The sequence below is a fragment of the Oncorhynchus tshawytscha genome, linkage group LG02 (assembly GCF_018296145.1).
Source record: "Oncorhynchus tshawytscha isolate Ot180627B linkage group LG02, Otsh_v2.0, whole genome shotgun sequence".
Classification (NCBI taxonomy): domain Eukaryota; kingdom Metazoa; phylum Chordata; class Actinopteri; order Salmoniformes; family Salmonidae; genus Oncorhynchus; species Oncorhynchus tshawytscha.
In genome coordinates this window covers 56,730,286-56,874,464 of record NC_056430.1, presented here as the reverse complement: position 1 = coordinate 56,874,464, position 144,179 = coordinate 56,730,286, and the positions used below count along the sequence as shown (strand labels likewise).

Genomic DNA, 144,179 nt, shown 5'->3' with positions numbered 1-144,179 from the left:
GCGAGACAGGAGCGAGACAGAGAAAGAGAGCAAGACAGAGAGCGAGACAGAGAGTGAGACAGGGAGCGAGACAGAGAGCGAGACAGGAGACAGAGAGCGAGACAGAGACAGAGAGTGAGACAGAGACAGAGAGCGAAATAGAGATCGAGACAGAGACAGAGAGCGAGACAGAGAGCGAGAGCGAGACAGAGAGCGAGACAGAGAGAGAGAGCGAGACAGAGAGCGAGACAGAGAGCGAGACAGAGACAGAGACAGAGAGCGAGACAGAGAGTGAGACAGAGAGCGAGACAGAGACAGAGAGCGAGACAGAGACAGAGAGCGAGACAGAGACAGAGAGCTAGACAGAGAGGGAGAGAGACAGAGAGCGAGAGCAGAGACAGAGAGCGAGACAGAGATCGAGACAGAGACAGTGAGCGAGACAGAGAGCGAGACAGAGAGCAGACAGAGAGAGAGAGACAGAGACAGAGAGCGAGACAGAGAGCGAGACAGAGACAGAGAGCGAGACAGAGAAAGAGAGCAAGACAGAGAGCGAGACAGAGACAGAGAGCGAGACAGAGAGCGAGACAGAGAAGAGCGAGACAGAGAGCGAGACAGAGATGGAGAGCGAGACAGAGAGCAAGACAGGAGACAGAGAGCGAGACAGAGAGCGAGACAGAGAGCTAGACAGAGAGGGAGAGCGAGACAGAGAGCGAGAGCGAGACAGAGAGCGAGACAGACTTAGAGCGAGACAGAGAGCGAGACAGAGATGGAGAGCGAGACAGAGAGCAAGACAGGAGACAGAGAGCGAGACAGAGAGCGAGACAGTGAGCAGAGAGCAGAGACAGAGAGACAGAGAGAGAGAGCGAGACAGAGAGCGAGACAGAGAGCGAGACAGAGAGCGAGACAGAGACAGAGACAGAGACAGAGACAGAGAGTGAGAGCGAGAGCGAGACAGAGAGCGAGACAGAGAAAGAGAGCAAGACAGAGAGCAGAGACAGAGACAGTGAGCGAGAGCAGTGAGAGCAGAGACAGAGACAGAGAGAGAGAGAGCAGAGACAGAGAGCGAGACAGAGAGCGAGACAGAGAGACGAGACAGAGAGCAGAGACAGAGAGTGAGACAGAGAGAGAGAGCGAGACAGAGAGCGAGACAGAGAAAGAGAGCAAGAGACAGAGAGACAGAGAGCGAGACAGAGAGCGAGACAGCGAGAAGACAGAGAGCAAGACAGAGACAGACATCGAGACAGAGACAGAGAGCGAGACAGAGAGTGAGAGTGAGACAGAGAGCGAGACAGAGAGCGAGAGCGAGACAGAGAGCGAGACAGAGAGCGAGACAGAGAGCGAGACAGAGAGCGAGACAGAGAGTGAGACAGAGAGTGAGACAGAGAAAGAGAGCGAGACAGAGAGCAAGATAGAGACAGAGGCAGACAAAGAGAGCGAGAGCAAGAGCAAGACAGGAGCGAGACAGAGAGCGAGACAGAGAAAGAGAGCGAGACAGAGACAGAGACGAGACAGAGACAGAGAGCGAGACAGAGACAGAGAGCGAGACAGAGACAGAGAGCGAGACAGACTTAGCGAGACAGAGAGCAGAGCAGAGAAAGAGAGCGAGACAGAGACAGAGAGCGAGACAGAGACAGAGAGCGAGACAGAGACAGAGAGCGAGACAGACTTAGAGCGAGACAGAGAGCAAGACAGAGACAGAGAGCAGACAGAGAGTGAGACAGAGACAGAGAGCGAGACAGGGAGCGAGAGCGAGACAGAGAGCGAGACAGAGACAGATAGCAAGACAGAGACAGAGAGCGAGACATAGAACGAGAAGCAAGACAGAGACCGAGACAGAGAGCCAGACAGAGACAGAGAGCGAGACAGAGAGCGAGACAGAGAGCGAGACAGGGAGCGAGACAGAGACAGAGAGCGAGACAGAGAGCAAGACAGAGAGCTAGACAGAGACAGAGTGAGACAGAGAGCGAGGCAGAGAGCGAGACAGAGACAGAGAGCGAGAAAGATACAGAGAGCGAGACAGAGACAGAGACAGAGAGCAAGAGCGAGACAGAGAGCATGACAGAGACAGATGGCGAGACAGAGAGCGAGAGCGAGACAGAGAGTAAGACAGAGACAGAGAGCAAGACAGAGGCGAGACAGAGACAGAGAGCTAGACAGAGAGCGAGACAGAGACAGATAGCGAGACAGAGACAGAGAGCGAGAGCGAGAAAGAGAGCGAGAGCGAGACATAGAATGAGAGCAAGACAGAGACAGAGACAGAGAGCGAGACAGAGACAGAGACCGAGACAGAGAGCGAGACAGAGAGCGAGAGACAGAGAACGAGAGCGAGACATAGAACGAGAATCAAGACAGAGACCGAGACAGAGAGCGAGACAGAGACAGAGAGCGAGACAGAGAGCGAGACAGAGAGCGAGACAGGGAGCGAGACAGAGACAGAGAGCGATACAGAGAGCAAGACAAAGAGCTAGACAGAGACAGAGAGTGAGACAGAGACAGAGGGAGAGAGCGAGACAGAGACAGATGGCGAGACAGAGAGTGAGACAGAGAGCAAGACAGAGACAGCTGGCGAGACAGAGAGCGAGACAGAGAAAGAGAGCGAGACAGAGAGCGAGACAGAGAGCGAGACAGGGAGCGAGACAGAGACAGAGAGCGATACAGAGAGCAAGACAAAGAGCTAGACAGAGAAAGAGAGTGAGATAGAGACAGAGGCAGAGTGCGAGACAGATTTAGAGCGAGACAGAGAGCGAGACAGAGATGGAGAGCGAGACAGAGAGCAAGACAGGAGACAGAGAGCGAGACAGAGAGACAGGAGACAGAGAGCTAGACAGAGAGGGAGACAGAGAACAAGAAGCAAGACAGAGACCGAGACAGAGAGCGAGACAGAGACAGAGAGCGAGACAGAGAGCGAGACAGAGAGCGAGACAGGGAGCGAGACAGAGGCAGAGAGCGAGACAGAGAGCAAGACAAAGAGCTAGACAGAGACAGAGAGTGAGACAGAGACAGAGGCAGAGAGCGAGACAGAGACAGATGGCGAGACAGAGAGTGAGACAGAGAGCAAGACAGAGACAGATGGCGAGACAGAGAGCGAGACAGAGAACTAGACAGAGAGCGAGACAGAGAGCGATAGCGAGACAGAGAAATAGATCGAGACAGAGAAAGAGAGCGAGACAGAGAGCGAGAGAGAGACAGTGAGCGAGACAGAGACAGAGAGCGAGAAAGAGAGCGAGACAGAGACAGAGAGCGAGAAAGATACAGAGAGCGAGACATAGACAGAGAGCAAGACAGAGACAGAGACAGAGAACGAGAGCGAGACAGAGAGCAAGACAGAGACAGATGGCGAGACAGAGAGCGAGACAGAGACAGAGAGTAAGACAGAGACAGAGAGCGAGACAGAGACAGAGAGCTAGACAGAGAGCGAGACAGAGACAGAGAGCGAGACAGAGACAGAGAGCGAGAGCGAGAAAGAGAGCGAGAGCGAGACATAGAACGAGAGCAAGACAGAGACCGAGACAGAGACCGAGACAGAGAGCGAGACAGAGAGCGAGAGCGAGACATAGAACGAGAAGCAAGACAGAGACCGAGACAGAGAGCGAGACAGAGAGCGAGACAGAGAGCGAGACAGGGAGCGAGACAGAGACAGAGAGCGAGACAGAGAGCAAGACAGAGAGCTAGACAGAGACAGAGTGAGACAGAGAGCGAGGCAGAGAGCGAGACAGAGACAGAGAGCGAGACAGAGAGCAAGACAAAGAGCTAGACAGAGACAGAGAGTGAGACAGAGACAGAGGGAGAGAGCGAGACAGAGACAGATGGCGAGACAGAGAGTGAGACAGAGAGCAAGACAGAGACAGCTGGCGAGACAGAGAGCGAGACAGAGAAAGAGAGCGAGACAGAGAGCAAGACAGAGAGCTAGACAGAGACAGATTGAGACAGAGAGCGAGGCAGAGAGCGAGACAGAGACAGATGGCGAGACAGAGAGTGAGACAGAGAGCAAGACAGAGACAGCTGGCGAGACAGAGAGCGAGACAGAGACAGAGAGTAAGACAGAGACAGAGAGCGAGACAGAGACAGAGAGCTAGACAGAGAGCAGAGACAGAGACAGAGAGCGAGACAGAGACAGAGAGCGAGAGCAGAAAGAGAGCGAGAGCGAGAAAGAGAACGAGAGCAAGACAGAGACCGAGACAGAGACCGAGACAGAGAGCGAGACAGAGAGCGAGAGCGAGACATAGAACGAGAAGCAAGACAGAGACCGAGACAGAGAGCGAGACAGAGAGCGAGACAGAGAGCGAGACAGGGAGCGAGACAGAGACAGAGAGCGAGACAGAGAGCAAGACAGAGAGCTAGACAGAGACAGAGTGAGACAGAGAGCGAGGCAGAGAGCGAGACAGAGACAGAGAGCGAGACAGAGAGCAAGACAAAGAGCTAGACAGAGACAGAGAGTGAGACAGAGACAGAGGAGAGAGCGAGACAGAGACAGATGGCGAGACAGAGAGTGAGACAGAGAGCAAGACAGAGACAGCTGGCGAGACAGAGAGCGAGACAGAGAAAGAGAGCAGAGACAGAGAGCAAGACAGAGAGCTAGACAGAGACAGATTGAGACAGAGAGCGAGGCAGAGAGCGAGACAGAGACAGAGCGAGACAGAGAGCAAGACAGAGAGCGAGACAGAGAGCGAGACAGAGATGGAGAGCGAGACAGAGAGCAAGACAGAGACAGAGAGCAAGACAGAGAGTGAGACAGAGACAGAGAGCGAGACAGACAGAGAGCGAGACAGAGAGCGAGACATAGAACGAGAAGCAAGACAGAGACCGAGACAGAGAGCCAGACAGAGACAGAGAGCGAGACAGAGAGCGAGACAGAGAGCGAGACAGGGAGCGAGACAGAGACAGAGAGCGAGACAGAGAGCAAGACAGAGAGCTAGACAGAGACAGAGTGAGACAGAGAGCGAGGCAGAGAGCGAGACAGAGACAGAGAGCGAGAAAGATACAGAGAGCGAGACAGAGACAGAGAGCAAGACAGAGGCAGAGACAGAGAACGAGAGCGAGACAGAGAGCAAGACAGAGACAGATGGCGAGACAGAGAGCGAGACAGAGACAGAGAGCTAGACAGAGAGCGAGACAGAGACAGATAGCGAGACAGAGACAGAGAGCGAGAGCGAGAAAGAGAGCGAGACATAGAATGAGAGCAAGACAGAGACAGAGACAGAGAGCGAGACAGAGAGCGAGACACAGAGCGAGACAGAGAGCGAGACAGAGAACGAGAGCGAGACATAGAACGAGAAGCAAGACAAAGACCGAGACAGAGAGTGAGACAGAGACAGAGAGCGAGACAGAGAGCGAGACAGAGAGCGAGACAGGGAGCGAGACAGAGACAGAGAGCGATACAGAGAGCAAGACAAAGAGCTAGACAGAGACAGAGAGTGAGACAGAGACAGAGGGAGAGAGCGAGACAGAGACAGATGGCGAGACAGAGAGTGAGACAGAGAGCAAGACAGAGACAGCTGGCGAGACAGAGAGCGAGACAGAGAAAGAGAGCGAGACAGAGAGCGAGACAGGGAGCGAGACAGAGACAGAGAGCGATACAGAGAGCAAGACAAAGAGCTAGACAGAGAAAGAGAGTGAGATAGAGACAGAGGCAGAGAGCGAGACAGATTTAGAGCGAGACAGAGAGCGAGACAGAGATGGAGAGCGAGACAGAGAGCAAGACAGGAGACAGAGAGCGAGACAGAGAGCGAGACAGAGAGCTAGACAGAGAGGGAGAGCGAGACAGAAAGCGAGACAGAGAGCGAGAGCGAGACAGAGAGCGAGACAGAGAGCGAGACAGAGAGCGAGACAGGGAGCGAGACAGAGACAGAGAGCGAGACAGAGAGCAAGACAAAGAGCTAGACAGAGACAGAGAGAGAGAGACAGAGACAGAGGCAGAGAGCGAGACAGAGACAGATGGCGAGACAGAGAGAGACAGAGAGCAAGACAGAGACAGCTGGCGAGACAGAGAGCGAGACAGAGAAAGAGAGCAGACAGAGAGCGAGACAGAGACAGAGAGACAGAGAGCGAGACGAGACAGAGACAGAGAGCGAGACAGAGACAGTGCGCGAGACAGAGACAGAGAGCGAGAAAGAGAGCGAGACAGAGACAGAGAGCGAGAAAGATGCAGAGAGCGAGACATAGACAGAGAGCAAGACAGAGACAGAGACAGAGAGCAAGAGCGAGACAGAGAGCAAGACAGAGACAGATGGCGAGACAGAGAGCGAGACAGAGACAGAGAGTAAGACAGAGACAGAGAGCGAGACAGAGACAGAGAGCTAGACAGAGAGCGAGACAGAGACAGAGAGACAGAGAGACAGAGACAGAGAGCGAGAGCGAGAAAGAGAGCGAGAGCGAGAAAGAGAACGAGAGCAAGACAGAGACCGAGACAGAGACCGAGACAGAGAGCGAGACAGAGAGCGAGAGCGAGACATAGAACGAGAAGCAAGACAGAGACCGAGACAGAGAGCGAGACAGAGAGCGAGACAGAGAGCGAGACAGGGAGCGAGACAGAGACAGAGAGCGAGACAGAGAGCGAGACAGGAGCGAGACAGAGACAGAGAGCGAGACAGAGAGCAAGACAGAGAGCTAGACAGAGACAGAGTGAGACAGAGAGCGAGGCAGAGAGCGAGACAGAGACAGAGAGCGAGACAGAGAGCAAGACAAAGAGCTAGACAGAGACAGAGAGTGAGACAGAGACAGAGGGAGAGAGCGAGACAGAGACAGATGGCGAGACAGAGAGTGAGACAGAGAGCAAGACAGAGACAGCTGGCGAGACAGAGAGCGAGACAGAGAAAGAGAGCGAGACAGAGAGCAAGACAGAGAGCTAGACAGAGACAGATTGAGACAGAGAGCGAGACAGAGAGCTAGACAGAGACAGATGGAGAGACAGAGAGCGAGACAGAGAGCGAGACAGAGAGCTAGACAGAGAGGGAGAGCGAGACAGAAAGCGAGACAGAGAGCGAGAGCGAGACAGAGAGTGAGACAGAGACAGAGAGCGAGACAGGGAGCGAGAGCGAGACAGAGAGCGAGAGTGAGACAGAGAGCGAGAGCGAGACAGAGACAGATAGCAAGACAGAGACAGAGAGCGAGACATAGAACGAGAAGCAAGACAGAGACCGAGACAGAGAGCGAGACAGAGACAGAGAGCGAGACAGAGAGCGAGACAGAGAGCGAGACAGAGACAGAGAGCGAGACAGAGAGCGAGACAGAGAGCAAGACAGAGAGCTAGACAGAGACAGAGTGAGACAGAGAGCGAGGCAGAGAGCGAGACAGAGACAGAGAGCGAGAAAGATACAGAGAGCGAGACAGAGACAGAGACAGAGAGCAAGAGCGAGACAGAGAGCATGACAGAGACAGATGGCGAGACAGAGAGCGAGACAGAGACAGAGAGCTAGACAGAGAGCGAGACAGAGACAGATAGCGAGACAGAGACAGAGAGCGAGAGCGAGAAAGAGAGCGAGAGCGAGACATAGAATGAGAGCAAGACAGAGACAGAGACAGAGAGCGAGACAGAGACAGAGACAGAGAGCAAGACAGAGAGCGAGACACAGAGCGAGACAGAGAGCGAGACAGAGAACGAGAGCGAGACATAGAACGAGAAGCAAGACAGAGACCGAGACAGAGAGCGAGACAGAGACAGAGAGCGAGACAGAGAGCGAGATAGGGAGCGAGACAGGGAGCGAGACAAAGAGCTAGACAGAGAAAGAGAGTGAGATAGAGACAGAGTCAGAGAGCGAGACAGATTTAGAGCGAGACAGAGAGCGAGACAGAGAGCAAGACAGAGACCGAGACAGAGAGCGAGACAGAGACAGAGAGCGAGACAGAGAGCGAGACAGAGAGCGAGACAGGGAGCGAGACAGAGACAAAGAGCGATACAGAGAGCAAGACAAAGAGCTAGACAGAGAAAGAGAGTGAGATAGAGACAGAGGCAGAGAGCGAGACAGATTTAGAGCGAGACAGAGAGCGAGACAGAGATGGAGAGCGAGACAGAGAGCAAGACAGGAGACAGAGAGCGAGACAGAGAGTGAGACAGAGAGCTAGACAGAGACAGATGGCGAGACAGAGAACAAGAAGCAAGACAGAGACCGAGACAGAGAGCGAGACAGAGACAGAGACAGACAGAGAGCAAGACAGAGAGCGAGACAGACAGAGAGAGAGCGAGACAGAGAGCAAGACAAAGAGCTAGACAGAGACAGAGAGTGAGACAGAGAGAGAGGCAGAGAGCGAGACAGAGACAGAGAGACAGAGAGCGAGATGAGACAGAGAGCATGACAGAGACAGATGGCGAGACAGAGAGCGAGATAGAGACAGAGAGCGAGACAGACTTAGAGCGAGAGCGAGTGAGAAAGAGAGTGAGACAGAGATGGAGCGCGAGACAGAGAAAGAGAGCGAGACAGAGACAGAGAGCGAGAAAGAGAGCGAGACAGAGACAGAGAGCGAGAAATATGCAGAGAGCGAGACATAGACAGAGAGCAAGACAGAGACAGAGAGCAAGAGCGAGACAGAGAGCAAGACAGAGACAGATGGCGAGACAGAGAGCGAGACAGAGACAGAGAGCTAGACAGAGAGCGAGACAGAGACAGATAGCGAGACAGAGCAGAGACAGAAGCGAGACAGAGACAGAGAGCGAGACATAGAACGAGAAAGAGAACGAGAGCAAGACAGAGACCGAGACAGAGACCGAGACAGAGAGCGAGACAGAGAGCGAGAGCGAGACATAGAACGAGAAGCAAGACAGAGACCGAGACAGAGAGCGAGACAGAGAGCGAGACAGAGAGCGAGACAGAGGGAGCGAGACAGAGACAGAGAGCGAGACAGAGAGCAAGACAAAGAGCTAGACAGAGACAGCTGGCGAGACAGAGAGCGAGACATAGACAGAGAGCTAGACAGAGAGCGAGACAGAGAGCGAGACAGAGAGCGAGAGCGAGACATAGAACGAGAGCAAGACAGAGACCGAGACAGAGAGCGAGACAGAGACAGAGAGCTAGACAGAGAGCGAGACAGAGACAGATAGCGAGACTGAGACATAGAGCGAGAAAGAGAGCGAGAGCGACAGTGAGACATAGAGCGAGACAGAGAGCGAGAGCAAGACAGAGACCGAGACACCATCCTGTGACACAAACTCCAAAACGTTCTGGGAAACTGTAAAGTATACAGAGAATAATGTTTGTGTATTCATGTGTATATTGATGTGTATGTTTGATACAAGGCTCATCTGTAAAAGAGACCATTGTCTCTGCATGACTCCCTGTCAAAAGAAAGGTTAAATAAAAAATGTAAATATCTTGAATTGGAGGGCATCATCTCAGCTCATATCCATCTTAGCCAACATTTACAGCATGTTTTTTTTTGCCTCGGCTTCGCCGGAAAGAAAGTGAAATGGATACAGAGACTAAGAATAGACGGGGTATGTGGAGTATTCTCAGTGTCCCGCACTGCAGACACATAGGGGCAGGGCATAGTGTGCAGTGCAGGAGAGAAAGAAGAAGAGTCGTCCTTAGGAAATGGCACCGGTCCAAAGATGGAGCCTGTCACTTGGCGTCCACCACCTCCCTTTTCTCTCTCTCTCTCACTGCCTCCCTCCTCTCTCCTCCCTTTGCTTCCTCTGACCCTATCACATTTGTCTCGTGATGTCAGCAATTTATCGACCTTGGTGCTGTCATGCCCTCGTCCACGAGGGAGAGGGAGCAGAATGATACAGCAGATTTACATTCTGTCTGTGTGAAGTATACAATGGTTAGGATAGGGCAAAGGGACACATTATTCACAAGATGCTCTGACATGCTGAGGAAATCAGTCAATAGAAATAAATCCACAAGGCCTAATCTATGGATTTCACATAACTGGGCAGGTTCGCAGCCATGGATGGGCCTGGGAGAGCATAGGCCCACTCACTGGGGAGCCAGGCCCAGCCAATCGAGATGAGTTTTTCCCCACAAAAGGGCTTTATTAGGCAGAAATACTCAGCACCCCCGCCTCAGACGATCCCACAGGTGAAGAAGCCGGATCTGGAGATCCTGGGGTGGCGTGGTTACACGTGGTCTGTGCTTGTTCTCTAAAACAACATTGGAGATGACTTAGAGAAATTAACATTTAATTATCTGGCAACAGCTCTGGTGGACATTCCTGCAGTCAGCATGCCAATTGCAATCTGTGGCATTGTGTTGTGTGACGAAACTGCACATTTCCGTGGCCTTTATTGTCCCCAGCACAAGATACACCTGTGTAATGATCCTGCTATTTATTCAGCTTCTTGATATGCCACACCTGTCAGGTGGATGGATTATCTTGGCAAAGGAAAAATTCTCAGTAACAGATGTAAACAAATTTGTGCTCAAAATTTGAGAGAAATATGTTTTTGTGTGCAATAAGCGTTTTAAAATTGTATTTCTGCTCATGAAACATAGGACCAACACTTTACATGTTGTGTTTATATTTTTTGTTCAGTATAAATTACCAGAAGCTATTCTAATACCTAATCCTATGCATAGGGTAATATTAGGGTAACAGTACAGAATGAATACATACACTGAGTATACCGAACATTAGGAACACCTGAGTTGCACCCAACACCATTCTTCATACACACGGGAAACTGTTGAGCGTGAAAAACCCATCTATCAGGTATGAAGGTAAAACCCAGATGCAGACCACATCAAATAAACAATAGTTTAATGATCCAATAGGGGCAGGCAATAGACAGGTCAAGCCAGGCAGGGGTCATAAAATTAGAGGTCAGGCAATGGTACCAGACGGCAGGCAGGCTCAGGGTAAGCAGAGGTCAAAATCAAACGGGGGGGGCAAAGGTACAGGTCGGTAGGCGGGCTCGGAGTCAGGAGAAACAGATCAGGGTGTGACACCATTAGCATTGCAGTTCTTGACACAAACCGGTGCGCCTGGCACCTACTACCATACCCTGTTCAAAGGCACTTAAATCTTTTGTCTTGCACATTCACCCTCTGAATGGCACATGTCGTGTCTTTGGCTATGCCGGATTATGTGATATGACTTGCTATTCTATAAAATAATTTATCTGTGATTAATATCACCTGATTGAGCTAATCATGTAAATGTAATTAACTAGAGAGTCGGGCACCACGAAATAACATTTATAGAGCTGTTATCTCCCGAATAAACTCTTAAAGACCTAGTAATATTTTACATCCATAGCAGTCAACATTAATCTTCATCTTACTTCTCATCTGAAAGTTGTAAATAATTATTTATTATTAAATTTTATCTGCAAGAACCCTGGCTAACAATTTGAATCAGCAATACAAATTGGGTTTAATTATTTATTTACTAAATACCTAACTAATCACACAGAATTCACATACACACAATTAATCATAACTTGATTACAAATTACGTCATAAAGGAAAACGTCCCTAGCGGGCGGAACAGAATTGACTGCTTGTTACACAAAGGAAAAGGGGCCGGGTTGAGTGAAAGAGCGGGAAGACAGGAACAAAGGCGAAGCTGTGCTATTGTAAATACAGTATCTTATGCATTCTAAATTACCGCCCATTTGGAAAAGGAAAATGCAATAAATATTTACTCTGAGCTGCGCTTCAGTATGTTGGTGGTAGATGGAAGGCCATGTTGCCAAACCGAGTCCTCTGCCCTTTGAAGAATGTCTCTGGTTGTCAATTGGATACGTTGTAGTAACGTTGTTGTGTGGTAGACGGGATACTCTGTCTGTTCCTTCCTAACCTGCGTTTGCAGCTGCGGTCGCTAACTCAACAGCTAGGAGGTATCACTTCTGTAGTGAATAAGAGTTCAAAGTTCATACCATTCGCAACCAAAGCTCATGCTGATGTTGGCTTCGTTCTGAACCATTCTGACATAGGACCGTCGCCCTCATATCCTCGGAACAGGAAGTTATGTTGTCGTCAAGGGCTTATATAGGAAGGGAGAGGAGGGTGTGTTTGAAAAGTTTTATAGTCCTTGTCCCTTCACAGGGGAGGGCCACTGATTGAGCAGCCCTATCTTATGAAAATCCAAATCTCACATTCTTGAAGCTAAAATCACATTTCATCCCATCACAAATAATTTCATATTCAAACATTTAAATTGAACAACAATTCCATGTGAATCTGATAAATCTGATGTGTAGACTTTCCACTGTAGAGTTTATGTCATCTTATCATTGATGAGAATGTCTCAGATGACAACCGAACTGACATCATATTCATTAAGTACCACCGCATATGTTCAATTGTTCGGATTACCAGAATATATTCCCCCCACATTCTGATGTTCCCAGAATCTCTATGTTAACCAAGGGTTTTGCAAAATGTAACCTTAGTAGGGTAGAGAGAGGAAAAAGGGGGGAAGAGGTATTGATGACTGTCATAAACCAACCCCCCCAGGCCAACGTCATGACACACACAATCCCTGTCTCAATTGTCTCAAGGCTTAAAAATCCTCCTTTAAGCTGTCTCCTCCCCTTCGTATGTCTTCCGGCGCCGACAGAGATGGCCGCCTCGCTTCGCGTTCCTAGGAAACTATGCAGTTTTTTGTTTTTTTACGTGTTATTTCTTACACTAGTACCCCAGGTCATCTTAGGTTTCATTACATACAGCCGAGAAGAACTACTGAATATAAGATCAGCGTCAACTCACCATCAGTACGACCAAGAATATGTTTTTCGCGATGCGGATCCTGTGTTCTGCCTTACAACCAGTGCAACGGAGCGGATTACATGCAGCGACCCAAAAAAAACGACTCAGAAAAAGAGGGAAACGAAGCGGTCTTCTGGTCAGACTCCGGAGACGGGCACACCGTGCACCACTCCCTAGCATTCTTCTTGCCAATGTCCAGTCTCTTGACAACAAGGTTGATGAAATCCGAGCAAGGGTAGCATTCCAGAGGGACATCAGAGACTGTAACGTTCTCTGCTTCACGGAAACATGGCTAACTGGAGAGACGCTATCCGAAGCGGTGCAGCCAGCGGGTTTCTCCACGCATCGCGCCGACAGAAACAAACATCTTTCTGGTAAGAAGAGGGGCGGGGGCGTATGCCTTATGACCAACGTGACATGGTGTGATGAAAGAAACATACAGGAACTCAAATCCTTCTGTTCACCTGATTTAGAATTCCTCACAATCAAATGTAGACCGCATTATCTACCAAGAGAATTCTCTTCGATTATAATCACAGCCGTATATATCCCCCCCCAAGCAGACACATCGATGGCTCTGAACGAACTTTATTTAACTCTCTGCAAACTGGAAACGATTTATCCGGAGGCTGCATTCATTGTAGCTGGGGATTTTAACAAGACTAATCTGAAAACAAGACTCCTAAATTTTATCAGCATATCATTGCGCAACCAGGGGTGGAAAGACCCTGGATCATTGTTACTCTAACTTCCGCGACGCATATAAGGCCCTGCCCCGCCCCCCTTTCGGAAAAGCTGACCACGACTCCATTTTGTTGATCCCTGCCTACAGACAGAAACTAAAACAAGAAGCTCCCACGCTGAGGTCTGTCCAACGCTGGTCTGACCAAGCTGACTCCACACTCCAAGACTGCTTCCATCACGTGGACTGGGGAGATGTTTCGTATTGCGTCAGACAACAACATTGACGAATATGCTGATTCGGTGTGCGAGTTCATTAGAACGTGCGTTGAAGATGTCGTTCCCATAGCAACGATTAAAACATTCCCTAACCAGAAACCGTGGATTGATGGCAGCATTCGTGTGAAACTGAAGGCGCGAACCACTGCTTTTAATCAGGGCAAGGTGTCTGGTAACATGACTGAATACAAACAGTGCAGCTATTCCCTCCGCAAGGCTATCAAACAAGCTAAGCGCCAGTACAGAGACAAAGTAGAATCTCAATTCAACGGCTCAGACACAAGAGGCATGTGGCAGGGTCTACAGTCAATCACGGACTACAGGAAGAAACCCAGCCCAGTCACGGACCAGGATGTCTTGCTCCCAGGCAGACTAAATAACTTTTTGCCCGCTTTGAGGACAATACAGTGCCACTGACACGGCCTGCAACGAAAACATGCGGTCTCTCCTTCACTGCAGCCGAAGTGAGTAAGACATTTAAACGTGTTAACCCTCGCAAGGCTGCAGGCCCAGACGGCATCCCCAGCCGCGCCCTCAGAGCATGCGCTGGCCGGTGTGTTTACGGACATATTCAATCAATCCCTATACCAGTCTGCTGTTCCCACATGCTTCAAGAGGGCCACCATTGTTCCTGTTCCCAAGAAAGCTAAGGTAACTGAGCTAAACGACTACCGCCCCGTAGCACTCACATCCGTCATCATGAAGTGCTTTGAGAGACTAGTCAAGGACCATATCACCTCCACCCTACCTGACACCCTAGACCCACTCCAATTTGCTTACCGCCCAAATAGGTCCACAGACGATGCAATCTCAACCACACTGCACACTGCCCTAACCCATCTGGACAAGAGGAATACCTATGTGAGAATGCTGTTCTTCGACTACAGCTCGGCATTCAACACCATAGTACCCTCCAAGCTCGTCATCAAGCTCGAGACCCTGGGTCTCGACCCCGCCCTGTGCAACTGGGTACTGGACTTCCTGACGGGCCGCCCCCAGGTGGTGAGGGTAGGCAACAACATCTCCTCCCCGCTGATCCTCAACACTGGGGCCCCACAAGGGTGCGTTCTGAGCCCTCTCCTGTACTCCCTGTTCACCCACGACTGCGTGGCCACGCACGCCTCCAACTCAATCATCAAGTTTGCGGACGACACAACAGTGGTAGGCTTGATTACCAACAACGACGAGACGGCCTACAGGGAGGAGGTGAGGGCCCTCGGAGTGTGGTGTCAGGAAAATAACCTCACACTCAACGTCAACAAAACTAAGGAGATGATTGTGGACTTCAGGAAACAGCAGAGGGAACACCCCCATCCACATCGATGGAACAGTAGTGGAGAGGGTAGCAAGTTTTAAGTTCCTCGGCATACACATCACAGACAAACTGAATTGGTCCACTCACACAGACAGCATCGTGAGGAAGGCGCAGCAGCGCCTCTTCAACCTCAGGAGGCTGAAGAAATTCGGCTTGTCACCAAAAGCACTCACAAACTTCTACAGATGCACAATCGAGAGCATCCTGGCGGGCTGTATCACCGCCTGGTATGGCAACTGCACCGCCCTCAACCGTAAGGCTCTCCAGAGGGTAGTGAGGTCTGCACAACTCATCACCGGGGCAAACTACCTGCCCTCCAGGACACCTACACCACCCGATGCTACAGGAAGGCCATAAAGATCATCAAGGACATCAACCACCCGAGCCACTGCCTGTTCACCCCGCTGTCATCCAGAAGGCGAGGTCAGTACAGGTGCATCAAAGCTGGGACCGAGAGACTGAAAAACAGCTTCTATCTCAAGGCCATCAGACTGTTAAACAGCCACCACTAACATTGAGTGGCTGCTGCCAACACACTGTCAATGACACTGACTCTACTCCAGCCACTTTAATAATGGGAATTGATGGGAAATGATGTAAATATATCACTAGCCACTTTAAACAATGCTACCTTATATAATGTTACTTACCCTACATTATTCATCTCATATGCATACGTAGATACTGTACTCTATATCATCGACTGCATTCTTATGTAATACATGTATCACTAGCCACTTTAACTATGCCACTTGGTTTACATACTCATCTCATATGTATATACTGTACTCGATATCATCTACTGTATCTTGCCTATGCTGCTCTGTACCATCACTCATTCACATATCCTTATGTACATATTCTTTATCCCCTTACACTGTGTATAAGACAGTAGTTTTTTGGAATTGTTAGTTAGATTACTTGTTCGTTATTACTGCATTGTCGGAACTAGAAGCACAAGCATTTCGCTACACTCGCATTAACATCTGCTAACCATGTGTATGTGACAAATAAAATTTGATTTGATTTGATTTGATTTGATTTGATCTACACTGACTGAAGTGGATTTAAGTGACATCAATAACGGATCATAGACTGATGATGAAAGCTATGTTATGGAAAGAGCATTTGATCTTAATATTTTGTATACTCAGTGTCTTCTGAAATAAGTTTATGCTGAGTTTATATATACAGTTTTGATACTGTATTCACTCACCTGCATAAAACATTTTTCAGTATATACCCCTGTGGGCGAACAACATCACACAACGTTTAATGTACATTTGATATTGTATTGTTGTCAACAAACGCGAATTGATTGTACATCCAACAACAACAACCATTGTATCAACTGTGAGACGTAGTTGACATCTGACAATACCTTGCAAAACTAAACTATGTGCAGTCTCTAATTTGCCCCCAGCCTGTCTGATTGTGTGCATGTGTATTGTGTTTTTTTCAGGCCAGACACCATGGCTCATTTCGCTGCAGGAGGAGCCATTCTGGATCTCTTTGAGTGAGTTTCCCTACTGCACTCAGCAAGTGTCACGCCCTGACCTGAGATATCTCTGTTTTCTTTATATTTTGGCTAGGTCAGGGTGTGACTAGGGTGGGTACTCTAGTTTTTGTATTGTCTAGGGTTTTGTATGTCTGGTGTTTTGTAAGTCTAGGGGTTTTTGTATTTCTATGTTGGCCTGGTATGGTTCACAATCAGAGACAGCTGTTTATCGTTGTCTCTGATTGGGGATCATATTTAGGTAGCCATTTTCCCTTTGGGGTTTGTGGGATCTTGTTCTATGTTTAGTTACCTGTCTGCACTATTCATATTAGCTTCACATTTTGTTCATTTTGTTAGTTTGTTCAGTGTTCATTCTTTAAATAAAGGAAGTATGTACGCATACCACGCTGCACCTTGGTCTCCTTCGTATAACGGACGTGACAGCAAGGATAGAACAACAGACAATGTGGCAGACCATTCAAAATTGAAGATCAATGAAGATCAGGCCCAAGTATTATGAAAGGGATTACTCTATCTGAGCCACTAACACCGCAAATAGCACAACATGATCATTATTCATCCTAATTAAAAAGACCAATGCCAGTGGCCTCCTGAGTGGCGCAGCAGTTTTAGGCATTGCATCACAGTGCTGAGGCGCTGTGCACCGCCGGGTTTGACCGGCGGTGCACAATTGGCCCAGCACAGTCTGGGTTAGGGGAGGGTTTGGCTAGCGAGGCTTTCCTTGGCTCATCATGCTCTAGGGACTCCTTATCTTCGTATGGCTGCAATCGCATTAAAGGGATCGATATGATAACAGCTAGTGAAAGTGCAGGGCGCCAAATTCAAAGCAACAGAAATTTCATCATTAAAATTCCTCAAACATACATGTATCTTATACCGTTTTTAAAGGTAATCTTGTTGTTAATCCCACCACAGTGTCCGATTTCAAATATGCTTTACAGCGAAAGCACCACAAACGATTATGTTAGGTCACCACCAAGCCACAGAATAAACACAGCCATTTTTCCAGCCAAAGATAGGAGTCACAAAAAGCACAAATATAGATCAAATTAATCACTAACCTTTGATGATCTTCATCAGTTGACACTCAAAGGACTTCATGTTACACAATACATGTATGTTTTGTTTGATAAAGTTCATATTTATATAAAAAAATCTGAGTTTACATTGGCGCGTTACGTTCACTAGTTCCAAAAACATCCAGTGATTTTGCATAGCCACATCGATTCAACAGAAATACTCATCATAAATGTAGATGATAATACAAGTTATACACATGGAATTATAGATATACCGCTCCTTAATGCAACCGCTGTGTCAGATTTCAAAAAAACTTTACGGAAAAAGCAAACCATGCAATAATCTGAGACGGAGCTCAGAAAAATAATCAAATTAGCCGCCATGTTGGAGTCAACATAAACCAGAAATTACATGATAAATATTCCCTTACCTCTGATGATCTTCATCAGAACGCACTCCCAGGAATCCCAGGTCCACAATAAATGCTTGATTTGTTCGATAATGTCCGTTATTTATGTCCAAGTAGCTACTTTTGTTAGCGCGTTAGGTATACATATCCAAACGCTCGTACATTACTTCGGACAAAAACTTCAAAAAGTTATATTACAGGTCGAAGAAACACTTCAAACTAAGTATAGAATCAATCATTAGGATGTTTTAATCATAAATCTTCAATAAAGTTATCATGTGGAATGTGCATGACCAGGAAATGGCTCAAACAGTTTTAGAAACCGCAGAGTGTTTTCTATCCAATACTAATAATAATATGCATATATTAGCAACTGAGACTGGGGAGCAGGCCTTTTACTCTGGGCACGTCTGGGCACCTTTCATCCATGCTACTCAATACTGCCCCTGCAGCCATAAGAAGTTATGGCAGGTCGGGTGCCTGCAAGCTGACTTCTGTCGTCAGTCAGACGGTGTTTCCTCCGACACATTGGTACGGCTGACTTCCGGGTTAAGCGAGCAGTGTGTTAGAAGCAGCGCGGCTTGGCAGGTCAGATTTTGGAGGATGCATGTCTCGACCTTCACCTCTCCCGAGCCCATTGGGGAGTCACAGTGATGAGGCAATGTCAACTGGATATCACCAAAATGGGGTAAAATAATACAAAAATGCTCTGTTTCTGTGTTTGTCCCACAGTGGTTGTGGAGGAGGATGGATGATCGTGGACCCTTTGAGAGCTGGTTATCCCGCTCAGGGTTTGACCCCTCTCGTGGGCGTCCTGCCCCCGGGAACTGTGCCACCTGGGGCCCACCCCTTTGGGCACGTTGGAAGACACAGACCAGGGTACAAGTTATGTTTCTATTGAGAATTTTAATTTAGGTATTAATAACGTCCACCAATTATAAGGCATTCATAAGTAGTTTGCTCACCATTTGTGAATCATTATTCCTAAATTAGTCAATTTTAGTAAGCTATAAATAGATAATTATTAAAAACAATTGCCTTTAAAATGTAAATATTATATCTACAGTGCATTCGGGAAGTATTCATAACCCTCATCAATCTACACACAATACCCCACAATGACAAAGCAAAAACAGGTTTTTAGGGAAATGTATAAATACAAAAAACTGATATCACCATTAGATAAGTATTCATACCCATGAATCAGTACTTTGTTGAAGCACCTTTGGCAGCCTTGAGTCTTCTTGGGTATGAAGCAGTGGTGTATCTGTACTTTAAGTTTATATTTTTGCCAACTTTTACTTTACAACATTCATTAAGAAAATAATGTACTTTTTACTCCATACATTTTCCCTGACAGCCAAAAGTACTTGTTACATTTTGACAGGAAATTCACACACTTACACTATCGTTCAAAAGTTTGGGGTCACTTAGAAATGTCCTTGTATTTTAAAGAAAATCACTTTTATTTGTCCATTAAAATAACATCAAATTGATCAGAAATACAGTGTAGACATTGTTTATGTCATAAACGACTATTGTAGCTGGAAACTGCAGATTTTTTATGGAATATCTACATAGGCGTACCGAGGCTTATTATCAGCAACCATCACTCCTGTGTTCCAATGGCACGTTGTGTTAGCTAATCCAAGTTTATCATTTTAAAAGCTAATTGATCATTAGAAAACTCTTTTGCAATTATGTTAGCACAGCTGAACACTGTTGTTCTAATTAAAGAAGCAATAAAACTGGCCTTCTTTAGACTAGTTGAGTATCTGGAACATCGGGATTTGTGGGTTCAATTACAGGCTCAAAATGGCCAGAAACAAAGAACTCTCTTCTGAAACGCATCAGTCTAATTCCTGTTCTGAGAAATAAAGGCTATTCCATGCGAGAAATGGCCAAGAAACTGAAGATCTCGTACAAAGCTGTGTACTACTCCCTTCACAGAACAGTGCAAACTGTCTCAAACCAGAATAGAAAGAGGAGTGGGGGGCCCCGGTGCACAACTGAGCAAGAGGACAAGTAAATTAGTGTCTAGTTTGAGAAACAGACGCCTCACAAGTCCTCAACTGGCAGCCTCATTAAATTGTACCTGCAAAACACCAGTCTCAACGTCAATAGTGAAGAGACGAATCCGGGATGCAGGCCTCCTAGGCAATTCAATCAATTCAATTTACCACAGGAGGTCTCCAAGTTGTAGAAACATCTCAACTATGATCAATGGAAACAGGATGCACCTGAGCTTAATTTCGAGTCTAATAGCAAAGGGTCTGAATACTTATGTAAAGAATATATTTCTGTTTTCTATATTTAATACAATTGCAAACATTTCTTAAAACCTCTTTTCACCTTGTCATTATGGGGTAATGTGTGTAGATTGCTGAGGAGCTGTTTTTGTTTAATCCATTTAAGAATAAGGCTGTAACGTAACAGAATGTGGAAAAAGTTAAGGGGTCTGAATGCTTTCCGAAGGCACTGTATTTATAGCGTACTAGCTGACATTTACGAATGTAGGACTAATGATTAAGAAATGGTGAGCAAACTATTTATAAATGCCTTATAAATGATTTATTGCTGGACGTTATTAATAAGTGTTCTCGCTTTAATTATGGAATTGATTTTAAATGGATAAGTGCACAATAATTACAATTTCAGTGGTTAAATCCATGTAAATGTGTCTGTAGGTATTTACAATACAACGCGTCACTCACTTCTACGTAACTGAAGCTAAGGTCAGCCAGTCTTTCTTAAATCATATCTGAGATAGGCCTATGTCATCATTTAAGAGTTAATAAATAGTTGGCATGGTGGGCCCTCACAGAAATTGGCCACCAGATTTGTGTCTTGAATCTGGCTTTTGTGGAAGAGTACTATTTATGAGTGTATTAATGATGTATTATGATCTTTGGTTTCCAGGCCAGACCCAGATCACATGCCGCCGCCAGGCTATGATGACATGTTCATGTAGAAGAGAAGGCCCTTCCTGCGTCACTTCACACACTTCCTGGACCACTTCCTGTCTGCACAATGCAAGAAGAATACACACTTAATAAAACTGACGGAATCATTTGTTCAGCGTGAGGACTAAAGTTACATTGCACTCCCTTTTTGGGGGACGTACCTGGAGGTAATTTAATTGTACACAATTTGGGAGTTCCTAGAGTACAAATCTGTCAGAAATGTTGAAGCAGCTAACATTTGTTTTGATTTTCAAATGCTGCTTTCAAATGCTGGCTTTTGCCACTCACCTCCCCAAAAATGTAATGTGAAAATACCTATATATTTTATTACATTCCAGTTTGTGATATTACTATTTAATTATTATTTATTTTTTTATCAGAGAAAGCGAAAACTCAAAGGCAAAACCCTGTAGAATTAACAGGTTCCTTTAGAAGCTGTCAAATCATTCATTTGAACAAGCAACAGTGTGCCCTCCACAGCTGAACTTAACAAGAGCACATGTGTCACGCCCTGACCTTAGTTATGTCTGTTTTCTTTATTATTTTGGTTAGGTCAGGGTGTGACTAGGGTGGGTATGCTATTATTTGTATTGTCTAGGGGTTTTGTATTCTCTAGGATTTTTGTATTGTCTAGGGGTTGTGTAAGTCTAGGTATTTGTATGTCTATGGTGACCTGATTATGGTTCCCAATCAGAGGCAGCTGTTTATCACTGTTTCTGATTGGGGAAAGTATTTAGGGTGCCATTTTCCCTTTTGGTTTTGTGGGTTCTTGTTCTAGTTGCCTGTCTATATTTGCTTCACGTTTTGTTAGTTTGTTCAGTGTTTTGTTCTTTATTAAAGAAGAATGTACGCATATCACGCTGTGCCTTGGTCTCCTCCTTACAACGATCGTGACATGTAATCTAAGTGAATATAAAAATAATAATGGAATTTGAATGGACAATCGATGGCATGATTCCCATAAATGTATCTTAAAAATATATTGGGGATACACAAATGCATTTTTATAATTTCTTCTAAGTTTCTGCAAGATGAAATAAGATAAGAACTGAAAAGATTGCCTTATGAATCATGATAGATCATACACAGTGCTTATGTTTTCATGGCGAAATCTTATTAATCAGTCTGTGGCTGAGTGATGATCTAGCTAGCTGATGCTCTGCCTGTGTTCTGATAATAGCCTGTGATCTAAAAGCCTGTCTTCTGTCTGATAGCCTGTGCTCAGTGCTGTGCTCCTTTGTACTGGAGTTTACCCTCATTGTCATTCTGAGTGTGTGCAGTTCTCCACCGCTACTGTCAGTGGAAACAAGAGTGCAACTTCAGTGCTCTCCTTTCAGTCTACCCTCTCACTGTCATATCAACAACAATCTACACAAAATAGTCTATAATGTCAGTGGAATAAAAATTCTCCAAAAAAGTATTGTTTTTTAAAAATAAACTTAAACACTAATTCATGTATTCAACCCCCCGAGTCTATAAATGTAATAATTATTTTGTCTTTCTGGGTAAGTCGCTAAGAGTTTTCCAAACCTGGATTGTACAACATTTGCTCATTATTCTTTTCATAATTTTTAAAACTCTCATATTGGATGTTGATCATTTGTAGACAACCCTTTTCAGGTCTTGCCATAGATTTTCAAGCAGGTTTAAGTCAAAACTGTAACTCGGCCATGAAGGAACATTCACTGTCTTCTTGGTAAGCAACTCCAGTGCAGATTAGGCCTTGTGTTTTAGGTTATTGTCCTGCTGAAACAGTGGCGGCTGCTGAGGGGAAGACGGCTCATAATAATGGCTGGAACGGAGGAAATGGAATGCTATGCTATGCTTTATCTGTACTCAACTTCATTGAGTATTGCAATAGTTGTACCAACTCAAATTCTTATGATCTTACTCAAACCATTTTTGAAAACCGATTTAGGTAGGTACTATTAACTCAAAACTTACCAAACCATACTATTTTCTTAGTACACACAACTCAGTCAGTCAATTTTCAGGTATTCAAGGAATCTTTATTATAAAGGCTTGAATAATATAAAAAAAACAATCATATAGATTGCTATAAATATACAGTACAAAATAAAATTAGGAATCAAATAAAGTAAACCATTTCAAATGTTCTTGACAACGCAAACTTTAATATTCCTATGCCTGTGTATTCAACTGAACAAAACGCCTGCCTCCAACACAATAACCAAATGTGACACTAACCAAGTTTCCATCTAACCTTTTTATGCGAGTAAAGACAAGTGGAAACGCTTTTAGATAACCATTATATTGAAGTAAACTTGGAGTTACACAATGATATGTGGTCCTCCCACTACGACTTGTCGGGAAAGCATGCAGTTTATTAGACGACAGGTGAAATAAGTTGTGATCAACTTCACAGGGTGGTGAAAGTGCAAGGTGCTCCTCCCCAATAAATATCAAGGGTCTTATTCTGGTGACATGATCATCGATGCTTGGTTGCAGTTTCACAAATAAAAGAAGTATCTTGCTTCTTTGTCCAATCTCATCATGTAGGCTTTATGTGCGCTCTAGCATGAAATGGTTGGATAGAAGCCTGGTTAAAACATTTTGAGCTTCTAGAGAACTTTGAATATTCTGTAACTCCATTTGGATAGTCCCCTGTACTGTACATGCTCAAACTATCAATAAACTAAGAAAATGTCAACTGTATCTGTGCTGATATGTTAGGGTTAGTTTGATAGCAATTTAACATTTGTTGATGGTCTTTGAATGCTCAATTAATTATCTACAGATGGACTATCCAAATAGTTTCACTGAATTTTCTATTGGAAACATTGTCCGCATGAGGCTGCAGCGATTAGACAAAAACGGGAAAATGAGGAACAACACATTAAAGCTGCAGCCATGATCAAAAACCATTAACTGTTAGAACCGTTGCAATACATACATTTTAGAAAATATGTTCCCGCTTTATTTTAGTGCAAATGAACTCTTGCTTACCTCCATTACATTCAGAACATAGTGTACGTTACAACTTTATTTGGAGTGGAAATCAAATCTCAACTCTTGCTTATCTCATCAAGCACTCCACATTGTTTACGGGTTGATTGACTGCGGCAGTACAAAAAGAGATCTCCGTTTCTATTGAGTTCTACTGAAGAGCAGAACAGCTAAAACATTTGTGAGGTCAAAAATAACACCCACTGGACGTGGTTTATGTCAAACATCAATGACAATGAAAGGAAAACATTTATAACTTTGAAAGAATGTATGGTTTTTGATTGGAAACACTGGCTGTGTGAGCCTATACTGCGATTAACAAGGCAATGATGGGACAATGTGGACCCACTCATTAAAGACATATCTACGAGAAAGGCCTTGCAGCATCTACAACCTCACTGATGGTAAATACCTCAAAGGCAAATACCCACACAGACCCATACATCATTAGTCTTGCGCCAATAGGTCATTTTTCAGAGACACAAGCTTGGGTTTAAGCATTTTCCCATCAGCCTAGGACTTTTTGTATGAAGTCAGAAGTATGGATCAGCTGCTTGGGATAACTCAGATGTAAATCAAACCAAATAACAACATAATTGCATCAGCCAACCTGAGGAGATCATTCATTACAATGTCACGTTCTAGCACAACAGCAATCCTGGCTGGGTTGAACTGGACATGATCAGTTCAGTTCTCACTGAGAACAGTGAGGAGAGTGACAGGTGTGTCTAATGTCTGGCTCTTCAGTTTCCTCCACCTGAAACATGCATAAATGTAAGCTTGGCATAGAATCGGGCTCTTCAAATTGATGTTTGTTATGCAGTGGAACTCTGCACACACATGCATCAACAAACCACAAACAAAAGCCCCATTGAACACAATGTTGACTGAAAGAAAGATCTTACAAAGGTGAAGAGGGTTAAGGGAGCAAGAGGGAGACAGAGACAAAATAAGAGAAAGAGAGAGGGATAACAGCTGTTTTACCTGAGACTCCATGGGAAGGGCTGGCCAGTTCCCTCGGGAATCATTTCACTGGCAGTCCATCATTTACGATCTCATTTCATCAAAGGGCAAAAGTTGTCTGCATCAGCTTGTCTATTAATGGCAGGTTTCTCTCAGTCTTTGAAACTTGGTTGATGATTTGCTGTCTCAGCTGCTTGAGACTCTGGGTCTCTCAAGCATGGCAGGACGTTTACCTCAGCTCGTCTGGGTCTCTTGATGTTTGAGTGGGGTGACTCTCTCTCTAGGTTGTTTCTGCTCCTCTTGCCTGCATTCAGATAGAACTCAGGAACTCCAGCCTTGCTCAACTTGGTCCGATAGTTCCCCATCTTGAACTTCAGACTAGTCATCCATGCATACCATCCAGACCGACTCCCTGCTCCTTTGAGACATGGGTGCTTGGTAACAAGCGCTTTGGTAGCCTTGCCTATTTCTCCCCCACTTGGATAGGTCTTGAAGCTGTGTATTGCTTTAGCTATGTTCTCAAGAATGTCATGCTTCTGGGCTCTTGTTAATTTAAGAGTCTTTCCAGTTCTCATAGCAACTATTTCCCTCTCTAAGCATGTGCTCAATATCATAAGAAAAACATGGCACCCGGAAAACCGTCAGGCCACTTCTCTAGGCACTATGGAGACTCTCTGGCGTGGGGCAGTATATCTGTGTCTCCAGATTCGGTTGAGTTGGCATCACTTTCTGATCCAATTACCTTCAGGACAGCTTCCTCAGGAAACTCCTCAATGTCCACTAGACAGCACAATTGTCCATCGAAGTCAGGATCTTCGTATTGAAGAGTGAAGTCATAGTCCAAATTCAATTTGTTTTACATGATGATCTTCAGGACATCCACCGACTGTGGACGGGAGGAGAGGGTCATCTTCCTCACCATATGCGTTGATATATGGAGTAGAGGTCGAAGATTAATCGGGATGGCCGATTAATTAGGGCCGATTTTAAGTTTTCATAACAATCGGAAATGGGTATTTTTGGACACTGAATTGTCCGAGTTTCTTTTTTAAATAAAAATTAAATGAGAAAATACACCTTTATTATACTAGGCAAGTCAGTTAAGAACACATTCTTATTTTCAATGACGGCCTAGGAACGGTGTGTTAACTGCCTTGTTCAGGGGCAGAATGACAGATTTTTACCATGTCAGCCCTGGGATTCAATCTTGCAACCTTACGGTTAACTAGTCCAACGCTCTAACCACCTTTCTCTCTCATTGCACTCCACGAGGAGCCTGCCTGTTATGCGAATGCAGTAGAAGCCAAGGTAAGTTGCTAGCTAGCATTAAACGTATCTTATAAAAAACAATCAATCATAATCACTAGTTAACTACACATGGTTGATGATATTACTAGTTTATCTTGCATGTCCTGTGTTGCATATAATCGATGATTTAACAAAAGTGCATTTGCGAAAAAAGCACAATCGTTGCGACTGTACCTAACTTTAAACACTAATGCCTTTCTTAAAATCAATACACAGAAGTATATATTTTTAAACCTGCATATTTAGCTAAAAGAAATCCACGTTAGCAGGCCATATTAACTAGGTGAAATTGTGTCACTTCTCTGTAATTCATTGCACGCAGAGTCAGGATATATGCAACAGTTTGGGCAGTCTGGCTCATTGCGAACTAATTTGCCAGAATTTTACATAATTATGACATAACATTGAAGGTTGTACAATGTAACAACAATATTTAGACTTATGGATGCCATCCATTAGATGAAATACAGAACGGTTATGTATTTCACTGAAATAATAAACATTTGTTTTCGAAATGATACGTTTCCGGATTTGACCATATTAATGACCAAAGGCTCGTATTTCTGTGTGTTATTATGTTATAATTAAGTCTATGATTTGATATTTGATAGAGCAGTCTGACTGAGCGATGGTAGGCAGCAGCAGGCTTGCAAGCATTCATTCAAACAGCACTTTCATGCATTTTGCCAGCAGCTCTTCGCAAGCACAGCGCTGTTTATGACTTCAAGCCTATCAACTCCCGAGATTAGGCTGGTGTAACCGACGTGAAATGGCTAGCTAGTTAGTGGGGTGTGCGCTAATAGCGTTTCAAACGCCACTCGCTCTGAGACTTGGAGTGATTGTTCCCCTTGCTCTGCAAGGGCCGCGGCTTTTGTGGAGCGATGGGTAACGATGCTTCGACAGTGGCTGTTGTCAATGTGTTCCTGGTTCGAGCCCAGGTAGGAGTGAGGAGAGGGACAAAAGCTATACTGTTACACTGGCAATACTAAAGTGCCTATAAGAACATCCAATAGTCAAAGGTTAATGAAATACAAATGGTATAGAGAGAAATAGTCCTATAAATACTATACAACCTAAAACCTCTTACCTTGGAATATTGAAGTCTCATGTTAAAAGGAACCACCAACTTTCACATGTTCTGAGAAAGGAACTTAAACGTTAGCTTTTTTACATGGCAATAATTGCACTTTTACTTTCTTCTCCAACACTTGTTTCATTATTTATTTGAGGCTAAATTGATTTTTATTGATGTATTATATTAAAATAAGTGTTCATTCATTATTGTTGTAATTGTCATTATTACAAATAAATACTTTTTATTTATTTTATATCGGCCGATTAATCGGAATTGGCTTTTTTTGGTCCTCCAATAATCAGTATTGGTATCGGCGTTGAAAAATCATAATCGGTCGACCTCTAATATGGAGACGAAGTAAGGTCTGGTATGTAGGTTCTGCCATCTGAGGGAGGAAAAATATAGATACACTGAAGTTAACGATCCATTTTTCCATAGCATATTCCTTTATTTAACAATTCCTTTTTCATGAGTAAGGGAAAATATCAGTCACCTTTTCAGTATAGTTGTATGAATCTCTTGAGCCTCAGGAGCAATCTGCCTCCTGTGTTGAGAGGGTGGATGTATCGTTGAACTCTGATATTGAGTTGCCTGAGGACAGTTCATAGGATCGAAGATGTTCCACGTAGCAGGACTCTTACTTTCTACAGAGAAAGGAAACATTGTTATTCACAAGGAAGATCTGTTCAATTCTGCAGAACTGAGGGAGTCCTCCATCCACTCCCACTGATACAAACATGCCATTGGCATAATCAGTGCTATCAATGGTGACTTTTGATGTGCAGTAAATAGTGTTGCTTTCTGTCTCTTGTTCAATCTAGTGCTTAGCTACTTCGGGAGTGTTGAAACAATGGCAGAGGTGACAAAAATGAAGGTGCACTGAGGTAATATGCCATCATGTGTTTGTTGACAGTTTCCAGTTTGAAGTTCTGAGTGCACAACCCGTTTGAAAAAGCGGTGTTTACCCTGAAACCTCATGGTCCAAATGTGTACAAGAGCCCCATAATGCTTGATGAGCTCAGGGTAATGCTCAACATACTGGTGTTTGGGACGAAGTCTAAACCCAGGAAATACCTCTTGCAGAGTCTGTCTACGATCACTGATTTTAGATTGCCAATACTGGACAGTTTCAGATGTAAATGTAGGTGACAACACAAGCTCGACGATGTCTTTCAAATCTGTTAACACTGCCCACGCTCCATCTCCCTCTGTCACATCACTACCAACCATTTAAAGGAAGCAGTCTGAGCAAGGTTGCAATTTCATGCCCATTTCCACCAATAGTTCCTATGGTTGCAAATGTCTTTGGGATTGGATGTGGTCTGTTTATTTTGTCTGCGTACTGATATAGGAATGAAACCATTTTCTGGTTTAAATACTCAAGAGTGAAATACTTAAGATGTATCATTTTGCTGATGCAAAGGGCCAAGTCAACGGGCACAATAACTTCAAGCAGATCATGCAGTATATTAGGTCGGAAACCAGTAATTGCATGAAAGTATCGCAAGGTCTGGCTCAAAACACTGTCACGCTTCACACCATACTGACTCTGACCATTCAAAACATCTTGCAGGTTAAGGTCATGGGTGGCTCTTGTTCTCCTACTAAATTCTCCCTCACCAACTTCATGGGCTTGGAATTGGTCTCGCGTGGCTGTACAGAATCTACACACAAAGTCAGCACTAAAGGATTGTAAAAAGCCTGCTAACCCATGGGCTGCAAGACTGCCAGATGCAACACACAGGACAGTACCCTGGACACACTTACCGATGGACTCGATGAAAACCCCATCCTGTCCTAGAGTGTGAATGTCTTGTAACAAAGGGCCTAACACACATTCATAACCACCACTATGGAGATCAGGCACCTTACATAATGTGCCAGCTGAATAATGTGCAAGGCTGATCTGTACTTACTTGGCAGATTGGCAAGCAGCCAGTATACTGCACAGAGTTTGTGTATTTCCTTGGAAGTGCCCAGTGGATTTGCTAGTTCTATGTCATCAATATACAAAAGCAATGACAATTTAAGTTCTCCTGCCGATAACAATGAATTTTTTGGAAAATATGAGCCATCTCTACGAGACAATGTAAAGACCTGGCTGAGCAACGTTAGATTCTTGGATTTTGTTCCTGATATCAGTATGTTTAAAAATTTCCTGAAGCATTTGAAGAAGAGGAATATACACTGTGGTGTGTCCAGGATGCTCCATTTACATACTGCACTGACATGACTAAAGGGTAGTTATTTTCAACAAAAGGTTTTCCTGCGCTTAGAAGTTGACATCTCTGCAACTTAAGCAGTGGCACTGGCAAAAATATTGCTGTCCATGACCACCTTGACTTCTTCGTCAAGGGTAGCATCGCTAATGGTGTGTTCATTTTTCAGTAATACCTATTTTATTGCTTCCTTGATAAGAGGTTGAGAGAGAAAATATCTGCCCCAAGTGCTCAACTATTTCCTGTGTTGTGTAGTCAGAAACATGGAGAACACTTTGCATTTTTAAGAATGGACACGCCCAATTGTTTATTTAACTGAGCTCTCAACTCGTTTGTGTCAAACTGACACTCAGGGAGGTCAAAATTGTCTGCACTCTGAGTAGGACACTCTTCATCGGGTTGAACTGACCTAGTGACTGGGAGACTACAGCATCTCCACAGAAGTCAGAACTAACAGCAACTGCATGTTTCCTACTCTTGTCGGCATTAAATGAGGACTATACATTAGTGCAAAGATAGTCACAATTCTTAAAACGGGCATGTTACCATCTCATGGCTTTTTAAATGTCCCCTTAAATGACGTAAGAGTGTTACCTCTGAGAAGGGTTGTTTGAATCCACACATATACATATATTTTCCCTGACCTAAATCGCTCCCTGTCACGTGATGGAATCGAGATAAATACATTGAGTGCATTGATATGTGCACAGGCAATCATGATAAAGACATGGCAGTGGGCTTATTCTTGAGTAAAAACTGTGCGTCAAACGGTAGTGTTTAAGTCATTTAGCTTGTGTCTCAAAGGATGCGGCAGACAACTTACATTTCCACTCCATTGAATGAAAAATCTGAAAGTCAAACTAAAATGGTGTTCATTCCTTAGTCACTTATATTGTTCTAAATAGACTCCCGTTTAGGCTAATTCCCATATCTTATGGCATCACAGGACAGATTTTCATGGATACTCAAACGGTACAGCCTTCCATTGAAACACACCTTTAAGTACGGCATTATTTAAGAACTGCCACTCACCATTCTGAGCTTGTGCTTCAGGGAGGAAGAAAAATGTGGCTTTTTAAAATTCACCTAAAATATAAACAAGAGTCAAGACAGACATTTGAGATTGCATTCAATATCTCACTGGATACTGGAACTTAGCTAATGGGTACTTATAATTACATTACCATTTAACCAAAACCTCTTAACTGAGTAACACAAAATAAAACAAATCAGACAAAGCCACAGGTCGATGCAACAAATGCATCTGAATCAGAAAATAGAGCACTCAATGTACTTAATCAACAGGACTTCGCTTGATGGTTAATGTTAACTAGCCCACATGTATCAATGCTTTGCAATTATCTGTTTCGCAAGCACGATGTACGTTGGTAACTCCAATAGCTAGTTTGCTAAACTAAGTCAAATCGCACAGATTTGTTTGAATACTTTTTACACAGCAAGGAATTCAAATGTGTTGATAATTTATAACTCCCCAGATCAGTGGGCTCAATAAACTATGACCACCACGCTGCAGCAGAAGATTAGGGTTATGCTGACACCAATGGAACCTACTACTTGTTGCTGCATCTCTTCAGCGCGTGCACCTTTGGCATAACGCTAAACCCATGCCGTCGCCGTACTGTACACACGGTCACAGCATGCAGTTGTCAAGCAGTGCGTTAACATAACCTAGACTAACTTTAGCTAAACTGAATTGCACGATATCTCCATAGAACTCACTAATAACTAAAACGCAATCAACATGCGAACAGTAACTGTCCAATGGTAACCTGTTTGCTAACATGCTGACCAAACCGGACGTGAGCATACCGATTTTCTACACCCACACCAGAAGTGATCAGGGCACGCAGGTTGAAATATCGAAACAAACTATGAAACAATTATATTAATTTGGGGACAGGTCAAAAAACATTAAATATTTATGGCAATTTAGCTAGCAAGCTTGCTGTTGCTAGCTCATTTGTCCTGGGATATAGATATTGGGTTGCTAATTTACCTGAAATGCACAAGGTCCTCTACTCCGACAATTAATCCACAGATGAGAAAATAATTTGGTTTACCGTTTTGTCATCTCTTCCTTCCTCAGGCTTCTTATTATTATTTTGGACTTAATATGGCGGTTGGCAACCAACTAAGTTCATCTTTCAATCCCCAATGTGGGTGTATGCCCCTAAAAACCTATGAGGAGATGGGAGAGGCCGGACTTGCAGTGCTTTGAGCATCACAAATAGAACAAAGGTTACGTATGTAACCACGGTTATGTGAGCTACATGGATCAATCCAATATATTATTAACATAACGGTTATGTATCACTTCAATATATTGGTACACCCGTACCAGATGTAGTCGGTGCTAAAGGGACCTGGCCAGCCAGCGGCGAAATCCCAGTGCGGAATGGAGACGCAGGGGCCGTCAATGTGGAAGGGGGTTCCGGCACAGTCCCCAGAAGGGGAGGCGATGCCCAGGACTGCTCAACCAACCGCAGAGGGAGGTGCCACATTTACCCGATAGTACCTAGCAAAGGTGCACGAGGAAGCCCAGCTGGTCGCAGCACAGATATCAACGAGGGGCACTCCTCTCAATAGAGCCCAGGACGCAGCCACACCTCGTGTTGAATGTGCCACCACAGATCCCAGCCCTGTCCTGCCAGCCAGGTGGTATGCTGTCAAAATCGTATCCACGATCCAGTGAGAGAGCCTCTGCTTTGATAACCCAGCCCCCAGGACTCACTCACCACAGCAGACAAAGAGCTGGTCTGTTGTTCTCACTGCCCGTGTCCGCACCACATAAGCAGCCAATGCCCACACAGGGCACAGCATGTCGGAGGGAGGCCCAGACTCCCCTCCACTGCCGGGGGGGGTCGTAAGCAGACATGCATGTGAACATCCCATTTATCCTGTCTGACAGAACCTTTAGGAGGAAGGAAGGATTGGGGAAATACTCCTCCCACCGGAGTCCATCCGGTAGCACTCAGAACTCATTGAATGAGCATGGAGCTCACCCACCCTCTTCGTGGAAGTAATCACTACCAAGAAAGCCACCTTCATAGAGAGGTGTTTCAGGGAGGCAGACTCCAACGGTTAAAAAGGCGGTTTTGCCAAAGCTGCCAAGACAGCATTCAATTCCCAGCTTACCATTGAGCGGGTCCTAGCTGGATGCAGGCAACGAAGCCCGTTCATAAACCTGGAGACTAAGGGATGGCGCCCCGCCGGCCTGTCCAGCCACCCCACATGGCAGGCAGATATAGCGGCCAAATACCCTCTCAGCCTAGAGGCTGCCAAGCCCTCATCCAAGCGAAAATGCAGCTATTGGAGGACATACTGCACCCCGCATGACTCGGGTACAACCTCAATACCAGTGCACCAAGAGCAGAACAACCACCAGCGCAACTGGTATGCTGCGGTTGTAGCCAGTGCCCTTGCGCTCTGCCTGGTGTACATTACGCCCTCCTGTAGTCCATTGGTGCCGTTCAGAGGCCAAGCCCACAGACTGAGGCGGTGCAGTCTCGGATGCCACAGAGTTCCCCTGACCTGAGACAGATGCTCCACCATCCTGGTCCTGTCCTGCACAGCCTGGATCAGGGGAAAAAGGGGGAATGCGTAAAGCTCCAGCCCTTACCAATCGTGAGCCAGAGCATTCAAGCCCAGAGGCCCTGGTGGCTCCAACATGGAGTATCACAGGGGCCGTGTGCATTATCCAGGAAGGCATTGTCTCAGTTCCACCTGAGCCCTCCCGAACTTGTCCCACAGGTGCTGCACTACCTGGGGATGTAGGCTCCAGTCCTGACCAGGAAATGTGTTCCCTTCAGATGTGGGAGGAAAGAGCGCAGGGCCAGTGGTACAGCTCAGAGCTCTAGTGTATTGATGCACCTGCTGCTCCAAGGGGGTAGCCAACAGCCGCTGGCCGGCCTGCCCCCCCCCCTCCCCCGATCCTGCCGATCTGGGAGGTGTCTATGCTGACCAGCTCCCGGCAGCACATCCTCAGCATCTCCACCCCACCCGAGAGAAAGGAGCGACAGCACTTCGGGTGCAGCCGGTGGGAGTTGAACCACCATTGAAGAGGCCGGAGATGGAGCAGGTCCAGGGGAATCAGTAACGAGGCCGCTGTCAGCAAGCCCAACAGGCCTTGGCAGGTCAGGGCAGATACCACCCGCCCCTGCCGAAAGTGGTCAAGACAAGATAAAATCACTTGAAATCTTCTGTTGGGCAGGCGTGCTCTCATGAGGACTGAGTCCAGTTCCATTCCAATGAAGGCCACCCTCACTGTCAGATGACTCTTCTTGTCGTTTACAGTAATGCCCAGCCCGTCAATGTGGGTCAGGAGCATGTCTCTGTCTGACAGGCTCTGGGTCCTGGTCGGGGCACAAATCAGCCAATCATCCAGGTAATTAGGCCAAACAATCCTCGGGACGTGAGAGGTGCCAGGACAGTATCCATGCACTTTGTGAAAGTGCGGGGTGCCAAGAAGAGGCCAAAAGGAAGAACCATGAATTTGTAAGCCGTCCCTTCGAAAGTGAATCGGAGGTACTGCCAATGAGCTGGGTGAAGAGGAACATGGAAGTACGCATCCCTCAGGTCCAGCGTTACAAACCACTGGCCCCTGGACACGGCCTGCAACACTCGGGCTGGGGACATCATGTGGAACCTCAGTACCCATTGAGGTTGTGGAGGTCCAGAATTGGTCGAAACCCTCCGTCTCTTTTCGGAACCACAGAATAAGTGGAGTCGGTACCCCTCAAGCATTGTGGACAACACCCAGGGGGCCTCCACACCCTCCTCCCACTTTGCCCTTTGAGATCGGGAGAAGTGGCCAGGGAATGGTGTGTCAGGGGTCTTCTGGGGTCCTGTCAGGGGTCCTGCTTCTCCTCTGGAGCCCCGAGCGCCTGGGTCCCCCAAGCACGTCCCCCAGGCACGTCCCTATGGCAGTGATGGTTGACAGGTTGATGCTCCATCTCACGTTGTTGCCCCTCCCCGCTGTCATCCCTCAGCAAGAGGTGATGGGGCAGGAGAAGGACCCCACCATCGTTCGGGTGTGGGTGGGTGACGACGGCCCGTCTGTCTTGAACCCAGGGCCTGAGGAGGCATCATGAACCGTCTCAGGGTCTCCCGGTCCCTACGAATCGGTCTGCTCCCGAACGTCATCAACCCCTGGGCCAATCGTGAGCCCTGGGGTGATGAGGAGAGTGGGAAATGTGCTCTGGAGAGCAGCTGGCAGATGTGATTGCGCCAGCCTGAGATGGTGCCGGGAGGTAAAGTCTCTGCTGTGAGTCGGAAGTGCCCCCTTGCAGAGGTCCAGCTCTCTTGCAAGGCCTCGCAGAACTCGCAGAACTCAGCAGAGATGTGGACTGATAAAAACAGCACCATATGATGGAGTAACTCTGTTAACCTCTCTGCACACAGAACCCGGTAGCGGGATGAAATTCGACAACATACGGTGATCGCTACATAAATAGTCATATTAAACATTCATGAAAATACAAGTATCTCACATGTTTCGAAAGCCTAGAATCTTGCTAATCCAACTGTGTTGTCAGGTTTAAAAAAGGATTTACTGCGAAAGAATACGATGCGATTATCTGAGGATAGAGCCCCATAAAAAAAAAAAAACTATTTCAACCAGCACAGGCGTAACAAAATCAAACTGCAATAAAATAAATAGTTTACCTTTGACGATCTTCCTCTGTTTGTAATCCCAATGCTCATTGCTACACAATGAATGGTCTTTTGTTTGATAAAATCCATTTTTATAGCCTAACACGAAACATTTTGTGAACCACTTGTGTCGTGAATTCAGTCTTATTCCATATTCGACGACACATTCGAGGTAAATACACACACAAAACGTGACTTTTCCAGTCAAGTTTGGTTTCATTGCAATCACCTGTATGTAACACAACCAAACCTGATGGGTCATTTCGCGGGACGTTGACTGAAAGAAACCGATTTGAAGACAACAAGTAATGGCATCATTGTGCACCAATGATATGACCGCTGTTTCGTTGATTGACTGTATTTTAACCCAATGACCACTGATCGTCTTGAAATCTAGCTGGGTAGAGAGCCAATGAGCGGAGGTAAACGGCAATATGTAATGTTTATGTGTTGGAAGACCAACCCATGTAGTAAACTCCGGCGTAAAGCGGTTCAGTCGCCATTGATGATTCATACCGGAAGGAGCCACGCATGTTACGCACAGCATTGTTTTGGTAAAGTGCATATTCAGCTGTTTATATATCAATCAGTATGGCGACTGATTGGCGACTAAGTCAGGGAAAGCTAAATCTAAGTATAGATATACAGATGTACACACAATTTTAGAAGAAATTGATCGAGGACGATTCATTTAGCGATTCCCAAATGGAGGAATATTTTTTGAATGGAGAGGACATCGTTTTGGACTGGTAAGTTCTTCTCATGCTAATGCCATTGTTTAATATTAATAATATAAAATATTATTTGTGAAATGAAATAGCCTATTTGAGGCTGTTGGGGGAGGGCAGGCCCACAACAATGGCCAAAATGAAATGGAGACAGTAGATACAGCTGGTCTGTTGTAATATAATAAAGACAGTAGATCTAGCTGGTCTGTCATAATATAATAGAGACAGTAGATCTAGTAAGTCTATAATAATATATTCAACCTTATGTTCCCTGTACTCTATATACATCTGTTTATTATACCTGTTGACACAGGGCTCATATGTGAAACTATTTTAACTGAACATTTTCTTTCACAGTGACACTGACTCCGAATGGGAGCCCCCAGTGCCAAGGTGTCCATCCCCCACTGAAGCTGGTTCATCCAGCTCCTGCCACAAGTGGTGTTCATCTGCCCAAATTTATTTCTGCAGGCATGGATGTGCCTCAGAGCCAAAAGGGCACAGCATGGAGGCGTCGCTGTGTTCTTTGCAAAATGAAGTCCCCCATCACCTGCACCACATGCTTGGTGAACCTCTGCTTTACAGCAGAAAGAGACTCCTGGGGTTCTGTTCACAAACACAAACACACCCTACAGAGCCCCAGGACAACAGCACAATTAGACCCAACCAAATCATGAGAAAACAAAAAGATAATTACTTAACACATTGGAAAGAATTAACAAAAAAACAGAGCATACTAGAATGCTATTTGGCCCTACACAGAGAGTACACACGGCGAATACCTGACCACTGTGACTGACCCAAAATTAAGGAAAGCTTTGACTATGTACAGACTCAGTGAGCATAGCCTTGCTATTGAGAAAGGCCGCCGTAGGCAGACATGGCTCTCAAGAGAAGACAGGCTATGTGCTCACTGCCCACAAAATGAGGTGGAAACTGAGCTGCACTTCCTAACCTCCTGCCCAATGTATGACCATATTAGAGAGACATATTTCCCTCAGATTACACAGATCCACAAAGAATTCGAAAACAAATCCAATTTTGAAAAACTCCCATATCTACTGGGTGAAATTCCACAGTGTGCCATCACAGCAGCAAGATTTGTGACCTGTTGCCACGAGAAAAGGGCAACCAGTGAAGAACAAACACCCTTGTAAATACAACCCATATTTATGCTTATTTATTTTATCTTGTGTCCTTTAACCATTTGTACATTGTAAAAACACTGTGTATATATATATATATATATATATATATGACATTTGTAATGTCTTTACTGTTTTGAAACTTCTGTATGTGTAATGTTTACTGTTAATTTTTGTTGTTTTTCACTTTATATATTCACTTTGTATGTTGTCTACCTCACTTGCTTTGGCAAATGTTTCCCATGCCAATAAAGCCCTTGAATTGAATTGGACTGCTATGGCACCTGGCATCAGCAGCACAATATTGTGTAGAGGACTGAGGGTCCTCAAAATATTGAAAGTGTTATTTTGTAAATATATATATATATTTTTCCCCATGTTTTTTCTCCATTTTTTGGGGTGTGTGTGTTAGAATACCATTTTGGTATTTTGTATATAGTTTGATTTGGGTATGTCTTCAGGCGGAAATTGAAAAAAGTAGGGGGGTAGCTCTAAGAGGTTTTAAGGAACTCCAAAGTTAATGTCTTAAAGTAGTGGAAAGCCCACCACGATACTCTTACACTCTGCAGGGGAAAGAACAAGAAGAAAAAACTAGAGGGTAATTAGCCTAGGGCAGAGCAGCATGTTAGAGCAATTCCGAACACACACATGGAACAAGCCAGTCGGCAAGTTGTGTAAGGTAAATTACAGTTTGTGGCAGCAAGAGCCACCATATTAATGGATGCACACAGAGTCGTAGTGTAAAGCTAATGAAATACAAGTATGACAAACCACGGTCGGAAGATACAGATCAACCGCGTGCAGTGAGTGGAGCACTCTAGACGAGGGGCTGGCCATGTGGCCAAATGCTCCAGGCTGCAAACAGCCAGTGAGTTTACTTCCAAGCAAGAAATTACACTTACCAGTGGCTGACCAAGCGAACTTCAGAAAGTTTGTACCTCAAACCATACGGACATCCGCCAAGAAAATGAAAAAGAATGTGTCGCGGCCATGGGGTCTATATATTGGGTCGGACCCCAGGATATGACACAGGTGTACACAGGAGTAAATCTGTAAATCCTCACCTCGGACGTATCCCTCCGCCGTGGAGTGATACCAATATATTGGAGTGATCCAATATAGTGAAACATAATCAATTTCTATTTTAGCGCCTGGCCACGCTGACACCCGCGAGCGTTTGTTAGTGCAATGATTGAATAACATGTGTGTGTAAATGTATTTTGCAATGCTCGCGTACGGTCTGGTCAGCATGTAATCTTATTCTTCGGTTTGACGTTGCCAACACCGGAGCTAACAAAAGGGACTATTTCGTTCCAGCCACACACTGAAACCTGTTTGAATATACAGTAGTTGTCAAAACAGTTAATTAGCCGCTTACTTCAAAAATTCAAGATGTTTGTTCTTCTTACTAAGAAAACCCTTAAAAAGGTATTTGAAATTCCCTCGCTTGAATATGGCAGCCATCTTTGTCAATACAGAACATTGCTGACGCACATGATGTCAGAAGTCGTCTGGACGGATAATTAAAATAGGAGTACAGTTACAGTATTCAGATTAACTGAGTTAGGAAGGAATGCCTGTATCTTTGTAGTGAGTGGGTGTATTGATACACCATCCAAAGTGTAGTTAATAACTTCACCATGCTCGAAGGGATATTAAATGTCTGCTTTTTCACCCATCTCCAATACAAGTCATTCTTTGGGAGGCATTGGAAAACCTCCCTAGTCTGTGGTTAAATCTGTGTTTGAGGGGGCCTCCAGGGTGGTTCAGTGGCCTAAGGCATCACAGTGCTAGCTGTGCCACCAGAGATTCTGGGTTCGAGCCTAGGCTCCGTCACAGCCGGCCGCAACCGGGAGTCCCATGGGGCGGGGCACAAGTGGCCCAGCATCGCCCCATTGGCATTCAAAAATCAGCGTCGCCCCATAGTCATTCAAAAATCATGTTAAACCAATTTATTACATGACTTGTTAAGTAAAGTTTTGCTCCTGAACAACACTACTCAGCAAACTGGATGCAGTCTATCACAGTGCCATCCGTTTTGTCACTAAAGCACCTTATACCACCCACCACTGCGACCTGTATGCTCTGGTCGGCTGGCCCTCGTTACATATTCGTCGCCAGACCCACTGGCTCCAGGTCATCTACAAGTCCATGCTAGGTAAAGCTCCGCCTTATCTCAGTTCACTGGTCACGATGGCAACACCCATCCGTAGCACGCGCTCCAGCAGGTGTATCTCACTGATCATCCCTAAAGCCAACACCTCATTTGGCCGCCTTTCGTTCCAGTACTCTGCTGCCTGTGACTGGAACGAATTGCAAAATCGCTGAAGTTGGAGACTTTTATCTCCCTCACCAACTTCAAACATCAGCTATCTGAGCAGCTAACCGATCGCTGCTGCTGTACATAGTCTATTGGTAAATAGCCCACCCATTTTCACCTACCTCATCCCCATACTGTTTTTATTTATTTACTTGCTCTTTTGCACACCAATATCTCTACCTGTACATGACCATCTGATCATTTATCACTCCAGTGTTAATCTGCAAAATTGTAATTATTCGCCTACCTCCTCATGCCTTTTGCACACATTGTATATAGACTCCCCCCTTTGTTTTCTACTGTGTTATTGACTTGTTAATTGTTTATTCCATGTGTAACTCTGTGTTGTCTGCTCACACTGCTATGCTTTATCTTGGCCAGGTCGCAGTTGCAAATGAGAACTTGTTCTCAACTGGCCTACCTGGTTAAATAAAGGTGAAAAAAAAACAAAAAAACATTTAGGCTTGCCTTAAGAAAGGGGTTGAATAAAAATGTGTGTAGGGCAGTAAATCCATTTTAAACTCAGGCTGTAAAACAAAAGAATGTGGAAAAAGTCGAGGGGTGTGAATACTTTCTGGAGGCACTTCATCCACGTTATTCAACATCCAAATTCACGTGAAAACATGCCTGTCATTTTTTCAATCAACGATAGAACCTACTCTTTATATCGCCGTTTGAACTTCTAACATGGAAGGGATAATAAGAAAGGGAGTGGTTGGTGACACACAGGAGTAGCCACTCACCGATTTGTCAGCTCATAGCACAGTTACACCTCCAACACCGGCAAAACAACCACTATGCGGATGTCGGCCAGCGCATGTTAACGCTCGATCTGATTTAATCAGATGCACTAGGGTGCCATGTGGGACAGAGCCTCAGAGGGACAAGACACAGGGAGAGACATTCATTACTCTTCTCTGTCATATATGTTTACTATGCATGTCACTATAGGGACAAGCTAAGGTCTTGGACAGCAACATGTTAGTCAGCTAAACATCCACTGCGCATGCAGTCGCTAGCACAACAAAAATATATGCGTTGTCTACTACCAGTGGCAGAGGTTGTTTCCAATTATGATGTTGTGTCCTGTTGTGCTGATGCATTCTAAGAGCTTGCCCCTGTAGAAATGGAGCATATGGAGCGGACACAGTTCTTGATTCTATGATAGTTGGCGAGAATTATTTTAGCTTCTCAATCTAATCTGATTCATCAAAAATGTTCATTTGAATCTTAAACTACTAATTAAACTACTAATCAATTCACCTCAATGGTAAAAAAAAACATAGAAATATAATTCCTAGAATGGACAAAACCCCTTTAGACCACAGCAATTTGACTGGATCACTCATGGGTATACACTCAATGTTTTAGTAATTATATTTCTATGGTGAAAACACCCAAAGGAAAAACCAAGGGGCTCTGACCCAAGGCATCTGTCTGAATTAAACTGGAGTAACAGGCAGACATACTCTGTGTACAGTATCCGTTCTGGATTGCACTCACATTAACTCAATAGTGGGCTTTTTCAGTAGTTGTCCCACGTTTTCCATTCAGGTTCTCTGTTACCCCTCTAGTAATTGTGTGTCCTGCATTTCAGCGAATGTCCCTTTATCTGCAGCTCCACAGCCTACAATAATAGGATCAGGGAGTTTAACTTGTCAGACATGCTAAACCCCAGGCCTATGTGCCTTCTAATGCCATTGGGATTTAGCTGGTCGTCATATTGGCAAGTGGAAAACTAAAAGAAGCCCACTCATCTCAATGTCTTCTGACATAGTGACCCTTGACCCTTGATACCGTCTTACATGAGATGTGCTCGATAAGGCCATTAACTACTGTAGCTAGCCAATTTGACCTCAGAAGAACAGTTAGCTAACTTAACCTCAGAAGAACAGAAAGTTGAGTGAACGTCTTTCATCAGTACCTGAGAATTGAGGAGTCCAAACGACCTTCGTGCAAATGAGGATCATCAGTGACAAAATCTATGACTCATGAGAATATAATCCATGTGTAATAACAACGTAAAAAATTCATGAACATGTTAAATTATTATGTACAGTCATATTAAGGTCCTGATTGGGCAACAAGATGATTTCACATGTCAAATAGTGTTATTTGATGGGTATCTTTATGGACACGCAAAGACCAAAACGGCGTTCTATACAAAGGCTGACGCGAATACCAGATTAGTGACCAGAAAGAACTTGTTTCATTTCCTCCAGTTTTGCCTGACAAAAACAGATTATCATTGTCAACTACGTTTATCGTCCATATAAAATACAATTTAGCGATTTACTACTGACTCAATAGGCTACCTGACGATTTCATTGATCATTTTTGTATTTCAGGTAGGCCTAGTTTGGGTGGCTACCTGTTATATGTTTAAAGATAAGTAGCTGTAACATTGCACTGTCTTCAATATTATGGGATGAATAATTTATTAAGATATTTGTGAGGAAGTAAAGGGCTACCAGGCTGGCAACAAGCACTCGGTAGGCAGGCTGCCCTCCAACGTGATGGTACGTTCCAGACATGACATGCTTTCCATCCGATCCTGCAACCTCTTCTACAAGTAGGTCATATGGTTGTATGATTCATCTTTCTCTGGACTCCAGATATTGGCTGCTAACATGGATGACTTTCAGCTCCAAATGCAGCTGTAAAACGCAGTTTATTTCTGTAGCCCATCTTGAGTTTTGAAAATGCATCACCTTTATGGCTGTAATGACAGGCAACATTTGTAAATTGGGTTGGATATAGTAATGGTAGGTATTACTTACAATCTTACATTTTTACTGGAATTGCGTTGGTTATTGCTAATAAGTGCAGAATTTATTCCATTTCAAAACAGCTTTGCAAAATACTTTACTCATCAGATTGCTCATCAGATTGTAAGAGAGTTGTAAGAGAGTTTCTAACTATGTTAGGGAAACCCTGATTTAGCAGTCTTTGCGTGTCTTATCCAGAGCAATTAGGGTTGAGTGCATTGCTCAAGGGCATGTCGACAGATGTTTCACCTAGTCTGCTCTGGGATTCAAACCAGCAACCTTTCAGTTACTGGCCCAACACTCTTAACCACAAGGCTACCTACCCGCCAACAGTTGGCCTACCATCATTTTACAGTTCAGAAGAGAGGTACAATTTGAAACAGAAGTAATGGGTTGATTAATAGCCTAAATTGACTATCCAATGAGCTCGTAATGGCATAGGCCTATAGGATATCAGAGCCGTTTCTTTTCTTTGCACGGGAAAAAATATGGCCTTTTGACAAACATTTTATGCAATTCTACTACACTTTATATGTGTGGAGACATTAGCATACTTTTTATATGATGGTAACCTAGGCCTACTTTGAGAACAAGTTCTCATTTGCAATGAGGAGGTAGGTGAATAATTACAATTTTGCAGATTAACACTGGAGTGATAAATGATCAGATGGTCATGTACAGGTAGAGATATTGGTGTGCAAAAGAGCAAGTAAATAAATAAAAACAGTATGGGGATGAGGTAGGTGAAAATGGGTGGGCTATTTACCAAAGAATGTACAAGCAGCTTTAGCTGCTTGATGTTTGAAGTTGGTGAGGGAGATAAAAGTCTCCAACTTCAGCGATTTTTTTGCAATTCGTTCAGTCACAGGCAGCAGAGTACTGGAACGAAAAAATGAGGTGTTGGCTTTAGGGATGATCAGTGAGATACACCTGCTGGAGCGCGTGCTATGGGTGTTGCCATCGTGACCAGTGAACTGATAAGGCGGAACCTAGCATGGACTTGTAGATGACCTGGAGCCAGTGGGTCTGGCGAAATTATGTAATGAGGGCCAGCCGACTAGAGCATACAGGTCGCAGTGGTGGGTGGTATAAGGTGCTTTAGTGACAAAACGGATGGCACTGTGAATGCATCCAGTTTGCTGAGTAGAGTGTTGGAAGCCATTTTGTAGATGACAGAGGATCGGAAGGATAGTCAGTTTTACTAGGGTAAGCTTGGCGGCGTGAGTGAAGGAGGCTTTGTTACGGAATAGAAAGCCTCTTGATTTGATTTTCTTGGAAGGAGAGTTTGCAGTCTAGCCAGACACCTAGGTACTTATAGATGTCCACATATTCAAGGTCGGAACCATCCAGGGTGGTGATGCTAGTCGGGCATGCGGGTGCAGGCAGCGATCGGTTGAAAAGCATGCATTTGGTTTTACTAGCGTTTAAGAAGTTGGAGGCCACGGAAGGAGTGTTGTATGGCATTGAAGCTTGTTTGGAGGTTGGATAGCACAGTGTCCAATGACGGGCCGAAAGTATATAGAATGGTGTCGTCTGCGTAGAGGTGGATCAGGGAATCGCCCGCAGCAAGAGCAACGTCATTGATATATACAGAGAAAAGAGTCGGCCCGAGAATTGAACCCTGTGGCACCCCCATAGAGACTGCCAGAGGACCGGACAGCATGCCCTCCGATTTGACACACTGAACTCTGTCTGCAAAGTAATTGGTGAACCAGGCAAGGCAGTCATCCGAAAAACCGAGGCTACTGAGTCTGCCGATAAGAATATGGTGATTGACAGAGTCGAAAGCCTTGGCAAGCTCTGCTGACAATGACAACAGATCAACAAAAACAAACTTGTCTTGAATGCAACCATGTAACGAATACCTATGTAAAGGGTTCATGGGTAGAAGGAATCCAGCTTTTGTCAAATGAACCTCAAAAGTTATTTTTTTAATTTTAGCTAACCCTAACCCTTTTCCTAAGCTTAACCTCATTCTCCTAACCGGCTACTTTAATTATGCTAATCTGCTATGACAAAACCTTTCAAGACATGACCATGAAAAAAGGGGAGAACCAAATTGTACAATATGAAGTCCATATAGCCTGGAGGAGGACATTATTGTCCAAAAAAAGCTCAGTGGCACTGACCCAATGATAATTTGTTGAGAACTTTATTCATACGAGGGAAAAGGTATGGACATTACAGCAAAGGCCTCAATGGGATAAGACAACCAGCTGTTTTGAATATTGGTTGTTCCAGCCCAACAATATATATACTCTTTATGTGACACCAAAACAGCTGAATGAATTAAACACAACCAAACAATTAAGAGCCCTGATGGTATGGGTGACCTGAATAAGTGATAATCTAAAATCAGGTGGCTTTTAATTTGTTATGTACTGTAGGTTCACCAGCAGACCTCTATCAAGACACCCATGTCGACTGGATTCCCCCTGTGAAAATGAGCAATGGTGCAGCAGCATCAGTTTCTACGACTTCGTCCTTATCCAGATATGAGAAGGAGACATCCCCCCCTGTTATGCCATTTGAGTCGAGAGCACCTTCACCTTGTCGACATGGCACATGTGCCCCCTTAAACCGTATGAATATATAACATGTCATTTAGAACATGTAAAATACTATTGTTTATGTAAACATAGTGTACTTTAATAATAGGCTATATTGTTGTATGGGCGACATTCAAAATATTTTTCCTTGCGCCATTGAATAAAATGTATTTCTTATAGCCTAACTTTTCTTTATTTTACCATTCAGACACATTTAACAGACTATCACAATAATAACATGTTCTAAGGCAAACCATCTTCATTATCACAGTGGCACCTCCAAGTGCCACTCAGACCTTCTGGGAGAAAAGTGTTGAGCATTGAACTTGGTAGTAGTTGTGTGTATGTTTTAAGATAAAGATTCCATCATCACCTGCTTCCAGACATCTCACCACCTAGATTGCAAAGGTTTTATTTGCACTAAACAATTTTAAAATGTCAGCACAAGGCATGTACAAACTCTACTATAACGATTAGCCTCATACTTTGTCTTGTATCATTTTTAAATTGAGAACATCTAGCTCAACAATATGTAAACAATGTGGGAGTTAATCTATTCTCGGGTCAGATGCAGAATGTCAATTGGGTGCCTTGCAAACACCCATAAGACTAATGCCATCATACTGTAGGTCAATGGTTCCTAACTCCGGTCCTCAGGTACCCCCAACAGTTCAGTTTTATTGAAGCCCCGGGCAAACAAACCTGATTCAACTTGTGAACTAATCATCAGGCCCTGAATTAATTGAATTATTGTGTGTACTGTTGGGAGTACTCAAGGCCTGGAGTTGGGAACCACTGCTGAAGGCCTATGACTACATTGGTGTTGCAGACCATAACAAGCTGCAAAATGGGTTCACATGGCTGATATTTGATTGTCACTCTTTTTTTCCATGATAAAACTAATTGGAGAGCTTCAGACTGAACAGAGGACTGTGATTAATTAACATTGACAGTACTTCATCACAAAAAAACTAGTTCAAGCACTTCACTTCAAAGAATGATCACTTTCATATTTCAAAGTATAAAAGTAAGCTAACTCATATGTAAAAGGTTGGACTTCTTAGTAACAAGTAGGCTATTATTACTAAAGCATAATTTCAGGTGAACAAAAGAAAGTCAATACCAGAGGTGGCGAACCTCCTTCCACTAATCCCTGATCTACTGGGTGAGCAGACTTCTGTTCCAGCCAAGCGATAGCACACTTGATTATCAACTACTTAGTAAAAAGGCACGACAGCCCGCTTGAAGCTTGACAAAAGGAACCTAATAGACTCTCACAGCAGAAACAAGATACTCTGGTCTGGAACCAAGATTGAACTCTCTGGCCAAGCGTTACGTCTGGAGGAAACCTGGCACCATCCATACGGTGAAAGATGGTGGAGGCAACATCATACTGTGGGGATGTTATTCAATGGCAGTGACTGGGAGACGAGTCAGGATCGAGGGAAATATGAACGGCGCAAATAGATATCCTTGATGAAAACCTGCTCCAAAGCGCTCAGGATCTCAGACTGGGACAAAGATTCACCTTACAACAGGACAACGACCCTAAGCACACAGCCAAGACAGGAATGGCTTCGGGACTAGTCTCAGAATGTCCTTGAGTGGCCTAGCCAGAGCCCAGACTTGAACCAGATCTAACATCTCTGGAGAGACCTGAAAATAGCTGTGGAGCGAGGCTCCCCATCCAACCTGACAGAGCTTGAGAGGATTTGCAGAGAAGAAATGGGAGAAACCCCTAAAATACAGGTGTGCCAAGCTTGTAGCGTCCTACACAAGAAGACTTAAGGCTGTAATCGCTGCCAAAGGTACTTCAATAAAGTACTGAGTAAAAGGATTGAATACGTGATATTTCAGCTATTTTATTTATTGCAAAAATTCGATTTTTTGCTTTGTGATTATGGGGTATTGTGAGTACATTGATGAGTGAAAAGAAAAAAAGGCTTTAAGGTAACATAATGTGGAAAAAGTCAAGGGGAAGTCGGAAGTTTACATACACCTTAGCCAAATAGTGGGGCAAAAAAGAATTTAGTCAGCCACCATTTGTGCAAGTTCTCCCACTTAAAAAGATGAGAGAGGCCTGTAATTTTCATCAACTCCCTCCAAAGATTTTCTATGGGGTTGAGATCTGGAGACTGGCTAGGCCACTCCAGGACCTTGAAATGCTTCTTACGAAGCCACTCCTTCTTTGCTCGGGCAGTGTGTTTGGGATCATTGTCATGCTGAAAGACCCAGCCACGTTTCATCTTCAATGCCCTTGCTGATGGAAGGAGGTTTTCACTCAAAATCTCACGATACATGGCCCCATTCATTCTTTCCTTTACACGGATCAGTGGTCCTGGTCCCTTTGCAGAAAAACAGCCCCAAAGCATGATGTTTCCAACCCCATGCTTCACAGTAGGTATGGTGTTCTTTGGATGCAACTCAGCATTCTTTGTCCTCCAAACACGACGATTTGAGTTTTTACCAAAAAGTTATATTTTGGTTTCATCTGACCATATGACATTCTCCCAATCTTCTTCTGGATCATCCAAATGCTCTCTAGCAAACTTCAGACGGGCCTGGACATGTACTGGCTTAGCAGGGGGACACGTCTGGCACTGCAGGATTTGAGTCCCTGGCGGCGTAGTGTGTTACTGATGGTAGGCTTTGTTACTTTTGTCCCAGCTCTCTGCAGGTCATTCACTAGGTCCCCCCGTGTGGTTCTGGGATTTTTGCTCACCGGTCTTGTGATCATTTTGACCCCACGGGGTGAGATCTTGCGTGGAGTCCCAGATCGACGGAGATTATCAGTTGTCTTATATGTCTTCCATTTCCTAATAATTGCTCCCACAGTTGATTTCTTCAAACCACGGTGCTTACCTATTGCAGATTCAGTCTTCCCAGCCTGGTGCAGGTCTACAATTTTGTTTCTGGTGTCCTTTGACAGCTCTTTGGTCAAACGTTTCGGGTAGTCTTCCACAAGCTTCCCACAAAAAGTTGGGTGAATTCTGGCCCATTCCTCCTGACAGAGCTGGTGTAACCGAGTCAGGTTTGTAGGCCTCGATGCTTGAACACTCTTTTTCAGTTCTGCCCACATATTTTCTATAGGATTGAGGTCAGGGCTTTGCGATGGCCACTCCAATACCTTGACTTTGTTGTCCTTAAGCCATTTTGCCACAACTTTGGAAGTATGCTTGGGGTCATTGTCCATTTGGAAGACCCATTTGCGACCAAGCGTTAACTTTCTGACTGATGTCTTCAGATTTTGCTTCAATATATCACCAAAAATGTCCTCTCTCATGATGCCATCTATTTTGTGAAATGCACCAGTTCCTCCTGCAGCAAAGCACCCTGCTAACATGATGCTGCTACCCCATGCTTCACGGTTGGGATGGTGTTCTTCGGCTTGCAAGCCTCCCCTTTTTTCCTCCAAACATAACGATGGTCATTATGGCCAAGGAGTTCCATTTTTGTCTCGACAGACCAGAGGACATTTCTGAGAAACAGACGCCTCACAAGTCCTCAACTGTCAGCTTTATTAAATAGTACCCGCAAAACACCAGTCACACCTGGAATGTGCAACATTTGACCAATATTCTTTTCAGAATTTTTCAAGCTCTGTCAAATTGGTTGTTGATAATTTGTAGACAACCATTCAGGTCTTGGCATAGATTTAAGTCAAAACGGTAACTCGGCCACTCAGTCACATTCACTCTCTTCATGGTAAGCAACTACATTGTAGATTAGGCCTTGTGTTTTAGGTTATTGTCCTGCTGAAACAGTGGAGGCCGCTGAGGTGAGGACGGCTCATAATAATGGCTGGAATGGAGCAAATAAAGTCGTGGCCAAAAGTTTTGATGACACAAATATTAATTTCCAAAGTTTGCTGCTTCAGTGTCTTTAAATATTTTTGTCAATGTTACTATGGAATACTGAAGCATAATTACAACAATTTCATAAGTGTCAAAGGCTTTTATTGACAATTACATGAAGTTGATGCAAAGAGTCAATGTTTGCAGTGCTGACCCTTCTTTTTCAAGACCTCTGCAATCTGCCCTGGCATGCTGTCAATTAACTTCTGGGCCACATCCTGACTGATGGCAGCCCATTCTTGCATAATCAATGCTTGGAGATTGTCAGAATTTGTTGGTTTTTGCTTGTCCACCCGCCTCTTGAGGATTGACCACAAGTTCTCAATGGGATTAATGTCTGGGGAGATTCCTGGCCATGGGCCCAAAATGTTCCCCGAGCCACTTAGTTATCACTTTTGCCTTATGGCAAGGTGCTCCATCATGCTGGCGAAGGCATTGTTCGTCACCAAACTGTTCCTGGATGGTTGGGAAACGTTGCTCTCGGAGGATGTTTTGGTACCATTCTTTATTCATGGCTGTGTTCTTAGGCAAAATTGTGAGTGAGCCCCTTCCCTTGGCTGAGAAGCAACCCCACACATGAATGGTCTCAAGATGCTTTACTGTTGGCATGACACAGGACTGATGGTAGCGCTCACCTCGTCTTCTCCGGACAAGCTTTTTTCCGGATGCTCCAAACAATCGGAAAGGGGATTCATCAGAGAAAATTACTTTACCTCCGTCCTCAGCAGTCCAATCCCTGTACCTTTTTAGAATATCAGTCTGTCCCTGATGTTTTTACTGGAGAGACGTGGCTTCTTTGCTGCCCTTCTTGACACCAGGCCATCCTCAAAGTCTTTGCCTCACTGTACGTGCAGATGCACTCACACCTGCCTGCTGCCATTTCTGAGCAAGCTCTGTACTGGTGGTGCCCCGATCCGGCAGCTGAATCAACTTTAGGAGACGGTCCTGGCGCTTGCTGGACTTTCTTGGGCGTCCTGAAGCCTTCCTCACAACAATTGAACCGCTCTCCTTGAAGTTCTTGATGATCCGATAAATGGTTAATTTAGGTGCAATCTTACTGGCAGCAATATCCTTGCCTGTGAACCCCTTTTTGTGCAAAGCAATGATGACGGCACATGTTTCTTTCCAGGTAACCATGGGTGACAGAGGAAGAGCAATGATTCCAAGTACCACCTTCCTTTTGAAGCTTCCAGTCTGTTATTTGAACTCATTCAGCATGACAGAGTGATCTCCAGCCTTGTCCTCGTCAACACTCACACCTGTGTTAACGAGAGAATCACTGACATGTCAGTTTATCCTTTTGTGGCAGGGATGAAATGTTCATTTGCATGGCAAAGAGGGACTTTGCAATTAATCGTATCATTCTTCATTACTTTCTGGAGTATATGCAAATTGCCATCATACAAACTGAGGCAGCTGACTTTGTGAAAATTAATATTTGTGTAATTCTCAAATCTTTTGGCCACGACTGTAGAATGGCATCAAACCATGTGTTTGTATTTGATTCCATTCTGCTCCAGCTGTTACCATGAGCCCTGTCCTTCTCAATTAAGGTGCCACCCACCTCCTGTGTGCTGAAAGATGAATTCTCTCAGTGTGTGCTGGAAAGCAGACTGAACTGGTACAGGATTTCCTCTAGGATTTTGCATGTGCTTGGCTCCATTCCATTTCTTTTTCATGTTGAAAAACTCCCAAATCACTAACAATAAGAAGCATACCCCTAACATGACTCAGCCACCTTGAATCCTTGAAAATATGGAGAGTGGTACTAGGTAATGTGTTATAAGTGTTATGTTTGAGGCAAACCCAAAACAATTTTCAGGACAAAAGGTTAATTGCATTGCCACATTTTTTGCAGTATTACTTTAGTGCCTTGTTGCAAACAGAATGCATGTTTTGGAATATTTGAATTATGTGCAGGCTTCATTCTTTTCACTCTAAATTAGGTTAGTGTTGTGGAATAACTACAATGTTGTTAATCCATCCTCAGATTTCTCCTTTCACAGCCATTAAATTATGTAACTGTTTTAAAGTCACCATTGGCCTCAAGGTAAAATCTGAGCGTTTTTCCCTCCAACTGAGGAAGGATGCCTGTATCTTTGTAGTGCCTGGGTGTATTGATACACCATCCAAAGTGTAGTCAATAACTTAATTTGTAAAAATGTGTGTAGGCCAGTGACAAAAACAAAAATAATTCGGAATTTCATACATTTTTAATTCAGACTGGAAAACAACAATGTGGAAAAAGTCAAGGGGATGTGAATACTTTCTGAAGGAACTTTAACCCCCACACACACACAATCTAAAATTAACGTGAAAACATGCCTGTCATTATTTCAATCAATGATAGAACCTACACTTTATATCGCCGTTTGAACTTCTAACATGGAAGGGATAATAAGAAAGGGAGTGGTTGGTGACACACAGGAGTAGCCACTCACCGATTTGTCAACTCATAGCACAGTTACACCGCCAACACCGGCAAAACAACCACTATGCGGATGTCGGCCAGCGCATGTTAACGCTCGATCTGATTGAACCAGATGCACTAGGGTGCCATGTGGAACGGAGCCTCAGAGGGACAAGACACAGGGAGAGACATTCATTACTCTTCTCTGTCATATATGTTTACTATGCATGTCACTATAGGGACAAGCTAAGGTCTTGGACAGCAACATGTTAGTCAGCTAAACATCCACTGCGCATGCAGTCGCTAGCACAAAAAATCTATGCGTTGTCTACTACCAGTGGCAGAGGTTGTTTCCAATTATGATGTTGTGTCCTGTTGTGCTGGTGCATTCTAAGAGCTTGCCCCTGTAGAAATGGAGCACATGAAGTGGACACAGTTCTTGATTCTATGATAGTTGGCGAGAATAGTTAGCTTCTCGATCTAATTCATAAAAAAATGTTCATTTGAATCTAAATCTATCAATTAATTAACCTCAATGGTCAGTTCTAGGGTTTATATGTATTATTACAGACCCATAACAATGTGAACAGAAGGAATTACAGTAAAAAACATAGAAATATAATTCATAGAATGGACAAACCCCCTTTAGACCACAGCAATTTGACTGGATCACTCATGGGTATACACTCAATGTTTTAGTAATTATATTTCTATGGTGAAAACACCCAAAGGAAAACCTAGGGGATCTGACCCAAGGCATCTGTCTGAATTAAACTGGAGTAACAGGCAGACATACTCTGTGTACAGTATCCATTCTGGATTGCCCTCTGCATTCACTCAATAGTAGTTGTCCCACGTTTTCCATTCAGGTTCTGTTACCTCTCTAGTATTTGTGTGTCCTGCATTTCAGCGAATGTCCCTTTATCTGCAGCTCCACAGCCTACAATAATAGGATCAGGGAGTTTAACTTGTCAGACATGCTAAACCCCAGGCCTATGTGCCTTCTAATGCCATTGGGATTTAACTGGTCGTCATATTGGCAAGTGGAAAGCTAAAAGTAGCCTATACCTGCCCACTCATCTCACTGTCTTCTGACATAGTGACCCCTGACCCTTGATATCATCTTACATGAGATGTCCTTTAATGAACTTATTGAGCACTAGACCAGCCCTAAGTTGGGGTCGGTCAATTCCATTTCAAATCAGTCAATGGAATTGACCCCAACCCCGAACTAGCCAGATGGTCAGCATGGAAAATATGCACAAAACTTCCAAAGGGGCTCTCTACCAAAGTATGATGGCACTGCATAATGGCACTGCAGCTACATTGAAAAATCAAGATATTCAAAAAAGATACAAGAAGTATTCAATACACTGTAGAAAAATCTACCCGTGTTCCACTGCCTTTATCAATCAGATAACCAATTATATCACAGGACAGTCTTATTTAAATACACAGATGGTTCTGAATGTTTATATGGTGCTGTTAAGCAACAAAACAGAGTCAACCACAGAGGAAAAATAAAGAGGACACAAGAGACGTAGAGTTGAGAGAGAAGAAACAAAAGTTTGTCACGTTGAAATTATTCTTAAATTGTCATGAGGCATTGGATTTTGAGTTATTGGATTTTGACTTTATCTCACAAAATACATATGCAGTTTCAACAGCGTCCTCTTTGTTACTCTTGTGCCACCACATGCACTCGACTTTATCAAAATGTTGTTACATTACAGGCTTATTCTAAAATGAATTAAATAAATACAAACTCTTCATCAACCTACACAAAATACCCCATAATGACAAAGTGAAAACAGGTTTTTAGAGTTTTTGGCAAATGTATAAAGAATAAAAAACAGAAATACCTTATTTACATAAGTATTCAGACCCTTTGCTATTACACTCGTAATTGAGCTCAGGTGCATCCGGTTTCCATTGTTCATCCTTCATTCTTAAATGGAAGAAGTTTGGAACCACCAATACTTTTCCTAGAGCTGACTGCCTGGCCAAACTGAGCAATCGGGGCAAAAGGCCCTTGGTCAGGGAGGTGACCAAGAACCCAATGGTCACTCTGACAGCGCTCCAGAGTTTCTCTGGAGATGGGAGAACCTTCCAGAAGGACAACCATCTCTGCAGCACTCCACCAATCAGGCCTTTATGGTAGAGTGGCCAGACGTAAGCCACTCCTCAGTAAAGGCACACGACAGCCTGCTTGGAGTTTGCCAAATGTCAACTAAAGGACTCGGACTCTGCATTGTGTCCCGCCACCCACCCACCCCCTCTTTTACGCTACTACTACTCTCCATGTATCATACATGCAGTCACTTTAACTATACCTACATGTACATACTACCTCAATTAGCCTGACTAAGCAGTGCCTGTATATACCCTCTCTACTGTATATAGCCTCTCTACTGTTATTTTTCACTGTCTTTTATTTCTTTACTTATCTATTGTTCACCTAATACCTATTTTTTACTTAAAAATTGCACTATTAATTAGGGCCTGTAAGTAAGCATTTCACTGTAAGGACTACACCTGTTGTATTCGGCGAAGTGAAACTGATTTGATTTAATATTTATAATACATAAATGACTTATGTGCTGGTGGTTAACTCGCTGATTTTTAAAAAGAAAGCATGAGAGCAAGAGCCCGAGAGAGAGAGAGGAATTCACACCTACACTTCCATTATTAACTTTAGATGACTGTTTTACCGAATGACTGATGTCTTTATAAAGATAAAGGCTATATTTGTCCAAACCACTGGGATGATTGTGCGGACATCCTCCCCTTAACACATTATGATGTAAAAGTTGTTTCTAGTTTTCCAAATTTGGTATATATTTCTACATCATTATGAAATAAAATCATCGGTTTTCTTAAGTTAATCAAAAACCTGTCCAAAAGCCTCTAATGCAAATCTAAACATTTCACTTGCTTGGATTTTTGTTTGTTTGTGCTGCTGTATATTCTTACCAAGATCACGTTATAATAAAAATCCAATAGATTAAGTGGTTCCAGTTAGTTGCTACATATTTACCTTGGCTTATTGGCTCACAGGAGCTTGGTATGTTTACAGTGACTATGTTTAAGGCATATTGTATTCTTACATGATAATAATGTCCCGTGTGGCTCAGTTGGTAGAGCATGGCACTTGCAATGCCAAGGTTGTGGGTTTGATTCCCACGGGGAACAAATGTGAAAATGTCTGCACTCATGCTGGATAAGAGTGTCTCCTAATGACTAAAATGTCATGTAAATAACATTTGTAGGCCTATACATATTGTACATGTTTTGTTCATTAATAATGATATGATATCCAGACATACTGTATATTCAATTCTTAAAGAGTCCGATAGCCATTATTTGCATGTCAAGTTAGCCTATCCTATTCATTCCTCAAGGGTGCCCATTGTGCTTTTCATAGCCTATCTATTTCAGTCTCTGACTTGATCCTACATCTAACAATACATGATGTGCATTTCCAAATGTGCTCTTACATAGTCTTAACCACAGTCGGCTTACCTTGCTGGCTTCACTTTTTTACAAAGCCCGTTAAGTAATAATTACAACCCTTGAAATAGGTCTGTGGATAGAAACATGCTCCTTTTGTGCTACTCCTGTTGGGTGCCACTGTGCACCTGTGTTCCATCTGTAGGGCTAGTGGCTAGAGCTGTGGTGCCAGTGTGGCTAAGTTCACATTCAAACAGAGATTCTTCCCCCTCGCCCAACTGTCTCATCCGGAGGTGAATCGACCCGTATGTTTTCCTGGGTTGGAAAAATGTCCTCCGGTGGTACAGCTCACCTTTGCATATGGACACCATTAGCAAGATGGACAAGAGCATTCCCCCTAGAGTCAACAGTCCCAGGCCTGCTATGATACACTTGTCGAGGTGCGAGCCCAGTTGTGTGTAGTACATCTCCAGTTTCTCCATCTGACGAGCTGACACCAGGTCTGGGTTGACCTTAGCCTCTCGGGGAATGGTGTAGGCAGTGACCACCAGTACAATTCCACTCACCAAGAGCACCATGGCAAATAGAAACCCGTAGTCGAGTGAATGGTTTTTAAAGTCAGTCTCATGTCCCGCCTCAGAGCGGTGTGACAGATCATCTCGCTGGAAAGGCCTGGGTTGTGACTGATAGACCCTGTCATTAGACGTGGACAGATGAACACTTGAGCTGTCTGCTCCCTGGGGACTGAACCTCATCTCGTGCTCCTCGTCCTGATATGACGTGTTCTCGATTCCAGTGCTAACTACTGTCCGAGGTCTTGACTGGGTAGCTTTTCGCGGAGTTGTAGTGACCTCGCAGGCAGCGGGCATGTCGCCATCCCCCAATTCACAGAGCTCTACGGCATTCAAAGACTCCATCGAAATTCAGTCGATCTGCTCAGGTCATGATTTGGCCACCCTTCCTTATTTTGCCAAATACCTGCAGGAATATTTTAAATTGTGAAATAGCATTAACAGGCTGCATAGGTATCATGCATGCGGTGTCTGCCGCTCAAATTTGAATAGTAATTAATGATCTCAAAATGTTTAGAGAACATTTAGAAACAACGTTCTTCTGTGGAAATTTCAGTACTTCGGCATAACATTTTCAGCAGGGTTCCTCATGGTTCAATTTAAAGTCATGTTCTCAGAAAATTAAGAAAAGTTTCCATAAAAACCACAAGAAAACATTTATAAGAATATTATTTAAAAACATATACATTCCATTCTCAGTGTCAACAAAACTCTCTATCCTCTACCCTGTTAAGTGTGTTCAGGTGTGTTGGCCACAGCCATTAATTAGCCACACCTGATTTTAACAAGCACTTTTTTCCTTTGAAATGGAGTCTGTTTTAATAGACTAAAATTAACAGCTTTGTATGAGTTACAAAAATATGGCATGCTAGCTCCATCCTGGTGTCTCAGTGGATTAATTCCATGGATAGAGGACATAAAATAGCTTTGAATCTCACTGACTCTGTGCCACAATAAAGTGTTTGCATGATTAATTCTAAGCAAAATCATTTCTGTGCTTGGAGTTAAACTAGCAGTGTTATTAAAAGTCTTACAAAAAAATGTGTTCTCAGATTCATATAGAGGCTATCCTTATACTGACATTATGCATCTTAAAAACACTTCACTCAAGTCACTGATTGTAGGCTATTTATGGGAATGAATGCATTCCTCCCACCCTCTAACCTAGAAGGAAGACCATGTAGTGCGACTGGTAACACAGCTGCTCTGATTATCATTAAACTGGGTGGAGAGAGTCAATTCTTCAAAAAACGTTGATATGTTAACAAGAACAGACTTTTCACTATCAGTTTAGCCTACAATTAGCAGATTATCTAACAGTTTGATAAGGGTCTGTGACAATATATGCTACATATACCAAGAACAGTGGGCTACTGACATTTTTATATGATTTACATTTCATGAAATACCTTCTATTTCTGCCCATGATAGGGGTTTAATCGTCTTTAAAAACAGCGCAAAATCAACCCTGGCATGACCTTGATTCCCATCACAAAAACGTAGCCTATGTATTGGATTGAATTAGGTATGTTGACCGGTAGTATATATCCTATCTATATCTAAGTATCAATCAACTAAAGAGGACTATTCAACAAGAACCGCTTACACTACAATAATATTGTAAACATCCTATCCAAAAAAAGACAGCCTACTCTATTGATATATCAATATTAAACACCAAAATGGACCTACCCCCAAGCGTTGACGCTCCGGTGATAAGATGTTGTAGTGCAAAGATGCCGGTTGTTTCGAGGGGGACCGAAAGACCTAGAGAGCAACTGGCCATGCGCAAACAAACGGTGCCATGAAATTGGTGGTTGAAAGGGAGCGCATCGCTTCAGCTGGTTGTGGAGCTGACAGTAATGACATTAAAAACGTTTACCTGCACTATGGGGGGTGATATGTGTCAGAATTAAGCCTAGTCAACCATACTACCACGTGGCTGTCCATTGAACTTCTGACTGACTTGACATGTGTAACGAACATGCATAGTTTATATTAATTAAATCTCAACCATAAATGTTAAAAATGTACAGTTTTTCCCATGCACGCCGACATTCCGAAGTAGCCACCTAGTGTAGCCTATGGCTTGTGTTTTTCCTGTTATCGCTATCCTGTTATCCCTAATTGCCTAGAAAAGATTATGTCCAATCTATAGGTAATCTGTCTAACATCGCATGGTATGTTATCTTATCTCGCTGTATAGCCAATCACAGACTCTGTTGTTACCAGTTCCCTGTAACCTACATCAGACAACCAATAAGAGTTGTGTCCATGGCTTTCAGTCAAATAGAGGAGTTCATAGGTGTTCCCAGAGGGTCCATGCTATTCAGGATTGTTGGGATATCACTCCCTCAATCAACTATACATGTAAAATGGTTAAGTTTAGTGTTAGCTAGGGGTTATAGTTTAGGGTTCAGGGTAGGGACGTCCTAAGGAATCTGGATTGTAGTGACCGTTCATAGAGTGAGAGAAGGGCACGTTATTTGAGAGCTCGGCGGCGACACAGACATTCATTATTTATTTATTTTACAAGAGACAGAAGCAATTTTCGAGAGTGTCTGCCCCAGATAATTATTTTCAACGACTCTAAGGAAACTATCAAGATCTCCCTGATCCGATTGAGTAGTAAGTAGGCAAAATTTAAGTTGTGATATCGATAGGAAATATAGGCCTACTGTGTTGATAAGGCAAATTTGGTTAATTTGAAAATAATTACTTTTTATTGAAAACGAGTTGATAACGTATTGTCGAAAGCACTTAGGCAATACTATTTAATGTGTCGATAGGGGAGTAGGCTGGTGTACAATAATAATGCAATTTGAGGTGCTAGTATTATTTATTTAATGGGTTAATTAAATTGTAAAAGAAAATATGTGGCCAGTTTTAGGAAACTAGGCATATGTCACAGGTCACTACTTCACAGAGAGCTGTTTGAACATATGTTTTTTAAAATCAAAATTAGCCTAGTTGGTTTAGCCACAGAAAAAGTCAGCAACCTTCCCGTTAGCCATGATTGTCTGAAATAATGAGTGGGCTGGACATGCCCAGAGGCGAGTTTGGATTGGTCTGCCATATAGCACCCATTTATCTATTTGAGCTGGTCTGTGTGTCTAGGTAATCCTATCTAAAACAGCTTTTTTATGTATCACATAGTAAAACTGGATAAGCCTAATGTCAAGTTTGAGTGTACTGTTAGCTCGCTAACGTTACGTGTATGGTCTCCACATTCTGGAGGACCAAGTTTTGAAATCAGTGAAATTTGAGTATGATGGCTAAGGAGATGGAGAAAAAAGCCTGTCTCCGGATTACATCTTCAAACCAAGGGCAACCATGGCATCCGACAAGAGACGCGTCCATCCATGATGTATGTAGGTTAGATAATGTAACTCGCTAGACTTTCAGATATTACATGTTTAAAATTTTGACAGAAAGTGGTTTCATTTCAAGTTAAAGTGTTGGCTGGCCCGCTAGCTAACATTACGTGTATGATCTTATTATTCGTATCTCAGAGCCATTTGCTTGACTAGTTATAGCCTAATGTTAGCTAGCTAACATTGAACCTGATTGGTTAGCTCCCTGCAGATTCATGCAGCGTAGTAACGTCATGAGCTGGGATCATGGTTCATTGTTTAGCTAGCTATATGTCTTAACAAAAGACTCTCATCTGAGTGTGTCAGCCTAACTAGCTCTGCTAGGGCGAGTAAAATGGTCAGAGTGGGGTGTTTTCTCATTCGGGTCTGGAAGTAGCTAGCCAATGTTAGCCAGTTAGCTTGGGTGCTTGACTGCTGTTATGGTCAGAACGTTCGGATCAACCCTACTCATCGGCCAGAGTGTCCAGTGTGCGCTCTGAGAGCGAAATGCTCTGAATTTTCGAACGGACAATCTGGCAGCACAGTGGCAGTCACCAACGCTCTGGTTAACATAACAGCCTAACCAGTTCTGCTAGGGCGAGTAATGTTCAGTGAGCTGTTCTCTCATTTGTGTCTGGAAGTAAGTTAACAAACAAGCTAGCAAGTTAACCTCTCTGCGCACCGAACCCGTTAGCGGGATTAAATTCGACAACATACGGTGATCGCTACATCGATAGTCATATTAAACATTCATGAAAATGCAAGTGTCTCACATGGTTCGAAAGCCTAGAATATTGCTAATCCAACTGCGTTGTCAGATTTAAAAAATGATTTATTGCGAAAGAATACGCTGTGATTATCTGAGCACAGACCCCCATACCAAACTACTTATTCAGCCAGCACTTGCGTAACAAAATCAGAGATTGCATTGCATTGTTTACCTTTGAAGATCTTGCTCTGGTTGCAAATCCCAAGGCTCATTGTTACACAATGAATGGTCTTTTGTTCGGTTAAATCCATTTTTTATAGCCTAACCCAAAACATTTTGTGAACGCTTATCTCGTTGAATTTTATGTCATTCAATTTTCGACGTAACATCCAACGTAAAATAGACAGACTTCCCCTGACTTTATCCAGTCATGTTTGGTTTCCTTGCAATCAACACAACCAAACCTGATGGGTCATTTTGCGGGACGTATTGACCCGGAAAAAAAAGATTGGAAGACAACAAGTGACGAGCCCATTGTGCACCAGTTATATGACCACTGTCTCGTTGATTGACTGTATTTTAACCCAATGGCCACTGATCATCTTGAAATCTAGCTGGGTAGATAGCCATGATTCTTTGTTGTAAGACAAACCTTTCCATTGAACGCTGGCGTAAAGACCGTTCTTTCGCCATTGCCAATTCAACCGTGAAGGAGCAGAGCTTATTACGCACAACAGTATTTCGGTGACTTGCATCTTCAGCTGTTTATTTATCCAACATCATGATGAATAAGTCAAGGAAACCTAATTCTAAGACTAGATATACGAATGTAGAAACAATTTTAGAGGAAATTCATTGTGAAAGTGAGACAGATCTGTTTTTTGAAGATTCCATTTTGAAGGCATATTTTTTTAATGGAGAGGACATTGTTTTGGACTGGTAAGTTGCTCTCATGCTAATGCCGTTGTTTGAAATTAATATAAAATATTATTTGTGATTGTTTTTACATTTTATTTGCAAAATATAAAGATGTAATGAAATGGGTAAAGTACACGTTAGCTAGTCATTGTGAGTGAGGGTCTGTTTGTTTGTATGAGAACGACCATAGCCTATGTCTGTGTGTGTGTGTATACAGTGGGGCAAAAAAGTATTTAGTCAGCCACCAATTGTGCAAGTTCTCCCACTTAAAAGATGAGAGAGGCCTGTACTTTTCATCATAGGTACACTTCAACTATGACAAACAAAATGAGAAAAAAATATCCTGAAAATCACATTGTAGGATTGTTAATGATTTTATTGGCAAATTATGGTGGAAAATAAGTATTTGGTCACCTGCAACTTCTTCTTTAAGAGGCTCCTCTGTCCTCCACTCGTTACCTGTATTAATGGCACCTGTTTGAACTTGTTATCAGTATAAAAGACACCTGTCCACAACCTCAAACAGTCACACTCCAAACTCCACTATGGCCAAGACCAAAGAGCTGTCAAAGGACACCAGAAACAAAATTGTAGACCTGCACCAGGCTGGGAAGACTGAATCTGCAATAGGTAAGCAGCTTGGTTTAAAGAAATCAACTGTGGGAGCAATTATTAGGAAATGGAAGACATACAAGACCACTGATAATCTCCATCGATCTGGGGCTCCACGCAAGATCTCACCCCGTGGGGTAAAAATGATCACAAGAACAGTGAGCAAAAATCCCAGAACCACACGGGGGGACCTAGTGAATGACCTGCAAAGATCTGGGACCAAAGTAACAAAGCCTACCATCAGTAACACACTACACCGCCAGGGACTCAAATCCTGCAGTGCCAGACGTGTCCCCCTGCTTAAGCCAGTACATGTCCAGGCCCGTCTGAAGTTTGCTAGAAAGCATTTGGATGATCCAGAAGAAGATTGGGAGAATGTCATATGGTCAGATGAAAACAAAATAGAACTTTTTGGTAAAAACTCAACTTGTCGTGTTTGGAGGACAAAGATTCACCATACCTACTGTGAAGCATGGGGATGAAAACATCATGCTTTGGGGCTGTTTTTCTGCAAAGAGACCAGGACGACTGATCCGTGTAAAGGAAAGAATGAATGGGGCCATGTATCGTGAGATTTTGAGTGAAAACCTCCTTCCATCAGCAAAGGCTTTGAAGATGAAACATGGCTGGGTCTTTCAGCATGACAATGATCTCAAACACACCGCCCGGGCAACGGAGGAGTGGCTTCGTAAGAAGCATTTCAAGGTCCTGGAGTGGCCTAGCCAGTCTCCAGATCTCAACCCCATAGAAAATCTTTGGAGGGAGTTGAAAGTCCGTGTTGCCCAGCAACAGCCCCAAAACATCACTGCTCTAGAGGAGATCTGCATGGAGGAATGGGCCAAAATACCAGCAACAGTGTGTGAAAACCTTGTGAAGACTTACAGAAATCGTTTGACCTCTGTCGTTGCCAACAAAGGGTATATAACAAAGTATTGAGATAAACTTTTGTTATTGACCAAATACTTATTTTCCACCATAATTTGCAAATAAATTCATTAAAAATCCTAAAATGTGATTTTCTGGGTTTTTTTCCCTCATTTTGTCTGTCATAGTTGAAGTGTACCTATGATGAAAATTACAGGCCTCTCTCATCTTTTTAAGTGGGAGAACTTGCACAATTGGTGGCTGACTAAATACTTTTTTACCCCACCGTATATGCATATCCTGGCTTCTGGGCCTGAGTAACAGGCAGTTTACTTTGGGAATGTGAGTCAGACAGGAAGTGGAGAAAAATAGGCCCAACTTGAAAAATATTTATTAAAGAGATGGGTTGGGCTAAAGCTTAAACCTCTATATGATCGGTGTCCCTATACCGGGACGGTTGTTGCTGACTAGAATGACGTTGTAAGTAACAGCCTATTTTCCAGGACAAAATCCCAGGAGAGACATGTCTTAAATGTGCAGAAAGCTTAAATTCTTGTTAATCTAACTGCACTGTCCAATTTGCAGTAGTTATTACAGTGAAAAAAGACCATGCTATTGTTTGAGGAGAGTGCACAACAACAAACTTTTATCACGCTAATTGGTTTGATACGTTCACCTCTAAAGGTAAATAATGTACTTACATTCAGTAATCTTGCTCTGATTTGTCATCCTGAGGGTCTCCGAGATAAAAAGTGGCCTAGTTTTGTTTGATAAAATCCATTTTTGTATTCAAATGTAGGAACTGGGTTCTACAGTTTGAAGCCCCTTCTTTTATGGCCCCACACCCTGGGAGTGTGTAAATGTACATTTTTTATTACCATAAGATTTTTTGTATGTTCTCTGTAGTTATGTTCTTGGAAATGTATCAATTGACCAATTCGGCACATTTGGGCAGACTTGATTCAAAATGTTGTGCAGTAATGTAATGCTTCACTGGATCAGTCTGAAACATTGCACACACACTGCTGTTCTGGTGGCCAACATCTAAATTGCACCTAATCTACTATGTGATGTTATGGCCTTTCTCTTGCATTTCAAAGACGATGGAAAAAAATGTTTGTTTTATCTTTTACCAGATCTACTGTGTTATATTCTCCTACATTGATTTCACATTTCCACAAACTTCAAAGTGTTTCCTTTCAAATAGTATCAAGAATATGCATATCCTTGCTTCAGGTCCTAGCTACAGGCAGTTAGATTTGAGTATGTCATTTTAGGCGATTTAAATTTGTTAAAAGGGGTCCGATCCTTATGAGGTGTGAACAATGGATGGGCATAGACAAAGAAGCTCTCTCCAGTAGCAGTACCAAAACATTCAAAGGCCATTTTCTCAAAAGTGAGATTAAGTTGATCAACTTTCAAAGCAAAATTATGTTCTCATTGTTCCTCAACTGTACTGTATGATATACAATTTTTAAATAATATACTATTCTAAAATAATGTAACTATGTGCTTGTATTATTCATCTAAATGATTCATTAAATTGGAAATGTGGATGGGTACGCTACTTCATTCAATGATTATGGTATTGCACAAGGTAGGGGCGGCAAGTAGCCTAGTGGTTAGAGTGTTGAATCCCCGTGATGACAAGGTAAAAATCATTTTTTCTGCCCCTGAACAAGGCAGTTAACCCACTGTTTTTTGTTCTTAACTGAGCTTGCGTAGTTAAATAAAGCTAAAATAAAAAATAAATAAAGATACTGGAGTAGTATATAATCTACAATAGTAATTTCATTGAATGTGCTATAGTATAACTTATTTAATTGATGAATGAAATTGTAAATGGGGATGGGTAGGCTACTTCATTCAGTGAATATTGAATGTCTTGCTATCTCTGGGAGTATGTTAATGAAGGCTTTTCAGCTGTTGAACTGTTGAGCAAGATCGAACTAATTTCTAAATCTATCTTTCTTTTAGCCAAGAAGTGATGAGCCAGAGCAACCAATAAGCGTCACTGTAGCTGTTCTACCCACCACCCACACAGCTCTCCCTTTACAAGCAACCACATCCTCTTCTCCTGTTCAATTAATTTGCCGGCACACTGAAAAGGACTGTACATGCATACCTCTGTGCCCATCTCATTGCAACATGATCAATCCAAGGTCAAAGCTGGAAGCCTAAAATGTGAGAAATGTAAACAAGATGAGTAGTGTGTGTTGTGTATGGATGGCGTTCCAAGAAAAGACACGAGAAAAGAGCAAAGGAGATAGTGATGAGAGTGAGAGAATACAGTATGAAAATAAAGACCCCTTGGGATCTAAAATGAGTGGGGGTGCCCTCGTGTCTCCTTTTTATTCCTTTGAGGATACTACAGTCACCCCTGGTGGAGGTTCTTGGAACACTGCTATTTATGTCTGAGCAGAGGTTGTCAAAAACCTTCAAAGGTGATGGTGCTATGTTGCGTGTTTTCAAGAATACCAGGCAGATGTTTGAGTACAGAATTAAATGTGTGTAAACTTAACAGGTTAAACCTTTCGAGTACACTCTTTGAGAAAGGGGTTCCAGCATGGTTCTGTGGCTGCCACCAAAGGAGAACACTTTTTGGTTCCAGGGAGAAGTCTTTTTGGTTCCATGTAGAACCCTCTGTGGAATGGAGCCCAAAAGGGTTCTACCTAGACACAGAAGGGGTTCTACCTGTAACCAAAAAGGGTTCTCCTATGGGGACGGTGGAAGATTCATTTTTAGTTTGTAGATAGCACCTTTTTTCTGAGTGTAGGCCTATATTGCAGTGGTGGTTCTGTGGTTTTCTGTCAAAAAAAAAATACAAATGTCATTGGTGGTGGGAGTATAGATAATCAGAATTACTTTGAAACATCCCCACTTTTAGCACACATTTGCAAGCAGGCAAAGTAACCTATGTGTGCTGAGGCATGTGTGATCACTTAACATTGACAGGACTGACAAAAAAGACATGCTCACATGCAAACAAAAGATAACTTGTGTTTAGCTTGCACCGTTATGCAATTATTAGGAGATACAAATAGCTAATCCTGGCTACCAATGTTCTAGCGTTCATTTATTGAGGCAAGCAGATCAGAGATGTCAAGGTGGTACCCAAGCATATGCCATGTGTATGTGACACACACAAATATGTATGGTCATATTTTTTATGTTTTATTTTGTTTGTTATTTTATGGAGCTATCCCTTGTATCATTTTCTAGGCCTCCCAGGTATTTAAATGTAATGTATGTGTATGATTACTACCGCTAGGGGAGCTGTGGTGCCAATGGTGTGAGTTAGTGAGATCTTGGAGATTTCTTCTTCAATCTTGGAGAATGACTATTACTGAAAATGAACATTTCTCCGTCTCATCATTTCACTCTATTAATTCAGGTATATAATGTGCAAAGTGCCATGTGACTCAAAATATTGAGGTAACATGGTTAATTAGATTGACCATGAGTTTGGTGATGTTTGAAGGCAATTGAAGGGAGTTTTCACAGAGTGAAAAACTGGTTGGTATTTTTCCCATTGTAAGTAAATGTGCTTTGCGAAGTTGCTAATGGTTCACATGTAAGAGAAAGGATTAAGATGGCGTCTGAACGTTCTGTACTTTTTTTTTCACAAAAGTTTATTTTCTATGAACAAAGGCTCAGTTTACTTGAGGTATTATGTAAATATGTGATGAGACGATAAAATGTGTTAGTGTCAATATTAGTACAAGAATAAGAGTTTAACAGTTCGCTAGCTTGATGCTAACCAAATTGAGCGTGGCTAAGTGTTGGTTAGCTCTAGGCTAGTTGGTGTCAGTGAATGTCAGCGGTTAATAATGTAATGGTTGTAGCATTGTTTTGCATAGGCCTCCAATAATTTAGCGTTTGTTTTTGAAATTGACACTTGAGTACAATATATCATGTGTAGCTGTATGGTGACTCCAGGTTTGGATGTACGGACCAATGGGACTGCCACGGGTACCTGGAATGGTGGGAGGACAATCTGAAGGTAATTATCGTTGCACACAACGGTAGCGTCCAGGCCTCCAGAGTTCTCACCTTATCGCCTGATGTACGGACAGGAGCCACAGCTGTTTACTGAGGTAGACAATGCAATTGTATATACAATTATTGCATATACTGTAGTATAAAAATTGTGTGATTGACTTAGCTCTAGTGATTTTTTTTCTATTGCTATTTTTGTATAACGTACTTTGAGGTCACTGAAACTCCACCTGATGTGATAGAAGTTGTCAAACCAGATCAGAACACCTTCGAGGACCACCTTCAGGCACGGGATGTGGAGATTTTTGACCAGGTAAAAACTGTCTGCAGTTATTTATTTTCTGGCCTTCCAAGAGATGTATTTGTTATAATATGAAATATAATTGCATTTATTTATATTATCAATCAAGGTGAGACTGTACATGGACAAGGCACAGGAGAAACAGAAGGAAAGCCACCAGATGAGAATCAAGGGGACCAAGTGCTTCGACATCCGGGCGAATGACTTGGCTTGGAAGAAGGACAAAAGGAAGGCGAGACCTGGGAAACCTTGCTGCTCTTTCGCTTCTGGCTGGGGTCCCCATCTGTTAAGGTAAATATAAAAATCTGATAATCAGATGATAACTATTTGCATTTGCCTTCTCGTATTGGGTGGCATCGCCATACTGTCAGAAGTACCAAAACTGGCCCAGGGGTTTCTCCAAATAGTCCATCTCAAGGCTAACCACTGGGTCACGTTAAGTAACCGCCACTTCCAGGTGGCTTCCTTTCTATCCTTTCTTTTGTCTGCCATTTAACATTATTGCATATTTAATCAAACATTTACATTTTTTTATTTTTTTATTTCACCTTTATTTAACCAGGTAGGCTAGTTGAGAACAAGTTCTCATTTGCAACTGCGACCTGCCCAAGATAAAGCATAGCAGTGTGAACAGACAACACAGAGTTACACATGGAGTAAACATGTCATTCAATAACTGTATTTTTACATACAGTACCTGATAAACCTGCAACCTGTGTGTTTGCTTGTTAACGTCTGTCTCCTACCCTGTTCCCTTCACTCTGCTCCTTTTCTCCAGGACCTAGGGGTTCTGCCTAAAACCCAGACATGGATCCACTTGATCCTCCTTTACCAACCACCCTCCAACTTTTCATTGCATCAGCTACTCTTATTGTCATGTGGTCATTATCTGCTAAGAAAGAGCAAGAAAATGATCTTACTGGGCACATAATGTGAGATGCACAGATAAGCTAAAAACACTAGCACTGCAAACACTCAGAACAAAGAGAGCAGCAGCGCCTGGACTTTGCAGTTTCCCTCTTCGAGTCCCCCTTCCGAGACTGACTGCCTGTTGAAAACAAGTGACAGGCTGAATCTCCCATCCACACAGCACCCACCTCCTCTCCATTCCACACGCCAGAATTCAGTATTTCAGTCTGATTGCCATGTGAGTGTACAAAAAAATCTGTGAATGTAAACGGACACACGTACCAAAAAAATATACATCTTTTTTTATTTAAATTTAAAATATTGCCAGCTTGGTATTCACAGGTGTTTCATGAGGTGTTTATTATTGTTATTTGTTAGCTCAATATTATTCATTGTTGTAGCTATGATTTGTAAAAAATAAAATCATAATATTATTTCTGTGTAGATAAGGGAAGGCCTGTTTTAAAGTGAAAACATCCCAGACAGACAAACCAGTGTATGAATCAAATGTATTTGCATATAAATGGAGTGGAAAGTGGATGACTTTGTGATCAGCAAGGTAAGAAACAATGTGTGGAGGGGTTCATTAAAATATACATGTTTTTTTTTTACCCCAATGTCTATTTATTCATAAAAAGCAGAAGATGGCAAGTAACATTAATAGGAATACATTAGCCTGATCGGTAACAAATATGACGTGGGGAAAAGTCAGGGCCCTCATTTATTAACGTTGTGTACGAATAGAAATGTTCGTAAACCATGCGTGCGATCATTTCTAAGCAAAGTGGGATATATCCATTTGTACTTATACTTGAATGTGTGTAAAAATTTAAGCGGACCTCTGACCATGTGGTAGAAAAGTCAAACTGCTAATGAAATGCCATCCACCAAATGGAGAAAGGATTGACATACTGGACCCAAATCATAAACTATGACGAAAAAAGTTAATACATGAATAGTTTCTTTTTCTTTTATAGACACTTAAGCTACTAATAGTTTTCTTAGGGTGCTATCGAATATATAAACATGAAACCATTTAAGCCTAATTGAATAAAGTTCATTAGAAAGAGTGGAATGTAAGGTTGGAGGCAATTTAGTTAAACCAGTTAAATAATATAAAAGGCAACACTGAGGCATTGTGACTTGTCCAAAATGGCAAATATTGCATTGCTGGAGGATCTGGCACAAGCCCCATTATGCAGGGAGTGTATTTTCAATGCGCATGCAGATTTTTTTTGCTGAGTGCGACGCTTGACCTATTAGATTTCGTTTTCAAGGCATATTTTATTGTGTCTCTGTAACCAACTCTAACCAGTATTAGAAAGGGAGACGAAACGCCCCAGTGCATACCAACGTCTTCTCCCTGGGAGTTTTAGCCACTGGAACATTCTAACGGCAGAATGCAGATCGGTCAGGCATTTTAAAACCAACCAGGAGCCGAATATTGCCTGCAGTCCTCATGGCATTATTTAATTGATCCCACAATACATACAGTTTCCGTGCAACAGGCCAGAGTGAAAAGGATTTCCATAGCTGGATTTCCCAATGTCATTGGAGAAATTGACTGCAACCACATCACAATAAAAGCACCACTGAACAAATTCAACTTCGTCAAAACTAAAGGTTTCCATTCTGTCAATGTGCAGGTCGTCTGTGATTCACATTTGGCTTTGTTGAATGTAGTGGCCAAACGGCCAGGTGGGGGACAATTAATTCATTGTGCAAAACAGTTCAGTTGGCCTTCACCTCCAGGAAGGAGCTGTTGAGGATGGATGGCTTATTGGTAAGCAACACATTTCATTTGCAAGGTTTCATTTGCCATGTTAGACCTCTACTGGGAAACTAAATGTTGTGTTCATAACTGCAGGAGACCGGGGCTACCAAATTAAAACATGGCTGATGACTCCTCTCAAACCAATGTACAATCAAGCCCACGCATGCATAAGAACAGTGGAGCGCACCATAGGCCTGCTGAAATGGCGTTGGCTGTTCTTGTCTGGGACAGCAATACCAGCCTAGCAAGGCTTTCCTCAAATGACATTCTTTCAAATGCCATTATGTGAATGTAATACAATGTGAAAATTCCTTTTTAGGTTTGCTACATTGTCAAGGCTTGCAGTGTGCTCAACAAGAGTCAATATCATACGGTTTTAGGTATGTTCTTCCAAATATAATCAAATCGACAAGGAAAACGCGTTTACATTGCACCAGAATTTGTCTCACATGTTTGACACAAACAAGTTATTTCAATTATTGTTTCTTTCTCCAGCAGTTGCGAACATCCACCAGTTGCTGTTTGAATCTGAGAATTGATGTGTTGATCTCTTCTTGTTGTTTCAGGACTGCGTCAGCCAAAGCAGCTGAAGCGCTCACCAACGAGGACACCCTTGTAGCCCTGGAAATGGCTGAGGGGTCAGGCAAATCAGCCACCTCTGTGAAGACTTCATGTTTTGTTATATTTATTTTGTTACATATAACAAATATGTAGATGTGGCCCATGTCTGAATATGGTTGCAAAAATAAAGCTTGACTTACCATCACTTGTTGTCTGGTATTCCTTCAGGGTCTGGGAGAGGGTCCTCAGTATCACCATCACAAATGATGCCAGACACAAGTCTCTCCAGTTATGCTGCCAATGCGCTGGTCCATAGCAGACAGTGAAGAGTCACTCTGCCTGCTTCCTGTTGCACTTATGTCCCTTTTGTGGATCATATATTTTCAAATCAAACCATTTCTTTTTAATTTCATTAACTGTTAAATTACCACAGTTCTAACCTGCTCCCAAGCAATATTTTTTAAACTTATTTGTAAAGCCATTGCCGAGGACTGCAGAAAGTATGGCTTGTGTTTGCTTCCACTTCAGTGATCAAAAGTTCTATTTTTGCGTCCAATTTTTTTTTCTTTGATTTCTCCATGTTGGCGGATAGAAATTAGTGACATTTCTTGCAGATTTAAAGGGAAGGTTTGTGAACATAAATAGTCATTTAGGGCAGTTCTTTATGTAAATGAGACTTCACGTGCACTAGCACAGTGTTTCATAACATATTACCTTTATTTAACTAGGCAAGTCAGTTAAGAACAAATTCTTATTTTCAATGATGGCCTAGGAACAGTGGGTTAACTGCCTGTTCAGGGGTAGAATGACAGATTTGTACCTTGTCAGCTCGGGGATTTGAACTTGCAACCTTCCGGTTACTAGTCCAACGCTCTAACCACTAGGCTTACCCTGCCACCCCGGCAGGGTAGCCTAGTGGCAAAATACTTACAGGTGTGTGTAAATCAAGCGTATGAGCAATTGATAAATACTAACTTTTTTGTACTTGCGAACATTCTAAATTTTCTTCGTAAGAGTTCATTTAAAAGCTTTTCTAAGCAACATTGATAAATGAGGGCCCTGGATCCAAGTCAGGCTGTTGTTTGTCAAATCCAGATTAAATATAGGTCTTCATGTGTATCAAATCTGTAGGTGATTGTAGGTTAAATCGATGACAAACAGCTGAAGTGTTCAAGCTTCATCCTGACCTGTGATCAAAACAGGCTGGGGTGTTTTCGGTTCTGTTTAGGCTAAAGTTATGCGTAAGAATGCAACTGCACTGAAATGAATAGCCCGATTCAATGCAAAAAAAAAGTATCTGTAAAACTGTTTGGTCTATGCATAGACCCATACGATTCTATCTTTTTGGTATTTTGTGGTAGGGGGGGACGAGGTCAAATCATGATATCAGTGATTTTCAGGTCAGAGAAAGATGCCAGAGTTTCTGGATTGTAATTCTGAGTTGGATGACCGTTCCAAAAAATGAAATCCCAGTCTGAGTTCGTTTTTTTCCGAGTTCCCTGTTGTCTTGAACGCACAGAAGTCGGAAGTCAGAGATTTTTTTGTAAGGCATGCGTGGTAAAGGCTGAGATTGTATCATTGTACTTGTCCTGTGTTGTTTCCTGTGTCAAGTCTGGGATTTTATCTGTGCACTTCTATCTTGCGAAGTCAGTCAATAAAAAAAACATTCTAATGCTGTTCCTAAATTCTATATGGTGCTCTTATAGTCTTTTAACCTAAAAAAGTTTGTAGGAGTGTATGTTTTAACAATTTATTGTATTTTATTTTTGTAGCCTATCAAGACCCTTTGGAGGGAAGGCGGTAATCAGATCACCAAGGAGCAGTTTGAGTTCCTCAGATTGTCTGAATATGCAGGCCATGGAAGATCTGGGACATTTTCAACTTACTACATGGGGCCGTGCATTATCATGCTGAAACATGAGGTAAGGTGAATTTTTTGCACAACATTTGAGAGAAATAAGCTTTTTGTGCTATTGGAAAATTTCGGTGATAATTTATTTCAGCTCATGAAACATGGGACCAACACTTTACATGTTGCATTTATGTTTGTTCGGTGTATGTTTGTAAGTACGGTGTCTAGTAGAGGTCGGTGTTTGAAGGCAGCTTGGAATCAAAGAAAGCTTCGGAACCGCGGAGAAATCAGTAAGAGCTCGCATTTTGTAACACGGTTTGAAAAAGCACATGATCAAACTAAGCTTTGGATGTCATTGATGACATACAATCAATATACCGATATAATCCATCCACCTGACCGGTGTGGCATATCAAGAAGCCTCCACATCAGGCTTCTTCAATTGTGGGATTGTCTGAGACCAGCCATCCGGACAGCTGATGAAACTGGGGAGTATTTATGTCTGTAATAAAGCCCTTTTTTGTGGAGTAAAAACTGATTGGCTGGGCCTGGCTCCTCAGTGGGTGGGCCTATGCCCTCCAAGCCAAGGCTACGCCCCTGCCCACTCGTGAAATCCATAGATTAGGGCCTAATAGATTAATTTCTATTGACTGTTTTCCTTATATGAACTGTAACTCAGTAAACTCGTTTAAATAGTTGCGTTTATATTTTTGTTCAGTATATTTCTTAGAGTCCTGCAATGGAAATACTGAAGCTACGCCAGACTGGGTCATCACTAGTCAACACAGCCACAAAGTCAGATTCCACAAGTACAAAGTCAAAAATGGCTTTAGATTTTTTTAATTTTCGGTCTTAATTTAGGGTCAGGTTTAAAATCAAAATGTAAGAAGATAAATTGCAGAAATGTGCGGTGTTTCACCATAATTAAGACTTTGTGGCTGTGTTATCTAGTGACAAACGCTGGTGGCTACGCAGTCGTCTAGGGGTCAATGCTAGCTGGTATCCTTGGGACGTCCCTATATCCTAATGTTTCGAAAACACCGACAGTGTCTGGCATTTTGGTACACCAGAATTACATTAATTTCCACTGAAACGTTGCAGATGCTTGTGTTCGGTGTGAATGTTGAACCTTTGTTGCATACATATCCAGATGATACCGCTTACTATTATGCGTAAAACACGTTCCGTGTGTTCGAAGCGTAACCATTTTAAACTGCAATGGGGGGTGTAGGGAAGTCCCAAGTATCCATAGTACGGACCGTCGTCTACTATTAAGGCAGCAGCAATGGAGTCGAGTAGTGTGCTCGAGCAAGAATGAACCTGGAAACTGGCAGGTCTAGTTTTATTCTTTAAAGCGTTTATGCAAATACTTAGCTATTAACACTAACTTGTATGTATGATTCAATGTGACATATTATTGACTCTTGCTATGCAAGCAAGTAGCTAGTGTCTCACTAGCCAGCCAGCTAATTATTAACAAGCAAACGTAACGTTGACTACATGTTTTAGCCAACGTTAGCGTTACTGACTGTAGCTAGATAGTCAACCAAATCAATCCCACCATAGTTAACCGGCATTGAATGCAAAAAAAGACCATTTGTTGTCCTGGATCTTAGCTAACCAAATCCGCTTTAGCTAACTGCTAGTAGTAGCTATGTTAAGTAACTTCGACCCTACGTATTAGCAGACTAGCGTAGCTATTTTTGCATTTGCAGGGACATTTTACTAGCTAGCTATTTAATAAGACAATTGTGTGCATGTGATCCTTTGTTTCTATTAACTAACAAGCAAATAGACTGATTCGGAGCTTTGATTAGCCATGTTGCAACAAACTTGCTAAAGCAGCTGGGTGAAGGGGACCAAGTGAATCTATGGTTCTGGTAGGCTGGACATTAAATTTGTTTTTTTTTCAGATTTAAAAACTCGTTAATTGCATCCGCCGTGGAGTCCAGTTAAATAATATTACCATATGCCCCAGCTGCCTTATTTTAGGGCATTTTTCACCCTGCCAGCTCCTATTGGTTATATAGCACCGTGGCACCAATCTTCCGAGTGTTCTATTCCTAGCCTATTGTTCTGCGTCACAAAGCCTGTTTTGCTATTGCTGGCAATGAGCCCACGTTAATTTCGTAGATTTACCTCAAGTAATCTCTTACTGCTACTTGGTGTGGTAACGTCAGCTCACTTTTCGCCTGGGTGAACTTTGTGGTGACAAACAGTGCAATGTATGATAACGTTTGGCTGGCGCATAGCTTTCTGGTCATGGTTAACCATATGTATATTTTTTTCATAAAAGGGTGTAAACCTAAACAAAACATGTCGTGTCCTATTTTTCAAGATGTGGCCGATTTTAAACAGCTAGAAGACATATTTTTAATTTTTTTATTTTCGATTTAATGTTATGGCAGGTAGCCTAGTGGTTAGAGCATTGGACTTGTAACTATTCGATCATCGAATCTCCGAGCTGACAAGGTAAAAAACTGTTGTTCTGTCCCTGAATAAGGCAGTTAACCCACTGTTCCTAGGCCGTCATTGAAAATAAGAATTTGTTCTTAATTGACTTGCCTAGTTAAAGGTCAAGTAAAAAAAAATGGCTGCTGGGTAATTTGATATGTGCCAATCTGTTCCTTCTAATTGAGGGAATGCTGCACAGCTTCAAGAGTTGCAAACCAAATGGATAGGTTTATTTCATTAACAAATATCTACAAACGATGAATGGTCACATGCAAACAAGCATACATACAAACTATTTACATTGTCATTAATCCTAAACAAACAAATCATATTCATTAATAAGACAAGTTTTAATTGCCTTTTTGTGTTTCATTTTAGATAAAGAAGTGCCATATTGTTTTAAATTCATTAATAAAGTGAAAAAGTTAGGTTTTGAATTAGACCATTTGCATTTGTGAATAGGAAATTTACTTAGTATTACTAGCAGTTGAATTAAATATACTACATTTTTATCTGTCAGAATTTAAATAAATCATTTCAAAACCATTAAATAGTACAGTGGACCCTATTTTTTTGTAACAAAATTCTGTATGTCAATCCCAAAAATTCTACTATAAATACAGGCAAAAAACAAATGCAAAATGGTCTCCTTCTCCATTCCACAGAAATCCCGTTTATAGTCAATATTCAGCTTGAATCTTTCCAAAACATGTTTCACAGGATAAATTCTATTTAACATTTTAAATTAAATTTCCTTTACCCTGTTACTGATATAATATTTGTTAGCAATTTTCCATGCTTTCCCCCATTGTATATCACCATAGATATTTTACCAAAATATAATCTTGCTGAGGGAATTGTAGTATCACAAACAATATTCCTAATCTGTTTATTACTACATTTATCTTGATGTTAATATTGCCAATGAATATATTTTCATGTAAGTCTGTTACTTACATCAACCACAGAGGAATTTAAAAGATACAACCCCCCCCCCCTGTAATTGCATCAAAAACAATTGCATATTCTTTCGGGGTTATTGGAATTTTAAACTTATCAAGAAATTCCCCATATGACAGTAGATATCCATCCTCATTCAGTAAGTAACTGACCAACCAAAAATAATTGTATTCTCAAACCAATTACAAAAAAAAGATTATTTTTAAAATACTTTATATGGAACAACAACAAAAACAATCTGTGAGGGGGAAATTGTTTTTACGCCAACATCCAAGCTAAAATTGCCTGCTTATGGAATTTGGCCAACTTTACTGGGATTTTATCAACATCAAAGCAAAAATTCTAAACCAACAGAGTCAAATAAATACTTAGGGAAGACATTCCAAATACAGTTCTGGTTCTTAACATACTTTAAAAATAAATTAGATTCTAAAGTATTATTTAGGATATTTAAATCTAAAACCTCAAGACCTCCTTGTTCTTGGGTATTGGTGAGAATATATTTTCATAGATAGTGAGGCTTGTTCCTCCAAATAAAATGAAGAATCGTATCGAAGTCCTTTACAATTTTAGGGGATAATTCAAGTGGTAACGAGACAAACTGATCTGGATAACCCTTCAGCTTTGGACAATAAAACCTGACCGTATAACATCTCTCTCAGCAACCAGAGGTTCAATTTTTTCTTTGTTTTCTCAATAATGGGGTTGTAGTTTAATTCCCTCCTTTGTTTTTCATCCTTGCATATAACAATTCCAAGATAAGTATCCTTATCTTTAATTGGGATACCATATACTTCCTGTAAAACACAATCCTTGAGTGGAAATAAGAATGACTTATTGATATTAATTTTCAAACCTGAAACTAAGAAAAAGTCTTCAATACAGGAAACTGCTTTAGAAACCTCATTCCGGTCTCTTAAAAATATGGTGGTATCATCAGCTAGTTGACATAGTTTAAATTCATTGCCAAGTGCTGAAACACCTTAAATTCCCTTTCTTGATATGAAGAGCCATAATTTGAGTAACCAATAAAAATGGACCAATTGGGCAGCCCTGCCTAATGCCACGGCCAATAACAAATCTTTGGGATGTCCTGTGAGCTAATTTTACAGAGCTAGTACAACCACTATATAAAGTTTGGACTGCTTTTTTTTTTTAAAGTCACCAAACCCCAAAAAACGTATTGCTTTGAACATAAACTCAAGTCTACAGTGTCAAAAGCGTTGTAAAAATCAACAAACATAAGAACACTATCATCAAGGATGAGGTCATTATAGTCAATCATATCTAAGATCAACCTGATGTTATTACTTATGTGTCGAACAGGCATAAAACCAGATTGTTCTTCATCAATTATATGATGCAAGCCTTGTTTCAACCTCTTAGCAAATACAGGGGCAAATCATTATTAAACAGGCTAATGGGTCTCCAGTTGTCTATATAAAGAGTATCCTCAGGTTTGGGAATCAAAGTAATTACACCTTGCCTTAAGGAAGCCGGTAACTCCCCTTTTTCTATTGGTTCTTGGAACATAGCAAGAATGAAAGGAATCAATTGATCATTAAATGATTTATAAAACTCGCTTATTAAACCATCATTTCCAGGGGACCTATTGTCCTTAAGGCTTTTAATACAGTCGTTTATTTCAATTTCAGTTAACTCATCACAAAAATCCCTGAAAATATGATCTATCTACCTTAGCAATGTTTGCTACATTGTCTAAAAAAAAAGATCCATAATTGCAAGTTGTCTGGGCTGATGTATACATATTCTGATAAAACTGGGCAACATGCTGAGAGATGGATTTTGGATTTTCATTGGAAATATTATTAATCATTAATTTACATATGGAAGTCTTTTCGCCTGCCCTTTTTTTCTAAATTAAATAAATATTTTTCTCTCCCTCTTCCTTCCGTCTTCCTCTTGATCTTACAAACGCTCCCCGGGCCTTTTCCTCGTAGATACAGTCTAACTGCTTTTGCAATGATGATAGCTCCAGTAATTCCTGATTAGTTAGTTCAGTTTTTTTAGTACAATCCATTATTCCCTTTGTCATTTTCTTTCTCTCTCTTGGCACGAGCAATTTCTTTCCCCATTGAAATAGCCAAAAGCCTTATATCAAATTTCATTAGCTCCCAAATGTATCCACGACAAAGGCACAATTCCAGTGTTTAGCAATAATTACTGCTATTTCCTTCTTAAATACTTAATTCTCGAGTAAAGTCTTGTTCATTTTCCAGTAACCATTAATAACTTTTTTTTTAGACAAACCATGTGTATTTATCTTTATTGAGATCCCTTTGTGGTCTGTTAAAATTGATGGTTCTATAGAGACTGTATCAACCTTGTCAGCCATATCTTCAGTTATCAGCCAGAAATAAATACGGGATTGTATAGATAAATCTTTGGTACTCCGTGTAAACATAATGTTATCTGGGTTCTTATGTCTCCAAATATATACAACACCTAACCGTAGACATATATTCCTTATAATCACAAACAGAATTGCTATCTTTAGGAGGCCATCTATCTCGATTATCATGTAATACTGTATTAATCTCCACCCCATATTATTTTGGCCAATGGAAATTTAGACATAATTTCAATTATTTTACTCTCAATGTCTCTAAATAAAATAGTTACTTGACTTTTTTATTGGAAGCATAAGTATTTACAACAATGAATTGAATGTGGGTTGACAATAGTATAACCCCTGTATTACCTGCTTCATGACTCAATATATGACCCTTACAGTTGCCTTTTAAAATAGCGACCCCTGCTGACCGATTAGTACCAAATATCATTCCGGCATTGACACTTCCAAAACGCAGTATCTGTGGACAGACATGATTCTTCAGTGTTTTCTATCCAAATCTACTAATAATATGCATATCTTATATTCTTGGCATGAGTAGCAGAAAGTTGAAATTGGGCATGCTATTTATCCAAAAGTGAAAATGCTGCCCCCTATCCCAAAGAGGTTTTAAGGATCAGACCCTTTTTTAAAATTTTGCCAAAAATTACATAACTGAATCTAACTGTCTAGCTCAGGACCTGAAGCAAGGATATGCATATTCTTGATACCATTTGAAAGGAAACTCTGATGTTGAAGTTTTTGGAAATGTGAAATTGCTGTAGTAGAATATAACACATTAGATCTGGTAAAATATAATACAAAGAAAAAAACGAAACACACAATGTGTATATTTAGAGTTTAAGTCAGACACCATTTTAGTCAGGACAATCTCCTCTTTGTAATAAAGTAAGTCTGGGCAGCGAGCTCGGTGGTCGTTGATCACTAGACCAGAAAGAGTCCCGAGTTTTCATTTTTTTCCCTACTTCCTCATTACGCAGACAAGCTCAGTTGACACCATCAAGGTGTGGTTTGTTTACTTTCTACACAAGTTATTTTTTTCAGTTTCATCCTAAGAACAGATTGTAGTGGTAAAATAGAAAGGGATTTTTAAAATTCTGCCATTTAGGGGAAATGGAATTCTAAGCAACACTTCAGTCTGCGACGGTTTGTTTCAATTCAATTTCTATGGCCTCGCGCTAGTGTTCCAAGCTCAGCCAACGTTTTTTGGCCATTTTTCAAGCCTTTGGTGAGTTTTGACTCGTTCTATTGTCCAGCCTAGTTCTGGTGTTGTAACGTTACTTCGTTGTAGAGAATCTTCTCAGGAACACAACACTTCATTTCGTGAGGGTAGGACTTTGCTTAGATCTTATTTTCAAGTTATCGGAAAAGGTCAAAAAGGTCGCAGACAGATCAATGTTAATCATGAGTCAATAATGGCATCAAATCACCTGTCTGGTTTCTTAAATTAAACACGTTTTGACCAAGGCAAAGAGTTGCTACTTTGAAGCATCTCAAATATAAAATATATTTTAAGTTTTGTTACTAAATGATTGCATATGTGTTATTTCATAGTTTTGATGTCCAAACTTTTCACTTGTACAGTATATATATCTAGCTATGGCTCTACAAAAAAAATCCCAGTCTACAAGCAGCCTATCACTGACGAATTGGGGTCAGCCCTACTTCAAAGGTATGCCTACACATTAGCTGGGTTACATTGTAATGTTATTTTTGGTGTTGATGAGTTTGAAGGAAGGATAAACTGCAATGTTTCCAGCAAATAATTAGCCTAGGCTCAGAAGAAACAGTGCTAGCCAGCTGCACAGAAAGAGAGATTTGACCTATTTTCAATTCATTATTTTCAAGCCACTGAATTCTGGTAGTTTTTACTTGAAAGAATAAAACCATTAATCCAAAAATTTGCAGATGGCACAAAACGGTCAGTGCTGTGCAGCACTGCCTCTCACCCGGCTCATTGCCTCAGTGAACGGCATGGACCAATCCCTGACAACCATACATCAAAAAGTAGCTACGAAGTTCTACTTTGTTACCTGCTATTTGTTTTGTGTCTGAAAACATGTGAAGCCGAAGGAAAAAAAACATTTCACCTTATATTTCAGTCAAAAGACGTCCGAGGACCTTGCAACAAACACCCTGAGGACTTTCCCATACTTCAAATGTCACATCGATCTTACTTTGATAAGTTGAGGAATACCCATCACAAAGAGCAAATACGATGACACTGGTTTTGCAAAAAGGGCTGTCCCACAGATTTGAACGCTCTTAGCACAGCACATGCTTTACATTTGGACTCATATTGCGTAAATATCGTAACGAACAGTATTGGGATTTTTAGACATGGGTGATAACTGCCACATTGTTTTCAAATAATCTATGTATTTTGACAACCACATTATAATAAGTAAACAGATTTTACTGCATTTTTTTTGTTGTAGAATTGTGTCAATTTTTTTATCGTTTTAAGACCCTACCAATAGCTACACTACGCTAAAAGTTCTTCATTGTCATGTCAAAGAGAAACTGATGGCTTGTTGTGTTTCTGCACCTTTTTAATTAATTGTATGCTCTCCTTTTAGGCCTGACCTGAAGGTAACAGATTACAACCTGCTCCGACGTCACAACTGCGATGGTTAGGAAATCCCACTGTGTCATTCCACCCAGCCCTGTGGCCACCTGATTGAGCTTGGTGTGTGTTTGCCTTCCCCTCAAAGACGATGTACTGCCTTCAGTGGTTGCTCCCGGTTCTCCTCATCCCGAAACCTCTGAACCCGGCTTTATGGTTCAACCACTCAATGTTCATGGGCTTCTACCTGCTCAGCTTCCTGCTGGAGAGGAAGCCATGTACCATTTGTGCCTTAGTGTTCCTGGCAGCTCTGTTTTTCATCTGCTACAGCTGCTGGGGGAACTGTTTTCTGTACCACTGCCATGACTCCGCACTACCAGATTGTGCACACGACCCCAGCATTGTGGGCACCTAAGAGGATTCCCCCTGACATGATGCGCAGATGGATTCTGGACAATATGTATCTAGGCTGTGAATAAAATCTCCCACCTGACACTGTCCATGTGGAGAAACATAGACTTCATCCTGATTCTCATCCCCTCTGCCCTTAGTGTGCACTTGTTCACGTCTCTTAATGGATTTAAAAGGAATTGACTGGTGTATGAAATATGGTTACTCACCCATGCATACACCAGTCCAATGCTTTTAAATGTGTGGGCATGTGTACACTTCCCAGAGAATAGCCTACCCTCCTCACTACTGCCCTCCACCCCTGCCTTTTCCCCGTTTTTTTTAGTGAATGTCGCCTACCCTGGTCTCATTGGATCTAAACGTTTGCATGGGTTGCCTTTTTTAGAGTTTTCAAAAGTCGTGTTAATACATATGTTTTAATTACAGAAATCTGAAAGTTTCCAAAGGGTAGAAATCAAATGTGTTGTTGGTGTGAAAATGCTGACTATCAGTATAAGTTACAGTAGCAGGAAGGTGAACATGAAAATCCTGCTTCCCTGTTGAGCTTTGGGCGTCAAGAGGAGGCGAGTGATGTGAATCTGTTATCTAGAGTGCCTTCAGAAAATATTCATACCGCTTCGCTTACTCCACATTTTGTTGTATTACAGCCTGAATTCAAAATGGATTAAATAAATAAAACCTCACCCATCTATACACAATACCCCATAATGACTAAGTTAGAACATGTTTTTAGAAATTTTAGCTAATTAAATACAGAAATATCTCATTTACGTAAGTATTCACAGCCCTGAGTCAATACTTTGTAGAAGTGCGGTTGGCAGCAATTACAGCTGTGTCAGTCTCTAAGATCTTTCCACACCTGGATTGTGCAATATTTGCCCATAATTATTTTCAAAATTCTTCAAGCGCTTTCAAGTTAGTAGTTGATCATTGCTAGACAACCATTTCCAGGTCTCGCCATAGATTTTCAAGTAGATTCAAGTCCGAACTGTAACTCTGCCACTCGGAAACATTCACTGTCTTCTTGGTAGGCTATTCCAGTGTAGATTTGGCCTTGTGTTTTAGGTTATTGTTCTGCTGAAAGGTGAATTAATCTCCCAGTGTCTGGTGGAAAGCAGACTGAACCAGGTCTTCCTCTAGAATTTTGCCTGTGCTTAGCTCCATTCCATTTATTTTTTATTGGGAAAAACTCCCCACAGTCCTTAACGATTACAAGCATACCCATAACATGATGCAGCCACCACTATGCTTGAAAATATAGAGAATGTTACTCATTAATGTGTTGTATTGGATTTGCCCCAAACGTTACACTTTGTATTCAGGACAAACAGTTAATTGCTTTTCCCACATTTTTTGCAGGCAAACTTTTAGTGCCTTGTTGCAAACATGACAGATGTTTTGGAATATTTGTATTCTGTACAGGCTTCCTTCCTTCAATTAGGTTAGTATTGTGGAGTAAATACAATTTTCTTCTATCACAGCCATTAAACTCTTAACTCTTCAAGTCAATGGCTCATGGAGACATAGCTGAGCGGTTTCCTTCCTCTCCGTCAACCTGACTTAGGAAGGCTGCCCATATCTCTGTAGTGATTGGGCGTATTGATACACCATTCGACGTGTAATTAATAACGCCGCCATGCTGAAAGGGATCTACCAATAGGTGCCCTTTGTGAGGCATTGGAAAACCTCCCTGGTCTTTGTGGTTGATTTATGTTTTGAATGACCATACGCATACAGAATGATCTGTATGTGTGGGGTACAGAGATGAGGTAGTCATTAAAAAATCATGTTAAACAATATTATTGCATATAGTCCATGCAACGCATATGACTTGTTAAGCACACTTTTACTATTGTGTGTAGGCCAGTGACACACTTTTAAAAAATACATTTTGAATGTATTTTTTAAAATTTGTGCTGTAACAACAAAATGTGTAAAAAGTCAAGGGGTATGAATACTTTCTGAAGGTGCTGTATGTCACTTCTGCAGAGTTCAAATGCTACTACTGCTTTTCATTTAATAAAGTTCACCCTCTGAAGATGTTATTACACTTGAGCATGATGCTGTGGCCTTGTTTTCTCAGTTCTTCTAGGCTTCATATCGACTTCCAAGTGTTATCAGTTGCCCACTATCTGCATTTGAGAAGGCGAGAACCCCATGCCCAAGACCGAAAAATGAAAATACAAATTTGCTGAAAAGAACAATGATTTGATTTTTGAGATTTCACAGAATCATAATATTTGAAAAGACAAAAGTTTGCTTTTATAAAGTTTTGTAACACTAGTCATTGAAATGTGAAGTACAGTATACTAATGCTGTCTGCTGCTGGAGGGATATTAACATTGGTTATTTTCGGTTGGGCCATAAAGAAACTGCTGGACAAGATAATGAGCTCTTAATCAAAATGTTTTGGGATTATTTTTAACTCCAGCACGGTGTGATACCTATCAGGGAAAGTTCACCATTTTGCAGCTGGCTATCCAGTGAACCACAGACCACACAAAATGTTTATATTTTGCCCGGTCTGGTTTTGAGAACTTTTGACAATGAAACTTAAGTTAATTATATTATGTTCTGTTGCTGTAGCAAATGACATTGTTTGCCATTAAGAGGTTAGGTCATCAGTCTCGATTTGCTCTTTCATGAAAATGTTGCTGACAATTTTATTTATAGGATATATTCAATATGTGGGAGGTTTGTAATGCAAATAGTTATTTTGGCTTTGTTAGTCATTCTGTTCGAATATTTTTTGTCTTGTAATTAGCTCATTGTGCTTTTTAATACCTTTACACACCTGTCAGTGTGGTATATCTAGAAATGACATCCAATGTAATTTCTACATATAGATGTAAATAAACAAAGATGGAGCTTTTCACTGTAATGCACAGGGAGTGAGTTTTTTTGTTCAAAGGGAGATTTTACAGCTAATTTTTCAATAAATCTTTGCTGGTCTTGTCTTGGCAAGGCGTTATTTGTAGAGTTACCTGTCCAATTAATGCTTCCCAACATGTTCCGGCCAGTTGAAACTTTGGTCACACCCCAGAAACATTTATCAACACAAAGATGCTTGGTTCGAAGCAAATATGTACATGTATCCACTTTATTTGTATTGTGTACATTTCATATTGATACTGCTAAAATATAGAATAAATATCTCAAGTGTTTTATATCATACAGAGCACCTAGTGGTTATACAGGTTTTGCCTGTACATGAAGCCGGGCGACTGTTTAAGGCCCCATACACTGTCAGGACAACTGCTTTGTACAACATCTGTACAGTTTGAGTATGTACAGGGATAATGGCCCATTATGTTTTTCTGCTGGTCTATTCTAAATGTTCCTCTGGCTCAGATCCAGTCACTGCAGTTTGACAGCCCAACCGGGAGAGGGGGGTACATTCATATGACTTTTCTCTCAACTTTAAAGGATTGTGATTTCAGTATCCAAGTTCTGATACGCTTCATCTTGCAACTCACAATAAATCTTGTCCATTCGCTGGAATGCAAGGTGACCTTTTTTACCTAAAAGAAGAAACAAATGCATCAGGTCTACAAAACAAATCAAGGCTCACATTTGTAAAGCGTCTCAAGAGTACGATTGTTGACCTCAGATCAGTTTTTCCTTTTAAATCATAATGGATAACTGTGGGGACCTGATCCTAGGTTAGGACTCTTACTTAGAGGATTTGTGATGTAGGCCCAGGTTTCTTATCATTCACTCAAGAACACAATATAAGAATTCAGAAAATGATGCATCATAGGTAGAAATCTAGCCCAATTGAACACAGGACAGTTATTAAAATTATTTATGTAATCAAGTAATTGCATGCAAATGAACATGTTAATGAAAACACCATCTGACTGATTACCAAATGATAGCACAGTCTCTCTAGCAGCGCTGCGTAGGTCCTCGTCAGCCGACCGCCACAACTCAGCCACCTGCTCCACGCTCTCAGTCGCCTGCCAAACACAGGAGTTCAAAGTTCAAAGCGTGTTATATAAACCAAACCACTAGGGTGCCATCTCCTCAAAACATAACCACAACACATCTCAAGAAAAAACACCCGTAGCTTTACACTGGCTTGGTGTCTATTTTCAAGCAGGGCCAAACGTCTACCACTTGAGTGGCTCCCTCCAATATGCCACCAAAAAATCCCAATGAAATAGGGTGGTAGAGAGAACTGCCAGGCCAAAACAAACAGGATTATAGCATTGGCAGCCAACGGGCTGGTAATCTACAGCATTCGTGTCCAGGATAAGATGGAGTGTGTTGACGCAGAGTGGCAGATGGCAACATGTGGGCAGACAGAGGAGAGATCATCTGTGTATCCTGGGATTTGAGTTTGGTCTCCTTGTGAAACCCTGTGGCTTCGGCACAAAGACATCACACACCAAGAGGACTCACTTTGAGACACTTGAGGGCCAGACAGGCAGCCTGCTGGAGCTGGACATTGCTGTCCCTCAGGGTTTCCGTGTAGTAGACGATAGCCTAGGAGGATAATACAATTACAAGGACATAAACTACTTTATGTTCCAGTTTCCCAGACTCAGATTAAACCTAGTCCTCGACTAAAAAAACTCTTTCAATGGAGAATCTCCATTCTGAATGCTTTTTACTCCTGAACAAGGCTTAGTCTGTGTCTGCAAAACCGGTCCTAGAAGAAATTCACTAATAAAGCATCATATGACAATGATATGCACTGCTGCTCTGAGTCTCAGTTTAATCAACTGTAATAAATACCATCCCAACCGAGGCAGGGATGATGGATCTAGACTAGAGCTACAGTAAAGACTAAATATTAGGATGAGATGCTTTTGTTGTCCTTCGGTAATGGATTTGTTTCTTATGGATCCCAGGACTCTTTGAGAATAATTACACAATTTAGAAAGGTAAAGAAATTAGTATTTCATTATTTATAAAACATTCATAAGCATTACAATTCATTAGCATTTATAACATTTAATAAATCCTCTTAGATGTAAAGTCCCCTGTTCTGGAGACCTGTGTGGTTCTGGTACCGGTTCCAACCGACATTTTTGCTTATACATCGATCTGTGGACACCGTAGATCGAAATTGCTTGCGTAGCCCTGGTTCCCATGGACACAGTAGTATATTTAGTCCGCCTGTATGACGTAAGATGTGACATTTGAAACCACTTGAAGCTGGGATGTCCCTCCCTTCGCTCTTCCGACTGTCCACCAACTCCTGGCTGAACCCTATGTCACGGCCACTGACAAAGCACATGCCTGCAATCCTTACATCGTAGCGCAGCAGGAGAGAGGGGTTTCATCACTATAGCACTTTCAGAGATTGATTTATAGCTATTCATCTAAAATGATTAATAGATTCTAAACAAAAAACACTTTGTCATAGATGGACAAGATTAATATGAGATGAAAGGCTAGTTCCTAATGAGTTCAGGAAGCCAATCTAGAAGTAAGGAAGCTAGAGCTCTGTGTGATATTCATAGCGGTGGGAGCAGACATTTTGATCAAAACAGACCTTTAGAAAATATGCACATTTTCTCTTACACTAAACATACAAATATGTATTTTACAGTTATAAGGAAGGTGAAATCTTATAGTTAGTGGTTTTATAATTTGATTATACTACATTTAGAAAGCATATAAGTTATTTCAGTGTTATTCATAGACTTTTGTTGAATAGTTTCATATTTTCATATTTTTATCATATTTGTTCTGTGTACATGCAGCTTGTGTCCTCAAAAGTGACTACACCTCAGCAATTTATAACTATTTTTTACCAGAAAGGTGACAATTGAACCTTTCTTGGAATATTTAAATTTGACCTTTTTTAAATTTAACCTTTATTTAACTAGGCAAGTCAGTTAAGAACTCATTATTATTACAATGACGGCCTACCCCGGCCAAACCTGGACGAAGCTGGGCCAATTGCGCGCCTCCCTATGGGATTCCCAATGGCCGGATGTGATACAGCCAGGATTCGAACCAGGGACGGTAGTGACGCCTCTTGCAGTGCCTTAGACCGCAGTACCACTCAGGAGCCCATTACTAGTTATTGTTTATGGTCCTCTCATGATAAATAATTACTTTTGGGGATGATGTAGATTACATTTTAGATTATATGCAGTTACATTTCAGAGGTTTTAAACAAAGAAGGATTTATAAACATTTATAAGCTTTTTGTAACTTGTACTTGACACCCAGGGCCATAAGACGTTATGACACGGTCATAATCCTGTCATAATTTGTCATAACAACTGATATAACTTGTCATAACCTGTCATAATTGGTCATAACACTGTCATGACCCATATATTTACAACCTTTCGCCTTGTGTGGGAGGTTTTGTGGGTTTTGACACTATTATGTAGGTGTCATAATCAGCCTTAAAAGGATGCAATATATGTCACAGGTCTAAATATATGTGTCGTGACAGTGTTATAACCATGTTATGATACTGGGTGTCATATAAAGTGTTACCAAGCAGGTAATGACTTAACAGTTTCACCGAACTATCAAAACTATTGGCCTCATCCGTACCTTTGTCCTGAAGGCCTTGTAGCCCACGGCTCTGCAGAGACAGTTGCTGGCAGCCTGGGACACCTTGTGGTTGGCATCTGTCTGGAGGCTGGCTAGGCGCTGGAGGGTATAGCCCAGGGGCAGCAGTTCGATGATGCGCCTCCCTTTCAGCTTCTTCAAGGCCTTTCTCCTCTTAGGACTCTCCAGAGCAGACACCAGGTGCACTGACACACACACACACCAAAAGATTTTAAGTTATTTTCACCTTTCTATATAAAACATTAGGAACCACCTGCTCTTTCCATGACATAGACTGGCCAGGTGAATCCAGGTGAAAGCTATAATCCCTTACCTATGTCACCTGTTAAATCCACTTCAATCAATGTAGATGAAGGGGAGGAGACAGGTTCAAGAATGATTTTTAAGCCTTGAGACTTAAATGGGCAAGAAAATTGAGTGTGTCAAGAACTGCAACGGCTGGGTTTTTCACACAACAGTTTCCTGTTTGTATCAATAATGGCCCACCACCCAAAGGACATCCAGCCAACTTGACACAACTGTAGGAAGCATTGGAGTTAACATGGGCCAGCATCCCTGTGGAACGCGTTCAACACCTTGTAGAGTCCGTGCCCCAACGAATTTAGGCTTTTCTGAGGGCAAAAGGGGGTGCAACACAATATTAGGAAGCTGTTCCTAATGTTTTGCACACTCAGTGTATAATTAAAAATCTGGGTGCCAGTTTGCTTTTGTCTGCTTAAAGACAACTTGTCATTAATTAGCCGAACAACTCGGTAGGTATTGTTGAATGCAGAAACAGTAAGGAAGGTATAGACAGGCTAAATATTTCTACAACAACAGTTGGAAAGGAAATAGATAGAGAGATAAAGGACACACATGTTGAGGAGATGTTGAGCAGAAACCCAAAAGGGCTTAACAATAAAAACCACAAGACTGAACCATCCCCTATCAGTCAAAATGCATAGCCTATTGTACAATAATAAAACAAATTATGCATGGCTTCCATCCAATACAGTACTCTAGGCTGTTCCCCAACTGCTGCTGTGGCAGCTCAGACTAGACCTGGGTTCAAATACTATTTGAAATACGTTGAACACTTTATTGAGCATGCCTGAAGTGCCAGGTGGATGGTTTTGCACTTTTGGGACTTTTCTGTTGGTTCCACATTGCAACGGGCACACTAAACCAAGCCCATCTAATGCATTTCAAACAGTAGTTGACCCCAGGTCTGGCTAGACCATACATGCCCAATTATCTAAGCTTTTCTGCAGCATTCTTCACAGGGTAACTCATCACGTTCTGCACATACAGATTTACAGTAGTATGGATCTTTCAGTGTGTGGTGTGAGTTGTCCCCTGGGCTTTCTGAAGACACAGCTGTAGGGGCCACTAACGAAACCTGTCCTTTGTTTCACACGATGGGTCTTTTCATGTCCTAGAGTACCCACATGCTTCAGTTTATGACTTAATTTAGTTCTGGTGTACATGGAATAGGAATAGTGTCGACAGATTCCATCCAGATGTATAGTGTGTCTTGGGAATGTTTTTGGGACTCTCACGTTCTCCTGGATCTAAAATACAGTTGAAGTCAGAAGTTCACATACACTTAGGTTGGAGTCAGTAAACTTTTTTTCCACTCCACAAATTTCTTGTTAACAAACTATAGTTTATGCAAGTCGGTTAGGACATCTATGTGCATGACACAAGTAATTTTTCCAACAATTGTTTACAAACAGATTATTTCACTTAAAATTCACTGTATCACAATTCCAGTGGGTCAGAAGTTTACATACACTAAGTTGACTGTGCCTTTAAACAGCTTGGAAAATTCCAGAAAAGTATGTCATGGCTTTAGAAGCTTCTGATAGGCTAATTGACATCATTTGAGTCAATTGGAGGTGTACCTGTGAATGTATTTCAAGGCCTACTTTTCAAACTCAGTGCCTCTTTGCTTGACATCATGGGAAAATCAAAAGAAATAAGCCAAGACCTCAGAAAATAAATTGTAGACCACAAGTCTGGTTCATCCTTGGGAGCAATTTCCAAATGCCTGGAGATACCGCGTTCATCTGTACAAACAATAGTACGCAAGTATAAACACCATGGGACCACGCAGCTGTCATACCACTCAGGAAGGAGACCTTTTCTGTCTCCTAGAGATGAACGTACCTTGGTGCGAAAAGTGCAAATCAATCCCAGAACAACAGCAAAGGACCTTGTGAAGATGCTGGAGGAAACGGGTACAAAAGTATCTGTATCCACAGTAAAACGAGTCCTATATCGACATAACCTGAAAGGCCGCTCAGCAAGGAAGAAGCCACTGCTCCAAAACCGCCATAAAAAAGTGAGACTAAGGTTTGCAACTGCACATGGGGACAAAGATGGAGAAATGTCCTCTGGTTTGGTGAAACAAAAATAGAACTGCTTGGCCATAATGACCATCATTATATTTGGAGGAAAAAGGGAGTAGCTTGCAAGCCGAAGAACACCATCCCAACCGTGGAGCACGGGGGTGGCAGCATCATGTTGTGGGGGTGGCAGCATCATGTTGTGGGGGTGCTTTGCTGCAGGCGGGACTGGTGCACTTCACAAAATAGATGGCATTATGAGGGAGGAAAATCATGTGGATATACTGAAGCAACATCTCAAGCCATCAGTCAGGAAGTTAAAGCTTGGTTGCAAATGGGTCTTCCAAATGGACAATGACCCCAAGCATACTTCCAAAGTTGTGGCAAAATGGCGTAAGGACAACAAAGTCAAGGTATTGGAGTGGCCATCACAAAGCCCTGACCTTAATCATATAGAAAATTTGTGGGCAGAATTGAAAAAGCGTGTGCGAGCAAGGAGGCCTACAAACCTGACTCAGTTACATCAGCTCTGTCAGGAGGAATGGGCCAAAATTCACCCAACTTATTGTGGGACGCTTGTGGAAGGCTACCCGACACGTTTGACCCAAGTTAAACCATTTAAAGGCAATGCTACCAAATACTAATTGAGTGTATGTAAACTTCTGACCCACTGGGAATGTGATGAAAGAAATAAAAGTTGAAATAAGTAATTCTCTCTACTATTATTCTGACATTTCATATTCTTAAAATAAAGTGGTGATCCTAACCTACCTAAGACAGGGAATTTTTACTGGGATTAAATGTCAGGAATTGTGAAAAAACTGCGTTTGAATGTATTCGGCTAAGGTGTATGTAAACTTCCGACTTCAACTGTATTTATGCTGTGGTCTACTACGTTGTCTTTGCCTCTGCTTCCTGTACCTCTTCCATTATGGTCCTAAGATTAACATACTGTAGCTAACTTTTCTCAAATGCATGGAACTGAATGAGGTGATACAGAAACACTTCAATGTTGAAGGTTGTCATCGGTTGTGTCTATGTCCCTCCTTTTTCTTTTTATCTTTGCTACTTTTTTGTACAGCCCCGGAGCTTTGCCTGGATGGCATGTAAAATGATCCTCTTGCCATGTAAACCAAGCCAGCACAGTTTGGTTCAGGTCAGGTCAGCATGATAGTGTGAAAGAGTCCTGTGACAGGATACCTTCTCTGGAGAGGCGGGAGATGTGTTCTCCCAGGTCTGTGAAGCTCCAGCGGCTCAGGTAGGTGGAGAGCTGGAAAACTGTGACCCTCTGTGGACTGTAGCGGGCCATAGGCACCATCCGACAGCTAGCTTGGATCTGCTGCAACAGCTGCGCAAACACTGCAGACGACACAATGTATCAGTGACCCACTACAGTCAAATACCAGCTAGCCTCTGGGTCATTCCACCAATTTGGAGAGAATTATGTGGAATTTAATTTAAAAAATCTGAATTCATGTAAACATTACAGTTTTGAAAACAGAGCTTGGCCATAAAAAAGTGGTTAAGCTGCCTACAAATGTCTGTACTGATTGAAATATTACCACTACTTTTGTAAAAACCATGTCTATCTTTATTTCCAAAACACAATTCAACACAATCACAATCGCTTGTATGTCTTTTAATAATGTTAAGCATCTTTTAACACAGGCTTAACACCTACTGTAACAAACACTTTGTACGTTTTCTTTTTACACGTTTAACATAGGCCAGGCCCTGTTGTTACCTCATATCCCAGTGATAATGCCTTGCTTCAATTGGCTCAACCATTGGCTCAGCTTACCCAATTTTGACTATATTAGTCTACACAGCTACAAGGATGCACATTCATGCTGGGGTTATGACCTCATATTGAAGCTTATAGAGAACCCAACTGATATATAGAACAATTAAAAAATTATCTACTTTGGTTTAGATACAAGCACCATGAAACCTCTAACACAACACATTCATTTGACAGGCTCTGTTGGCACTCTTTTCATGGAACGACCCCTCTATCTACCTTATGCATAGCTCTTTTAACGAAACCGAAAGGAGCAGTTGGAGGTAAAGGATGACAGCTGCCATTTGGGACATTTTGCGTAAGTCAACAGATTTGATATTGTGACTAATATTGGAACATATCACTTTTAGCCTGATTACCTGCTTCTGCATTCAGTGACACTATATACGCCTTGGCCTGCCAAGACAACAATTAGGTGGCCAAAGCAGTAAAAGACTAGCAACCAGGCTAGCAACTATACTGAAGCCATGCCCTTTTATTGTTTCCATTGAGTTAGCTGTTGTGCTACGGTGCTGACCTGCGTCTGGCTGGCCGGGCTGCTTGGCTTTGACCTTGTGGATGTAGCGTTTCCTTAGGGTCTGGACAAACGTGTCAGTGGGGCAGCAGAGGGGCGACTCGGTGCTTGTACACTCCTCCCAAAACACCAGCAACTCCCTCTGTCTCTGGGCCTTTGGGAGAACTAGGGGGAAGATCAGAGGAAGAGTTATACAGATGTACTATGTTAATTTGACCAGTTTCTCACAGCAAGAAAATAATCCTGCAGCAACAAGAAATGTGAATTATTATATGGATAATAATTAAATGGACCTTTTTTTAGGGGTTGGTCTATTTTTTGGGGTGGGCAAATCAAACTTTAGAAGCCTTTTTAAACCTTGCATTCACTACAAGTTTGCATTTCCTGTCTGCGACAACAGAGTCATCAAATTAAGAGCGTACACCTGTACATTTATTGATATGTTAAATCAGATCAGAGGCCTCACACTGATCACTATTGACAGAGTTGTGTAATTCTGTCTATGCAACCAATGCGACCATTTATATCCAGTATCTAGGAAAGTAAGTTAATTAGTCATATGCAAAGCTTCTTTTTTAAAGGGAAATGGAGCTTCTCTTCCCTGTCATACATTTGATTTAAAACAATTACAGCGGGACAGGAGACAGAGACACAAATCAAATCAAATCAAGCTTTATTTATACAGCACATTTCAGAGCCAGGAAAACAATAATAAAAACAATGAAAATAAAAACTGAAATATTTACTACACAACAAACATAAGAGGATAAAAAACAAAAGAAAAGCAACGCTAAAAAGTTGTGTTTTAAGAAAGAAAGGGAAAGACAAATTCTTATTTACAATGACGGCCTCCCGGGGAACAGTGGGGATAGGGCTCCTTCTTTGGGATAGGAGGCAGCATTTTCACTTTTGGATGAAAAGCGTGCCTAGAGTAAACTGCCTCCTACTCAGTCCCAGATGCTAATATATGCATATTATTATTAGTATTGGATAGAAAACATCTGAAGTTTCTAAAACTGTTTGAATGATGTCTGTGAGTATAACAGAACTCATATGGCAGGCAAAAACCTGAGAACAAATCTAAACCAGAAGTGGGAAATCTGAGGTTTGTAGTTTTTGAACTCAGACCCTATCGAATACACCGTGGGATATGGGTTATTTTGCACTCCCTAAGCCTTCCACTAGATGTCAACCGTCTTTAGAACATTGTTTCAGGCTTCTACTGCGAAGGTGGCCGAATGAGAGCTGATTGAGTCAGAGGTCTGGCAGCAGCCTCAATCTCAGTCATTCGCATTCACATGAGAGGTAGCTCTCGTTCCATTGCTTTTCTACAGACAATGGAATTCTCCAGTTGGAACATTATTGAACATTTATGATAAAAACATCCTAAAGATTGATTATATACTTAGTTTGACCAGTTTCTACGACCTGGAATATAACTTTTTGAACTTTTTGTCCAACGTTCGGCTGGACCTGAACGCGCGTTTGTATTTGTTTATCAAACGCCCTAACAAAAGAAGCTATTTGGACATAAATTATGAAATTTATCGAACAAATCAAACATTTTTTGTGGAACTGGGATTCCTGGGCGTGCATTCTGATGAAGATCATCAAAGGTAAGTGAATATTTATAATGCTATTTCTGACTATTGTTGACAACACAATATGGCAGATATCTTTTTGGCTGCTTTGTTGTCTGAACGCTGTACTCAGATTATTGCATGGTTTGCTTTTTCCGTAAAGTTAGCAGAACCCCAGTCCTAGACAGGTTTTAACTGCCTTGTTCAGGGGCAGAATTACAGATTTTTACCTTGTGACCATTTATATCCAGTATTCGGTCCAGTAACCTTTTGGTTACTGGCCCAACACTCTAACCACCGCCCCTGTGCTGAAGGTACTGCTAAGGCTTTTGAACCCTCGCCATATGTATGGCCCAGAAGCAGCTCTGTTGGCTACGAACCCAAACTCTGACACATACAAAGATATTTTTGTTATTTTCCCCCATTTTTTAAAATAGTTGAACCAGTCTCTAAATCAAAGCATTTGAGAGAGAAAAGATGGCTACTTACTGTTACTGACAGAGAGCATGTCTGCCGTCTCCAGCATCAACCTGCTCACTTTTTCAAGTACCTCTGCTTGGAGTGACATCTCTTCCAAAATGTCCCTGTGAACTACCGCTGACTCTGAACTCCTCATTGCCTGTAAATCAGGGCCACTGGTTACACACTTTCAATTTTAGGCTGCATAGTTACACAGTTATAACTACTTCTATTACGATTTACTTTGTTATTTTAATTAAAACTATTCCCTGTGTCCCAATTCTCTGTCCTTTCCCCTGAAGAGTGCACTTGTTCACTTACCCATTGGATTTAAAAGGAAATGACTGCTGGACCATGCTTACACCAAAACAATGCTTGTACATTTGCGGTGAAAAGTACATGATCTCACACTTAAAACCTTTTGTGACTAGGGGGCAGTATTTTCATTTTTGGAAAAATAAAGTTCCCGTAGTAAACGGGATATTTTGTCAGGACAAGATACTAGAATATGCATATAATTGACAGCTTAGGATAGAAAACACTCTAAAGTTTCCAAAACTGTAAAAACATTGTCTGTGAGTATAACAGAACTGATATTGCAGGCGAAAGCCTGAGAAAAATCCAATCTGGAAATGCCTCATGTTTTGAAACGCTGCGTTCCAATGCGTCCCTTTTGAGCAGTGAATGGGCTATCAACCAGATTACTTTTTCTCCGTATTCCCCAAGGTGTCTACAGCATTGTGACGTAGTTTTACGCATTTACGTTGAAGGATACCCGTAAGCGGCTACATTGCGCAACTGGTAACCTGATGGCTCCCAGAATGATTCTCGCGTAAAATACAGAGGTAGCCATTATTCCAATCGGTCCTACTGGAAAACCAATTGTCCCGGTGGATATATTATTGAATAGATATTTGAAAAACACCTTGAGGATTGATTATAAACAACGTTTGCCATGTTTCTGTCGATATTGTGGAGCTAATTTGGAATATTTTTAGGCGTTTTCTGGGCGATTTCTCAGCCAAACGTGAAGAACAAACGGAGCTATTTCGCCTACAAAAATAATATTTTTGGAAAAAAGGAACATTTGCTATCTAACTAGGAGTCTCGTGAGTGAAAACATCCGAAGCTCATCAAAGGTAAACGATTTAATTTCATTGCTTTTCTGATTTCCGTGACCAAGTTACCTGCTGCTAGCTGGACAAAATGCTATGCTAGGCTATCGATAAACTTACACAAATGCTTGTCTAGCTTTGGCTGTAAAGCATATTTTGAAAATCTGAGATGACAGGGTGATTAACAAAAGGCTAAGCTGTGTCTCAATATATTTCACTTGTGATTTTCATGAATAGGAATATTTTCTAGGAATATTTATGTTCTTTATGCTAATTAGTGTCAGTCGATGATTACGCTCCCTCATGCGGGATGGGGAGTCACTAGAGGAGAAAGGACAAATACAGACTACTAAACACAGACTAACAACCAAAATGGCCGTCTTGTGTTTGACAGTATTGGACAGGCCCCATACCTCCAGAAGTAGAGTGCAGATGCCCAGGTGTGTTTCCAGAGCATGGTCCAGACTATAGTTCCCGGTGGTCAGCGTGGCAACATCTAGCTTGTCTCGTGATTGGCTTTCCTGATAGAAAAGCCCCAGGCTCCTCAGCGTGCTTTCCTGGAATGAGCTGATTCTATTGGATGAAAGAGACATGAACATATTGGATGAAAGAGACATAGTGGAATACAGTAGGGTCTACAGTAGGTCAGTGTGTGCCTGCTGTACTTAATTATCTCAGGTTGGGTGGTCCACAGACTACACATTAATCCACGTTATTATAATGTGATAGTATTAAAATCACATTTCACAAATGTGTATGATTGAAATGGGAATTATGGATTTATGCTACTCTATGTCATGATATATTTCCGATATTTGCTTAGGTCTATCATATATTCAATAGCGCTACACATCCACAAGGGGGCGAGTTGGAGATTTCTCCATGTAGCTACTCTGCTAGTCTCATCTACAGTCAGTGCTGTGGTGGTGCCTAGAGAAGTGGGTATATTCTAATTTGCCAAAAATGTACCAAATGTCCCTCCCAGCGAAGGAAAGGCACCCTGTGTGAATAGCCTACAAATATAAATCCCATGTTGGTCATTCATTGTCAGACCAACCCAATATGTACTGTAAAAGGATAAATGAGGCTGTCAACTGAGGCAGAATTCACAGATTTCAGAATTTTCCCTTTTTTTCAGGATTTTGTTCTTATACTCACACTTAAAAAAATGTTTTTTGAAAACAACAACAAAAAGCATAACAATGCTTAAACCAAACCAGGAGACCACTTTTGAGGTCTGGGAACAATCTAAGATTTATTTTATTTTATTGTGTAGTTACCCTTTCATTCAAGTGCACCCTAGCACGGTTGTTTGGTTAGCAGTGTTTCTGTAGCACATGAGATGGAGTTTGCGAAACAAATGGCCACTGGGTTTATGCAAAAAAACAAGAAAGGTATCTGCATCCAATCCTGAGCTGACAAGGTAAAAATCTGTCGCTCTGCCCCTGAGCAAGGCAATTAACCCGCTGTTCCCCGGGCGCCGAAGACATGGATGTCAATTAAGGCAGCCCACCACACCTCTCTGATTCAGAGGGATTGGGTTAAATGCGGAAGACACATTTCAGTTGAAGGCATTCAGTTGTACAACTGACTCGGTATACCCCTTTCTAAATTTTAAATGGATACTTCAGTCTCTGTCCATGAAACCGTTTGCCTGTGCGTTGCACATTTTAGAACAGTGTTTTTCCCGCACATTGCATTTTGGAACATTTGCACGTATAGGCCAACAACTGTATGCACATTGCTGCACCTAAAATGTGAAGAAAAAGCTAAATATTCTGATCTGTTCCATCAGCCTTATTAATTGATACGGTGTATACCTCCACAACACGACTTTGATACGCATCATGGGGATTAAGAAGTGAATATATGGAATGCCCATTGAAAAATAAGTTGGTATATGGTGTATACCTGCATATACCCTCCACTACACCACTGTCTACAGTCTCATCTATGGCTGAATGGGAGTATGTTCATGAAGACTCTTTCACAACCCACCCTGTGTCATTGAGGCGCACGCTGCCCATACAGGAGACGTCTTCATCAGCATTGAAGTCTGTGGAGAGGAAGTCAAAACTTTCCAGCACCTCCTTCTCTTCCACAGCAAGTGTTTTGGCAGAGGAGCTCTTCAGCAAGGAAAGGTCATTCTGAGAGGGTAACACGCACATGTGCAGACACACACAGGCACGAATGAGCACACACACATGCACGCAAGCATGATTGCATGAGCACAGACACAAACACACACACCTTCATGTACTGTATTAAACAACTCCATCAGTTGCTGTGAACTCAGATTAGTTCCAACTTTAATTCACTCAGCACTTTGTTTTAGGAGGGGATAGTGTGTTACAGTAAATTGCTTCAACATTCTGTCCATACATTCTGACCATACATTCTGTTGTAAGTGCTTTTTCACTGGGATTAGAATATCATAAACAATATTTGTTAGGGGAGTGAAAGTCGGGGGAAACGGGTTCCCCCGTCCCCCGTTAAAGGGTAAAGGGGTTCAAAAGGTTACAGCATGTGTCAATGCTTTCTCTAAGCACTCACTTTTAAGATGGTGTTGAGGTGCAGGATCTGGTTGTCTAGTGTCCTCAGCTCTCTCTCTTTGCACTCCTGGCCCTGTAGAGCCGACTCCAGCTCCCTCAACAGAACACTGATCCTCAGAGCCTGAGCCTTGTGCTGGTTACTGGTCACCACCGGCCTGGCTAGAGCCTCCTTCTCCTGCTCCTCAATGTCCTCGTACCCCAGCCTCACCTCCACCTCCACACCTGGCCCCCCTTTGCTGCTCCTTATTGGAACAGTCTCAGTGTCTGTCTCTCTACCAGGACTTGGGCTAGAACTGGGACTGGGGCCCCCTCCATTCTGCCTGAGGATGTCCGGAGTGCTGTACCGCTGCTGCTGGGCTAGCAGGGACCCCCGCTTCGTCTCCCCGGGTGTTGAGGGAGAGGAGAGGCCCGTGTCCGGGTCGGTTGGGGGCCACTCGTCCCCTGTCTCAGAAGTCCCTGGAAGTCCCCTCGACGTCCTCTCTTCTGGTGGGCTGCTCTCTGAGACAAGGTCCTCCGTCAGGCTGATTTGGGTCTGGCTGCCCCCTTGGCTGTACGTGGGGGTGCGGTTGAGGGCCTGGGAGGTGTCAGCAAGGAAGCTGAGTAGAGACACCCCTCGAGACTCCCGTGACACCAGGGAGAAGGAGCCCTCTGGGTCGTGCTGGAGCTGTCGTACCATGGACTAGATAGAAGACCACAGATATTTTAGCCATGTTTCAAAATGGTTCTTTAGAGATCTATTTGAAGGGTAGTTCTTGGAAAAACCCATAGAATTATTAGGATCTCTATGGAAAAGAGCACCAGAAAGCAGCCCCCTATATGTGTCGCCAATGTGAAATGGCTAGGTTGTTAGTGGTGCACGCTAGTAACTTTCAGTCGATGACGTCACCCACTCTGAAACCTAGAAGCAGTTGTTTTCCTTGCTTTGCTAGAGCTGCGGCTTTTGTGAAATGACAGGTTGCGATGCTTCCTGGGTGACATTTGTCAGTGTGCTCAGAGGGTCCAGGATGGGGCAAGGAGATGGACGGAAGCTAACTGTTACATAAGGATAAGACAAATAACCCTCATGGTGCAAGGTACCACCCTTTTTCAAGAGTATAAAGAGAGAGGGAGGATAAGGAGAGAGACAGCATGAAAAACATAAGTATTTTGATGTGAAAAGCAGTGCATCCATATGTCCAAGCCTGGCATATGGACTGGAGACATATTCCAGATTCCTGGATTGCACAAGTACATGGGAGACATGATTGGAAAAACATCAAAGCCCAACAAATACAGAATAAAACACCAACCTACAAAAGCATTACAATACATTTCCTCTAATACAATAGCCTTTACAGCTTGTTGAGCAGAATCCATAATTGAATTAAAATATACAAAATACAGGGTTTTCTTTGGTAAGACTTAACAGATAGGGACCATGGGGTGTGCAGGCATACCATACAGAGTAGTGTGTGTGAGACTGCCTAATAGAGGTAGGTTAGAATAGTCCCATACTCTTGTCCTATAGCCAACATTCTTTTTTGGGTCAAAAATTCATATAGTTAATTTATACAGATGTCAGATCTTAATCCTTACTAGTCGATTGACGCACCCGAATTTACATATAAACGTGTTACAAATGACGGAGTCATCCACGATTCACTAAAATATATTTTGAAAGAGGAAGCAAAATACTTTAAGTATATGTTCTCTTTTCAGTCTCCTCCATTTGCACTAACTGAAGTTGCCTGTAAGGAATTATTTCCTAATAATAATAGTGTAAAAAAAGAGTATATTGACGCAATCTAAGTAACATAAAAAAATCCCCATCAAAATCTGTCTGTTTAAGATAGAGAGAGCTGTTTTTTGTGTGTGGGCTGAGTCTCAATGCACCACATCTGCCTATGTCCACCTTCCGCACCTGCGGTAGGAAGTGGCAGAACTACAGCGCTGTTTGTCAGATTAGGAGACATCCCCCAAAATTGGTCTTCACAGGAAAACATCTGAAAGGTTTGGCCTACAAACTAATTTGACCACTCCATGGAAAAACAAGACTCTCACTAACACGATGGGGACTCGTCTGAAGTCGGTACAGCCGATCAACTTCCGCATGAGGCTACAATACTTCGAGTTTCCTGGGGATGCTGTGAACCAAGCTGTACCCATTGTGTGATTGTGTTTATGAGTCTGTGACTAAAGAATGTGAAACAATGTGTATGTTGACTGCTTTTCAGTAAATAAATGTTAATTTATAAATGTTTTATAGGCTTAGGAAAAGGGGAGACTCTCAAAAACACGATGATGTTCTCCGTTTTTCCCAAGTATCACAGGACTTGTCTGAAAGTAACCCAGTACTGGTTTAAAAACTGAATGGAAGTATGGAAGTAGTTTTGCGTCAACAAAAAAAGGGGTTAAATGTGTCGCAAATGTTTTTATATATTACCTGAGCTTTCTTATATCTCATAGAAATAGAACAGACTCTTCAAAACCATATTCCTATTTTATGACTGTTTGTTTTGCTATTTATGAATGTGTCATTCAATGTGTTTCTATGGGCTATAGCAGTAAAGGACAAATTCAATATTTTATCAAAACATTTTTGTACATATTGTTATACCTACAGGGGTCCTAAAATTCTAAATCAAATAGCTACATTACCACCTCCCTAGGTATCAACATTTTTATTTATTTATTATTTGATCAAATATTGCATTTGGCCTTTCTGAAAATTACCTGTTCCCTTTCTCTCCATGCGGGGGAAGTCGAGTCATTGGGATCAGGGCTTGCTATCAAAATGATTTTCATTCTCTCTCGCTCAAACGCTCAGCCTAGGTCCTATTACTGCAACATTCAAATGTAATTTAAAAAAAAACTGAAATGCAGCCATACACATCAACAACCGTCATTTTCTAAAGCTTAATAAAAACAAGTTAGATATTGGTCTTCACTAGGCTACGACATACAAGTGTCAAGTGTATGATAAGGTCAAAATTGAGTTCAATTGTTATGGCTGCTGCCTCCAGAGTGCAATACTGTATAGGCCTACTGTGTCGGTGTTGGTTTGATTCTGGCCCATGCCCTTTCGGCACAAATAACTCGATTGACTTGATTTAGTTACACACATTTAAAATATGAACAGTCCAGGGATATTTTACCCCTTATCTCGATAAGAAATGACCGTGCTAGACACTTTTGGATAAGATAAGTAGGAAACAAGTAAAATAATAACAGCAGACTACACCAACAGTTTCCATTCATACAAAGTGTTGGCTAAATTGCCACAGTACATTTGCCATGGTAAACGATGAAATGCTTTATTTCTATTTTAGAGAATGCTTGTCAAATAGATATATCACCCATAGTCCGTTATAAAAGGACTAAATTATTCAGATTACAGTACCAACCAGAAGTCAAACATATCTTAAAAGACTTTGGTTGCAAAGCAGGACTAAGGGTAACACCGACATCATCTTTCAGGGAGTGGTAATGAGGTGACCAATAATGGTTGCAATCAGCTGTGTGTGTGAATTTAGCGCATATTGATGGTTTAACAAGACATCAGCTGGCGATAATCTAGTGCCATCGTTGGTTGCAACAGCCCCCTTGTTATTTGATTATATTCCAAAAGGCTATATTCTGGAGGCTACTCATTACCCTATCCAGTGTCACATAATGAAAGGTGTGAATACCAATAATGGGCTACTGTGTTTCCCTGGCCGAGTTGATGAGCTGATTTGGGCCATCTGTTGGTTGACAGATTTAGGCCTAATGTAGAACAATACACTTCTCTGCAGTAGGGATGCTCGCCCACGTTTTATAATTAGGTCATGAATAATTTGTCAATATAGTTCTGACCTTTGGTGTGGATTGAAAGCCTATATTGTGTGGCTTTAATGTTTACTTTCGTAAAGCTGTCAAGATGTTTATGCATTTGAACCTATCCGCCGATGATTTCGTTGAGCCGATACACGTTGTGTCAGTGATCAGACTATTCATTTTACTTCTAGGAAAAATGTAAATAAACGAAATGAACTTGTGGGCCTCACGTCTGCTCAGGCTGATCACTATGTCGCCCAGGAATTCAGGAGGCTCAGAGATGGAGCACGTAGCTTAGACCATTCTAGCAAGCGTTAACAATACTATGGATACATAGGCAAAACGTTTTTTGGATTATTTTCTTAAAGCATTCCCCAAACCATAGCCCTAACTTTAAATAATTCGGAATTAACACCTAAACTGATAACCTTTGAGTTGCTTCTATAACCCTGTAACCACACACAATTAACCCGGTAACCACGCAGAGTGAATGCCTAAAAAAAAAATCTGGAATATGTGTGCCAGGGTCAGTGACTGTAACCACTGGACCACATAGGCACTGAGAAAAACAATAGTTTATTCTGCCTATTGCTTGCCTTCAACATACAGTATACTAAAGCAATTGATGAAATCCACATTAGAAATCACACAAGACATGCTGTAGCCTGCACATGGCCTACAGAAGGTACAATGTAGGTACGGTCCTGCATTGTATACAAACACCTCTTCCGGCTGCCCCCTGGTGGCGATTCTAAATATTTGTTCAGCGATTCAAATCCTCCTGCTGGAGTATTATTTTCCTCTTGTGGCGAAAGGGGTCAAATTAAGATCCAACACCTGTACAGTCCCAATCCCAGTGGATAACACACGAAAGCATTAAATACAGTTAATATTTCCAAAGTGATCAACTCTTCTATCATTCATTGTAAAAGCATACAATAGCATTACAATGAAGGATAGAAGAGTTGGCTATAGCACATACAGTATGGGACGAGGCTATGTCTGGGTCACTCACAATGAAGTATTTCTCTGTGAAGCTGGGTGTGTTGGGAGGGATCCAGCTGTACACTGAGCCCTTCCTGCTGTGGATGGACTGCCTGCTGGATGCAGTGGTGATTGACCTCATCTCCCCACTGTCAAACGGACTTGGGAGAGAGAGAGAGAGAGAGAGAGAGAGAGAGAGAGAGAGGGGAGGGAGGGAGAAATAGAATAAGAAAGAATGTACACAACTGTTCAAATGTTTGGGCTCACTTAGAAATGTCCTTGTTTTTGAAAGAAAAACAATTTTTTTGTCCATTAAAATAACATCAAATTGATCAGAAATACAGTGTAGACATTGTTAATGTTGTAAATAACTATTGTAGCTGGAAATGGCAGATTTTTTTATGGAATATCTACATAGGCGTACAGAGGCCCATTATCAGCAACCATCACTCCTGTGTTCCAATGGCACGTTGTGTTAGCTAATCCACGTTTATCATTTTAAAAGGCTAATTGATCATTAGAAAACCCTTTTGCAATTATGTTAGCACAGCTGAAATCTGTTGTTCTGATTAAAGAAGCAATAAAACTGGCCTTCTTTAGACTAGTTGAGTCTGGAGCATCATCATTTGTGGGTTCAATTACAGGCTCAAATTGGCCAGAAACAAAGAACTTTCTTTTGAAACTCGTCAGTATATTCTTGTTCTGAGAAATGAAGGCTATTCCATGCGAGAAATTGCCAAGAAACTGAAGATCTCGTACAAGGCTGTGTACTACTCCCTTCACAGAACAGCGCAAACTGACTAACCAGAAACTAAAGAGGAGCGGGAGGCTGCCGTGCACAACTGAGCAAGTGGACAAGTATATTAGAGTGTCTAGTTTGAGAAACAGACGCCTCACAAGTCCTCAACTGGCAGCTTCATTAAATAGTACCCGCAAAACACCAGTCTCAACGTCAACAGTGAAGAGGCGCAACTGGGATGCTGGCCTTCTAGGCAGAGTTGCAAAGAAAAAGCCATATCTCAGACTGGCCAATAAAAATAAAAGATTAAGATGGGCAAAAGAACACAGACACTGGACAGAGGAACACTGCCTAGAAGGCCAGCATCCCGGAATTGCCTCTTCACTGTTGATGTTGAGACTGGTGTTTTGCGGGTACTCCATTTTTATTTTAATTTTAGTGTAACTCATTCTCAGAGTAAACCAAAAGGTAGTTTATATGGCTGGTGGTCTGACTGAGAAAACAGGTCAGATTAGCATCATGACAGAATGGCGGAGCAATCAGAAGGCACTTATTGATGGCCGAGGTTTAGGATCTGGTTAAACTACCAGCACTGTGAAGAGAAACCATGAAATGTCCTCCACCTGGAGTCTATATACCCACTGTAATCTGATCTGTTGTGCTGCAAGGGCGGAGCGTGTGTGTGTGTGTGTGTGTGTGTGTGTTTCTGTGTATGTTTGTGTGTCCATGGAAGGGGATGGATGAGGTAGTCTATAGTCTGTATAGGATCAGCTGTTCTGTCACAGCTGGGTCATGTTAGAGGAGAGGTACAGTAATGGTCTGGTCTGTGTTTCAGTCAGTTTCAGTCCTCCCTCTCTTAGGAATGAATGAAAAACTGGCAGAGAGAAATACTCAAATGATCTAAATCTGTCTAGCACTGTCTGAGTAGCAGCTGCAAATGTCCTTCTATTGATCTAATACATGCTTACGTTCAATTCTCAGAGAGAAAAAACACTTAACTTCCAAACCTATGACCTACAGTATGACCTATAAATAAGAACCAGCAGATTTCCCTGACCATGTGACCTTCGTATAGTTTTATTTATAAGGAAGATATTTTTCTGTTTTACTATTTTGAATTCCTACCTGCACACGTAACCACTAACTTCTCAGTATAATCAGGAATAATTCAGCACACTATAACCATATAAACAGTGTACTGAAACTGATACTAATGTTAAAATGAACGTTTATTTCGAATGAAACCAACACCACCACCTCTCTGTCATGGTGTATACCAATGACAGTTGGTTCAGGTTCTTTCAATTGCCTTCTTCTCTCTACTCTGCCTTTCTTGCATCTCTGTCTGTCTTGAGTATTTGCTAGCAAACTGGGCCCTCACAGTTTCCTATGCCGATGAGCTCAGGACAGACACAACTGTATTTGTTTCCTGTATTTCAGCCCCTTTTCAGGTGTCCCAACGTTTCTTTTTACAAAAACATTTCAATTTGTCAGCAAGATGCATCAATTAATTCAGGCTACAAAAGTGGTCGCCTAATGACAATCTGCAAATGTAATGACACGTTTTGGTGTTTTATAACAGATGTCTATTTCCATTCATCAAATGGCCGGTGCACAGTGCACTGGTTAGGATGCTGGAATTATTTTTGAGTGGACACACGTGAGCAGGTAGCCTACTTTTTGAAGTGATTTGTTTGACACTCAGATGAAAACATCAGGACTGGTTGTGTTAATGCCACATTAAAAGGTAATACATGTTGACCGTTATAATACATGTCTTATAATACATGTCGAACCCATACATGCTTTTGTGCATTCACCTGGAGTCCTTTGAAAAAAATAGAGACCCCCCCCCCAATGTCACGGTATAATTCGTACTCTGCATATAAACATAAACCTTGTAAATCATTTTCCAAATGGCTAACTGGTGTACTTACTTCCACACCACCTCTAGTTGGAGCTTGACGGTGCCTAGTTCAGTGATGTCCACTACCATGAGCTGGGGTCGAGACATGAAGAAGTCAGCACTCTTACACATTACCATGCCAACCAGCAGGGAGCCCAGACCCTTGACCTCTGTTACCTGAGTAGAGACACATGATTGGTCAGTTGAAAAGTCACGCAAGGTCAGGACTGTCTTACTCCTCATTCTTCAGGTGTCGACTCTTAACAATACAACGTTCTTCTTTCTCTATCCTTTTCATTCACAGCCATTTACTTTTTCCGGTTTTCAAGGTGTATTATCATGCACTTGAAGACTACTGTTTCAAGCTTTGAACATCTGCAACTTCAATTGGACTTAGTTTGACTGGAAATCCTTTGGCCTTTGTAAAGATACCTCACTTAGCCAGAAAATGGGCTTCATATCTCTTTCACAGACGGGATGTTGTTTTCCCCATCAACAGAGAATGTAACCTCATCCACATTGTGAGCTGTTTGCCACTGTGTTTCCGCACACAAAGGACAGGAATACGCCTGTCATCACCACCCACATGGTCGTCCCTGACAGGATGTGACGTTCACACTGGTGTGTGGGCTTGCACCCGGAGAGCATCTGACTGTATTGTCATGTGTGATCCTGATGTACCTGACAGACACACAAATGAAGTTTCCACAGGGGGAAATCAACCGCTTTCAACTCCTTCTCAATCTCAACTGTCACCTCATTACCTCTGTAGTAGTGTGCTATGTGACCACACGTTGCTCCAGTCAAAAGTTCTACACTATGTACGAGTTAGACTGTCATTTCAGATGCAGCTCAGTCTAAATCTTTAGGGCCCAGTTTCCTAGGCACTGATTAAAACTAGTACCGGATTAAGAGCCAGCTTCAATACAGATTCTCATTTGAGCAAGGTTTTCAGTCCAGGACTAGATTTAATCCGTGTCTGGGAAGCCCCCCCCCCCCAAAAAAAGCTCACCTTTATATCAAAGTTCTCGTGGATGTGAGCGAGGAAGATCATCTCCTCCACATCCCATGACTGCCTATCATCCGTCTGGATTTTTCCCCGGATCTTCCACCTCTGCCTCCCCAGACGGATCACAACCTGGATGGAAAAAAGCATACATCTTTGAGACCGTGTCCCATATAGCTCCCTATTCCCTAGAAAGCTCACTACTTTTGACCAAGGTCCTTAGAGCTATGGGGATATGGTGCCATTTCTGCCGCAGCCTGGGTCTTTTTCCTCAGTTGTGGTTCCTCAGAGCGTTTTTCACCGGGATATGTTTTGATAGAGGCACTCACTTCGTATTGGTCGCCTGGGCATAGTCGAGCGAAGCCGATCAATCCTGTTGGAATAGATTTTTCAGACTAAGTTGAAGCTTGCCACTGAGGTGTGCCATTTTTTGTATTCCATTTCACTAGAATGATGAAGGTTGAACATGTGTTTTACCTTTCATTTTGATGTGAAGCTCTCCCAAGAGAATCTCCAACTCCCCCTCCATGACACACATATCCTGAAAATATGTGTATGTTATGATCAGCAGTGGATTGCTACTGTACTTCATTTTCACAGTTGATTTATTGATCTAACTGGACCTATAGGAGTTGTCTGCATGATCAGAGACTTATAATGTCTTGGTAACACTTTACACAAAGATTAACTTCATAAAGTATTTCTAGGTAGTTTGTACATTGTTTATTATTAGTTTATAATCTATCTATGAATTCATCAAACCTGTTTATAAACTACTTAAAAAATCCTTCAAAGTATACTTCAATATGTCTAATAGATCTTATAGTGAAATTCTGTGTGTGAGAACCCATGACAAGAGAAGACAAATGGGAGATTCAAAGTCCATCTGTGAACCATACCTGCATGTGGTAAATGGGGTTATGTCAGTGGTAAAGGGGGTTACGCTAGCTCACGTGTGACCCATACCTTCCCTCTGGCAATGGTACATAGAATTATGGTGGGTATTAGAACCCCTGAAATATGAAGAGTAATGGTCCTTCAAGTACCCATCAGTGACCTGTGACTCCAGACTCAGCGGTTGGCTGCTAAGCGTATAACATGCGAATTAACTCATGAAACAGGACGATGAACAAGCTTTTGGTTGTCTGTATGTCCGTATGTTCTAAACATGGCAACCGAAGGACACGTTTGACCAGAGGATCTGTGTATACGGTGTGTGAGATAACCCATGAAATTGTTGAGGTAAACGAAGTTGTGTGGCACCCGACCGCCTGTGACTGCAATTACCTCCAGGCTGTGGCGATGGTTACGGTTGAGTTCCTGCAGGCTCTCTCTGGAAGCCCGTGAAGAGGGCGATAGAGCGAAGGCTTTCTTCATGTTCACCGCCCCCTGACACAGACGCCACTGAATACAGTAAGTCTCGTACAGCTCTTCCACCTGCAAATGTAAATACAAACAGGCAACCATTTTGCCCTCCCTCTGGTTATTTATGAGGCTGTTGCTCCCACATGGTGTTATTCTTCCTGATGCATCGATGCACATTGGTTGGTGGGAAAACCCTTCCGTGTTTGACAGTGGTGGAGACAGAATTGACACTACATAGACCTACATAGAGGTCATAGAAGTGTGGCTTGTGTTATCTAGCGGTTTGTGCTGTTGAGCCTGGCATGCATGTATACCGGAGACAGAACGGGTTCGAAACTGAACCACTGCCCCTCTGACTCATAGATGTCATACCTTTCCTGTCATCTCTTCAGTATCATGTCTGTTAAATAAAAACACCAGCAATATGCATTAGGAAAGTTATAGAAGTTGTTACCTTGCTGATTTGGAACTCCAGTCTTCTTATGTATCTCTCCAATGCTCGGATCTCCTGACATCGCAAAATCAAGTGGTACATTTTATGACAACAATTTTTAAATGTAATTTTTAAAATGTCTTATTTTTTTTTTACCCCCTTTTCATGGTATCCAATTGGTAGTTATAGTCTTGTCTCATCGCTGCAACTCCCATACGGACTCGGGAGTAGCGAAGGTCGAGAGCCGTGCATCCTCCGAAACACAACCCAACCAAGCCGCACTGCTTCTTGACACAATGCCCGCTTAACCCGGAAGCCAGCCACACCAATGTGTCGGAAGAAACACTGTACACTTGGCAACCGTGTCAGTGTGCATGCACCCGGCCCGCCACAGGAATCGCGATGGGACAAGGACATCCCTGCCAACCAAACCCTCCCCTAACCCGGACGACGCTGGGCCAATTGTGCGTCGCCCCATGGGTCTCCCGGTCACGGCAAGCTGCGACAGAGCCTGGACTCGACCCAGGATCTTAGACCACTGCGCCACTCGGGAGGCCCCATGACGATTAATTTTGACCATTCGAAAAATAATAAGAGAGCAGGCAAAAAACCGTATCTCACCTTCTCCAAATCATACAGAAAAGCCTGAAAACAGAGGAGTGTCTAGGTTTATTTCTGGGAGATCTATATGTTTTATGAACTCGATACAAAAGCAATGTCTTAAAAGTTGTTACTTTATTCCTCACATTCTCTTTCCTCGCCTCTTTCTCAAACCGTTTTGGAGGAAGAGATCCTAGATGAGGAACCTCAGATATTCTGCTACAATGTGTTTTGAGGAGACGAGAAGAGTGGATGTGAGAGATTGAGAAAAGACTGTTGATAAAGAGCCTAAATTGTTCATTGTGACTGGACTGTGTACTAGAGGAGGCTTTCTATTCCATGTGTTTACTGCAGTTCCACTCATTACACTCTTTGAAAAGAAGGTTATATCTGGAATATCTGGAACCATAAAGGGCTCTTCAATTGTCCCTGTAGGAGAACTCTCTGAAAATAACTATTTTTGGTTATAAGTGGAATCCTTCAATTAATACAAGGTTCTACATGGAATCGTTTGTCCACTAAAAGGTTCTAAGTAGAACCGTTTTCACCAGCAAAGGGTTATACCTGGAACCAAAAATTGTTCACCTATGGTGACAAACAAATATACTTTTTGTTTATCTAGGAGTGTAATGCAATAAGCCCATACTTCCCATTTTCCCATCCAACAACCTCGACTACTATATACTCACCAGTCTGGAGTTCCTCTTGGTGTCTCTTTGCTGGGAGGACAGGAAGTCCATCTCCGTCTGATGGCCATCTAGATACTCCCTGCCAACAAAGCTCAAAATCAGCCACCAAGCACTGTGCGTGATGCTGATTGGTGCAGTACAGTACATGAGACTTCTGAATTAACAGCAAGTTGCCCTGATGCACAGATCGAAGATCATCTTATGTTTCCCCAAGCGTACCCCCCCTACCAATTAAAGGGGAAAACATAAAACCTTAGATCGGCGACTAGGGGCAACTTCACACTTGTCTACTCCATTGGACATTCATATGATTGGAGTTGCTACTTACTTGAGGCCTTTCCGTAAGGCTTGAAATATCCGGTCCACCTGCTCAGGTTGCTGTCCCCAGATACTGGCTCCAATCCGACTGGGAGAAGGATGCACCCTGGTAGATTTCCCCGAAAGGGCCTTGGATCGAAAAGAGTTCTGTAAAGGGGAGACCCTATATGGAAGAGAAGATGAAGAAGGCAAGCATTTACACACAGTGATGATTGCGTCTCAAATGGAACCCTATTCCCTATATAATGTATTACTTTCGACCAGAGTCCCATGAACCCTGGTTAAAAGTACTGCACCATATAGGGCACTCCAGTCCTCGAGTACCCCTAATAGGGCACTCCAGTCCTCGTGTACCCCTAATAGGGCACTCCAGTCCTCGAGTACCCCCAACAGCACACCTTTTTGTTGTAGCCGAGGACAAGCTCACCTGATTCAACTCATTGAGGGCTTGATGATTAGTTGACACCTTGAATCAGGTAGGCTTGGATTTAGGGTGCCATTTGGGACACAATTTGTAATTATTATTTTTTTTCCTTTATTTGACCAGGTAGGCTTGTTGAGAACAAGTTCTCATTTGCAACTGCGACCTGACCAAGATAAAGCGTAGCAATTCGACACATACAACAACACAGTTACACATGGAATAAACAAAACATACAGTCAATAATACAGTAGAACAAAAGAAAACAAAACGTCTATATACAGTGAGTGCAAATGAGGTAAGTTAAGGAAATATATAGGCCATGGTGGCGAAGTAATTACAAAATAGCGATTAAACACTGGAATGGTAGATCGGCAGAAGATGAATGTGCAGGTAGGGATACTGGGGTGCAAAGGAGCAAAATAAATAAATTAATACCAGTATGGGGATGAGGTAGGTAGATAGATGGGCTGTATACAGATGGGCTATGTACAGGTGCAGTGATCTGTAAGCTGCTCTGACAGCTGGTGCTTAAAGCTAGTGAGGGAGATGTGAGTCTCCAGTTAACACAGTGTCCAAGGAGGTGCCAGAAGTATACAGAATGGTGTCGTCTGCGTAGAGGTGGATCAGAGAATCACCAGCAGCAAGAGCAACATCATTGATGTATACAGAAAAGAGAGTCGGCCCGAGAATTGAACCCTGTGGCACACCCATAGAGACTGTCAGAGGTCCAGACAACAGGCCCTTCGATTTGACACACTGAGATTTGACACATCAGAGAAGTAGTTGGTAAACCAGGCGAGGCAATCATTTGAGAAACCAAGGCTGTCGAGTCTGCCAATAAGAATGTTGTGATTGACAGAGTCGAAAGCCTTGGCCAGGTCGATGAACACGGCTGCACAGTAATGTCTCTTATCGATGGCGGTTATGATGTTGTTTAGAACCTTGAGCGTGGCTGAGATGCACCCATGACCAGCTCTGAAACCAGATTGCATAGCGGAGAAGGTATGGTGGGATTCGAAATGGTCAGTAATCTGTTTGTTAACTTGGCTTTCGAAGACCTTAGGGTAGGATAGATATAGGTCTGTAGCAGTTTGGGTCTAGAGTGTCACCCCCTTTGAAGAGGGGGCTGACCGCAGCAGCTTTCCAAACTTTGGGAATCTCAGATGATACGAAAGAGAGGTTGAACAGGCTAGTAATAGGGGTTGCAACAATTTCGGCAGATAATTTTAGAAAGGGGGGGTCCAGATTGTCTATCCCTGCTGATTTATAAGGGTCCAGATTTTGCAGCTCTTTCAGAACATCAGCTATCTGGATTTGGGTAAAGGAGAAATGGTGGGGGCTTTGGCGGGGTGCTGTGGAGGGTGCCGGGCAGTTGACCGGGGTAGGGGTAGCCAAGTGTAAAGCATGGCCAGCCGTAGAGAAATGCTTATTGAAATTCTCAATTGTAGAGGATTTATCGGTGGTGACAGTGTTTCCTAGCCACAGAGCAGTGGGCAGCTGGGAGGAGGTGCTCTTATTCTCCATGGACTTTACAGTGTCCCAGAACTTTTTTGAGTTAGTACTACAGGATGCAAATTTCTGTTTGAAAAATCTTGCCTTAGCTTTTCTAACTGCCTGTGTATATTGGTTCCTAACTTCCCTGAAAAGTTGCATATCACGGGGACTATTCGATGCTAATGCAGAACGCCACAGGATGTGTTTGTGCTGGTCAAGGGCAGACAGGTCTGGAGTGAACCAAGGACTATATCTATTCCTAGTTCTAAATTTTTTGAGAGGGGCATGCTTATTTAATATGGTGAGGAAGGCACTTTTAAAGAATAGCCAGGCATCATCTACTGATGGGATGAGGTCAATGTCATTCCAGGCTACCCCGGCCAGGTCGATTAGAAAGGCCTGCTTGCAGAAGTGTTTCAGGGAGCGTTTGACAGTGATGAGGGGTGGTCGTTTGGTCGCAGACCCATTACGGATGCAGGCAATGAGGCAGTGATCGCTGAGATCTTGATTGAAAACAGCAGAGGTGTATTTGGAGGGAGAATTAGTTAGGATGACATCTATGAGGGTGCCCGTGTTTACTGATTTGGGGTTGTAACTGGTAGGTTCATTGATAATTTGTGTGAGATTGAGGGCATCAAGCTTAGGTTGTAGGATGGCCGGGGTGTTAAGCATGTCCCAGTTTAGGTCGCCTAGTAGCACGAACTCAGAAGATTGATGGGGGGCAATCAATTCACATATGGTATCGAGGGCACAGCTGTGGGCAGAGGGAGGTCTATAGCAAGCGGCAACAGTGTGAATCTTGTTTCTGGAAAGGTGAATTTTTAGAAGTAGAAGCTCAAATTGTTTGGGTACAGACTTAGATAGTAATACAGAACTCTGCAGGCTATCTTCGCAGTAGATTGCAACACCGCCCCCTTTGGCAGTTCTATCTTGGCGGAAAAAGTTATAGGTAACGATGGAGATTTCAGGGTTTTTGGTGGTTTTCCTAAGCCAGGATTCAGACACGGCTAAGACATCTGGGTTGGCAGAGTGTGCAGTGAGTGAGTAAAGCAAACTTAGGCAGTAGGCTTCTAATGTTAACATGCATGAAACCAAGGCTTTTACGTTTACAGAAGTCAACGAATGAGAGCACCTGGGGGGTGGGAGTGGAGCTAGGTACTGCAGGACCTGGATTAACCTCCACATCACCAGAGGAACAGAGGAGAAGTAGGATAAGGGTAAGGCTACGTCTAGCACGTTCGGAACAGAGAGTAAAAGGAGCAGGTTTCTGGACACGATAGCATAGATTCAAGGCATAATGTACAGACAAAGGTAAGGTAGGATGTGAGTACATTGGAGGTAGACCTAGGCATTGAGTAATGATGAGAGAGATATAGTCTCTAGAGATGTTTAAACCAGGTGATGTCATCTCACATGTAGGAGGTGGAACAACATGGTTGGTTAAGGCATATTGAGCAGGGCTAGAGGCTCTACAGTGATATAAGACAGTAATCACTAACCAGGACAGTAATGGATGAGGCATATTGATATCAGAGAGAGGCATGCGTAGCCAAGTGAACATATGGGTCCAGTGAGTGGTTGGGCTGGCTGGGGACATGGCGATTCAGACAGTTAGCAGGCCGATGCTAACAAACTAACAGTTAGTAGGCCGGGGCTAAACAAGCTAGCAGCTAGTAGACCGGGGCCAGCTAGCAGTTAGCAGGCCGGGTTAGCAAGCAAGCAGTTAGCAGGGGCTAGCAGTTAGCAGACTGGGCAGGCAAGCTAGCAGTTAGCAGACCGGGCCCGGCGAGCTAGCAGTTAGCAGACCGGGTTAGCAAGCAAGCAGATAGCAGGGGCTAGAAAGTTAGCCTTTGGGGGACGTCGCAATGGGGGTAAGTCTGTTTTTGCCTCTTCGTGCGGTGACATCGATAGACCAGCCGTGGAATTAGTAGGGTTCCAAGTAGCTCTAGGTAGCTAGCAGGCCTAGCTGGTTGGCATAATGGGCCTTCAGCGGGCGTCGCGTCTGAGGGGCCTGTTGGAGTCCTCGGGCAGATTATGTCGGTATTCCAGTCGTAGGGGATCTGCGGGGTTCCATGCCCCGTACCCGCTGTAGAAGGGCCCGGACATTGTAGCCCAGGAGTATGCTTCGGTGGTAGCCTTGAAGCCCTGGCCGGGCTAGCTTCAAGCTAATTGGTGCTTGCTTGTGGGATGGAAACGCTAGCCAGGAGTAGTCATCCGGGATTGCGGTTAGCTAGTTGTGAAGATCCAGATGAAAATGTTCAGTTTGCGGTAGGAATCCGGGGATAAAAATAAAAGGTCCGTTATGCTCTGGCTAGAGTCACGTTGTTCGAACTGGCGAGAGCTTTCCGAGCTGAAGGTTAGCTGATGACCGCTGGCAATGGTTTGCTGACTGATAGCTGGTAGTTAGCTGGCTAGCTTGAGTTGAGGGATTCCAGATCCGAAGTAAATATAAATACTTTAGAGACAAAAAAGCAGAACCACGCTACATTGGGTTAGGCGGGTTGCAGGAGAGTATTTAGATGTTGGGATTTAGCTAAATATTTAAAAAGATATGCCAAGAAAAATGTGTAAAACGATATATACAAGGGACACGACAGGACAAAGACGTCTGACTGCTACGCCATCTTGGATTGATTCATGCAATTACATGCAATCACTGAGGTATTTATGATATGTCAAATATGTGCTGTATGTCCATGTATGTCATAGCTTAGTTTACACATCCTGGTTGACGCAATCAACATATTTATCGCCAGAGTTGGGGAGTAGTGAACTACATGTACAGGTAACTGTCAAAATAAAGGAAACATTTGAGTAAATGAGGGATACAAAGTATATTGAAAGCAGTTGCTTCCACACAAGTGGGTTCCTGAGCAATTCCAAAGAAATTAACATCCCATCATGCTCTGGGTCATCAAATCAAATCAAATCAAATTGTATTGGTCACATACACATGGTTAGCAGATGTTAATGCGAGTGTAGCGAAATGCTTGTGCTTCGAGTTCCGATAGTGCAGTAATATCTAACAAGTAATCTAACAATTCCACAACAACTACCTTATACACACAAATATACGTATGAGCGATGGCCGTGCGGCATGTGCAAGATGCAATAGACGGCATAGAATACAGTATATACAGTTGAAGTCAGAAGGTTACATACACCTTATCCAAATACATTTAAGCTCAGTTTTTCACAATTCCTGACATTTAATCCCAGTAAAAATTCACTGTTTTAGGTTAGTTAAGATCACTACTTTATTTGAAGAATGTGAAATGTCAGAATAATAGTGGAGAGAATGATTTATTTAAGCTTTTATTTCTTTCATCACATTCCCAGTGGGTCAGAAGTTTACATACACTCAATTAGTATTTGGTAATTGTTTAACTTGGGTCAAACGTTTTGGGTAGCCTTCCACAAGCTTCCCACAATAAATTGGGTGAATTTTGTCCCATTCCTCCTGACAGAGCTGATGTAACTGAGTCAGGTTTGTAGGCCTCCTTGCTCGCACACGGTTTTCCAGTTATGCCCACAAATTGTATATGGGATTGAGGTCAGGGCCTTGTGATGGCCACTCCAATAGCTTGACTTTGTTGTCCTTAAGCCATTTTGCCACAACTTTGGAAGTATGCTTGGGGTCATTGTCCATTTGGAAGACCCATTTATGACCAAGCTTTAACTTCCTGACTGATGTCTAAAGATGTTGCTTCAATATATCCACATAATTTCCCTCCCTCATGATGCCATCTATTTTGTGAAGTGCACCAGTCCCTCCTGCAGCAAAGCACCCCCACAACATGATGCTGCCACCCCCGTGCTTCACGGTTGGGATGGTGTTCTTCCACTTGCAAGCTTCCCCCTGTTTTCTCCAAACATAACAATGGTCATTATGGCCACAAACAGTTATATTTTTGTCTCATCAGACCAGAGGACATTTCTCCAAAAAGTATTATCTTTGTCCCTATGTGCAGTTGCAAACCGTAGTCTGGCTTGTTTATGGCGGTTTTGGAGCAGTGGCTTCTTCCTTGCTGAGCAGCCTTTCAGGTTGTGTTGATATAGGACTATTTTAATGTGGATATAGATACTTTTGTTCCTGTTTCCTCCAGCATCTTCACAAGGTCCTTTGCTGTTGTTCTGGGAATGATTTGCACTTTTCGCACCAAAGTACGTTCATCTCTAGGAGATAGAACATATCTCCTTCCTGAGCGGTATGACGGCTGCGTGGTCCCATGGTGTTTATACTTGCGTACTATTGTTTGTACAGATGAACGTGGTACCTTCAGGCGTTTGGAAATTGCTCTCAAGGATGAACCAGACTTGTGGAGGTCTACAATCTTTAGTTCTTGGCTGATTTTTAAAAATGTTCCAATGACGTCAAGCAAAGAGGTACTGAGTTTGAAGGTAGGGCTTGAAATATATCCACAGGTACACCTCCAATTGACTCAAATTATGTCAATTAGCCTATCAGAACCTTCTAAAGCCATGACACCATTTTCTGGAATTTTCCAAGCTGTTTAAAGGCACTGTCAACTTAGTGTATGTAAACTTCTGACCCACTGGAATTGTGATACAGTGAATTATAAGTGAAATAATCTGTCTGTAAACAATTGTTGGAAAAATTACTTGTGTCATGCACAAAATAGATGTCCTAACCAACTTGCCAAAACTATAGTTTGTTAACAAGACATTTGTGGAGTGGTTGAAAAATGAGTTTTAATGACTCCAACCTAAGTGCATGTAAACTTCTGACTTCAACTGTATACATATTTGTGTTTTAAGTCATCCCAAGTGGGTGGGGTTGGTGGGGGGGGGACATATACCTATACCTCCTTTTTATATATTGTTTTACTATCCTTGAAATATGCATATCGCATAAGATACCTTGGATGGCTGAGTTGATTCCCTCCAGAATCCCTTTCCCTAGGTGTAAATTTGATTATGTTCGCCCTGGATACAGCTCTACTTAGGTTCAGTTTAACATGGTAGCATTTTGCTCTAGTCTAAGAGAGGTAGATGCTGCCTTCCGACAGGGGGAAGGCCAGCATAGGGTCCAAGGTTTTCTTCTGGGTATTTTGTTGTTTTTAGCTGTTTTTTATATTTTCTTTGTGTTTTATTATTCTGACCTTTCAGATCGTACTAACATTCATTTCTGATTACTGTGACTATGTCTAATTCACATACTCAGGCTCCACATGCATTATCAGCTGAAACATGAAAGGAATTAACCAGGTGGTCAAGCATAGCCAAGTGTGTGCTCATCTTAAGTCCTTAAATCCGGACATTGTTTTTCTCCAAGAGACCCATCTCCGGTCCAGCGACCATGATAAATTAAAGGGAGGATGGGTAGACCCGATATTTCACTCCAACTTTGGTTTTATGGCCAGAGGGGCAGCCATCCTTATCAGAAAAGGCACCCCGTTTGTCTCCTCCAAAGTAATTTCAGATACTAATGGCAGATATATTATAGTGATGGGGAAATTGTTTAGCACACAGGTTATTCTGGCTAACCTCTATGCTCCTAATTGGGATGACGCTCATTTTTCTCTGACCTCATCTTAACACTTCCCGACCTTAACTCTCATCATTTGATATTGGGCGGAGATTTCAATTGTGTATTGCATCCAAGTCTAGGCAGGTTCAGACCGAAGCCCAACGATGTAATTTCAAAATCAGATGCAGTAATAAACTAATTTGTAGAATCCTAAAATGTATCTGATCCATGCAGTACTCTTTTCTTTCTCCAGTCCACCGCTCATACTCTATGATTGACTTTTTCCTGCTGGACAATAGAATTCTTCCTTTTGTAACTAATAGCCAATAACACAGCATCTTTATCTCAGACCGTAGCCCTGTCCAGCTAGATATCCGCTTTCCGGACAGTACTGTGTCACTACGCGCATGGCAACTTGATCCACTACTACTATCCTGTAGTGCCTTTAAAAAATACCTATCAACTCACATTGATATCTTTTTACAGATAAACTGCCAGTTTGAGTATTTGGTCACGCCTTTTGGTCTTACTCTCCTGCTGTTTTCCAGAACCTAGTCAATGATGTGCTGAGGGATGTGATTGGACGCTTCATTTTTGTCTATCACTGAGGCCATGCGTAGACTTCCTGTCTCACTCTACCACGTGGGAGTCGTCTGAGGGGCCAAATGATTTCATACACAGCGTATGACAACAAAGAGTGCACCAAACGCTTTTTGGAGCTATCTCAACTCATTCTAGATGTGCACAACAGATATGCCTCTTCTCCGACTTCTGAACTCTACAAATAGAGACTGCTACACACCTGAATTTGTCAATCTTTCCACCAAACAAATGGAGCAGCTGTTTAAGTCGAGGCAAAATTTCTATGAACACGGATAGAAAGCTGGCAAGTTGTTATCTCACCAGCTTTGACAATCCGCTGTTAGCAGCACTATACCTGCGTTACATCTGCCCCTGCCCCGCCCTCTACTTCTCATCATGTGTCTCCCTAACCTGCCGCCACTCCCCCAGTGCTCTCTCCCTCTCTCTCGCTGTGTGGGTGTATCTGATTGTGTGAGTGGAGACAGGTGTGCTGGAGTCAGAGCAGATCCCCACCAGCTACAACCTGTTCCATAATCAAGACCTCATACTCAGCCCTGCCACTCCCACGCTGTCAGATCGTAGCCTCTGCTCAGTCAGTCTGCATTTCAAGCCGTTTGTTCCTGCATAGATAGTGTTATCCTGTGGTGCCTGTTTTCCCTAGCCTTACACTGCTTTTCTCTCCGCTACAGTTCCGTCCGTCCTGACTCTGGTCCCTGTCTCTAGTCCCTTGTCTCGTCAGTCCTGCTTCCCAGCCCTGGACCCCGCTCTACTGCTTCCTTGGATTCCGCTGTTGACCTGCTTACCATGCCCTACTCCCCTTGCCCCGGCCGCAGCCGCAGCCGCAGCCACAGCCTCAGTTCTTGGTTCCCTGCTACCCATCCAAGCTACCCCTGGCATACACCCCCCCCCCCGCTTTTCAATAAATAGCTTGGTTACCTTATCCCTGTCTCCTCATCTGTGTCTGCACTTGGTTTCACCTGCTCACTGTACGATCTGGCCCAAGATATGAACCCAGCAGACTTAGATCCTCTCCACCAAACCCTCGCCTGCCAAGGCACCCTGCTCGAGCAACATGACCAAGCCCTAAAACCCCTTCTGTAGCACGTCAATGAGTTTTTACTGAGCCTTTCTGACCTGCAGGGCCGGACCTTCCCCCAGAGCTCGCAACCAGCCCCTAGTCCTTCTCCTCCGCCCTTGTGAGCCATTTGTTCGGGCTCCTGAGCGTTATGATGGCAACCTCAGAACTTGTAGAGCCTTTTTGGTACAATGTTCACTAGTATTCGAGCAACAGCCCTACTCTTATGCTAGCGAATGGGCCAAGATTTCCTTCCTGATTGGCTGCCTCCGTGGAGCAGAACTCTCCTGGGCCATGGCGGTGTGGGAGAGACAGTCTCCCATCTGCTTCACCTACTCCAGCTTCACGGAGGAGATGAATAGAGTCTTTGACCACCCTGTCAATGCTAAGGATGCCACTAAATGACTCCTGTCCTCCGTCAAGGCTCCCATAGTGTCGCTGAATTGGCGATCGAGTTTCACACTCTTGCCGCTGAGAGAGGCTGGAATGAGGAGGCCCTTCAGGGAGCATTCCAGAATGCTCTCACTGAGACCATCAAGGACGAGTTGGTGTCCAGGAATAAGCCTGATGGACTCGCTGAACTCATCTTTCTCGCCATCCGAATCGACAACCATCTCCATGAGCGTCTGAGAGAGAGGGCAGTTAAGGTTGCATGCTTCCTTGCCTTGTTCTCCTTCCCCGACTGCCTCCCTCCCCAAGTCTCTTCCAGAACCTGAACCCATGCAGCTCAACCGGGCCTGTCTCTCTCCAGAGGAGAGGCACCGGCGAATCAGCACCGACGAATCAGGAGCTGCCTATACTGTGACCAGGTTGGTCACTTTGTTTCCACTTGTTCCCTGCGTCCAGCAAAAGAGGTGGCTCGGCAATAGTGGGGGATATACTGTTGAGCCAAATTGCCTGCCCATCTCTCCCCAGACCCCTGCTTGACGGCGTCCTCATGCAGTAGAGCCAGGCTTTTCCTCTGCCAGCTCTCATCGACTGGGGCACCGACGAGAGTTTTCTGGACCGTGGTGTCGTTACTCAGTTGGGCCTGGACACTGTTCCACTCGATCCACCCCTCGATGTCAACGCTCTCAATGGACAGCTGTCTGGGAGAGTCTGGGACAGTGTCTGGTAGAGGACCGTCCCTGTCATTCTGCATCTCTCTGGAAACCACCAGGAAAGGATCAGTTTCCACATAATCGACTGCCCTCACTCTCCCCTGGTTCTTGGCCATCCATGGTTAAAGCTGCACAACCCTCAGATCGACTGGACAGACGGAATTGTATGATTGTATGCTGTAGTGTTAAGATTTCCCTCCACTGGAACAAAGGGGCCTAGCTCCAACCACGAAAAACAATCCCAGACCATTATTCGTCCTCCTCCAAACTTTACAGTTGGTATTATGCATTCCGGCGGGTACCATTCTCCTAACATCCGCCAAACCCAGATTTGTCCGTCAGACAGATGGTGAAGCGTGATTCATCACTCCAGAGTACACGTTTCGACTGTTCTAGAGTCCAGAGCTTTACACCACTCCAGCTGACACTTGGCATTGATCTTAGGCTTGTGTGTGGCTGCTCGGCCATTGAAACCCCTTTCATGAAGCTCCCAATGAACAGTTCTTGTGCTGACGTTGCTCCCAGGGGCAGTTTCGAACTCGGTTGTGAGTGTTGCAACCGGGGACAACCAAGGACGATTTTTATGATCTATGCGCTTCAGCGGTCCCGTTCTGTGATCTTGTGTGGCTTACCACTTTGCGGCTGAGCCATTGTTGCTCTTCGACGTTTCCACTTCCCAATAACAGCACTTACAGTTGACCGGGGCAGCTCTAGCAGGGCAGAAATTTGAAGAACTGACTTGTTGGAAAGGTGGAATACTATGACAGTGCCAGTTGCGGTCAGTAGTTACGGTCAGTAGTTGTGGTCAATAGTTGTGGTAAGTAATTGTGTTGTTGTGTGGTTGTGTTGAAGGTTCTTTGGTCCCTACAGTATGGACCTGGTCAGTAGTTGTGGTCAGTAGTTGTGTGCTTGTGGTCAGTATTTTTGTGGTTGTGGTCAGTAGTTGAGGTCATAACTTATATGGTTCAGTGGTTTTGTGGTTATTAGTTGTGTGGTTGTGGTCAGTAGTTTTGGTTCAGTAGTTGTGTGGTTGTGGTCAGTAGCTGTGGTCAGTAGTGGTCAGTCATTGTGGTCAGTTGTTTTGTGGTTGTGGTCTGTAGTTGTGTTCAGTAGTTTTGGTGAGTAGTTTTGTGGTAGTGGTCAGTAGCTATGGTCAGTAGTTATGGTTAGTAGTGGTCAGTCATTGCGGTCCCAGGTTTTGTAGTTGTGTTCAGTAGTTGTGGTCAGTAGGTGTGATCAGTAGTTTTGTGGTTTTGGTCAGTAGTTGTGGTTCAGTAGTTGTGTGGTTGTGGTCACTAACTGTGGTCATTAGTTGTGTGGTTGTGGTCATTAGTTGTGTGGTTCAGTAGTTGTGTGGTCAGTAATAGTGTTCAGTAGTTGTGTGGTTGTGGTCAGTAGTTGAGATCAGTAGTTGTGGTCAGTAATATTGTTCAGTAGTTGTGTGGTTGTGGTCAGTAGTTGGGGTCAGTAGTTGTGGTCAGTAGTGGTTAGTAGTTTTGGTAAGTAGGTGTGTGGTCAGAAGTTGTGTGGTTGTGGTGAGTAGCTAGTTGTGGTCATTAGTGGTCAGTAGTTTTGTGGTTGTGGTCTGGTTCAGTAGTTTGGGTCAGAGGTGTATGGTTGTGGTCAGTAGCTGTGGTCAGTGTCTACAGTTGTTGTGTGTGAAAACTGAAAGAAGTGCGATGAGAAGTGATCAGGTGAAATATGAAGCGAGTGAACGGAGACAGCTTCACTCCATCCAATCAGAGCAGCAGGATCAATGTACATCCCGCTCTTCTCTTTACCGACAGTGGAAATCTTTCTCACACTCTTCATTGGTCTGTGTGGTCATATACCCTGTATGTCACCATGAAAGCTTTATAATGTGAATATATGTTCCATTGACAAATTTGAATAGCAGAGAAGTTTGCTTTTTTCTAACTTGTTAATTAAGAAAGTGGTAAAAATGTCAGTTGTTTTAAAAAGATACATAAAATGTTGTTGATGCAGTTACTTAAACAGCTGTAACGTTGCATCAGTACCAGATAATGCTGTTCCAATTTCAGATTTGAATAGCAGGGAAGAGGACCAAGATGTCGTATGGTGCATTCGAAAAGTATTCAGACCCCTTGACTTTTTCCACATTTGTTACGTTACAGCCTTACTCTAAAATTGATTAAATAAAACAAAATCCTCATCAATCTACACACAATACACCACAATGAAAAAGTGAAAGCAGGTTTTTAGAAATTTTGCCAAAAAACAAAAAACGAACTGAAATACCTTATATACATAAGTATTCAGACCCTTTGCTATGAGACTCGAGATTGAGCTCAGGTGCATCCTGTTTCCATTTATCATCCTTGAAATGTCCACCTGTGGTAAATTAAAATGATTGGATATGATTTGGAAAGGCACACACCTGTATAAGGTCCCTCAGTGCAGGTCAGAGTAAAAACCAAGCCATTGGGTCGAAGGAATTCTCTGTAGAGCTCAGAGACAGCACAGTGGCCTACATAATTCTTAAATGGAAGACGTTTGGAACCACCAAGACTCTTCTTAGAGCTGGCCGCCGGGAGAAGGGCCTTGGTCAGGGAGGTGACCAAGAACCTGATGGTCACTCTGACAGAGCTCCAGAGTTCTTCTTTGGAGATGGGAGAATCTTCCAGAGTACAACCATCTCTGCATCACTCCACCAATCAGGCCTTTATGGTAGAGTGGCCAGACGAAAGCCAATCCTCAGTAAAGGGCACATGACAGCCAACTTGGAGTTTGCCAAAAGGCACTTACAGACTCTCAGACCGTGAGAACCAAGATTCTCTGGTCTGATGAAACCAAGATTGAACTTGTTGGCCTGAATGCCAAGCGTTACATCTGGAGGAAGAACCGGGCACCATCCCTACGGTGAAGAATGGGGGTGGCAGCATCATGCTGTGGGGATGCTTTTCAGCGGGAGGGACTGAGAGACTAGTCAGGATCGAGGGAAAGACGAATGGAGCAAGTACAGAAAAATCCTTGATGAAAACCTGCCCCAGAGCGCTCAGGACCTCAGAGTGGGGCGAAGGTCTACCGGACAACAACCCTAAGCACACAGCCAAGACAACGCAGGAGTGGAATCGGGACAAGTCTCTGAATGTCCTTGAGTGGCCCAGCCAGAGCCCGGACTTGAACCTGATCGAACATCTCTGGAGAGACCTGAAAATAGCTGTGCAGCGACGCTCCCCATCCAGCTTGACAGAGCTTGAGAAGTGGTGCGTGCATATGTATTCACCCCCTTTGCTATGAAGCCCCTAAATAAGATCTGGCACCACCAATTACCTTCAGAAGTCACATAATTAGTCAAATAAAGTCCACCTGTGTGCAATTTAAGTGCCACATTATCTGTCACATGATCTCAGTATACATGTATAAACACCTGTTCTGAAAAGCCCCAGAGTCTGCAACACCACTAAGCAAGAGGCACCACCAAGCAAGCGACACCATGAAGACCAAGGAGCTCGCCAAACAAGTCAGGGACAAAGTTGTGGAGAAGTACAGATCAGGGTTGGGTTATAAAAAAATATCCAAAACTTTGAACATCCCACGGAGCACCAGTAAATCCATTGTTAAAAAGAGACTGGAGTATCTGTCCATAGGACCACTTTGAGCTGTAGACTTCACAGATCTGGGCTTTATGGAAGAGTGGCCAGAAAGAGCCATTGCTTAAAGAAGTAAATAAGAAAACACATTTGCTGTTTACCAAAAGGCATGTGGGAGACTCCCCAAACATATGGAAGGTACTCTGGTCAGATGAGACTAAAATGGATTTTTATGGCCATCAAGGAAAACGCTATTTCTGGCACATACACAACACCTCTCATCACCCTGAGAACAACATCCCCACAGTGAAGCATGGTGGTGGCAGCACCATGCTGTGAGGATGTTTTTCATCCGCAGGGACTGTGAAACTGGTCAGAATTGAGGGAATGATGGATGGCGCTAAATACAGGGAAATTCTTGAGGGAAAACTTTTTCAGTCTTCCAGAGATTTGAGACTGGGACGGAGGTTCACCTTCCAGCAGGACAATGACCCTAAGCATACTGCTAAAGCAACACTCGAGTGGTTTAAGGGGAAACATTTAAATGTATTGGAATGGCCTAGTCAAAGCCCAGACCTCAATCCAATTCTCAATCGAATCTGTGGTATGTCTTAAAGATTTACTGTACACCAGCAGAACCCATCGAACTTGAAGGAGCTGGAGCAGTTTTGCCTTGAATAATGGGCAAAAATCCCAGTGGCTAGATGTGCCAAGCTTATAGAGACATGCCCCAAGAGACTTTCATCTGTAATTGCTGCAAAGGGTGGCTCTACAAAGTATAGACTTTTTTTTTTTTTTTGGGGGGATGAATAGTTACACATGCTCAAGTTTTCTTGTCTTATTTCTTGTTTGTTTCACAAAAAAAAATATTTTGCATCTTCAAAGTGGTAGGCTTGTTGTATAAATCAAATGATACAAACCTAAAATAAATCTATTTAAATTCCAGGTTGTAAGGCATTAAAATAGGAAAAATGCCAAGGGGGTGAATACTTTCACAGGCCACTGTATGTCACCATGAAAGCTTTATAATAACAATGTATGAGGACCACCACCAAGTGCTGTTCATGCTTAGCACAATAAACTTTGTGACTTTCATAAATTGTTTATCATAACGCACTACGCATTATTACAGGTGACAGGTTCTGTACACATCATTGCCTTCTGTATCAGAAAGTAGGCCTGGCCCTCTTTGAAGTCTCGTAGATTGATGCATTGCACTCTTTTTGTTTGTAAAGCCCTCTGGACTTGCATAAACTTCTGCTGGACCTTACTTCATTGTAACAGACGTACGAGCTGCCAGACTCGATCTCAAGGATGGCTAACTCTGAAGAGCCCTTCGATATCCGCTGAGTTAGGTTAATCTGATTTTCGTTTTTTTGCAATTGGAAGCGTTGGTGTCTCTGGGGCTATTCAGATGGCTGAATGAGGGCCTTTATACTGAAGAAGGTATTTGTTTATATGATTGTGTTTTGCATTTTGTGTATTTCTATACGTATATTGATGTGTATTGAGTGTATTGATGTGTATGTTTGATTCAGGGCTCATCTGTAAAAGAGAACTTGGTCTCAGCATGACTCCCTGTCGAAATAAAGGTTAAATAAATCAAATAAATAGCCTGAGTTTTCCTCTGTCCCCCTCTGCTTTGAGGCAGGAAATGCATTCCAGTGTGTTGCTCCTGGGTTCTTGAGATGACATCACGTCCCCCTTTGCTAACCCATCAGAATTCCAGGAGCGTTTTAGTGCAAAACAAAGTGTGACAGTTGGTAGAGCATGGTGCTTTCAATGCCAGGATGGGAGGTCTGATTCCTACTGGGGCCACCAACACAATAATGTATGCATTCACTACTGTAAGTCACTTGAGCGTGCCAGATCCAGTATTTCAGAAACAGCCGCTCTCCTGGGCTTTTCACTCATGACAGTGTCTAGGATTTTACCAAGAATGGTGCGACAAACAAGAAACATCCCGTCAGCGGCAGTCCTGTGGGCAAAAACAGCTCGTTCATGAGAGAGGTCGAAGGAGAATGGCAAAAGGCATGCAAGCTAAAAGGCGGGCGACCGATAGACAAATAACGGTGCAGTACAACAGTAGTGTACAGAACGTCATCTCAGAACGCACAACTCGTCGATCCTTATTATGGATGGGCTATTGTAGCAGGTGATCACCCTCCACTCATATCAAATAAAACAAGAAGAAGTGTATCCAGTGGGCATTTGCTCACCAACACTGGACAATTGAGGTGTTGAAATGAAACATGACACCAAGTTCAGTTTACTTGAGGGGTCTGCGCAATCCCCAGACCTCTTTGGGATGAGATGGAACAGGTTGCTGTCCCATGAGCTATGTTTGTATTAGTGTTCAGTAAATAGGACACTAAAATAGTTGAAAATCCCCCCTCTCCAACTGGCAGCTGTGTCTTACACTCATGATATGATATACACAGTGCACAGCAAACTAAGGGCTTTGGGTTGGAATTAATAGTCATTAAGGGTGTGTTCGTACATTCAATCTTGATTGCCAGAGTGTGCTCAGAGTGAGCTCTGGGCGTTCAAAAATTCAGAGCGTTGTCAGATTGTCCATTTGTAAATTCAGAGCGTTTCGCTCCCGGAGTGTTCAGAGCGCACACTGGACACTCTGGCCGAAGAGTAGGGTTGATCCGAACGTACTGACCATAACAGCAGTCAAGCACCCAAGCTAACTGGCTAACGTTGGCTAGCTTGCTAGGTACTTCCAGACACAAGAGAACACCTCACTCTGACCATTTTATTCGCCCTAGCAGAGCTGGTTAGGCTGTTTTCATGTTATCCAGAGCGCTGGTGACTGTAACTGTTCTGCTGGCACATTTGAATTACCTTTTTCTGACACCGGCCATATACATTTGTAAACTCATCAGTTAATCTGTGTTCTGGCACACTCAAACGAGAGTGCTCTGAAATCAAAGTAGAAAGCCAGAGCAAATTTACATGCACCCTATGACTGAATTTTCTTCTGCTGGCTCACCTCTTGAGTTCTACTTGTCTCACTATTCATTATTGATATTCGTTATTGATAACGTACTGTAAGTAAGTCAAGCGTAAATTAAGCAGTGGAGGGATTCAGTCATAAGGTTCTTTATTTTATTTAACCTTTATTTGCCTGTTGATTGTTTAACTGTTGTTGATTGTTGTCCTTGTGACTGAGTTGCTTAATGAAGTGTTTATATCTGTCTATCTAGAATACAAGGTGGTTGATTGGCAGCCAAGACTGAGGTTGTGGGAGGAGGCTGACTGTCTCTTGTACTACATAGTGATTGACTATCTCTAACACTGGTCAAGTGAAGTGATTGGCTCTCTTGCAGAGCAATATTTGTGCCTGAGGCAATCCGGGAAGCACTCTTTTCACGCCACTTCGATACCGAAATGACCTTTTCGTTACAGGTTAGATTAAGGTTAGGAAAAGGGTTAGGGTTAGGGAAAATGCTTTCCTAACCTGCTACGAAAATCACTTTTTAATGAAAAGTGTGTGTCCCTGTCAGCAAAGACATCAATACACACTAATAAAGAGTGAATGTGTGGGGGTTGATAGGGTGCTTATAAGTACATGTAGTTTAGACTGCAGGGAACAAGCTCCTGTTGAGCTGGTCAGGATGATCCTGGTTCCATAGCCATGGGTCTGTCTGATAGTTCAGTTGATTGGACCATAGTGTGTGACCATGTTATACATTATATATATCATATGGTACATGATAGTTGTTTATCGCCTTAGTGGTCGACTAAGGATGTCACTCACCGGCGGCGTCCACTCACGGGGCTGAACCTCGTGAAGGAGCAGCTCCTCTGGACCACGCACCCATCCGCGGGACTCTCAAACCGCAGCTTCACCGACATTGTTCACTGCCTGCCTGCCTGCCTGACACACACACACACACACACACACACACACACACACACACACACACACACACACACACACACACAATGTTGATTTAGTTACTGTACATTCAGCCTACAGTGAACAGACTGAGGGCATTAATCACTCAGGTTATTTTACAATTCCAGGTTTTCTAGGATCCCTCTAAAATGTAAACAAAGTTTAATTGTTTTGTTTCACAGTAAACATTGCTACATTGATAATGAAATCAAACCCCCATACTCACAGCACCAGAATACTTTCTCTCTCTCTTTTATCTCAAGGACACTAACCTTAAATGGTTTTGGCCAGAAAAGCTGGTTATTTGTATTGATAAACAATCCAGATAAACAGGATAGGAAGGATATTTTCTACCACAACATAAAAAGAGTATCACTCCTTCATCCCCTCATCTATCCTCCCCCCTCACACACACTCTTGTAAAGCCAGAAAGACACATCATCAATACTTTCCTCCCTTTCCTCTGTCCCATCCCTCACTCCAAACTAGGAGCGCAGTGACATTCTGTGTGGTGAAGGACGTCTTACGTTTTGTTTTGGACTGTCAGTGTTAATAAGTTAACTTGAGTTAACTTTTTGTCATTTTAGTGCAAAACAATGGTTTTATCGCAATTAATCGCATTGTCTGAAAGCATTCAAAACACACTGAAAACATCTAGAATACATAATCTATACAGTTAAAACAACAAGGTGATGTCAAAACAAGTTGACATTGAGGTTAAAAGAAAGTGTATCAATTTACCTGATTTTGCTAAATCAAGACGTCAATATTCTTCTAAGGCTTTTTGTATAATACTTCTTAAATTACAGATCAATTTCAGCAAATTCAGAAAAAGCAATTGATTTATCACAGTAAATTGGGCTATTAACTGACAACCTTTAAAAAATAATTTGACAGCCCTAGTTTTGTACTGTCTCCCCTCACATGTCTCAGTTTGTTGTCATCCACTTCATTTGTACATTCTTTAGTGTCAGATGGCTTTTTACTCTCTTCCATAGCCTGCCAGCATCACACACACACACACACACACACACACACACACACACACACACACACACACACACACACACACACACACACACACACACACACACACACACACACACACACACACACACACACACACACACACACTCCAGCCTTGTCTCTGTGTAAAGTTAGGCTCAGATCTAGGCGAGGGCCATGGAGAGATACTGAGATTGAGAACCCAGAACTTCTCATCCTCCCTCGGGTTGTAACTCATGCAATTTCCTGCCGGAGATAGAAATTTGCACAGAACTAAGCAATAGTTTGGACAGTTAAAACATTTTGCTGTTAGTCACTAATAAAGGCAACTTAGTGAAACCAGACATAAAATATCAACACTTTAAACAACATTATACAACTACTAAAATATATTGTAATTAATTTAGACTTTGAAGAAGTAAACATGTAAACATTTCTTGTTCCCTGTCTCCAGTGTGGGTGAGAGCCTTGTACATGTTTATATCTACAACTAAAAAGGATTTGCTTGAGAGGCCATAATGACCAATGCAGCCATTTGTATATCAACATCAAATAATTTCTGGATAACAATTAAGTACCTTACTTGGATTGTTTTCAATTAAAATGGGCATAATGAAACCAAAATAGCTTCTTAGCATAGAGCAATTTCACAAGCAAGAATTTTGCTAGGCCTGTCTGGGCGTGGTCTGAGTGGGGAGGGTAAAACTGAAAACTAGCTGTTATTGGCAGAAAAGTTAGGATCTCTCGTTCTTATTGGTCTATTAATTACCGCCTGGTAATGTCAGAAGGCAGGCCAAAACTCCATCCCACCAAAACAGGCAGACATTTCAGGCGGTCTTTTAAACAGCTCTTACACTAAAAGGGCATTATCATTTTCATAGTATTATTCCAACCTCATAGTGTGGAAATATATAGAAAATCATGTTAAAGGGCCTTCAATGTTTCTACTCAATGACGCAATGCAGGGTTATCCAGTTTAAGATAGTCCTTTCTGTTTAGCTACATAATACTTTATGAATGGAGGTAGCACAAGATCAAAGAGACTCCAGTCAAGGCAAAGAGGCAAATCAGCCTATTAGAATACTTTATGTCAGTTTGTGTCTAATGTGTCACTGGACATACTCTAGCACATCTCTGCTGCAGTACTGATTCATTGTAATTGTGAAAGAGTCTAAGGGAAGCAATGGTCAGAGTAACCAAGGGAAGTAATGGTCAGGGCACCGCGAGTGGCGCAGCGGTTTAAGGCATTGCATCGCAGTGCTTGAGGTGTCACTACAGACCCAGGTTTGATCCCAGGCTGTGTCACAGCTGGCCGTGACCAGGAGACCCATGAGGCGGGCGCATCCTTGGCCGGCCAGGATGTCCTTGTCCCATCGTGCTCTAGCAACTGCTTGTGGTGGGTCGGGCACCTGCAAGCTGACTTCAGTCGCCAGGCTGGCTGGCTTCCGGGTTAAGCGAGTAGTGCGGCTTGGCAGGGTTGTATTTTGGAGGCTGCATGGCTCTCGACCTTCGCCTCTCCTGTGTCCGTACGGGAGTTGCAGCGATGGGACAATAGTGTAACTACCAATAATAATACATTTCAAAAATGGTCTAATATGCGGAACAACCATGCCAAGAGGTGAAATAAAAGTGTAGGCTAGGATAGAGATCAAGACAGAGACTGACAAGAGGCAAATATTACGTTCACACACTCTCCGAGAAAGACCTTTGGATCTCCTGAGGTAACTTCAGCGTCTGTGTACGTTTGAATCCTTCAGCTTTCAGTGTCAGATCTGCACAACCACCAGAGAAAAAATGTACACAACAGGGGAGGGACTCAGCGAGATTAACTTTGAAAAAAAAAACATTTTTGGCTCATCTGAAAACGGTTACATTCTCCCTGTGAGAGATTTGTCCCCAACAGTGGCAAAATAAACAGGGATGATTTGAGTGGGAAGGAGTTGACTTTATGAGAGCCATCATCGCACATGTTCCAACACACGGCTTTAATAAACACATCTCCTCTGCTCTCTGAGAGTGTATGGCTCAGATGGTGTTCAGGGCAGCGTGTACCATTTCCATAATAATATTAGCGCTGGTATATTTGTAGGAAGTGAAAAAGGATTAAGATTCAGCAACTTCATGGCCGATGAAGTTACTGAAAGTCTTTTAATCTTGACACCGGTGTTCACTTTGACTCGGATAGCCGTGTCTCTCCACATGACAACGCTGCAGTTACCAAGCCCGGGCCAACTGAAATATTAGCACAAAGAAAGGATCCAGTAAGAAAAATGTCCTTGTGGAAACTCAAGAGACAATCTGGAGACTCACAACTCACAGTTCTTGTTTGCTTGTTTCTTTGCAATTTTCCATGCAGTGGCCCAGATTCACTAGAATTATTCTCATATTTGACACAAAGTCGAAACATTATGTCAAGGCAGTGTTGAAACCTGTATTTCATGAGTCCACTTAGTCGGTGTTGACTTTTACAAACCTGTGTTTTTATTTCGTAGCCTGAATACCTCCCCTCACGACACAAAAAGGTGACATAGTCTAGCAATTTAGTCCACATTCTAAAGTCATGTTCAAAATTATTGGCACCCTTGATAAAGATGAGCAAAAAAAGACAGCATAAAATAAATGCTACAAATACTGAGCTATATTGTACAACCTTATATATATTATTTTATACTAATACAATTACTCAGCGAAAGAGATTTTGTTTAACAAGTCATTCGATTAAAAAAAAATGATTGGCACCCCTGTTCTTCAATTCCTTTCAATACCTCACATTGTGAGCATAAAGGCACTGAGTCTTTTTCTAAAATGTTTCCAAAGATTGGAGAACACATTGGGAAGGATATAAGACCATTCCTCCATACAGAATCTTTCGTGATCCTTGATATCCTTCGCTCTGCACTTATGGCCTGCCATCTTCACTTCAAACCGCAGGTTTTCAATGGGCTTCAAGTCCGGAGATTGCGATGGCCATTGCAAAATGTTGGTTTTGTGGCCAATGAATTATTTCTTTCAAACCAGGTTTTTTGGTTGTGTACACAGTTTAGCAGATGTTATGCTGTAGTAGGTGCAGCGAAATGCTTACGTCTTAACAATGCAGTAAAATGTCAAACAAGAACGCAAATAATTCAAATGTTATTATATATATATTTTTTTTACTAGAAATCAAGAATGTTTGGACGAATCCAATTAACAACCCAAATAGCACTGTAACAGTAATCAAAATGTAATCTATACGTATATACACCAGACAAATGTACACAAGATATACTAAGAATTATATGTACAGTAGTAAATATATTAGAATGAGCTATGTCAAGAATCTAGTATATGTCAAAAATCTTTGTAGATTTTAATGTGTGCTTGGGGTTATTGTCTTGCTAGATATCCACTTGCTGGCAAGTTTCAGCCTCCTGGCCGAGACAACCAGGTTTTTGGCGGAAATGTCCTGGTACTGGATAAAGTTGATGATGTCATTGACCTTAACAAGGGCCCCACGACCAGTGGAAGCACCCTCCTTTTAGGTCTGTTATTTGAACTCAATCAGCATGATAAAGTGATCTTCAGCCTTGTCCTCGTCAACACTCACGCGTGTTAACGCGAGAATTACTGACATGATGTCAGCTGGTCCTTTTGTGGCAGGGCTGAAATGCAGTGGAAATGTTTTTTGGGGGGATTCAGTTTATTTGCATGGCAAAGAGGGACTTTGCAATTCATTGCAATTCATCTGATCACTCTTCATAACATGCTGGAGTATATACAAATTGCCATTATACAAACTGAGGCAGCAGACTGTGAAAATGCATATTTGTGTCATTCTCAAAACTTTTGACCATGACTGTATATATAAAAAACATTCTTAAAAAGTTGACATCACTATAGAAAGAATTGGCATTGTGTAAACCTTTTTAGTTTTCTTTGACTGATTGAGGATGTTGTCTATTGTAATGATGAGCATTCTTTTCAGTTAGCCAGATCTTTTGGCTCTGTTCACCTAAAAGAGCCGTTCATTTTTCTGCCAAACAGCTCTACGTTGAGTGGTGTGTGGACCAGAATGAGGATCTCTCCTCACTACCTAATGAATGGTTATTTTACAGATGCGATCCGGTTCCTGACATTAACCAAAAAGAGTAGTTCATTCGCAAACGACCCTTTCTCGTTGTTACTAAGTCACTGTTTTGGGAAGTGATGTTTCTCCTCTCTTCTCTGCATGTTGAACATAGCTGTTCACTCAGGGGACTGTTAGTCATCAATGCACTTTAACTCCAGCATAACCGTTCCCCAAGAGCCAGTCAGCTTCCTTTGGCTCTGAGCCACAGATGACGGGGCCTCGCAATGCATAATCTGATAATCATAATAGTATGTCTGTTTCTTTGCTCTCCTCGCAAAAAAAAAACGAACAACGAGCCTCTCCTAAGGAGGCATTTGTAAAGTATAAACACCCTGGAACATTTGGACCTATATGGAAATAAAGCGCAATTAAGTCCATGGTGCAACGTATGTTTAAGTAGTGAGTGAGTGAGTGAGTAGGTGAGTAAGTGAGTGAGTAAGTGAGTGAGTGAGTGAGTGAGAGAGAGTGTAAGAGAGAGCGAGATACATGTTTTCACTGACACTGAAAAGCTGTTTCACAGAGATGGAGGAATGGGGAGGTGAAGGGGTAGGGGCTACAGAGGGAAAACCAGAATCCCCAGAAAGCAGCATTTATTGAGCAGGGTGGAGGGGGGGAGCGCACAAAATGTTCCACCTTTTTGTTTTGAGTTTTACTGACTGGACAAGAGGTAAGGAGACTATAAGCGTTTCTCCATATGCTGTGTTTGAGTAAAGAGACGTGAATTGTTGTTTCCTAGGAGATAACATCCTGCAATTGTGTATGTAATTCATCCTCCAACCACAAGGGAGAGGAAAGCAACGGAGCGCATCGTTCATTTCTATCAGTGTATGGGTATGTATGCATGTGCATTCACTTAGACTTAGAGAGTAAGGCTAAAAGAGACACAATATCAAAAACAATCAGAACTCTACCTCAACTTTGCTTCATCCAAATGTACAGAACCAGTCATAAGTTTGGACACACCTACTCATTCAAGGGTTTTCCTTTATTTTTCCTACTTTCTATATTGTAGAATAATAGTGAAGACATCAAAACTATGAAATAACACATATGGAATCATGTAGTAACCAAAAAAAGTGTTAAACAAATCAAAATATATTTTATATTTAAGATTTTTCAAAGTAGCCACCCTTTGCCTTAATGACAGCTTTGCACATTCTTGGCATTCTCTCAACCAGCTTCATGAGGTAGTCACCTGGAATGGATTTCAATTAACATGTGCTCCTTGTTAATGAAAAGTTAATTAGTGGATTTTTTCAACAGCTCAAGTAAGCAAAGAGAAACGACAGTCCATCATTACTTTAAGACATGAATATCAAATTTCAAGAACTTTGAAAGTTCCTTCAAGTGCAGTCGCAAAAACCATCAAGAGCTATGATAAAACTGGCTCTCAATGAGGTCTGCCACAGGAAAGGAAGACCCAGAGTAAACTCTGCTGCAGAGGATAAATTCATTAGAGTTAACTGCACCTCAGATTGTAGCCAAAATAAATGCTTCACAGAGTTCAAGTAACAGACACATCTCAACATCAACTGTTTAATGGAGACTGTGTGAATCAGGCCTTCATTGCTGCAAAGAAACCACTACTAAAGGACACCAATAATAAGAAGAGACTTGCTTGGGCCAAAAAACACAAGCAATGGACATTAGACTGGTGGAAATCTGTCCTTTGGTCTGATGAGTCCAAATTTGAGATTTTTGGTTCCAACCGCCGTGTCTTTGTGAGACGCAGAGTAGGTGAATGAATGATCTACGCATGTGTGGTTCCCACCGTGAAGCATGGAGGAGGAGGTGCGATGGTGTGGGGGTGCTTTGCTGGTGACACTGTTGTGATTTATTTAGAATTCAAGGCACACTTAACCAGCAAGGCTACCACAGCATTCTGCAATGATTTGCCATCCCATCTGGCGTTGCACTTAATGGGACTATCATTTGTTTTTCAACAGGACAATGACCCAAAACACACCTCTAGGCTGTGTAAGGGTTATTTAACCAATAAGGAGAGTGATGTAGTGCTGCATCAGATGACCTGGCCTCCACAATCACCCGACCTCAACCCAATTGAGATGGTTTGGGATGAGTTGGACCGCAGCGTGAAGGAAAAGCAGCCAACAAGTGCTCAGCATATGTGGGAACTCCTTCAAGACTGTTGGAAAAGCATTCCTCATGAAGCTGGTTGAGAGAATGACAATAGTGTGCAAAGCTGTCATCAAGGCAAAGGGTGGCTACTTTGAAGAATCTCAAATATAAAATACATTTTGATTTGTTTAACACTTTTTTGGTTACTACATTATTCCATGTGTTATTTCATAGTTTTCTTGTCTTCATTATTATTCTACAATATAGAAAATAGGAAAAATAAAGAAAAACCCCTGAATGAGTAGGTGTGTCCAAACTTTTGACTGGTGCTGTACATGCAAACATACTGTATGAATACTCCTCGCATCCCACCCAAGAGAGAGGGAAAAAGAGACACGCCCCAAATCAGTTCCTTGTGTTTCCAGCTTCACATGTGCTTGTGTACATTGGAGAAGGGGGCCTATGTTTACATGTGAGAGGTATGACGTATGCTGGGCTCTCATAAGGGGGCTACTCAAACGTCCAGAGCCAGCCCCACCCAGAGATTGTGTAAATCACTCACAGGTCAGCAGTAATTGTTAAGAAACAGCCTCCCCAATGGGCAGAAAGGTCCACAATAGGGCCCAGAGGAGGGGACCCTGACACAAACACACACAGACAGACCTAGGCTATACACTTCCCCCAATATACCTACACAATACTCACATACACTACATGACCAAAAGTATGTGGACACCTGCTCGTTGAACATCTCATTCCAAAATCATGGGCATCTTTACTGTTATAACAGGCTACACTCTCCAGGGAAGGCTTTCCACTAGATGTTGGAACATTGCTACTGGGACTTGCTTCCATTCAGCCACAAGAGCATTAGTGAGGTCGGGCACTGATGTTGGGCAATTAGGCCTGGCTCGCAGTTGACATTCCAATTCATCCCAAAGGTGTTCGATGGGGTAGAGGTCAGGGCTCAAGTTCTGGTCAGTGCAGGTCAGTCAAGTTCTTCCACACCAATCTCGCAGGTAGCGTTCTTCTGTATGAACCTCACTTTGTGCACGGGGTATTGTCATGCTGAAACAGGAAAGGGCCTTCCCCAAACTATTGACACAAATTTGGAAGCATAGAATCATCTAGAATGTCATTGTATGCTGTAAAGTTAAGATTTCCCTTCACTGGAACTAAGGGGCCCAGTCCCAACCATGAAAATCAGCACAGGCCATTATTCCTCCTCCACCAAACATTATAATTGGCACTATGCATTCAGGCAGGTAGCGTTCTCTTGGCATCCGCCAAAACCAGATTTGTCCGTCGAACTGTCAGATGGTGAAGCGTGATTCATCCCTTCAGTGAACACCTTTCCGCTACTCCAGAGTTAAATGGCGGCAAGCTTTACACCCTTCCAGCCAACGCTTGGCATTGCGCATGGTGATCTTAGGCTGACATTGCTTCCAGAGGCAGTTTGGAACTCTGTAGTGTTGCAACAAAGGACAGACGCTTCAGCACTCGGCGGTCCCATTCTGTGAGCTTGTGTGGCCTACCACTTCGCTGCTGAGCTGTTGTTCTTCCTAGACGTTTCCACTTCACAATAACAGCACTTACAGTTGAACAGGTCAGCTCTAGCAGGGCAGAAATTTGATGAACTGACTTGTTGTAAAGGTGGCATCCTATGATGGTGCCACGTTGAAAGTCACTGAGCTCTTCAGTAAAGGCCATTCTACTGCCAATGTTTGTCTATGGAGATTGCATGGCTGTTTGCTCGATTGAATACACCTGTCAGAATCGGGTGTGCCTGAAATAGCCAAATGCACTAATTTGAAGGGATGTCCACATACTCTTGTTTATATAGTGTATGTATACCCCCACACTCAGACATTCAAAGAAATAACAAACACATAAATAAGCACACACACACACAACCTGGACCACAGGCTAACCACTGGAACCCTCACCAGAGAGACCCTCTTGTAAAGAAAAGGCCCATAACGTGAATACCCATTAAACCTTGATACTAATTCTGTAACCCGAAACGATGAGATGCTTTAGCGCCATACAAGCCAGCACAAACTTGCTTTAAACACATCGTTCACATGCAGGGAACGTTTACATTTTTGTTGTTGTTGAGATATTCGGGTATATAATGGTTAGTCAAAATGTTTTCTCCAGATGCTGCATGCCTCTCTCCATGCTTGCTCTCTGTTCCCTTTCGGTGATGAGCTTGGCCCCTGCATGATTTATCATGGCATCTTAATCATTCCCTTATTGTTGTCATATCTTCATCATGGCATAATTAACAGCATTATTTATTTGCTGAAAGTGAATCAAATGTAAATCAAATGACATTTCTGCCTCTAAAGTTCAAGTCAAACCCTGTTTTGTAGTGCCAAATGTGAGAAATTATATCTGAACGATTGTTGCCCTTTCCCCATATTAGTATTGTGCTCATCAGTTATAACCTTTCTCTTGACAATAGGAAGGCCATGCATATCTATCTTCCAGGTAATGTCCCAAATGGCACTCTATTCCCTATAGAGTGCACTACTTTTGACCAGGGCCAATAGAGTACATTGTGTATAGGGAATAGGGTGTAACTTCAGACATTCAAATCAAATCAAACTTTATTTGTGCGCTGAATACAACAAGTGTAGACTTTACCATGAAATGCTTACTTACAAGCCCTTAACCAACAGCGCAGTTCAAGAAGAGCTAAGAAAACATTTACCAAGTAGACTAAAATAAAAAGTAACAATAAAAAGTAACACAATAAGAATAACAATAATGAGGCTATATAGAGGGGGCACTTGTACCGAGTCAGTGTGCGGGGGTACAGGTTAGTTGAGGTCATTTGTACATGTAGGTAGGGGTGAAGTGACTATACATAGATAATTAACAGCGAGTAGCAGCAGTGTACAAAATGGAGGGGGTGTCAATGTAAATTGTCCGGTGGCGATTTTATTAATTGTTCAGCAGTTTTATGGCTTGGGGGTAGAAGCTGTTGAGGAGCCTTTCAGTTCTAGACTTAGTTCTAGAGTTCCAGCACCGCTTGCCGTGCAGTAGCAGAGAAAACAGTCTATAACTTGGGTGACTGGAGTCTCTGACAATTTTATGGGCTTTCCTCTGACACCGCCTATTGTATAGGTCCTGGATGGCAGGAAGCTTGGCCCCAGTGATGTACTGGGCCATACGCACTACCTTCTGTAGCTCCTTATGGTCAGATGCCGAGCAGTTGCCTTGCCAGGCGGTGATGCAACCGGTCAGGATGCTCTCGATGGTGCAGCTGTAGAACTTTTGAGGATCTGGGGACCCATACCAAATCTTTTCAATCTCCTGAGGGGGAAAAGGTTTTGTCGTGCCCTCTTCACGACTGTCTTGGTAGTAAACGCAGTTCTGATGTCCAGAAGTTATTTTCGGTCATAAGATACGGTAGCAGCAACATTATGTACACAATAAGTTAAAAAAATAAGTTACACAAAATAAAACAAAAATAACAAAATACCACAATTGGTTGGGAGAATGTAAAACGCCAGCCATGTTCTTCGGCGCCATCTTGATTCAAAGCTGTTACGAAAAATAAAATAAAATAGGAAAGACTCCACTTCCTGACTTACATAAAGGACGGTTCTTGGGGTATTCATGTAGGTTTATACTGTGGGAGCATCAAAGGATATCCCACACCTCTCCAAGACCTGTATATGTGTATGTATACTGTATGTGTACTTCGATGGGGTGGGTTCAAAGCAGAAGTATACTTTTGGTTGGACCTTAAGTGCAGTTGACCAATGCATGTATCTTAATCTAAATGTGTGTCGTCGGTCTAGACAGACAATGACAATTATTTAAGGTGTGTGTGTGTGTGTGTGTGTGTGTGTGTGTGTGTGTGTGTGCTTGTGTGCACATGCGTGTGCAGAGTGAGGAGGGAATACATTCTAATGTACTCCCCTGCTGACTCTGTGAATTGAAGGCAAACCTGGAAAAGATGTCAGATTCTGTTATGCGTTACTTGAATGCAGTGCTTGGCATAGGGAGGGAAAAGGAAGGACTATGTGTCTGGCTAATCGCTAGCCAGCAGGTAAAATTGCATAGAAACAGGTTGATAGTTTTCAATATTTTATATGAAAAAAGTTTTATGTGCATTTTGACTTTATGTGAATATAATGTCTTTCCCATGCAAAATTCTGCATCATTATGATCACCATATTGTTCAAAAACAACTGTTGTTTTCCCCCCAAAAACATGCTAATAAAATGTGATGAGCAGGGCCAGTTCCAAGCCTAAGCAACGTAAGTGGTCGCTAGGGGGCCCCCAATCCGAGTCACCCCCCACCCCCAAATCCAAAAATATTATTATTTATTTTTTGATTTGGAGGTGGAGGGGTGACTCGGGGGGTGACTCAGTCGGGGTCTCAACTTACTATTGAGAGTATAAGAATAGTAGAAAATACCAGGTACAATTTCAAAATTTGGTAGTGCATTAGCAGTTTTTCTCATTATGTCAGTCACTCATTAGCCATGTCAGCTAACAATTTTGAGAGTGGAGGTTAGTCTAGCCAGCTATTTTATTTAACCTTTATTTTACTTGTCAAGTCAGTAAAGAACAAATTCTTATTTTCAATGACAGCCTAGGAACAGTGGGTTAACTGCCTGTTCAGGGGCAGAATGACAGATTTGTACCTTGTCAGCTCGGGGATTTGAACTTGCAACCTTCCGGTTGCTAGTCCAACGCTCTAACCACTCGGCTACTCGGCACAAAGGGCACGTGCCCAGGGGCCCTGACCTCCAGGGTGCCCCCATTGATTTTGTTAATCATTCTCACTCAGATATCATATTAACATGGCATACTGTAAGTCATTACAAAATGTGTAGAATTGCAGTAAATTAGCTGTAGAACTGAAGAAATTATCTGAAAATGATCTGTTATTGCCAGAGAGGTTTGGAACTGTCTTTATTTTTGGTCTATTAACTACTTTACTGCATGGTGATGTCACCTTGGAAGGCCAACACACCATCCCACCAAAACAGCCTGAAATTTCAGGCAGCTCTTACCAATAGCTCTTACACCAGAAGGGCATTATCATCATGTTCACAATTTCACAGTATTATTACAAACTCATAGTGCGGAAATATATATGAAATAAGGAAAATATTTTTGACTGCACTGGGCCTTTAAAACTGGTGATGAGGAGACTGGTTAAACAGTCAATGTTTCAGGGAAACAAACAAATGTTTTTAACAATTCCCTTTAGAAGCAAAGAGGGTCACATGCACACGATTTCCACAGTGTCAACAAAAATAAAGGCTGGGTTTTTTGGTTTAAACCCGAGCCCAAACTCTCTCCCCTTTGGTATTTGTAGAGAGCCACTTTGAAAGCCTGAGAGATGACAGGGCAGACAGAGACATATCCACGAGGAGTTCAATCAAGGCTTCTTTCAAGTTGATATTTTTGTTCTGTTTTGTTTTAATGGATCCCAGAGCTACTGGTGCCCTGCATCCTGTTTGTGTGGAATGCCAGATGGGCTGTATTAGTTCTGCATCCCAAATGGCACCCTATTCCCTATGGACCCTGCTCAAAAGTAGTGCATTACATGTTCATAGCGAATAGCATAACAAGCTTCCCCCATGTCTCCCCATGACTAGACTCCTGGGATCATGGCTCCTGTACAGTGGCCCTGAAGAGACATTCACGACTTACACTGGACCTTGTTTACTTTAGGCTGTAATGGATACAATAAAGGGCACAGAGGACAGTACAAACTGTCCAGTAAGTGTTCTTTTTTAAAATGTCTCTCTCTCTCTCTATATATCTCATATATATATATATATATATGTATGTACATACATACATTCATACATACACACACACCTCAGTTGGAGGCAATGGGATGTTGGCTCTCGTTTGAAATGCAAAACACTCACAGGCCTGCATCCCATTCCCATCCTTCCTCTATTACTTCTCTCCTCATTCTTATTTTCGAAACGACTTATGTTCCAGGCAGAGGCAAAATCCCATTGCGGGAAGAAAAATAAGAATTCACAGGGGAAGAATCAGTATTACATGCTCTGGTACACCAGTGGGAAGTATAGCCATTGAAGTCACTGCAAAAAGTTTGCCCCCACAACAACTAACGTTCAGCAGAACTCCTAGCTCAATAACTTCATGATGAAGTCTTGTTTCCTATCAGCACTGTACCTTTTTAGCGGCATATGCCAATGCCTCCATACATTACTAATGTAAATGGTCATCTGGAAAAGTAAAACCGGATATGTGACTCCAGAGGATGGGAGTGCATAGAATGTTCCTATGTGTGCCATGGCATAGTTCCACAAATACCTTCCTGTAGTAGATGCCATTGTTCTCCAAAGCCACAGAAAGTGACACCCTTTTTCTCCAAAGCCACAGAAAGTGGCACAATCCTATTAATTGTCATAGATGAACAGCTACTGCCGACCTGTTTTGGTCAATCTTATTCCATATCTTTATCGGGTATGGACAGGCTAACTCTATCATAATGTCTAGTTAATCATTGCAACTCAGTAGGTCTACTGTTACAAGAGAGCCTTCTGAGGATGTTTCCATAAAACATTTTCCGTACACATTTTTTCCTCTCAGTGTAATCAATGTTTTGGGTGTTAGGCACCATTCTGGGTATTATTTCGAAGCCAGGGAGGGATGTGTGTGTGTGTGTCCCAAATGAACCCTATTCCCTATGTAGTGCACTACAAGCTAGGAGGCTTCATCCCTGGGGGTTGAGGAGGGAACATGGGGCACACAGAGGCCATGTGTCGGTCTTAAAAATAAATAGTTTGCAAACTTTTGCTAACGCTAGCTAACACATTCCATTTGTTTTCTGTTAGCCAAACATTCTATACTAACTGTACTAATCAATCTTCACATGCCGTTCTTATATGGCCTATTATCTAATATATAATTCATTTGAAAGCTTTATTTTTCTCAGTAAAACGATACAGTTCTTATATGATCATTTACAATTTTTCCCATTTACTTTCTATGGTTTTGGACAGTCATTTGTTGTTGTTTCCTTTCCTTTCCGGAAGGCTAATTTGTTTACTTAAGATATTCGATTTTGGGGGGATTGAAATGAAGATCTTGGAATATGGCTAGCTGCCATGGAGTTTATTATGTGCATGACGGAGTTGACATAAATCCACCTTATTTGGACAGTCCGGATAGTCCATCTGTAGATGCTCTACAGATGGTCATTACTATCAACAAACCAAGGTTATTATAGTAAACTAAAATTGAAACTAAAACAAAAGCTAATCATGAAATTACTATTTCGTAAACTGAAATAGAATAACTAATAAACCCGTTTGAAAAACTAAAACAATACTGAAATTATTATCTTTGACTCCAAAAGGAACTATAAATAAAATAAAACCATCATGAATTATGTTCGGTTAAAAAATAAATTGCCTACATTTTGGGTAAAAATCGAATGGGGGTTTTAAGCTATTTTTTCGTATGTGGTTTTCAAGCTTCTGAATCTTACCGCCCCATTGAGAGGACGTTGCCACGCGCAGCACCGCAGATATTGGTTACGTTCCCCTGCTCAGACGTCGCATGCGTCAACCAGCAGTGGACTGCGCAGTATATTGATAAAATTCATCTTGTCCGAGAGAGATTCACATGGTTATCAAAGCATCACGTAGGCTAAGCCTATACGAAAACAGAGCCCTTATTTGAAGTGTTTCTAAAAATCCCCTATGGGAAAAATGAATGGTGGAAAAACAATAAGATCCATTTCTCTGTCTGTTCTCTGGATGTTCTTGTCCCATCATGCACTGGCAACTCATTTGACGGGCCGGGCGCAGTGTTTACCTGACAACACATTGGGGCAGGTGGCTTCCGGGTTAAGTGGGCATTGTGTCAAGAAGCAGTGCGGCTTGGCTGGGTTGTGATTCGGAGGACGCATGGCTCTAGACCATTGCCTCTCCCAAGTCTGTACCAATTGGGTAAAAAAATACAGGTGTGCAAAGCTCTTAGACTTACCCAGAAAGACTCACAGCTGTAATTGCTGCCATAGGCAGTTGAATATCTGATAAATTACATTATATTTTTTAAATGTTAGAATTTTTCCTCCACTTTGACAGAGTGTATTTTGTGTAGGTCATTGACAAACAAATGACAATTAACGCCATTTTAATCCCACTTTGTAAAAATTTCAAGGGGTGGTAATTCTTTCTAAAAGCACTGTACATGGTGTGATAGCTGATACTGTGGTCTATACAAATATACAACAAATGTTGTTAAATTGAAGAAAAAAGATGGGATTGTCCCGATTTACAAGAATAACTATCATCACAGAGACAGACCTACACTCTAAGAGAAAAAGGTTATTCCATGTTAATGGCTTGTCTAGGCAAGGTAATGGATCCTGAGAGCTGCTCAAACTGACGTCTTTATTTTTCACTTTGATTTAAAAACATTTACCTCTTCCACTGAATTCCATTGCCATACGGTATGGGGGAAAAAACAGTTCTCACAACTGGAACTGAAACATTAATTCCTGGCTTGGATTTTCTCTCCCTTTCAGAGTTTCATATTTCATATTTCTCAAGTGAGTAGTTTAATCTGGAATTCAGTTTCAGGTTCTCAAAAAATGGCATCAATGCGAGTTGCAGGGGGGTGGAGGAAGGGTGGGATGGGGATTGGTGGGTGGGATCGAGTGGACGAGGGTGGAGGGTTATGATGACAGTACACTACTAAGTGGGATAGCACCATTGAAAGCATGTCCTGGGTCTAAGGCATTGTTCAGTCATTTTTAAGAGGCATAGTTTAGCCATTTTTCACAATTTTGCCCTATTTATCTTTAAATTAAGGATTGCAGCAACCCTCCCTGTCACCCTGCTAATAAGCCTACATGGGACCTGTCCGACTCTTCCTTGGAGGCTGCTTTTGATTAGCGTGTGTCAAAGCTCTGTTAGCCCTCATTACTCACACCAAAGTGGGTATCACTTCAGAATAGACATCATCTGCTTTGCAATCTCTGGGAGAAACCCCAAGATAAAGTAGCCCAAAGAGAGCCCTAGTGTACAGTAAACAAAAACACCACGTCTACACAACCATGCAACGTTATACAGTATTTAACTCGAAGCTAGAGGTTCCCCCACCTGTGGAAAGCACAGCTTGAAAGCGTTCAGTCCCCTCAAGTTTTCCCATCAGATAGATTGGGGCTCACCATTTTCCGTGAGCACGTGCCAGAGTTTGAAAAATAAACACGGAGGCTGCAGACTTGTGAGAAGACATGAGGCTTACTTGTTTTGAAATATCGCCCTGCAGAAGTCAAACCTCTGCTCCAGCCTTGTTGTTTATGTTTGATCTGGCAAGCAACAGTCCAAGGGGTTCATGAGAAACTATGGCCGACATGCACTGTAAACAACTTTATCATCTGCATAGGCTCTCTGGGTAAATGCAAACATGTTTTTGGGCTAAAAGTCTAATTTTCATCCCTGGAAACAAAATTGTACGTATGACTGTCATCCTGATGAGCGATTGCCTTGAAATCTAAAAGGTAGACACTGAATGAACACAGCCAAAGCATGCAATACTTTTGACAGATCAAGAGGCAAAGTAAATAATGGAAGTACAGTATTAGCACTGAAAGCAAATGTTTGACCTTACCTGATAGAAAACACACTCCTATCCTAGGGTGAATGTGTATCCGACAGCCTCTTGAAGTGCCTCTGTGCTGCTCATCTCCAGAGCTATTGGTGTGTGTGTGTGTGTGTGTGTGTGTGTGTGTGTGTAGGCTGGGCAGCTGCCTGCTGACTCCTGATTGCAGAGAGACGGCTAAGCTGAGAGGCTCCAGGAGGTAGAAGTGACACTGGATTCCGAGAAGCTGCTTGGAAGAGAGGCTCGACACATCGAATACTACTCGGCAAACTCTCTCTCCCTCTCTCTGCTCCCACTCTCTCCTCTGCATCCTCTCTCTCTCCTGCTCCATGTCATTCCCCCTCTCACGTCCAAGTTAAGGGTCTCCACTCCACTCCTCCCATGCACTCTTTTCCCCAACCCCATATGCTTTGTCATTTCTCTCTCCTTCTCTTCCCCCCCGCCCATTGTTTTCAGTGTAATTTCTCTTCTTTTGTCTTGCTGGCCCAGAGTTACTTTAAAGCTGTAAATTAAAATGCCTCAGAGCCCTCTCCCCCTCCCCTTGGTCAGTTTCACGCTTGGCAGCTTGACTGAAACAGAAAACTTGGCAATCACACCGTCCATACAACTCTATTACACAGAGTTATTGCGACTCTACTACACAAAGGAATAACCCAAGAGGTGTCATGTGGGGAAACCAGCAACACTGAGAGATTGAATTAAATGAACCCACAATATCTGTCACAAAACGTCTCTAGAGGTCCCAAATATAACATTTTGAGAGAAGGGCGACATAGTAACTCTTTCTCCCTTTCCCCTTGAACACGTGCAAAAAGAGATAAGGAGTGCAAGAGACTTATTTAGCGGCTCCACTTCACTCCCCATGTCATGTGACAGAGTAGACGGAGCTGAAGCATCTGTGTGTGGAGAGAATCTTTCGGCACCTGTGATTGGCTCTTCAACATGTGTCCAAGAGCCACATAAAGCATCATTTTTATTTACTGTAACTCTCACCCGGTTCCATTGTGAAAAAGAATAGCTTTAACAAACAGAATCCTACTACTGGATCTGATCAATCTTTACGCTACGCTTAATATTTTACTTGCTGTATGTTTACAGACTATGCTACTGGTCTAATCACTCTGTTGATGGTTCATGCTGACATATCAGTGACATACACCAAATATTCACAGTTTAGACCATGGAACGTTTACACTTTCATGATCCACCTTTATCTGATTACAGCTGCACATATTTTAGCATTTAGATGTACTGTTTTGGAGTAACACAAACACTGCTCCCATCACAGCAAGAGACCATGCATTCAGCTGTACTGATATCTTGTTCTGCATGTAGCCAGTGATCTGTACTGTATATGACCTGTCTGTGCATATGGCTAATGTGACATAATAGCGCCCTCTGTTGTTGAATGTGTAACTCGCAAAATAAATGAGACTCATCTCTCCATTGAAGTGCAGATTATTCACCCCACTTACCCATGGGTCTACAGCATCACTTAGTTTCCATGGATGAGGCAAGATAGAAATTACTGCATGTCAATCGTACTAACACACCAGCCCACCCAGAAAACCCAGACAGGCCAA

At 42.6% G+C, this 144,179-nt stretch overlaps 3 protein-coding genes across 36 annotated transcripts; 1 reads left to right on the top strand and 2 right to left on the bottom strand.

Moving 5' to 3' along the window:
- Positions 1-53,284: 53,284 nt before the first annotated feature.
- Positions 53,285-56,933, bottom strand: tmem74b (transmembrane protein 74B). The gene is made up of 2 exons (XM_024385959.2): positions 56,503-56,933; positions 53,285-55,216 (listed from the first exon to the last, which is right to left on the bottom strand). The coding sequence occupies exon 2, from the start codon at positions 55,153-55,155 to the stop codon at positions 54,400-54,402; it is 756 nt and encodes a 251-aa protein (XP_024241727.1). The 5' UTR covers positions 55,156-55,216; positions 56,503-56,933; the 3' UTR covers positions 53,285-54,399.
- A 7,604-nt stretch (positions 56,934-64,537) lies between these two features.
- LOC112266702 (bladder cancer associated protein) lies at positions 64,538-79,712 on the top strand. Of its 33 annotated transcripts, XR_002956000.2 has the most exons (6): positions 64,548-64,660; positions 65,206-65,269; positions 65,480-65,578; positions 65,676-65,857; positions 66,345-68,629; positions 68,816-69,015. XR_002956000.2 is itself a non-coding variant. In XM_024444543.2 (5 exons), the coding sequence occupies exons 2-5, from the start codon at positions 65,212-65,214 to the stop codon at positions 68,961-68,963; spliced, it is 459 nt and encodes a 152-aa protein (XP_024300311.1). In that variant the 5' UTR covers positions 64,538-64,660; positions 65,189-65,211; the 3' UTR covers positions 68,964-69,015. The 33 variants fall into 33 exon arrangements, 27 of the variants coding, with proteins under 27 accessions (XP_024300311.1, XP_024300196.1, XP_042157105.1 ...); XM_024444543.2 differs by lacking the exon at positions 66,345-68,629 and having other exon boundaries at positions 64,538-64,660; positions 65,189-65,269; positions 65,508-65,578; XM_024444428.2 differs by lacking the exon at positions 66,345-68,629 and having other exon boundaries at positions 64,538-64,660; positions 65,189-65,269.
- Positions 79,713-82,511: 2,799 nt separating this feature from the next.
- Positions 82,512-142,936, bottom strand: ripor3 (RIPOR family member 3). Of its 2 annotated transcripts, none has more exons than XM_024444654.2 (22): positions 142,606-142,936; positions 125,640-125,759; positions 108,164-108,316; positions 107,836-107,914; positions 107,168-107,191; positions 106,568-106,621; positions 106,036-106,185; positions 105,226-105,289; positions 105,078-105,121; positions 104,755-104,880; positions 103,774-103,919; positions 101,129-101,258; positions 96,320-96,997; positions 95,765-95,913; positions 94,180-94,339; positions 92,682-92,811; positions 90,616-90,777; positions 89,498-89,656; positions 85,953-86,155; positions 83,832-83,915; positions 83,296-83,386; positions 82,512-82,948 (listed from the first exon to the last, which is right to left on the bottom strand). In XM_024444654.2, exons 2-22 carry the CDS (start codon positions 125,735-125,737, stop codon positions 82,848-82,850), a joined length of 2,985 nt encoding a protein of 994 aa, XP_024300422.1. In that variant the 5' UTR covers positions 125,738-125,759; positions 142,606-142,936; the 3' UTR covers positions 82,512-82,847. The 2 variants fall into 2 exon arrangements, with proteins under 2 accessions (XP_024300422.1, XP_024300430.1); XM_024444662.2 differs by having other exon boundaries at positions 125,640-125,755.
- Positions 142,937-144,179: the final 1,243 nt, after the last annotated feature.

Bases quoted from the DNA above. Each gene is read 5' to 3' on its own strand.
- tmem74b (XM_024385959.2), bottom strand. From the start codon at position 55,155: ATGGAGTCTTTGAATGCCGTAGAGCTCTGTGAATTGGGGGATGGCGAC.
- LOC112266702 (XM_024444410.1), top strand. From the start codon at position 64,859: ATGGCGTCTGAACGTTCTGTACTTTTTTTTTCACAAAAGTTTATTTTC. The intron at 64,934-65,188 runs GTATTATGTAAA...TATCATGTGTAG, and splicing joins AAAGGCTCAGTTTACTTGAG to CTGTATGGTGACTCCAGGTT. The intron at 65,270-65,479 runs GTAATTATCGTT...ACGTACTTTGAG, and splicing joins GGTGGGAGGACAATCTGAAG to GTCACTGAAACTCCACCTGA.
- ripor3 (XM_024444654.2), bottom strand. From the start codon at position 125,737: ATGTCGGTGAAGCTGCGGTTTGAGAGTCCCGCGGATGGGTGCGTGGTC. The intron at 86,156-89,497 runs GTATCCTGTCAC...TGTGTGTGTCAG, and splicing joins CTCCCGCCTCTCCAGAGAAG to TGCACCTGGTGTCTGCTCTG. The intron at 82,949-83,295 runs GTAATCAGTCAG...TTCTTCTTTTAG, and splicing joins AGAGACTGTGCTATCATTTG to GTAAAAAAGGTCACCTTGCA.